This window comes from Triticum aestivum, chromosome 4A (genome assembly GCF_018294505.1).
Source record: "Triticum aestivum cultivar Chinese Spring chromosome 4A, IWGSC CS RefSeq v2.1, whole genome shotgun sequence".
Taxonomy (NCBI): domain Eukaryota; kingdom Viridiplantae; phylum Streptophyta; class Magnoliopsida; order Poales; family Poaceae; genus Triticum; species Triticum aestivum.
In genome coordinates, this window is record NC_057803.1 from 278,667,652 (window position 1) to 278,811,830 (window position 144,179).

Consider the following 144,179-nt stretch of genomic DNA (forward strand, 5'->3'; position numbering starts at 1 on the left):
ATGACTTGCATTGCTCGTTGTAGTCCGAAGTGGGGAGTGTTGGTTCTGGAGTTGTTCACGCCGTCATTGTTGTCGAAAACAGGAGATGAAATGCCTTGCCTATCCATCACAAGACTCGAGCAAATATGAGTGGAAGAAAGGAGAGAACTATACCAAATGTATGCTATATATGTATGATGTTCCGGTGCTTCTCTCAAGATGATCCAAGATGATCGGATATGACAATCTTATGCAATGTGGTATGATGTTATGGCTATTACTTACAAGCTTCTTTGTTCTTTCTGTTTTGCTTAAAATCTTTATTCTTTTTTTGTATGGCCACTTTTGCACAATTCACAAACCAAGATAGCAATTGTGTATATGCAGGAACAAACATGAGGCACACGAGATGATATGATACCAATATGATATGGTATGTATGGAATGGACGGTGTAGATCACTAATGTGCACAAGTAACGTTGCCGGCAATACTCAAATGGCTAGTCTCGATAGGCAGGTAATGCAAAATGGGCTAGGGGTTATCAATGCAATTGCAAGGGGAATGTACAATGGAGGGATACCACGATACCAAGATGATACTGATATGGAGGTTACCATCTGTGGCGATGATGAGTGACGGTGTTCTTGATGTAGATACCATGATGATGGAGACTCGTCCCTAAGTAGCCGAAACACGTTAGGAAACGGAAAAACCGCGAACTCAAAATCTCAAACGACAAAAGTCAAATGGTGGTAGAGGGAATGCGGTGGTGGTGTTGCGAAAGTGGAGGTTATGTTGGGTTATGCGAGTCGGAGTCGAAGGTCACCGTCCCTAAGTAGCCGAAACACCTTAGGAGACACAACTCACAACTCAAAAAAATTGGGTTAAGTTGGGGTGGCGGAAGTGTATGGTGGGCAAGGTTATGCGAAAGTGGTGGTGGTGGTTGAAGAAGAAGTAATCGTCCCTAAGTAGCCGAAACACCTTATGAGACTCAAATCACAACTCAAACAACCACTAATGCTATGGTGAACAAAATTGGTTAGGTTGCGGAAGTCGGTGGTGGTGTAGCGGATGATGTGGTGGAAGCCCTAGGCAAAGATGCCAAAGTTCCAAAACAATTGTGGAGTCAAATGATGTTGGTGGTATTTTTATGGGAAGGTGGCTGTCAATAGCTTCAAAAAGAGCTAAAGAATGTCAAAATCGGAGTTCGGGTGAATTAGTTATGGTCGAAACAAGAATCAACCGAAGTCAATATCTACAGGTAGCGGACGTCCGGAAATGGACAGATGTCCGGTCGTTAGACGTCCGGTCGGGTCAGAAAACCGCTAGTTCATCTCGGGTTTGGGGTTCCGGTCGTCCGGTGGTTCCTGGGGCTCCGGACATCCGGTAAAGTGTCGGTCGTCCGGTGTATCGGGGTCGACGCGGGATTTGAGATCCGGGGCGCGATTTTGGGCAGAATTTGGGGATTTGGGGTCAAAATTGATGACATTTCGTGGATGAAAGATGGGGAAACTTGGGGAGATGCTAGATCCACTTGAAACCAAGCAAATCCATGGATCAAATCCAACAAAACTTCATCAAACCAGCAAATCACAAAAAAAATTGGGGCTATTTTTGGTGGGGATTTTCAAAATTGGGGAAGAACACAACAAAATCAGGCTAGAAAACAAAGAGGGGAGGCTCGAAAATCATGATCACCATGGCTCATGATACCAAGATGATGTAGGGTGGAACCCTATATGGCCGATCTTTCACGAAAGGAGCGGATCCCAATGAGGAACACGAAGAACACAAGGGGAAACACGAGGGAAAACGCGAGAGAATCACTCAAACCAACGAGATACGGTCACACATATGCTAGATCCTCAAAACACAAAGAGATACGCGGTCCAAATCCAACAAAGGACGATACATAGGCTAACCGGTTCTTCTCCGTAAGGAGGTCTTCAATCCACAAGGGATCTTCCCGTGAGGGGTCTTGAATCCAAGATGGATCTTCTCTGTAGAGGCCGCGGTCTCTCTCGTGGAGTAGATCCGTATGGATGAGCAAAGCTCTATCTCTAATGAGCTAAACCAATGCTAACCCTAACTAAGAGGAGGTGGAGTAGTATATATAGTCTAGGGCCACGAAGGGGTAAGTGGGGGATACATGGGCCTGGGCCCGATACTCTGCGCACAGATAGGCGTCGGTCGTCCGATAGGTACCAGACATCTAGTGGCTCACGAGGGTCCGGTCGTCCGGTACTTGTCGAACGTCCGGCGTTTTGGCTGGGGGTAGGTGGCACCGGATTTCCGGAGACGGCCAAACGTCGAGTACTAGTCGGCCGCCTGACCTCTATAGCTTCCGTCGGCTGGCCCTTCTTACTGGATGAGTGTCCAGGCGTCGGACGTCTGACGTCGTTTGGTCATCCGGTGGCTGAAGCCTCCGAGCATCTCCTTCTCTTGCTCCTCGCACTTGGTGTACTCGTCGTCTTGTCCATGGTCTCCCTCTTGGTTCCTGGTCATGCACGGCACATATGTTTGAGGTAGTAGCCATGTCTCACACGTGGAAAGAGATAGTTTGGAGAGGAGCGAGTTCACCTTGCGTCCAATGGCGTATAGTCTAGGTCTCATCGTATGTCCTCTTGGGGCATGGGGAGTAGTCATAGTGTACATGGGGATGATCGTAGGATGCTCCACATCATTGGTGATGAATGTACAGAGGCGAATCCAAAGAATCTAGCTTATGAGAACAAAGTGTTGTTCTATATCCTCTACAACTCCCTCACGCCAACAAACAGGCCAGAAACCATTAATGGCCTAGTGGTAAATGCTCTTCTAGCCACAACTCGGGGTATTCTTTTGACATTCCGGATGTTTTCATTCACAACCTAGCCTGCGCGGCTGATACCCCTCAAGCTTTGAAGCCATATCCACCTTGGGTCATGTTTGCCATTGAGCAACTTATTGAGGAAAAGTTTTTCTGCCCACATATCCCGAAAATTTATATGCCACCTGTCTGTGACACACTCCGATTGTAAAGGACATCAACAAAGGGAAGATGTCGATTGATGCTATTGTTTCTTCTTCTATGTCTACTTCTGCTAAAGCTCCAAACGTCAAGAAGGATAAAGTTGAAATCCCTCGTGAAGAGAATCCTTCACTGTACGAGATTTGTCTCCGCACTCAGCAAGCCCTAGAAAGTCATATCAAGGTCGATCAGAAAGTGAAGCTGGAAATGATGACTGAGATAAATCTGCTTCACAATTATGCTCACCAAGCTCTTCTGTATGAGAAGGAACAAAAGAAGCGCTCTTGGACCCTTCTGGGAAAGCATTATTCTCGAAAACAACTATCTAGGGTATCAAGAAAGAATATGATCATCTAAAGTTATTTGAAGTTCCTCACATCCAAAGGCAACCCCCAATGCTTCCTCAGTGTTCTGACTCCATTGAACTGTTGTTTGTTGAACCATATGATGTTCTTGAAGACACAGCAGTACATTTATTTCAAGCCAGATGCACCTTGCGCTGCTACTCCCGAAGCTGATCCCGAAGCACATGTTGTGTCTCCAACTCCTGCTTCGGCCTCGACCATCGCTCGCTCTACTTCACCAAACAGTTCGAGTTCTGATTCTGAGGATTATTCTGACGAGTAGTTCCTCGCATGCATTCTCTTTCCTTTTTGACACTTGTTGACAAAAAGGGGAAGCAGAACGTTGAGTGATAGATAAGCGGGTTATTTGCAGGGCGTTTTCGTTCACCATTTGCTTTTCTGTCGAACTATTTGCTTTTGGAACTTGAAGCACCGCCCGTGGTGTTGGAATACTTGGTCGTCATGTACCATTAATAACCCCCCCTCATCCCTGCAATGCTATTCACTTCCAACTATCAGTTTGCAGGTGCAATCGAAAGCCTACTTTCCTTGCAACAATTATCCCTCGGTACTTATCTATCATGCAAGGAAAGTAAAAGCATTTCAATGAGGATTGGAAATCATGCTTCTGGAGAAGAGATATTTCACTACTTGAAACTATATGTGCCTTATGGTTAGATATTTTATAATGATTATCTTTCACTATCTAACATTGCAGGAGAAGAAAGTTAGCTTGAGAGTAAACTTATTGCAATTCGGAAGCAAATTCTCTCTATCTATGTCTCCATCGTATCATCCTTGTTGCAGGAAAACCTCATCTGAAGCATATCTACTCCGAGCAGTATACCTGGGATTCCCTTGCTCTGATTCCCCTCGAGTATCTAACCTACAGGGAACTTATATCTCATGTGGATTCAAACAATGTTCTGAGCTAATCCTCATGGCTTATCCTTCGTCACAAATCATTTCAAAGTATTCACTCTATCTAACACATCTTTTTCAAAGGTTGTGTGTGCAGGAAATACCTCAGACATAGTCGAGTGCATTATAAGAGACCACAAATGATATTTTATGTCAATGTTACTCATACGAAGATTTATCTTGCTGCCTTCCTGTTTATCTGACATGCATACCTTCAGGGGGAGCGTGTTTTATCGTTGTAATTATCTCTCATCTTTCGTTATCCTTCCCATTCCATTTCATTCTGTTATCTATCTTTCAATGTGTTCTGTTTTGTCAACAATCATCCAAAAAGGGGAGATTGTTGGTGCAATATTTGCCCTCTTGTGTTTTGGAGATTGTAGACAGAAACAGGAATGAACTGATTTGTTTGATAGTGCACACAGAGAGAAATAGTCCATGCAGAACCAAAGAGAATCTTGTCTCCAGTGTCAAGTTCAAGGAACTTCACCAAAGAATGTATGCGTTACAGAGAAGAATGAGCTACATATATTGAAAACATGTAGGCGAGAAGATTGATGTGAAGGATTTAACCCCTCGGAAATTTATTGTTGACATGAGGCAATTGGTTCGGATATTCTGTCCGAAGAAAATTGACTGCAACGAATGGAAGTCGAAGACAAAGTGAAGACGTAGTATTCATTTCGCCGTTCTTATTTCATTCATTTGAGTCATAGGACCTCCGTACTATTAAGAGGGGTATAGGTTCTCAAAGCTTAGATCCGTTGTGATGCTTAGCCCAAAACCTATGCAAGACTAAGAGAAATCTCTTTATGTTTCGAATGATTACCGTCCAGCAATAGACATTGTTCTTCGTGCTGCAGGAGATATCTTTCGAACTCAGGAGTTAGCATTACTTGTGCCGCAAGGAATGTTACCGTTGTTCTTAATTTCCGACCATTGGACTCATGTCATTCGGCCATTGGCTACTCCACATGTCTAATTTGGTATTTTCCCTTCAAGGAAGGATGCGGCTATATATAGCCACCCCGCTCCAACATTGCCCGTTGGCTGCACCGCTTAAGATTTCTGAGAAGATTGATTGATCATCCCTCTCTGAATGATTTGAGTTTAAGATCCGCCAAGAGAAAAATCAAGAGCCGAAACTTAGATAGTGGTTGAGCATCAGAGTAGTCCTGAGTTAAGAGTATTGTACCTATTACTCTTGAGAGCTGCGCACTCTCTAGATGGATAGGTGTCAGCTCGAGTGTTGAAGAGTTATTTTCTTCACCAAGCAAGATCTTTAGCAACCAAGAGTCATTGTGGTTCATGAAGAGGTTTGTCGAAGGTTTGGAGATCGCCGACAAGTATCTACCACAAGTGAAATCAACTAGAATCTGACCAGCTCCGAGTTGAAGGAGAATAGGGCGAAGAGAGTTTATCTTCTATATTAAATGACAACCCCTCCAACCAGAGGTAGTCCTTTGGCAAAAGGGCGGACTGGACTACCAAATCCATCTGTCACCATCGAGCACCACTGGTTCACTTTACCTTACTGCATTACCTTCAGCAGTTTACTTTCGTGCTCTATGACGATAGTTTATCTGACCAATCATTGATTGTGCATTCTCATCATTCAGTTTAGTCATCCCAGTCATACATATTTTTCTTTGCACGTATCTTATTAAGATTGGCATCATTTCCCTGTGTCGCTTTCATTCAACTCATCATTATTATTTCTCGTGCTTTTCCTTCGTAGTTCATACCTAGTTTTCTCTCATGTTACTGCTTCTGTTAGCATATTGCATTACCATCAATATTGTCAAACCTGTGATATCCTATGTTCAAACCATTATTGCTTCCTACTTCAATAGATATGTTTCCTAGTAATGTGCTTGATTATGTTCATTTTTATCGAACCTTATTTTCGCTGCTGTGTTTGGGATCATTTCATAATATTCGCAATAATTTTTTAATCTCACATTCACCCCCTCTGGTCGATATACCCTTGGTCCTAACACATGTACATGGTGGTAAGTGGTGAGAGCGTGTATGAAGATACACCCCTGTAGGGTTAATGATCTGTACAAATACCCGCTTTTGCGGATATGGACTACTTGGAGACTTATATGGTTCATGGATAACTTAAAATGGATACCTTGAAACACGCAAGATAAGCGTGAGTGCTATGGATGGCCTTCTCGTTGGGAGACGGGAGGGGATCCATAGTGGTGTATTGTTGTGGTGATTAGTGGACTTAAGTGCGCTTTCTCACCTCAAAGATATTACTGGTAGTCGCTGTTCAAGATAGCCACCGAGTCAAAACTAGCTTGCTGCAATTAAACCCCACGACACCCTTCTTGATACTTATGCATATATAGTTAGCTCTAATGTAAGTCTTGCTGAGTTACTTTGTACTCACATTTGCTTTATTTACGTTTTATAGAGGAGACATCAGTATCATTAGTAGTTATACGTGGGCTTCGACGATTAGCTTGGGAATCCTAGACAGAGGTCTGGTTCCTATGGAGGGTCTTGTAGATAGTCAGGCTTCTCAGCATTTTTTCTTTTGTAGTTGTCTGTACTCAGAAAAGTATATCCTTTGTTTGCTTGGATGGCTTTGTATGTTGGGTCGTAAGACCCATGTTTGTAATATCATGCTATGTATGGCTCCTCGGAGCCTCTTAAAGAAATACCTTGAGTCATAGAGTTATGTTGTGATGCCATGTTGTATCTACACATATTGAGCATATTGTGTGTATGTTATTGAAATGCTTTGGTATGTGTGGGATCCGACACCTGGTTGTTTATTCTTGGTAGCCTTCCTTATGAGGAAATTCCTCCTAGTGCTTGCATCGGGAACACATGGATTGACCGGCATGTGTACTTTGCTCCTGTGTCTGTCCCTACAAGTAAATATCACGCGGTGTTTACTGGAGTCCTTTGTAGCCTCGCTATGACTCAGTTACACTCACTATTGACTGACACGTGCACTGCTCGGTCACGTATGCCTGTCCCTATAAGTTTGTGCCGCCTTGGTTTACGACTAGTCATGTTGGACTAGGTTCTCTGTCATATGGATGCTAGCGACACAATCATATATGTGAGGGTAAAAGGCGCAAATGGTCCCGTCCAGATAAAAGCGGCAGCCGTGGGTTACCGTGCGTGAGGCTGCAATGTGATATGATGTGTTACATGCTAGATAGATGTGACTTAGGATCATGGTCTTGACAATGTGCTAGACATTAATGTCTTGCATTCACTGTTGGATATGTGCTAGACATTAACACCTTACATTCACGGTACGTACATCTATTGGAGGCCACCACAACTCTTCATGACCTTGGGCGGGACTGGCTCGCCCAAGGATAATAGCGACATGACCAGGTTTGCGAATGTGTTGTTTCAGTCCTCGATGGGGTGCTCGTCGTCGATGACCTTGTTCATGTCAGCTCAGGTCACGATGAGCTTGTCTGTATCTTGATTGTTTGATGATCCATATGGACGTTCGTGTCATCATCCTGAAAAGCAAAGTCAGACTCCAAGATGAAAATTAGCCTTTTGCTATACATCTCGCTGTAATGACAAAGAATTAGGTTGCATGCTGAATAGGGCAGGAGAGATGTAATATTTATATAAAATGTGTGAAGAACATTTTTAAAACCTTGGAATAGTTATCTGGAGGTGGCCTCTTGGAAATAACTGCAATCTTCATTACTCCATCTGACATTTGTCCACTTGATCCATGCTCAATCTACCGAAGTATACAAAATGATGACAGTACCATAATTGTATCGGGAAGTAATACATATATCAATCAATGATCTTTTCATCTCATGGAGCTGGCAATTGATAGGTACGTATGGGGAATTCAAAAAGACAGGAAACTCAAGATACAAAGGTGGCAGATGTACCTACAGGTACAAGTTCCGCTATCAGATTCAGATGTACCATGGCTAGCATCATGCCCTTCTCACAATGTGTATACATGATGTGTTACAAGCCATGTGGATGGGGCAAATGTTGATGAATACATCATAGAGAATATAAACCTTAGCTGACAATCTTGACAATAGTTACTCAATGGATCCAGGTTTAATTCTGTGCAAATATCACCAATATACTTTTTGTATAAATCATCGGTGGTGTATGTGATCGATCATACCTTGCAGACTACGAGGGGGGCAATAACACTTCAGATTGGTCAAGTGATGCTTCCTTCCTGGCTCCCAGTAATCTCACACTGATTTATGCCACAGTTGTACCACAAAGTTCAAATGGTATTACAGGATTCATCTTTCATATGACATAATTTGTGCTTATGGGTGTTCATCTTCCTATGTTTAGACAACTCATGGCTTTTCTGTTCTTCCATTAGCTGTAGAATATTCACATATCAATGAGGGAAGCCAGATAGGGCATAATGCTCGTGCGAGGGAATGTACAATTTCTAAACCAGCAATGTCTAATCCAAATTACATGACTTCTCGCACAATCCTCTCCACCACGAATGACAATGTCGACAAGATAAACAATTGCACGGTAGTGCGTTTTCGGGGAGAAGAAGTAATATACCATAGCCTTGATGGTGCAGAGGACAACCCATATGGCTACTACGCTCCCGAGGTCCTGAATGGATTGACTCCCAGTGAGCTGCCTCTGCATGCACTCAAACTGAAGCTCAACTACCATGTCATACTTCTGAGGAACATTGATCTGACTAATGGACTGTGTAACGGGACGAGGCTTGTGATCCGAGGTTTCGAGAGGAACGCCATTGATGCAGAAATTGTGATTGGATAACATCCAGCTAATGGACAGTCTATAAGGAAGTCCTTACAGGCTGAAATCAGCACTTAAGAAATTGGCGGGTTTTGAATATGACAGAGGATTTACTCTTATGCAACAGATAATTTGGTGCTCTTTGGTGTTCTTGTACAGATCATTATCTTTTGATATTAGCAATTGAACTTTATTATGTTTATACAACAAGTCAAATATTAATAATATTTCTTAGGATTTGTGACTTTGCATATTGCCATTTTTTCTATATGTGACAAACCTCCTACCTGCATCCTATGTGTTTAAATCTTCGCGACCACATTGTGATTTTACAGATTATGTATTCCTGCACAAATATTGCACAGTGCTCGTGTCACTCCGATGTTGTGAAACTAGACTCCACTAGAGTGTTCCACATTAGAGAAATATTATGATGTGGCCCCAAAGGAGGCACACACAATGTCCCAAAAACAAAATTTGCGGTATAGTTGTTTCTTAATATCATTTATTTTGTGTCTGTTTGCTCCTTTTACCTTTTTTAGGTAGCTGGAGCTAGACTCCAATTAGGTGAACTCCTAACTAATATTTAAGAAACGGAAATAGTAGCAGCAGCATCACTGAGGTTTTCTATTTTATCTTTGTTTCTGGCATAGCCATGGTCAGCTCATGGTACGGAGTATTACTTGTAGTTTAGATTATTTTTCCTTTTGGTAGATTGCTTATGTATATTATTATTTTGTTGTTTTGTAATCAATCATCTACTACATCTAAGTAAAACTCTGTTGCATACATGTAACACACTCCAACATTCACTCTTTGCTTAACATTAGTAGACGATGTAAAATAACCAAGCTCACAGCATTCTGAAGCAATCTATTAGCTACTTCAGCAAACAACGGACAAAGAGAAGGAAACAATATTTGATTTGCTCATACCAGTGGAGCAGCGTATTCTGCCCAAAGTTGCTCGCAACACTTGTGGTCAGCAGCGAGGATGTGCACACACACCCTCTCCTTGTTGTTGGCCTCTGCGTCCTCCTCCCTTGATGCGGGTCTATGCGGGGAGTTGATCTAGAAATCCTATTGTTAGATATAACAAATAGGTGACAAGAAATAAACAATAACTATGTAGTATGATATATGTGTCACATAGTATACTTTGAAATGTGTAATACGAGATTCTGATATAATTGTTGGAATGTAATACACCTTGAACATGTGTTAGGACCGAGAGTATATCGACCAGAGGGGGTGAATGGGAGATTCAAAATTTCTTTCGAAAGCTTTGAACTGAATTCACACACCGTAGCAGAATACGGTATTGAGAGAAATTCATTGAATCATATGTCTTCGGCAGAGGCATATTCATCGAGAAAAGCATTTACAACGGAGCGAGCTTGCTTGATAATGGGTTTAATTACGATGAGAGTTATGCAACAAGCAAACAAGTGTAACAGAATGGGACAAAACGTAATAATCGCTGAAGGAAATACAATCTCAGGGTTACACCAAATAACAAAGATATAGATAGTAGATGTAGGAAACAAGATGAAGATAATGAAAAGATTCGAGATTACAACACATAATAGAAGACACAGAGTGGACTAGAGATCAGAGAATATAATGGCACTAAGAATGAATGGAAATTACTGAAAGAATTGCAGTAGAGTAGATATAACCAGTGATGATCGATGGCGATAAGAGATTTGGTAGACCAGTTCACCCTTCTACCAAAGGGATACATCTGGTTGGACGGGTTGTGACTTAACACAGAAGATAAACTCTCTTCACCCTATTCTCCTTCAACACAGAGTTGATCAGACTCAGGTTGATTTCAGTCATGGTAGATCCTTGTCGGCGATATCCAAACCTTCGGTCGACCTTCGCGAACCACAATCACTCTTGGTTGCTGAAGATCGGGCTCGGTGAAGACAACGAATCTTCATCGCTCGAAGACAAACCTATTTGTCTAGAGAGTGTGCGGCTCTCAAGAGTAACAGCTACAAGAACTCTCACTCAGATCTGCTGTGATGCTAAACCACTGTCTAAGTTTGGGCTCTTGGTTTTCACTTGGTGGATCTTAAACTCAAATCACTCGGAGAGGAGTTGCTCAAATCAATCTTCTCGGAAATATCAAGCGGAACTACCAGCGGATAACGTTGGAGCGAGGTGGATATTTATAGCCACAGCCTTCCCAGATGGGAAATGACCAAATTGGACATCGGCCTCAGCCAACAGCTGAATGACACGATTCCAACGGTCGGATTTGAGCACAATGGTAACATTCCTTGCGAATCAGGAAATGCTAACTCCTCGGTCCGAGGAAAATCTCTTGAAGTGAAGAAGATCACAGTCTCTTGCTGGCAAGTATTTGCTCAGAGCACAAAGAGATTTCTCTCGCATCTTTCATAGGTTGTAGCTAAGCATCACAACTGATCTAAGTAACGAGAACCTATACCCCTCTTAATAGTACAAAGGTCTTATGACTCAAAAGCACTGAAAGAAGAAAAACTCAATGAATACTACGTCTTCATTTTGTCTTCGACTTCAATCGCTGTAGTCAATTTCTTCGAACGACAGTATTTAAACAAGAAGCTTTGTTATCTCAGCAAATCTTTTGAGGGGTCGATTTCTTCACATTAATCTTCTTGACTCTATCTCTACAAGATATGTAGCTTGTTCTTCTCTGCAGCACAGATATGCTTCGGTGAAGTTCCTCGAACTCAGCACCGGAGACAGCATTATCTTCGGTTGTGTATGGACTTTTCTCTCTATGTGCACTAGAAAACACATTAGTCCATACCTGTTTCTATCAACAATCTCCAAAACTCAAGGTAGGCAGATATTGCACCAATAATCTCCCCCTTTTTGAACGACTGTTGACAAAATAGATCACATCAAATGATAGATATTGAATGGAATGTAATGCAAAGAATAATGAATTTTGAGAGAGGTTTATGAAGATAAGATATCTCCCCCTTAAGTTATGCTTTGGTTTGGGAAAATATACTTCTCTTTGTACGAGTGCCATTGATAAAGATTTCATACTGGAGTTCTTTCAATGCACTCAACGGTGTATGAGGTAGTTCCTGTCACAAAAACTTCCACAAGGGTTAGAAGAGAAACATGGTGAGTTTTGTGGCATGGATAAATCATTAATGTTTTCTCAGAGCACAAATTTTGGATCCACATGAGACATAATTTTACTGCATGTTAGATGTTAATAAGATCAAAGCAGGATCAAATGGTAATTCACTGCCCAGAGTGGATAAGCTTCCAAGATGCTTTTCCTTGTAATTCGGTGAAGCATATGATATCTGCAAGAAACACTTTTTTAGCCATAGATAGCCTTCACAAGGCATTTGTGCATCGGCTGGCTGTGTTTTCCTGTAAGGTTAGATATTTATGAATAGCACTAAGATCATATCCACCCATTAGTTATGAATCACACAAAGCTCCCATATAATATCATCATTTTATGATTCTTTGTTCGTTGAGGAGAATTAATGTGTCCCTATAAGAAGAAGAATCGTTTGTGATATCATTCATAGGACAATCACATTAATGGTACCTGCAGACAAATAATGTGAATCAAGTAGTATTGCAGGTGGGGGGTTATTATCATTACATGACGGCCGAAGCTTTGGCACCACATGCAGGTGCGATAAGGTTCTGAAGCAAATAGTTTGAAGAGAAACCAAATGAAAGTTTGAAGCAAAACACCCTGCAAACCCTGATAGACTATCATTCAATGTTATCCTCCCCTTTTTTGCCAACAAGTGTTAAAAAGGACAGAGAGTACATACAAGGAATTACTCTGATAGAGTTTCTTCTGAGTCGGAGTTGAAACCACTTGAAGAGCCAGAATCAGAACAATGTGGAATGGTTGAGGCAGAAGCAGGTGCAACAGTCTTGGCTTTGAGGGGCTTTGAAGGATTTGCATCTGGCTTGAAGATAAGTGTGCTTGATTTGTCTTTGATTTCATCATCATGGTTGACAAACAACAGATATGTTGAAGCAGAATGCTATGGGAGCTCTAGGTATGTCTTCGGACACGCGGGACTGCAAGTAGATCCAAATAATTATAATCCTTGAAGAGGCCCTTCTTGGCTAGATCCTTGCGAGAGAAACGCCTCCTCAACAAGGTCCAATATCTCTTTCTTGCATCTTTCTCATGTAGAAGGATTTGACTTGTGTGATTATGAAGCAGATTCAGTTCAGCAAGCAATTCCATCTTTTCCTTTCGATCCATCCTGATATGCCTCTCCAAAGTCTGCTGTGTGCAAATGCAAATTTCATATAGCGATGGATTTTCCTCTCGAGGAACTTCAACTTTGGCTTCTTTGAACTTCGGTGTGTTCTCGGATGCTGAAGCATTTGCATCCATGTCAGTAGGTTCCTTCCCCTTTTGTATTCCTTCATGATGCGCAAAGAGTCATGGACATGTGTCATGAATACTTTCAGTGCATAAGCCCAGAAGAATTTTTCATTTGTAAGCTGCACAATGGCATACATGACCTAAGGAGCATAGGGATTGAGCCACTGAGGGCTGTCTGCAACACATACCATATTTTGAATGAAAAGGTCAGGAATGTCGAATTTGATTCCCTGAGAAATTGATACCAGAGCATTTCCTGCGATGTCTTTGATGGAGTTGGGCCGATTGGTTGGCGTAATAGTATTGCATAGAATGTGGAATAGCACCTTGTTGTCATAGACCAACTTCTTCGGGTCAACATCGATGCATTCATCACCCACCAAAGTGGGATCCATATGGAAATGGAGTCGTGCATCTGACACATCCCAGAAATGCAGTATGTGTTCTCTATGGTTTTCAAATTCACATTGAGGCAAATTAATCAGGGACAGAAAATGATCTGCTGAGAATTTGATTCTTTCTCTGCCTGTCATTCATTCGAGCGTCCATGTTGAAGTGTTTTCCATCTACCCTGTGATGTACATCGTGGCATATAACTGAAGGATAATCTCCTTGTTCCATCCATGATTGAAACGCATGAAACCCTTCACAAGAGCATGCTCAATATAGTCAAGGGTATTGTGGAAGCAAGGTATTTCTTTGAGCTTGGCTAAGTTTAACATCTTGTGATTGAAAATCATGTGGTTGCCAAAAAAGATCCGAGCATAATATATTGCCTGCTCCTCTGTCCAGAACCTCGGTGACAGAGACGTTCTTTCTCCTTCATAGGGGCTCAACCCAAAGAATGCAAGCTTTGATGAATGAAGCTGCTCATCGAAAGCTGGGCCATAGGGGCCATACTCAGGTCAAAATAGCAGGAAAGATTCTTGAGGATTTTTCTGATAAACTCCTGCGCTAATTTCCATCAGCTAAACATCATCAGCTGCAGATGCATTCTCATCAGAGGGCTATACGGGCACATGAGGTACGATATCCTTCTCTAAAGCAGACGTCATGGGATCATCATATTGTTGATCATTTTTCTTCGTTGGAACTCCTTCAGCGGCTTTCTCATATTCAGGCTCAAGGTCCTTTTCTTTCGGTGACTGAGCAATTTGTGGTGGTGGAACAAAAACTTCTCTAGCCTATTGTGGCAGCACTAGTAGTAAGACTTGGTGGGACTGAACAAATGGTGCAACTTCTTTATCCTTCTTCTCGTGAGCCATGGGCTCTTCATTCTTCTTTCCTTCATGTTCCTGCTGTGAAGCCAAGGAACCAAGAGCAAGGTCAACCTTCATCGAGGCAGGGGCACCAGATGAGGACACCGTTAGGGCAGTACTTTGGGTAGCAGCTTGCTCCCCCTCAACCTTTTCTTCCTCCTAAGTGGGTCCAGAGGGCCCAGCTTGAATGTTCTTCACAGGTGATGAGACTAACTTTTCCATCTCAATTTCTTCGTCGATCTTTTCCTCCGGAGCATTTTGCTCGGGCACAACCATAACTTAGTCAGGATTGACAAGATAAATGTCCACCACATCCGCTTCTTGTTCGACTGAGGTAGGAACTACCACAGCCTCAACTTGTTGTTTGGCAACTTCCTCAGGACGAGGGGATGGTGGAATCTGTTGAAGTGGTGCAATTAAGTTAACAAGAGCATAGGCTGAAGCAGATTTGACATGACTGTCCTTGACTTCTTTTGGCTTATTTGCTCTGGCTTGAGCTTTCTGGTGTTTTTCTTCTTTCTCCCTGCATTGAGCAAGATTTTCCTAACACTCAATCTCTTCGACTCTTCGATCATAAAGCTGGGCGACATCCATTTTCATTCTGGAGTGCCACTCTATCTTCTTGTTCCTCATGGTAGTGAGGTCTTTGATGGTTTCAAGAATGGCCTTGTTCACATCCTTTCTTTCAGCTTCAAATTTGGCTTCCTGATGTAGGGTGGAACCCTAGATGGTCGATCTTTCACGAAAGAAGCGGATCCCAACGAGGAACACGAAGAACACGAGGGGAAACACGAGAGAATCACTCAAGCCAACAATATTCGGTCACACATATGCTAGATCCCTCGAAACACAAAGAGATACACGATCCGAATCCAACAAAGGACGATACAAGTGGTAACTAGTTCTTCTCCATGAGGAGGTCTTGAGGGGTCTTCCCATGAAGGGGTCTTGAATCCAAGGTGGATTTTCTCCGAAGAGGTGACGGTCCCTCCCAATGGAGTAGATTCGGATGGATGAGCGAAGCTCTATCTCACATATGAGATAACACAACGCTAACCCTAGAAAGAGGGAGGAGGAGGAGGAGTATATATAGTATAGGTGTGCGAAGGGGTACATGGGCCTCGGCCCTTCACCGTGTGCACACAGGCGGGGCTGGATGTTCAAGCATCGGGCCGGATGTCCGGGCCTTCATGAGGAGCCAGATGTCCGGGCTTGCGGGCTGGATGTCCGGGCTGGTCTCGGTGCTCTCTGGACAGCCTGCCCAGATTTCTGGGCAGGTGCCGGATGTCCAGCCCGCTGCAGGGAGCCGAATGTCCGGGGGATCGGCCGGATGTCCGGCCACTGTAGAGTTTCCCGACATCCGTCTCTCTCTGGTCTTCTTCTGGTTGGTGGCGCCGGATGTCTGGGCTCCTGCCGGATGTCCGGTCGCTATAGCTCCATGGTGACTCCACTTGAGGCACTTCTTGATCCGCTTCCGTGTGGACTTGTCTTATGCTTCGAGCATCTCCATGGTTGTCTCCTCGGTTCCTAAGCACATGTAGTGTCTTTGCATGAGGTAGCAACCATGTCTCGCATGAATGGAAAGGGGAAGCATTTAGGAGCGGGTTCACCTTGTGTCCAATGGCGTATGCTTGAAGTCTTGTTGCATGTCCACTTGGGGCTTGGGGAGTATTCATAGTGTACATGGGGATGATCGTCGGATGCTCCGCATCATCTCCCTTCCCTTGGGAAAGATCCGACCTCGGATCGAAAACCTCATCACCATGGAAACGGTTGTCGTGGACGGACTTGTAGTTGGACGAAGTTGAAGACATGGCACCATCCAAGTACTCCAAGGTGTCTCCGGAGTGATAGACATGCAAAAAGAGCAAACACAAGCGACACTCAGAAATACATTGGTTAGCGCACACAAAGTGTCCATCAAGGAAGTATGAGTCCGTTCGGCAAGACTGTGTGTGGCAAAACACATGATGCTTATCCAAAAGATGTAAAATGATATGCAAAGCATCCATGGGAGCCAAAACATTTGTAGTATGCACAAAGGAGGTAGGAGTGTGATTATTGCGAGCATTGTGCAAAATGATGGCATAATGGGACGGTTTATCAAAAGCATGAACATGGTAATTGGTGCTCAATGTGATTATGTTGTCATGCAATTGCTGGTAGGCAATACGATCATGATGTAAGAATATGCCATCTAGGTAGACCACAACAAATTTGCTAAGGAAATGCACAAGCTCATATATCATGGATGACATGGGAATACAAGATGAAACAAGGCAATCATAATGTGAGTCAATCCATGCATAAGATGCAAAGTTGTCATGCGTATGATATGTCCATTGAGCATGACATGTGTGAGCACGATCAACAAATATGAAGGTGTTGGTGCAATGTGTCAAAGGAGTGTTGATGTACCAATGCTCGATGTCGTGGCATGAGTGGAGGTGAGAAGGTGCATCCAATAAGTCTGAGTGCTCCTCAATTTGAAGGGCCATAGAGCCAATCTCCAATGTCGGTCCTCCATTGAATAGATGTATCATGTAGACAACAAAGAAGAAAACAACAATGAAAGGATGACCCATCCAATATGCGTATTTGAGGATGGCTCAAAGGAAAGGAGTTCACCTTTATGAGAATGTAGAAAATGTTCGTGTCACACATCATGTATGCCTTCACATAACCAAGTTGTCTCATGACAGTATCGCCTTGTGAATCCCTCAAAATGAAAGAACATGACAAACACTCGAAAAAACAAATGAGGTTAGCGGGAGTGCAAAACCTATCATTCGTGTGGTAAGATACCCAACAAGTATATGCATCATGCTCATCATAAGAAAGGACAAGGGAGCATTTCATAGTATGGAGGCATATGATGTGAGAACAACCAAATACAATAGGCTCAATCAAACAAGCATGCATCACAAGTAATATGTCCAAGTCTCCACGATCAATAAGCATACAAAGTTGGCACTCAATACAAGGGGATATAAGAGATGCCACTAATGGGGACAAGCGACAATGATCAAGATAAATCATGTGAGAGGCAAGAGAATATATGTCATCAACCCAAGAAAGCGAGTAAGAATGGAGCATGGGTGATGCGACAAAGCAAGTAATCATAGTGATCAAGTCAAGCAAGCTAGTAGTGCAAAGATGCAACGTACTAGAAGGAATCATGTCAAGCATGTCATGTGTGCAAATAGTGGGCATGAATACTGCACATGAAATACCACAAGCATGAAAGCAAGATATGAGAAATGTATCATCATTGTATTGGCAAAAGGTCATATGTAAATAGCAATTGGACATCATGACTCTCCCAACACAAGAATTGAAAATAGCATAGAGCATGTATATAACATGGAAATAGCAACAAGTATCTCCACCAAGCATGCAAATACACATAGAAGTAGTATAATGGTGAATCATATGTAAGTGCAAGCAAGGGTCACAATTGAATGGCAAAGACATAGAAATAGGCATAGCATGCAAAGTGAACACGATATAATCGGCATAAGGTGACAAATGGTAAACAGCCCAAAGCCGTGTGAGAGCCGAGTAAAAGGAATGTGCGAAGTCATTGCACGAAGAGAATGGTGGTAATGGTAGTCCACGGGATCCCAAATCGTTGTTGCTCTCAAGAGCTCGTTTCATCAACTCTTGGGATTGAGAGGTTGACGTGTATACGTGAGTACCTACACAAAACAAGGACAAAGGAAAAATTGTGTGTGCGTGGTATATGTACACATCATCCATTATGATGCGCACGTGCTTGTGTTGGTTAGCACAAAGTATCCAATGCTCAAATAAATGAGATGCGTGATATAGAAACATGTCATCCATCATGAGAGGTTTGTTATTATGTATAGAATAATGGAGACTCAAATTGTGTAATGCATCACGAGAAATATGTAGAGCATTGTTATTCATGGAATGCATATGGCGCAAGCAATTATGGGAATCATGCAAAGTATGGACTGCATCAAAATCTCCTAATATGTATGAGGAAACTATGGGGGTCTCCTCATGAGCATTAATGGCAACATCACTTGGAGAATATTGACAACAACCAAAACAAAGCATATTTGGAACAATGTGATCATGGCATGGTATAGTAGATGAATTGCGCAAATCATGTAAAGGAAGCATAGCAATATCATCACATGAAAAACAAAAGCCAATGACCATCATCTCGTCATCTATGCCATAAGTGCAAATGGGATTTATTTTAATGGGGCATGCATAGTTACTATATTGAGAATGAAATGATGCAACATGGGAGATCTCACTCATAGCTTATGACAAGTTCAATGGATTTTCAAACATGAAGTGACCAATAGAATTTTCACATGATATCATATGGAGCATAGCATCACAACTAAGCAAATCAACATGCTCATCATCATATTCATCATAAATTAGTGGCATATCTAAGCATGTAGAAGACATTGTATGTGGTGAGTCCATAAGTTGATCATCATCATGCAAGCAATCATTTGCAAGATAGTCCGCTAGTGGGTCAAGAGAAGAACCATCACCTATTTTACCTTTGGAACATCGCTCATGTGTTGTACGTGAGGTGTCGAAGACCAAGTCGTGGTCATCTTCATCTTGATGGAAGCATGTGGGGCTGCATCATCGTCCACCATGGCCATCGTCATCTCCATTGGAGGTATGTAATCGTTGAGGATAGGCATGTCGTCATGTAGGAGACCTAGAACCAAAGAAGAAAACACACTTGGAGTAGAGGGTAAGTTGTTAGAAATCATAGTGGCCTCACGTGTCATGTCAACTATCTCACTCACTAGGTGTTGTGGCTCACTCACTACCTCTTGGATGCTCTCACTTGTATGGTTGGTGGAGTCACTCAAATGGCTCTCAACCTCACATAGGATGTGTGGCATGCTCTCAAGTGTGGGGCTAGTGGTGGTCACACTCATCCTCTCATAGGAAATGCACTCAATGTCACATATGGTGGAGTCACTCATGTCACTCATGTGGTGGTGGCTCTCCTCACATGGGAATTGGGGCATCTCAACATATGTGGGTGTCGGAGAGATGTAGGTGCAAATGTCTCCATGCTCAACTCCTATCGCCGCCTTGGTTGAAGGGGTAGTCCCATGCTCAACCTTCTTGTGGTCATCTTATTGTTGGAGGCCCATATCATGTGGCACCTCGTAGCTCGTCTCCATGACCGAAGGGAAATTCCCGTGCTCGGACATCTTCCCTGAGGGGCTTCCGAAGATGGAAGTGTCGCCCTCGCTTGTAGGTGGTCGCTTTGTTCTTAAAGATGTTGATGTAGGCGAACTCATGGGAAGTAGGCGAAGATGCCTTACGTCCAAAGGCGAAGATGCCTTGATAACACTTGGCGAAGATGCCGAAGTGGTGGTGGTAGTAGCCGTAGAATCCTCTTGGTGGTGCTTGTCTCACGGTCTTCTCTTTTGCTCATGAAGCTTGGTTGTAGCTTGATGTAGAGCTTGTTGGGACTTGTAGCTTTGCGCGTGTCGAGCATCTTCATGTTGATGGTGTCCTTGTCGTCCTTGAGCTTGTAGTAGATGTCGTTCGTCATCGCCGTGCACATGATGCTTGGAGGTGACTTGCCCTTAAAACGATTTGTATCATGAATGTGACTATGGTCGCCATATAGATGTGGACATGGACGAATTGTGCTTGCATCGCTTGGGCGCTGCAAAGATGATTGACTTGCGCGTCGTCACCTTGAGGATGATGAAGGGGAAGAACGATTAATCAACAAGGTCCGAATCTCCTCCATCCTTGCATCTTCCTCCTCCTTTTGTGCAGAAAGCTTGTTGTCGAGGTAGTCTCTTGTATGTAGCTCAGAGTGTCGCATGTTGATGGCGAGGTTGTCAATGCGCTCTCTCAATCTTGATTGTGCACCTTGCATTTGTCGTTGTAGATCGAAGATTGACGATTTGGTGATGTAGTTGTTCGCGCCATCGTTGTTGTGGAAGACCGGAGATGAAATGCCTTGCCTATCCATCACAAGACTCAAGCACATATGAGTGGGAGAAAGAGAAGAACTATACCAAATGTACCTTGACCGTTGTTGAAAATGGATCAATGATCACTCAATGATGTAACAAGGAAATAGCACAATTGGTACCGATCTCGTCGGTTTCTCACACCTACACAAGTAAGGCTTATAGTGGAGCTCGGTGAGGATAGTGGCACAAAAATTTGATGCAAAATGTTAGCAAGAGTCAATAATGTTGAAAGAGATTCACAAATTTGCAAGTGAAACAAGTAGATCAATAGCAATATGTGGCACACAGAAACGCACACACGGATAGATAAATGGGGTTGTGCAACCAAGGAATGAGCTCAAAATGTGGAATCCACGGAAAATGCTCTTGTTGCACAACTCTAGAGAGACGCTAGCACCATTGCTCAATAGGCGGATACGACACTTGTGCACAACCTATAGGAGACAAAAATCCAACATCTTCTATCCCAATTATGCTATGTATATATGGTTCCCAATGTTCCTCTCAAGATGATACAAGATGATCTTATATGCAATGTGGTATGATGCTATGGCACTTTCTTACAAGCTTCTTTGTTGTCTCTCTTTTTCTTTGCTTAAAAGCTTATTATTTTTTCTTCTGATATGGCCACAATGCGAAATGCACAAACCAATATAGCAATTGTGTATATGCGGGAACAAACTTGTGACACAAGGGATGATATGATACCAATATGATATGGTATGTATGCAATGGATGGCGTAGATCACTAATGTGCACAAGTAACATTGCCGACAATACTCAAATGGCTAGTCTCGATAGGAAAGTGACGCAAAATGGGCTAGGGGTTATCAATGCAATGGCAAGCGAAATATACAATGGTGTCGTCGAGGTTACCGTCCTTGGCGATGATGAGTAGCGGTGTTCTTGATGTAGGACCATTCCTAATTAGCCGGAACACCTTAGGAAACAGAAAAACCAAAAACTCAAAATCTCCTAAGTTAAATGTCAAATGGTGGTAGCTGGAAAGTGGTGGTCGTTACGGAAGTATTGGTGGAAACCCGATCAAAATGGGTTAAGTTGGGGTGGCGGAAGTCTATGGTGGGCAAGCCTATGCGGAAGTTATTGCGGTGGTGGTGGTTGATGAAGAAGCAACCGTCCCTAAGTAGCATAAACACCTTAGGAGACTCAAATCACAACTCAAACAACCTCAAATGATGGTTAGGTTGCGGAAGTCGGTGGTGGTTATGCGGATGATATGGTGGAAGCCCTAGGCAAAGATGCCAAAGTTCCAAAATTCGATGGAGTGTAATGATGATGGTTGTATTTTTTTGGTATGGGGGATGCCAATAGCTTCAAAACGAGCTAAAGAACGTCAAAAACGGACTCCGAATGAATTAGTTCTGGTCAAAACGGTGAAACACCGAAGGCTGAAATGCCAGGGGCCGGACATCCGGGGTCGGGGCCAGAAATCTAGGACCTGATGTCCAGAACCGTGCATGAAATGTGCTCCAAGATCTGGATGTCCGGCCTAAGGCCCGGATGTCCGGGCCGACGAATCCAGATCGGGATTGGGACTTTGAAACTCGATTTGGGGCGGAAATTGATGATTTTGGGGGCAAAATTTGACAGATTTTGTGGATGGAAGGTGGAGAAAGTGGGGAGAAGCTAGATCTACTCAAGACACAACGAATCCATGGATCAAAATCAACAAAACATCATAAACCAACAAATCACAAAAAAAATTGGGAGCTATTTTGTGGGGAATTTTCGAATTTGGGACAAAATAAAAAAAATTAGGCTAGAAAACAAGGGGGTAGGGGCTCCAAATTCATCATCAACCTTGCTCTGATCCAATATGATGTAGGGTGGAACCCTAGATGGCCGATATTTCACGAAAGGAGTGGATCCCAACGAGGAACACGAAGAACACGAGGGGGAAACACGAGGAAAAACATGAGAGAATCACTCAAACCAACAAGATTCGGTCACACATATGCTAGATCCTCGAAACACAAAGAGATACACGATCTGAATCCAACAAAGAACGATACAAGTGGTAACTAGTTCTTCTCCGTGAGGAGGTCTTGAGGTCTTGTGGATGTAGAGATGATCAGATTCACTTGAAGAGAAAAACACCGGTGAAAAGGATTGACATGACAATCTCGATTATCATGAAGGATTAGTATTCACTTCGGAGTATGAGAACACCGCTTAGGAAAAGGTATGGAATCAACATTTGACTTCGAGGCAACTCGAATACCAAAACTGAAAACAAAAAACAAAGGATTGGCTTGCAGAATAAGCCAGAACAAACATATGATAGAGATTTCGTCCGAAGTTTTCGTGGTGGGGCCTACACGGGCTCGATCGTACAGCACCATCATGTACAAGGCAGTGCACATGACATACGAAGCGTCCCCGAGTCGGCATAGCCAAGGACTCTTTAAGACACAACGAGACCACTGTAAAACCAACCGTGGATAGGCGGACCACTAGACGTCGAACCCCAATTCATATCATACATCTGTCAGAAAGATATCCTAAGAGCTACTTAAATTCCCACTTATAAACTCCTGAAATTTTCCCGGTTATGCAATCAGGTGTTGGGGATACAGGGGAAGCATAATATCTCACCCAAAACTAGCAAATCCTACATCCAGCTGTATCCATCCTTCAACACATAACCAAGAAACCTTCGGAAATCGTTTACCTCAACCTTCGAAAAGCATCCGTTATACGAGGTATGGCAATACTCCCGAACTCCCGCCCCAGTACTGGGTGGCGTCGAGGTTATCTCACCAACAACTGCATAAAAGAGATTTTCGATGTCGGCGAAACTAATCTCAGGTATTCCAGAACTGCAACGATAAAATTGTGACGACAACACCTCGGAGCTCAACTCCCCGGGACACTTCCACAACCCCTAAATGTCAGGAGGCACCAAGAACAATGTTCTCGTCACAAAACCATCGGAACGATTCCAAGATACCGCGTGATCCTAAAAACATTTAGTGAAATTTGAGAAGAGAAGAGTCAAAACTCTACGTCAGGATGCCTCACCAGAGCGATGAAGGGACTGAGGAGTAAAAAGAATCCTACTCTCCCGTATATATAATCCTATAAGACTCAAAACATTTCTAGACTCAATAACACCAGTGATTCGATCAAGCAGGGGGCTCCTAAGGTCGGGGAAGGCTCTGATACCAACTTGTAACGCCCTCGATGCGGCTATATCTCCCATGTGTCAAAGCACGACTTGGAGGCATAACCACATTGAAAGCAATGTCGCAAGTGAGGTAATCTTCACACAACCCATGTAATACATAAGGGAAAGAGATACATAGATGGCTTACAATCGCCACTTCACACAATTACATGAATAAAGCATTACATCATACAGATATAATCAAAGGTCCGACTACGGAACCAAAATAAAAAGAAGACTACCCCAAATGCTACACAGATCCCCGATCGTCCCGACTGGGCTCCACTACTGATCAACTAGATCGAAACAACACAAAGGACAAGATCTTCATCGAGCTCCTCCTTGAGCTTGGTTGCGTCATCTGCATGGTTCAACGGCACCTGCAAGCTGGTTTTGGAAGTATCTGTGAGTCACGGGGACTCAGCAATCTCACACCCTCGCGATCAAGACTATTTAAGCTTATAGGAAGGGTAAAAGTATGAGGTGGAGCTGCAGCAAGCGACTAGCGTATTTGGTGGCTCACATACGCAAATGAGAGCGACAAGAGAAGGCAAAAGCACGATCGAACAACTATGATCAAGAAGTGATCCTAGAACAACCTACGTCAAGCATTACTCCAACACCGTGTTCACTTCCCGGACCCCGCCGAGAAGAGACCATCAGGGTAACACACGCGGTTGATGTATTTTAATTAAGATCAACTTCAGGTTTTCTACAACTGGTCATTAACAAATTCCCATCTGCCCATAACCGCGGGCACGGCTTTTGCAAGTTCAAATCCCTACAGGGGTGTCCCAACTTAGCCCATCACAAGCTCTCACGGTCAACGAAGGATATTTCTTCTAGCTGGAAGACCCGATCAGACTCGGAATCCCGGTTACAAGACATTTCGACAATGGTAAAACAAGACCAGCAAAGCCACCCAGATGTGCCAAAAAATCCCGATAGGAGCTGCACATATCTCGTTCTCAGGGCACATCGGATGAGCCAGACGTCGGGTGGGCCAGCCCAGAGTTGCCCCTGGTAGCTCCAGACATCGCTCAGTTTGGACCAACACTCAGAGGAGCACTGGCCTGGGGGTTTAAAATAAAGATGACCCTTGAGTCTGCAGAACCCAAGGGAAAGAAAAGGCTAGGTGGTGAATAGTAAAACCAATGTTGGGCCATGCTGGAGGAGTTTTATTCAAGGCGAACGGTCAAGGGGTTCCCATTATAACCCAACCGTGTAAGGAACGCAAAGTCCGGGAACATAACACCGATATGACGGAAACTAGGGCGACAAGGGTGGAACAAAACACCAGGCATAAGGCCGAGCCTTCCACCCTTTACCAAGTGTATAGGTGCATTAATTAAATAAGAGATATTGTGATATCCCAACAAAATATCCATATTCCAACATGGAACAACTTCAATCTTCACCTGCAACTAACAACGCTATAAGAGGGGCTGAGCAAAGCGGTAACATAGCCAAATAATGGTTTGCTAGGACAAGGTGGGTTAGCGGCTTGGTTTAACAATATGGGAGGCATGATAAGCAAGTGGTAGGTAGCGCAGCATAGGCATAGCAAAAGAGTGAGCAACTAGCAAGCAAAGATAGAAGTGATTTCGAGGGTATGGTCATCTTGCCTGAAATCCCGCAAGGAAGAAGAACGAGTCCACGAAGAAGACAAACGGATGTAGTCGAACGGGTCCTCACAAACGCAACGTTATCGGAACCAACCCGAAGAAGCAACACCGGAAAGAAGCAAACAATCATGGTAAACAACCATCACATAACATGGCATGATGCGCAAAACAATTATGATGCATGTCCGGTTTAAATATGCATGGCATGGCAAAGGGCACAAACAAAACTACAAGTTAAGTGGACCTCAATATGCAACGAGTTGCATATTGATGGAACACCACATCACTTATTTAGTTCATTCTCGGTTAGGTACTCCACAATATTAAATGTTGGTTAACATGGCAAGAGGTGAAGCATAACAAAACTTTATCATCTAAACAATTAAAATTGGGCCGGATATAACAAATAACAAATCCGGTAAGTCCCCATATGCATTAGCAATTTTTAAAACAACAAATTTTAACCATCTTAAAGTTGTTAACATGATGCGGATGACATGTTCAAGTTATGCAATTTTTATTAAAAATTGACAAGAGCATTAGGAAGCATTTGTCACCGTAGTAGAAAGAAAGGGGTGCCACGGCGACGATAACGAAACGGTGCCACGGCAACGTTCTGGTTCCGACAACTCATTGAGAACGTCGGTGCAAAAGAAAGTGTGGAGGGAGCGTGCAAAAGATGGTGGGGTGATCCCGGTTACCGGGTTCCCACAAGTCAACGACGGCATGGCAACGAGGAGGAACCACTAACATTCATGGGCGAAAACAACAACTAAACATGCATCTCATACAACACATGCTTTCGTCCACGGGTCATCGTCTCGGCGGTTATACCTTCCAGGTGCATTCTCGGAGCGGTTTGGGTTCGTAGAGGAAGTAGAGGAAGTAGTCGTCCATGGCGACGGTAGTTGTACACGGGCCTTCGGCCACGGAAGTAGTCGTTGAACGTTTTCGTAGAGGGACTTAACGAATCCGAGTAACTTGGGTTCGACGGTGGTCGTTCACAACCACAGTCGCACAAGGTTCCGTAATGTTCGGGGTCTTGGCGAGGAACTCGGCGTTTCGGTGCGATGTAGGGGTACAAGTCGAAGGTCGTCGTGGTACTTGGGTCTTGGCGGTTCATCATGTAGTCGTACATGTATTGTAGAGGAACTTGGTCTTGCAAAGAGGTACTTGACGATAGTGGTACTTGACGCGTTCGAGGGTCGTTCATGTCATGGTACTTGGCAAAATCCTCGGAGAAGGTGCTTGACGGGTTCGAGGTGTCCGGACGTAGTGGTACATGTTCATTTTTCGGAGAGGTACTTGGCGTTCTTCGGTCATAGGTACTTGACGTTCTTAGCGGTTCCGAAGACGGTGGTAGATGAACATGACACGTCGCCATGGTACTTGTTGGTCTTGAGGGTCGACGGTAGTGGAACTTGGCGCCATCCACGAAAACAGTGCTCGTTCGGGCATTGTAGTCGGTCTTGGCGGGTCGTCATGTAGTCGTGCATGTGTCTTCGGCGGCACCAGGATGCATCTTGGCGGTCTTGTCTCGGTCTTCAATCCAAAACGAAGCAAGGCAAAAGACTCGGGTCGGTGGTACTTGGCGGTCCACAGCAAAGAGGAACCCTGAAGGGGTGGCTCGAGGAAGAACACTACAGCGAGGCGGCGAGGCCAGGGGAGGCGCATCGGCGAAGCAGGGACTCGCGAGCAGAGGAGCAAGTCGCGGCGCTGGTGCAAGGTGGCGACGAGACGAGGTGGTTGCCGACGGCTACGAGCTGAAGAGCGATGTGGACGAGGTGGCACAGGGCCGGGCAAGGTGAAGCAGCAGGATGCCGACGAGGGGAAGGTGAGGTCGCTGGACGAGACGGCAAGGCGGGTCAAGGGCGGCGGCACTCCTGGTCACAGCGGACGGGATCCGGCGACGTGCGGCTTCAGGGAAGCTCGATGAAGCGGCACGGCAGGGAATGATGCAGGTCGTGACAACGGCAGCAGCACGGAAACCTCGCTGGTGGCCGACCGGCGGCAAGGTGCGACGAGGAGGGAGAAGGGAGGGATGTGGGCACGAGAAGAAGAGGGAGATCAAAGGGAGGACGAGGATGGGATCAGGGCTGCGGTCGAGCGCGGTGGCCTATCTCTCTTGGCGGCGTGAGGGAGGGAAACGAGGGAGAGGGCACAGGGTCGAGCGGGGAAGGCTAGGGTTAGGCCTGGGGATGGATGGCCTTGGGCCTTAGGAGGGAAAAGTCTGGGCCTTGGAGGTCGGTCGGCCTGGCTGGGCTGCCGACCCCTGCTGGGCCTGGTGCTCTCTCACTCTTACACTTCTTAGAAGAAAGAGGGAGACAAGAAAGAAAAAAAATAGAGAGAAGAAAAAGGAGAGGGATTTAGGGAACGAATTTGAAAATGCGGATAATTTTCTTGGATTCACAAAAATATGCTCGGTCCGAGAAAAATAGGTAGGGAGCCCAATTAATAAAACGGAGATGTTTTGTAGACGTTAGGGGATGATCCGGATCCAACGGTGATGACTGCCCGGGTTGGGTCCGGGACAGCTTTTGGGCGCGCGCGCGAGGAGGGTTGTGGGCTGACGAGAGAGGTTAGGTAGGGCCTGGCGGTGAGTGGTAGTGGGCTGAGATGAGAGGAGATGAGTGCAGCCCGGCAACTGTTTCCGGAGACCGAAAACGTCCGACGTTTGACCGACTATATTGTCGCTATAGTTAAACGTTGGGGCGTCAAACGAACTCCGAATGCGATGAAACTTGACAGGCGGTCTATCTACACTATAATAAGACCACACGCCAACTTTCATCCCATTCCGAGAACATTTTCCGGCCCCTTATAAAATGAAATTTCGGAGGTGCCGCGGGCGCGTGCAAGTGTGTCTGGACTCAGAACGGACAACGTACGGAACTGGGGGAACCCGGACGGATGCAAGTTTTGAAAACAAGATTATGCAATGCGGATGATGACATGGCAAGATGCGACATGCAAGCAAATGACAATGCAACAACAGCGAATAATTGGAAGACACCTGGCGCATCGGTCTCGGGGCGTTACAACACTCCACCACTACGAGAGGATCTCGTCCCGAGATCTAGGATGGCACCGGGGAAAAACGGTAGAGATAGAGAAGAGGAAGAGCAGCGGTAAAACTAAGTTGCTTCTTTGACAAACGAGTGAAACCAAAGAACCTTGAAAAATTGAACAAATTGAAAGAAAGAATGCAACGGGGATAAACGAAGTTGAAAGCACTCCGTTAAGAAAGAGGAATAAGAAAGAACCGATTCGGGTAGCACTCCGGTTGAAAAGAGATGAAAGACTTGATAAGATGAAGGAACTTGAGCAGAGGGCACAACACTCCGGTTGAATGTATAAACCCATAAAAGAACACGCTCCTGACAACACAAGAAGATGGGTTGAAGAGAGCAACATCACAATGCCTCCGGATGAAGGAATAAAAGGTAGATCATCGGAACGAAAGAACGGAGAAGAAAATGGCAACTTCTGCCACAAGTGAGCTTGAAAAGGCATCCATAGGATAAGGGTCGAACGGAGTTGTTGGAAAACCAACAACGAAAGGAGTAGCTTGATATGGGCTTAAGGAATACATCTCAAAATATGAGGTGAAATTCTGCCACTGACGGAAGCAATAGATTGGATTGATATGAACAAGGAGACGAGAAGATTATTCACTGGGAGGATAAATGAAGAACTTGGATCATTTATAAGCACCATAATTGCAACAAACCTTAGGGAAGGCTTTAGGTAAAATATAACCCAAGATAACTCCAACGAAGAGGTTGATGGATTTAAAATACCCCATTCTTAACAACCTGTGAATCATGAAACATGAACTCATATTATCAAGAATGACATAATACCACCTCCAATGATACGATAGAAAGAATTGCACTCCGGATTGCAAGATGGAGAATGCTTGAGCTCCTTTGAAAAGAATCTCAATGAACACTTCGAGAAGGAATTAAATCCTTGATGAACCATCATGTAGAACCTTCATGAAGAACTCCGGTAAACAAAAGAATGATCAAACGGAAGGAAAGAGAAGTTGAAAACACAAGGTGAATCCTTGTACCGATTTAAATGAATCTCCATGGTGAAATAATTGAAAAGGGTTGGAACTCCGAGAAAAAGAGAAGATGAGACAATTGAAATCAGGAATTTGATGAGCCTCCGAAATAGGGAATTGAGTTTACTTGATGAAACAAGAATAAGAATTACATTATGCTCATCCTTCACCAATTAAATTGATGACAAACAACGGGTTTGGCATACTACTTATTCTCGTTGAAAAGATTAAGAGAGATATAAATCAAACTTGAGAAGGTCTTCAATGAACCACCGGTATAATTTGAAAGGACGAAAGAATTGATATGATAGCCAAGGAAGAGAGATCTTGAATGATCCACCATAAAAAAATTGAAAATGAACAAATAAAAGATGAAGAACCACCTGGAAGAGAACGAAAGAAGATACTTGAGAGAATTTAGATACAAGTGAACGAATAGATACCGAGCTGATTAGAGAAATATGAATGCTGCACCGGTACGATTGGAGAATGATAACTGAAAGCTGAGAATGAATAAACCTGAATTGTTGGACTCCGGATAATCAAACTGAGAAGACTCTTGAATTGCTTCGGATGGGTGAAAAAGATTCTCACAACCGACAATAATTATGAGAGGATGGCAACAAGCTAGCACCATGAATCTTGAAGAGAATGGAGCAAGATTAAAGAGAAACTCTACTTCGGTCTTCAATATCTGAGAATGACGATGAGAAACACCACCAAATTGTTGAGATACTCCAGGATGAAAAATGGAAAGGTTGAACCAACGATGAAAGAATTTGAAAGATCAAGGAGAAAGGCATTTGGCTGATGATAACTCATTCTTACGTCAAACTTGGAAAAGAATTTGAGAGTAACTCCAGAAAAATAAGAAGAGTCAGGTAAGATCCTAGGAAAAGACCTGTGGGTTAGGGCCCACTCAAAATATACACCATTGAACGATTTGAAGGAGAGATTGCACCGGTTCAATTAAATGGCTTGAATAAGATAGGACCTCGAAATAGCTTGAACGGATGCAAGGTGAAAACACAAATCTTCGAAATATCTTCAGCACTCCGGAACAAATGAATAGCGAGAGGTGAATGATTAAGAATTGCACCGGCATGAGAAAGCATTGAAACGAGGAAAGGATATGATCAACAAAGCTTGACTTGAAACCACCGGAGATGAAAATAATGAAGAATGACGAACTTGAAGCTCCATTAGAATCTTCATGAGAATCCACCGGATAAGAACATTAACGGAAAAGGAATGGAAAGACTTCACAAGAATAAAAGGATACTTGATTAAGACATCGGATTCCTTGAAGAAAAAGGGTGGGTGGGCGGGAAAACAAAGTCAACTTGGAACGGATGAAGACAATACCGTTGAGAAGAACTAGTCATAGATCTTGTGGATGTAGAGATGATCTAATTCACTTGAAGAGAAAAACACCGGTGAAAAGGATTGACATGACAATCTCGATTATCATGAAGGATTAGTGTTCACTTCGGAGTATGAGAACACTGCTTAGGAAAAGGTATGGAATCAACATTTGACTTCGAAGCAACTCGAATACCAAAACTGAAATCAAAAAACAAAGGATTGGCTTGCAGAATAAGCCAGAACAAACATATGATAGAGATTTCGTCCGAAGTTTTTGTGGTGGGGCCTACACGGGCTCGATCGTACAGCACCATCATGTACAAGGCAGTGCACATGACATACGAAGCGTCCCCGATTGGGCATAGCCAAGGACTCTTTAAGACACAACGAGACCACTGTAAAACCAACCATGGATAGGCGGGCCACTAGACGTCAAACCCCAATTCATATCATACATCTGTCGGAAAGATATCCTAAGAGCTACTTAAATTCCCACTTATAAACTCCTGAAATTTTCCCGGTTATGCAATCAGGTGTTGGGGATACAGGGGAAGCATAATATCTCACCCAAAACTAGCAAATCCTACATCCAGTCGTATCCATCCTTCAACACATAACCAAGAAACCTTCAGAAATCGTTTACCTCAACCTTCGAAAAGCATCCATTATACGAGTTATGGCAATACTCCCGAACTCCCGCCCCAGTACTGGGTGGCGTCGAGGTTATTTCACCAACAACTGCATAAAAGAGATTTTCGATGTCGGCGAAACTAATCTCAGGTATTCCAGAACTGCAACGATAAAATTGTGACGACAACACCTCGGAGCTCAACTCCCCGGGACACTGCCACAACCCCTAAATGACCATCGGAATGATTCCAAGATACCGCATGATCCTAAAAAAAATTAGTGAAATTTGAGAAGAGAAGAGTCAAAACTCTACATCAGGATGCCTCACCAGAGCGATGAAGGGACTGAGGAGTAAAAAGAATCCTACTCTCCGATATATATAATCCTATAAGACTCAACACATTTCTAGACTCAATAACGCCAGCGATTCGATCAAGCAGGGGGCTCCTAAGGTCGGGGAAGGCTCTGATACCAACTTGTAACGCCCTTGATGCGGCTATATCTCCCACGTGTCGAAGCACAACTTAGAGGCATAACCGCATTGAAAGCAATGTCGCAAGTGAGATAATCTTCACACAACCCATGTAATACATATGGGAAAGAGATACATAGATTGCTTACAATCGCCACTTCACACAATTACATGAATAAAGCATTACATCATCTAGATACAATCAAAGGTCCGACTACGGAACCAAAATAAAAAGAAGACTACCCCAAATGCTACACAGATCCCCGATCGTCCCGACTGGGCTCCACTAATGATCAACTAGAACGAAACAATACAAAGGACAAGATCTTCATCGAGCTCCTCCTTGAGCTTGGTTGCGTCATCTGCATGGTTCAACGGCACCTGCAAGCTGGTTTTGGAAGTATCTGTGAGTCACAGGGACTCAGCAATCTCACACCCTCGCGATCAAGACTATTTAAGCTTATAGGAAGGGTAAAAGTATGAGGTGGAGCAGCAGCAAGCGACTAGAATATTTGGTGTCTAACATACGCAAATGAGAGCGAGAAGGGAAGGCAAAAGCACGGTCGAACAACTATGATCAAGAAGTGATCCTAGAACAACCTACGTCTAGCATTACTCCAACACCGTGTTCACTTCCCGGACCCCGCCGAGAAGAGACCATCAGGGTAACACACGCGGTTGATGTATTTTAATTAAGATCAACTTCAGGTTTTCTACAATCGGACATTAACAAATTCCCATCTGCCCATAACCGCGGGCATGGCTTTCGCAAGTTCAAATCCCTGCAGGGGTGTCCCAACTTAGCCCATCACAAGATCTCACGGTCAACGAAGTATATTCCTTCTAGCGGGAAGACCCGATCAGACTCGGAATCCCGGTTACAAGACATTTCGACAATGGAAAAACAAGACCAGCAAAGCCACCCAGATGTGCTGACAAATCCCGATAGGAGCTGCACATATCTCGTTCTCAGGGCACACCGGATGAGCCAGACATCGGGTGGGCCAGCCCAGAGTTGCCCCTGGTAGCTCCGGACATCGCTCAGTTTGGACCAACACTCAGAGAAGCACTGGCCCGGGGGTTTAAAATAAAGATGACCCTTGAGTCTGCAGAACCCAAGTGAAAGAAAAGGCTAGGTGGCGAATGGTAAAACCAATGTTGGGCCATGCTGGAGGAGTTTTATTCAAGGCGAACTGTCAAGGGGTTCCCATTATAACCCAACCGCGTAAGGAACGCAAAGTCCAGGAACATAACACCGATATGACAGAAACTAGGGCGGCAAGGGTGGAACAAAACACCAGGCATAAGGCCAAGCCTTCCACCCTTTACCAAGTGTATAGGTGCATTAGTTAAATAAGCGATATTGTGATATCCCAACAAAATATCCATATTCCAACATGGAACAACTTCAATCTTCACCTGCAACTAACAATGCTATAAGAGGGGCTGAGCAAAGCGGTAACATAGCCAAACAATGGTTTGCTAGGACAAGGTGGGTTAGAGGCTTGGTTTAACAATATGGGTGGCATGATAAGCAAGTGGTAGGTAGCGCAGCATAGGCATAGCAAAAGAGCGAGAAACTAGCAAGCAAAGATAGAAGTGATTTCGAGGGTATGGTTATCTTGCCTGAAATCCCGCAAAGAAGAAGAACGAGTCCACGAAGAAGACAAACGGACGTAGTCGAATAGGTCCTCACAAATGCAATGTTATCGGAACCAACCCGAAGAAGCAACACCGAAAAGAAGCAAACAATCATGGTAAACAACCATCACATAACATGGCATGATGCGCAAAAAAATTATGATGCATGTCCGGTTTAAATATGCATGGCATGGCAAAGGGAACAATCAAAACTACAAGTTAAGTGGACCTCAATATGCAACGAGTTGCATATTGACGGAACACCACATCACTTATTTAGTTCAATCTCGGTTAGGTACTCCACAATATTAAATGTTGGTTAACATGGCAAGAGGTGAAGCATAACAAAACTATATCATCTAAACAATTTAAATGGGGCCGGATATAACAAATAACAAATCCGGTAAGTCCCCATATGCATTAGCAATTTTTAAAACAACAAATTTTAACCATCTTAAAGTTGTTAACATGATGCAGATGACATGTTCAAGTTATGCAATTTTTATTAAAAGTTGACAAGAGCATTAGGAAGCATTTGTCACCATAGTAGAAAGAAAGGGGTGCCACGGCGACGATAACAAAACGATGCCACATCAACGTTCCGATTCTGACAACTCATTGAGAACGTCGGTGCAAAAGAAAGTGTGACGGGAGCGTGCAAAAGATGGTGGGGTGATCCCGGTTACCGGGTTCCGACGAGTCAACGACAGCATGACAATGAGGAGGAACCACTAACGTTCACGGGCGAAAACAACAACTAAACATGCATCTCATACAACACATGCTTTCGTCCATGGGTCATCGTCTCGGCGGTTATACCTTCCAGGTGCATTCTCGGAGCGGTTTGGGTTCGTAGAGGAAGTAGAGGAAGTAGTCGTCCACGGCGACGGTAGTTGTACATGGGCCTTCGGCCACGGAAGTAGTCGTACAACGTTTTCATAGAGGGACTTGACGAATCCGAGTAACTTGGGTTCGACGGTGGTCGTTCACATCCATAGTCGCACAAGGTTCCGTAATGTTCGGGGTCTAGGCGAGGAACTCGGCGTTTCGGTGCGATGTAGGGGTACAAGTCGAAGGTCGTCGTGGTACTTGGGTCTTGGCGGTTCGTCGTGTAGTCGTACATGTATCGTAGAGAAACTTGGTCTTGTGAAGAGATACTTGACGGTAGTGGTACTTGACGCGTTCGAGGGTCATTCTTGTCATGGTACTTGGCAAAATCCTTGGAGAAGGTGCTTGACGGGTTCGAGGTGTCCGGATGTAGTGGTACATGTTCGTTTTTCGGAGAGGTACTTGGCGTTCTTCGGTCATAAGTACTTGACGTTCTTAGCGGTTCCGAAGACGGTGGTAGATGAACATGACGCGTCACTGTGGTACTTGTTGGTCTTGAGGGTCGACGGTAGTGGAACTTGGCGCCATCCACGAAAACAGTGCTCGTTCGGGCATTGTAGTCGGTTTTGGCGGGTCGTCATGTAGTCGTGCATGTGTCTTCGGCGGCACCAGGATGCATCTTGGCGGTCTCATCTCGGTCTTCAATCCAAAACGAAGCAAGGCAAAAGACTCGGGTCGGTGGTACTTGGCGGTCGACAACAAAGAGGAACCCTGAAGGGGTGGCTCGAGGAAGAACACTACAGCGAGGCGGCGAGGCCAGGGGAGGCGCATCGGCGAAGCAGGGACTCGAGAGCAGAGGAGCAAGTCACGGCGCTGGTGCAAGTTGGCGACGAGACGAGGTGGTCGCCGGCGGCTACGAGCTGAAGAGCGATGTGGGCGAGGTGAAGCAGCAGGATGCCGACGAGGGGAAGGTGAGGTCGCTGGACGAGACGGCAAGGCGGGAAAAGGGCGGCGGCGCTCCTGTTCACAGCGGACGGGATCCAGCGACGTGCGGCTTCAGGGAAGCTCGATGAAGGGGCGCGGCAGGGAACGATGCAGGTCGTGACAACGGCAGCAGCACGGAAACCTCGCTGGTGGCCGGCCGGCGGCAAGGTGCGACGAGGAGGGAGAAGGCAGGGATGTGGGCACGAGAAGAAGAGGGAGATCGAAGGGAGGACGAGGATGGGATCGGGGCTGCGGTCGAGCGCTGTGGCCTATCTCTCCTGGCGGTGCGAGGGAGGGAAACGAGGGAGAGGGCACAGGGTCGAGCGGGGAAGGCTAGGGTTAGGCCTGGGGATGGATGGCCTTGGGCCTTAGGAGGGAAAAGTCTAGGCCTTGGAGGCCGGTCGGCCTGGCTAGGCTGCCGACCCCTGCTGGGCCTGGTGCTCTCTCACTCTTACACTTCTTAGAAGAAAGAGGGAGACAAGAAAGAAAAAAAATAGAGAGAAGAAAAAGGAGAGGGACTTAGGGAACGAATTTGAACATGCGGGTAATTTTCTTGGACTCGCAAAAATATGCTCGGTCCGAGAAAAATAGGTAGGGAGCCCAATTAACAAAACGGAGATGTTTTGTGGACGTTAGGGGATGATCCGGATCCAACGGTGACGACTGCCCGGGTTGGGTCCGGGACAGCTTTCGGGCGCGCGCGCGAGGAGGGTCGCGGGCTGATGAGAGAGGTTAGGTAGGGCCTGGCGGTGAGTGGTAGTGGGCTGAGATGAGAGGAGAGGAGTGCAGCCTGGCAACTATTTCCGGAGACCGAAAACGTCCGACGTTTGACCGACTATATTGTCGCTATAGTTAAACGTTGGGGCGTCAAACGAACTCCGAATGCGATGAAACTTGACAGGCGGTCTATCTACACTATAATAAGACCACACGCCAACTTTCATCCCATTCCGAGAACATTTTCCGGCCACTTATAAAATGAAATTTCGGAGGTGCCGCGGGCGCGTGCAAGTGTGTCTGGACTCAGAACGGACAACGTACAGAACCGGGGGAACCCGGACGGATGCAAGTTTTGAAAACATGATGATGCAATGCGGATGATGACATGGCAAGATGCGACACGCAAGCAAATGACAATGCAACAACAGCGAATAATTGGAAGACACATGGCGCATCGGTCTCGGGGCGTTACAAGGGAGGAGGAGGAGTATATATTGTATAGGTGGGCGAAGGGGTACATGGGCCTCGGCCCTTCACTGTGCGCACACAGGCGGGGCCGGATGTCCGGACCTCCGTGAGGAGCCGGATGTCCGGGCTTGCGGGCCAGATGTCCGGGCTCGCGGGGTTGGTCTCTGTGCTCTCTGGATAGCCTGCGCCAGATTTCCGGGCAGGTGTCAGATGTCCGGCCCGTCGCAGGGCGCCGGATGTTCGGGGGTCGGCCGGATGTCCGGCCGCTGTAGAGTCGCCTGGCGTCCGTCTCTCTATGGTGTTCTTCTTGTTGGTGGCGCCGGATGTCTGGGCTCCTGCCGGATGTCCGGCCGCTGTAGCTCCGCGGTGACTCCACTTGAGGCACTTCTTGATCCACTTCCGTGTGGACTTGTCCTATGCTTCGAGCATCTCCATGGTTGTCTCCTCGGTTCCTAAGCACATGTAGTGTCTTTGCATGAGGTAGTAGGGGAAGCATTTAGGAGAGGGTACATCTTGTGTCCAGTGGTGTATGCTTGAGGTCTCGTCGTATGTCCACTTGGGGCTTGTGGAGTAGTCATAGTGTACATGGGGATGATCGTCGGATCCTCCGCATCACTTCCCTTCTCATTTTCTCCATAAGCTTCTTATCTATGACAGCTTGATTGAGTTCTTTTGTGATTTCCTTCAAATCAGTGAAGTGCTTTGCTACCATATTGGTAACACCTTCTAGCAGACCTAAATCACCCAACTCAGTTGGATTGGCATCATAGGAAGCACCTTCAATGATGTCGAATATCATATCAAAATCAAATTTCTCTGTGGAAGTAGGAATAATTTTCTTCACTTTGTTGGCGGAAACAGCAGCGTTTTCACCAGTGACCAGCTTCCTCTTGGCAGCTGGGGCAACAGAACCCGAAGGTTTGTTAGAGGGAACAGGTGCAAGTCTTGGTGAACATCTCGTAGGCGGTGACTTCTTGGCAGGAGATTCATGCGAAGCATCCCAAGGTCATCCCCATGGACCTACCTACGTCTCCCACGACACCACTTGGACCAATGACAAGAGCAGGAGCCAAGGCTATCAAAGAAAAGGTGAAATCGCTCCTCTCCGAACTACCACTTTCTATGCATGAGACATGGCTACTAACTCAAGCAAAAACCCTATGTCTGATCAGGTACTTGGAGGAAAGCCTCGGATCACCTATACCCAACGGACAAGACGGTGAGGACACCAAGCTCAATGGACAAGAAGAAGGACTCCTCGAAACTCCCAGGCACCGGACGATCGGTGAACCCCGGACGTCCGTCGAACTACAGGCACCGGATGACCCGCGCTACCACAGCCGAGCCAAAACGCCGGATTTCCGAAGACCTCCAGATGACCGATGCACCGGACGTCTGACCCCGACCGGACGTTCGATCGAAGCACACCCAAGCCGAATTTATGGACGCCCCGACAAGCACCGGACATCCGGACCCTCGCGAGCCTCCGGACGATCGGTAGCTACCACACGTCCGACACCTGTGTGCTGATTTCGTGGTGGGCCGAAGCCCATGTACCCCTTCGACCTCTAAGACTATATATAGCCCCCACCTCCTCTTTTCTAGGGTTAGCATTGTGGTAGCTCATTTGTGAGATAGAGCCTCGCTCATCCATATGGATCTACTCCTTGAGAGAGACCGCGGCCCCTCTACGGAGAAGATCCTCTTGGATCCAAGACCCCCTCTTGGGTGGCCCCATCAAGACCTCCTTTGGAGAAGACCGATTACCTTATGTATCGTCCCGTGTTGACTTTGGATCGTGTGATCTCTTTTGTGTTCGAGGATCTAGCATATGTGTGATCATTCCTGTTGGTTCGACTGATTCTCTCGTGTTTCCCCTTGTGTGTCCCCTCGTGTTTCCCCTCGTGTTCCTCGTGTTCATTGCGGGATCCGCTCCTTTCATGAAATATCGGCCGTATAGGGTTCCACCCTACATCATCTTGGTATCAGAGCCATGTTGATCACGATTTCGGAGCCTCCCCGTCGTGTTTTCTAGCCTTGTTTTGTTGATTTTGTCCCTAATTCGGAAATTCCCCACAAAAATAGCCCCAATTTTTTTTGTGATTTGTTGGTGTGATGAAATTTCGTTGGATTTGATCCGTGGATTTGCTTTGCCTTGAGTGGATCTAGCTTTTCCCCATCATCCCCACCTTTTTCTTCCACAAAATCGCCCAGATTCAATGGATTTTGACCTCTCCACCTTGAACCCTAGCCATGCCTGATTTTCGCCCAGGCACCGGACGTCCGACAGCTTACGGACGTCCGACGACCGGACGACCTGCCCCTTCCCGGACGTGACCCTGACAAAACTGATCCCCCCCCCCAATTTTCAGCCACCACCCCACTTTCGCATACACATCCCCATACCACCACCATTTTCCGCAACCACCATTGCTTACTCGTTTCGCACTCCGATACGTTTTTGCCACATTGTGCTTTGAGAATTTGAGTTGCGGTTCCGTGTACTATTGTGTTCCGGCTATTTAGGTACGGTTCGACATCAACATCACCGCTGCTCATCTTCACCACGGATTCGTCATCGACAACAACCACTCCACCATTTTGACACCATACCGCAAGCAAGAATGGTAACCTCATCTTGGTATCGTGATACATCATTCTTGCCATTACATTGATAGCCATCGTAGACTTACTTTTTGCGTAGCTTACCCATCGAGACTAGCCTTTGAGTATTGCCGGCAACGTGACTTGTGCACACTAGTGAGCATAATTCCCATAGCATACATACATATCATTGGTGCATATCTTGGTATCATCTTTTGTGTCACAAAGTTGTCATCGCATACACAATTGCTATCTTGGTTCGTGAAGCATTGCACGAGAAAAGAGCTCAAAACACAAAGAGCCAAACAAGCTTTTAAGCATAAGAGGAAAGATAAGCAAAGAGCTTTTAAGCAAGAACCATAGCATCATACAACATTCAGATTGACATACTAGATCATCTTGGATCATATCATTGGAATACCATACAAGGAGCATACTTGGGATAGAAGTCGTTGCATTTTTGCTTAGTAGGTTGTGCACAAGTCTTCGTATCCGCCTATTGTGCAATCGTGCTAGCGTCTCTCTAGTGTTGTGCAACAAGAGCATTTTCGTGGACTCCACATTTTGGCTCATCCTTGGTTGCACGACCCCATTTCATCTCTTTGCGTGTGTGTTTCCATGTACCATATTTTGCATTTGGTCTACTTGTTGCATTGCAAACTTGCGAATCTTCTCCAATATTTTTGAAGCTCACTAACAATTGCATCAAATTTTGCGCCACCATCCTAACCAAGCTCCACCATCAGCTTTTACTTGTGTAGGTGTGAGAAACCGACAAGAATTGGTACCAATTATGCTATTTCCTTGTTCCACATTGAGTGATCATTGATCCACCTTCAACATCAGTCAAGGTACATTTGGTATAAGTTCTTCTCCTTTCTCCCACTCACATATTTGTTTGGAATGATGGGTAGGCCAAGTACTTCTACCAACCCACTCTACATCGAGCAAGACGACGACCTGAACTCCTACGTCACAAAGAGCCACCTCTTTGGTGCACAACATGCTTTGCATCAAGAGTAACAAGCAATGAGTGAATGCATCGACAACCTCGCCACTGACTTGCGACTCTTTGAGCAACACATAAGAGATTACTTCGACCACAAGCTCGACGACCACAAGCAAGAAAACGATGCAAGAACGGACGAGATTCGTGCTTTGTTGCTCAACTGCTCTTCTTCCACTTTGTCCTCATCACGACGGAGCCGCTCAAGTCGACACTCCGACTACACCATCTCCGACTCAAGTACACCGACATCCAATACTCTTCGACGTGCCACGCGCCAAGATCGTCAAGAAAACTGCAACCCTCTACACGACAACTCTCAAGAACAAAGACATCGTCAAAACCAAGCTACCTTTGCGCAAGCATGAGAATGGCAACGCCAACGCCAACACGAAGAGCAAGAGCAAGCGCGACTACACCAAGAAGCACAAGATGTCGAGGCACAACATCAAGAACAACAATTGCGAGAATCTCAAGCACTTGAGGTCAACAAGTCCTTCGAGAATCAAGTCAAGTTGTAGCCAACCGAGGCCGACAAGCTCATGAGCATCAAGAAGCATTCCGTGATGAAGTCCACGAACGAATATATCAAGCTCGCATGCATCGTCAAGCTCGACAAGTTCCTCCACAAGCTCGCCAAGAACATCAACTTCAACAAGAGCAACAAGACATTGGAAATCCTCCACACCAAGAGCAAGTTGTGAGAGACGATCCTCCTCGTCAAGGACGTCATCATCGTCGATCTGAACACAATGAGGAGCAACGCTATAGCAAGCTAAAGTTCACCATGCCCAAGTTCAATGGAAGCAATGATCCCGAAGAGTACCTTTCATGGGCATTGAAGGTCGACAAAATCTTCCATTTGCACAACTATGAAGAAGAGAAGAAGATCGCGATGGCATCCCTTGAGTTCCAAGACTATGTCCTCATTTGGTGGCAACAAGTCATTGAGCGTCGAGCGGCAAAAGGTGAACCACCCATCACTACTTGGGTGCAACTGAAGGATGTCATGAGAGAACGCTTCGTGCCTACCTACTACAATCGTGACCTTTTCAAGAAACTCCAACTCCTCAAGCAAGGAACCAAGAGCGTCGAAGAATACTACAAGGAAATGGAGATTGCAATGATACGAGGCAATGTCATGGAAGATGAGCAAACTATGGCACGTTTCTTGAATGGACTCAATCATCCCATAAGCAGATCGCCGACTTCTAACCATACTCTAACCTCATCAAGCTAGTGCATCAAGCTACCAAGGCAGAATGTCAAGTGCAAGATGACTTCAAGTATGCCAAGTTCTCATCCAAGTCCTATAGCTTCTCCAACACTCAAGCTTCAATGACTCCAATACCGTCTACCTCAACCAAGCCTTCTACAAGCAACGTCGACAAGTCGAGTTACAAGAAAGCGTCGACAACCTCAAGTCATCCTCCTACGACGAGCAACTTCAAGCCAAGAGCTTCATCGTCATCTACTCCAACCGATGAGACCGTGATACGTCTCCAACGTATCTATAATTTTTGATTGCTCCATGCTATATTATCTACTGTTTTGGGCAATATTGGGCTTTATTATCCACTTTTATATTACTTTCGGGACTAACCTATTAACCGGAGGCCCAGCCCAGATTTGCTGTTTTATGCCTATTTCAGTGTTTCGAAGAAAAGCAATATCAAACGGAGTCGAAACAGAACGAAATCAACTGGAGAAGTTATTTTTGGAACGAAAGCCACCAGATAGACTTGGACTCCACGTCAGGAGATACGAGAGGTGCTCACGAGGGTGGGGGGCGACCCCCTAGGGCGCGCCCCCCTGCCTCGTGGGCCCCCGTAGCTCCTCCGACGTACCCCCTGCACCCATATATACCTACGTAACCTAAAACTTCCAGAACAGAAATTAGATCGGGAGTTCCGTCGCCAGAAGCCTCCGTAGCCACCGAAAACCAATCTAGACCCGTTCCGACACCCTGCCGGAGGGGGCAATCCTTCTCCGATGGCCATCTTCATCATCCTGGTGCTCTCCATGACGAGGAGGGAGTAGTTCTCCCTCGGGGCTGAGGGTATGTACCAGTAGCTATGTGTTTGATCTCTCTCTCTCTCTCTCTCGTGTTCTTGAGGTGATACGATCTTGATGTATCGCGAGCTTTGCTATTATAGTTGGATCTTATGTTTCTCCTCCCCCTCTTCTCTCTTGTAATGAATCGAGTTTCCCCTTTGAAGTAATCTTTTCGGATTGAGTCTTTAAAGATTTGAGAACACTTGATGTATGTCTTGCCGTGGATATCTGTGGTGACAATGGGATATCACGTGATTCACTTGATGTATGTTTTGGTGATCAACTTGCGGGTTCCGCCCATGAACCTATGCATAGGGGTTGGCACACGTTTTCGTCGTGATTCTCCGGTAGAAACTTTGGGGCACTCTTTGAGGTCCTTTGTGTTGGTTGAATAGATGAATCTAAGATTGTGTGATGCATATCGTATAATCATACCCACGGATACTTGAGGTGACATTGGAGTATCTAGGTGAGATTAGGGTTTTGGTTGATTTGTGTCTTAAGGTGTTATTCTAGTACGAACTCTAGGGCTGTTTGTGACACTTATAGGAATAGCCCACCGGATTGATTGGAAAGAATAACTTTGAGGTGGTTTCGTACCCTACCATAATCTCTTCGTTCGTTCTCCGCTATTAGTGACTTTGGAGTGACTCTTTGTTGCATGTTGAGGGATAGTTATGTGATCCAATTATGTTAGTATTGTTGAGGGAACTTACACTAGCGAAAGTATGAACCCTAGGCCTTATTTCCACACATTGCAATACCATTTACCCTCACTTTTATCACTTGCTACCTTGCTGTTTTTATTATTTCAGATTACAAATACCTTTATCTACTATCCATATACCACTTGTTTCACCATCTCTTCACCGACTAGTGCACCTATACAATTTACCATTGTATTGGGTGTGTTGGGGACACAAGAGACTCTTTGTTATTTGGTTGCAGGGTTGCTTGAGAGAGACCATCTTCATCCTATGCCTCCTACGGATTGATAAACCTTAGGTCATCCACTTGACGGAAATTTGCTATTGTCCTACAAACCTCTGCACTTGGAGGCCCAACAACGTCTACAAGAAGAAGGTTGTGTAGTAGACATCAGACCGTCGAGACAAGTTCCTTCATATGCTTCACATGCGGAGGTCGAGGCCACAAGTCCTTTGGGTGTACCAACAAGCGGACCATGATCCTCAACGACGATGGTTGTCGGTGTCAAAACTGGCGGATCTTGGGTAGGGGGTCCCGAACTGTGCGTCTAAGGCGGATGGTAACAGGAGGCAGGGGACACGATGTTTACCCAGGTTCGGGCCCTCTTGCTAGAGGTAATACCCTACGTCCTGCTTGATTGTTCTTGATGATATGAGTATTATAAGAGTTGATCTACCACGAGATCAGAGAGGCTAAACCCTAGAAGCTAGCCTATGGTATGATTGTGTGTTGTCCTACGGACTAAACCCTCCGTTTTATATAGACACCGGAGATGGCTAGGGTTACACAAGGTTGGTTACAAAGGAGGAGATATAGATATCCGTATTGCCTAACTTGCCTTCCACGCCAAGTAGAGTCCCATCCGGACACGGGACGAAGTCTTCAATCTCGTATCTTCATAGTCCAACAGTCCGGCCAAAGGATATAGTCCGGCTGTCCGGAGACCCCCTAATCTAGGACTCCCTCAGTAGCCCCTGAACCAGGCTTCAATGACGATGAGTCCGGCGCACAGTATTGTCTTCGGCATTGCAAGGCGGGTTCTTCTCCAAATCTTGAATCTGTTAAGTAGTGTCCGACTCCCATAAATGTTGGACTTCTTGGCTTCTGTGCCCAATAAGGGCCATCTTCCACGCGTCGAGCAAATGCGAGGAGCCAGGGCATTTTTACATTCGCCCCCTATCCAGGTAAATAAATTGTCTATTAAAGGGATGGGGATTCTTAGATCCAATCCACACCATCCTCCCACGGCAAGAATCCATCGGAGCGCGGTCGGAAAAAATCCATTAGAACATGGCCGACCACCGCAGCTCCTCCTCCCGCCCCTGTAGCCCTAAGCCCGGTGATTGGGAGAGGTGTTCCGTCCCGCACAGTCGATTAGTAGAGCTGCAGACTCAGGGGTTTCTCCCTCCAGCGTATATGGTCCCCGTCCGAGCCAGACTCGCCACTTATAATGGCGGGGAACAAGCGGAGAGCTTCCCCAGCCCCTCTAAGGGGGAGAGGGTGTGCCTTGTCCCTTACTTACTAAGGGGACTCGGATTTCCAATTCATCCGTTCCTCCGTGGGCTCCAGGAGTTTTACGGCCTCCAACTGCATAGTTTCACCCCCTGCTTCCATATTACACACGCCGGTTACGTTGCCCTTTGCGAGCTATTTCTGGGCTGTGAGGCTCATTTTGAGCTGTGGAAAAGGTTATTTTTCCTTGTGCCCCGCACACAAAAGGGGTCACTTTATCAAGTGGGCGGAGCCGAAATATGGCGCATCGCCAAAACCGGATACCTGTCCGGTACTCCGAAGAAGACGTCCAAAGACTGGCCTTTAGAGTGGTTTTATATGGAGGACGTCCCCCTTCCAGACCCTATTCGGCGGGGTCTTCCTGAGTTCAACAATGCTCCTTTGAAGAAACATCGAAACTGGCGCCCACGGAGCCCCCAGGAGGAAGACAACGGAGAAGTCCTTTACCCGATGAACCGGATTAAAGCGCTGGCTCAATTAGGATTGACAATAATCGAGGTTATGTCAATATGCATAATGCGGGGAGTGCAGCCACTTCAATATCACGAGCACCCCCTGTGGTGTTTTAACGGGGAAGATGATGCCACCCGCTGCGGGCGTAAGGGGCCAGACTCCGCTGCTGCTTTAGCGAAAATTCTGCCGAGTTGTTCAAGGGAGAGGAAGAGGAGTTCATCTGTATCAAGCCACGGGACGGATTCTCCATGTAAAACCCTCCAAGCTGGGTGAGTTATACCTCTTTACTCCCATTCTTCCCGCATTCTTCGTCGTAGGTACTCACCTTGCCATTTTACGGTAGGAACTACGAAAAGTTGTAAGGGAGGTCAACAGCCCATCTCCACAACCAGAGGACCCTGGCCGGGCCCTCGGTCCCAGACTCGAAGAGGATTCAGACATATTCATGGAGCTGATAGACAGGCAATTCTATCAATTGAGCTGCGATGACGCCATGGTGGCCATAACGGCCGACTATCCTGGACTGCTCCCTACGTCGCACGTAAGAAAAACCAAAATCCCAACTCCAAAAACAGGATCCCCTTTTAGACACTTCACCTACCGTACACATATGGTGTTTTACAGGGAAGGCATTCGTGACGCCGTGCCGAACCCGCAGCAACTCACCAACAAGAGGCACCGAAGCTGGGTAGGCCAAAAAGGAAGGTGGTCAGGATGGAGACGCCGACGCAGAGGTATGACACAAAACCTCGCTCCGTGGTTGTCGTATTTCTCAAAATGTAATGACGTCCGTGTTTCTTTAATAGAAAAAATGCTCGCCCGACTATATCCGAAGAGGCTGACGATCACGCCTCCACCAGTCGGGCTCCAGGGCCGGACATAGAGGCGGAAGCCAACATGGGGCGGACGCCGGATGCACCTCCTACAAAGGATGCGGATGGACTATCCACTACAAATTCAGAAGTGGAGAGCGCCATGAATCACAGGCGTCTTCGGGCCGTACTCCGTGACGCTTGTTTCTCGCCAAAGGCATTTGATGCCTTCAATTCCGGAGATGCGTACATCCGTGCTGCTCAAAATGGTCTAGCCAGAGCCACGGACCAGTATGTAAGGGATATACGGGTAAGCAAATCTGACGATTGTATGTATCAGTAGCCCCTAAGACTTGAAACAGTTGACGCAACTGATTTAAGGATCATTATTTCTACATGTTCTTACGGAGAAGAATTCCCAATTGTCTCAAGATTTGGACGAGTGCAAGGCCCAGCTGGAAGCTGCTGTTGCCGCATTGAAGGAGCCCGAAAAGGGTCCCCCTAGTAACGCTTTTATCTATTGCAAAGAATATGGGTACCAGGTAGTATGCGGCATGTATGCACACCTAACAATAGATGTTGCAGGTGGCCCCGGAGTGAATCCGGAGGCCGTGGGGGCGGATACGGCGCGTGATGATCTATAGCGAAATGCTGGCGAGCGTGTGCTAACGCGAGTCAGGCAGGAGAAAAATGATCTCCAAGACACCAATATCCGGTTGGGAGTGGAACTGAAAGATGTCCGAGCCCAGCTTGCGGACTCCGTGAAGGAGAATAAACGGCTTTGGCGTGGCATTTTTAGTAAGTGCTTGAACGAACTTTTTAAAGGACTTCGGCGAAGAAGCCTGCTAAGAGCGTTATGTCTGCAGGTATGCTGACGGGTCATCCCGCGGAGGAGATGCCCGGGTCTTCGGGTGATCTTCTACTAGAGCTCTCACAACTGCACGAACAAGTTCGACAGGTGATGTAGGGTATTGCCCAAGCCTTGTGGCCATTCGCGTCCCCGCTAGGAGGCATGGGGGAGCTTATAGAGAAGCTCAAGGGAGCGCAGCGGCACTTCCGATTATGGAAGATATCAGCCTGTCGACAAGGTGCAAGGGAAGCCAGGGCTATGGTGAAGACACGATATACCAAGGCGGACCCAAACCACATGGCCGAGGTCGGACCTGTGGGGCCCGATGGGAAAGAGATCCCTGTCAGTTTAGTGTATGATCAAGTAGAATTAGCCGCAAAGTATTCCAAGCAGGATTGTAGGCTAGACAGCCTGTTGGATGGTATAGAGGAAGAATTTAATTAGTCTTAGTGACTGTGTACTTCAAGTGACATATGTAATGTCCCTAGCCGGATTGTAAATCATTTGTCATGGCGGACCTTTTCGCTTCGACCTCTGGACCCGATAGTCCGGAGTATAACCGAATACCCACTCGGTTATGTAAAAACCGGGGTATGCTTGGAAACCAGGCATAGGGGTCATAAGTGCTTGAATAGACAAGTACCCAACTAGCTATGTTATATTACATGGATAGTAAGAAACATCTTCCAGGGAGAATAGTTCCGTTAAGGGTTCCTTTCCCTGGGTATGCATGCCCTAATGTGCATGTCCGAACTACGAGACGCGGGCTAAAAACATCTGGGGGCGTGTAGTAAATTAAATGAAAGTTGTCTTTTATTCACCGACCTAATATTCCCTTAAGAACGCTAGCTTTCGGCTTCACCCAGTATGAGGTACACGTCTGGCTGACCCGGCGGTAACAATCGCAGAGGTGCTCCCCTTATGCCCTAGCCGAATTAACGGGAACGTAGGTGTAACGCCCTCGATGCGGCTATATCTCCTACGTGTCGAGGCACGACTTAGAGGCATAACCGCATTGAAAGCAATGTCGCAAGTTAGGCAATCTTCACAACATCCCATGTAATCTATAGATAATAAAAGGGGAGATACATAGTTGGCTTACACTCGCCACGTCAATCAAAGTACATAAATAGCATTACATCAACCAATCACTCATGGCCCGACTACGGCGCCAAAATAAAAGACAACCCAACATGCGACATGGTCCCGATCGCCCCAACTGGGCACCACTACTGATCATCAGGGAAATACACATAGTAACAGCGTGAGTCCTCGTAGAACTCCCACTTGAGCTCAAGCGCGTCATCTGGAACGGAGTCATCAGGTCCTGCATCTGGTTTGGAAGGAGGGGATCCGGAATTTCTAGAGGGTGGTCTTTAAATAGGCATAGAGGGAGCTAGGAGTGTCCAAATGAGGTGCGGTTTTTGGCCACGCGATCGTGATCGAATGCTCTAGATGATGGAGGGGCTTTTGGTGGGTTTTGGCCAAAGTTGGAGGGGTGTTGGGCTGCAACACGCACGAGGCCTTTTTGGTCCCTCGGTTAACCGTTGGAGCATCAAACGAATTCCAAATGGTACGAAACTTGACAGGCGGTCTACCGGTGGTAATCCAAGGCCGCTTGACAAGTCTCGGTCCAATCCAGAAATGTTTAATCCCCACACACGAAAGAAAGGTAGAAATGACCGCCGGAGGAGAACAGAGCGCTGGAATGCAAAACGGACAACGGGGAAAATGTTCGAATGCATGAGACGAACATGTATGCAAATGCAATGCACATGATGATATGATATGAGATGCATGACAATGACAACAACACACGGAGACAAAAACCCGAACCCGAGAAAATAAAATAGCTTAATGCCAGAAACGGCAAGAGTTGGATTACATATTAGGTAAATCACATCCGGGGTGTTACAACACTCCACCACTACGAAAGGATCTCGTCCCGAGATCTAGGACTGAAAGAACGCCGGGTACTCAGAGCTGAGGTGATCCTCGCGTTCCCAGGTAGCTTCACAGGCGGAATGGTGTGACCACTTGACTTTGAGGAATTTGATTGACTTGTTGCGAGTCTTGCATTCAGTCTCTTCAAGAATAGCAACGGGGTGCTCACGATAAGAGAGATCTTCTTGGAGCTCAATGTCTTCGAAGTTGACGGTGCGGTCAGGAGTCTTGAAGCACTTTCGGAGCTAAGAGACATGGAACACGTCATGCACATTTGCAAAGTTTGAAGGAAGCTCGAGTTGATAGGCGAGATCGCCTCTCTTGCTGACAATATTGAAAGGTCCCACGTATCTAGGGGCAAGCTTCCCTTTGATACCGAAGTGATGAGTACCTTTCATTGGAGAGACGTGGAGGTAAACATGATCTCCGATCTCTAAGGCCAAATCACGGTGCTTACTATCATAGTAGCTCTTCTGGCGGGATTGGGCTGCTTTGAGGTTATCTCGAATGACTTTACACATTTCCTCTGCCTCTGTGATTAAGTCATTACCGAGAAGTTGACATTCACCAGTTTCAGACTAGTTGAGAGGGGTACGGCACTTCCTGCCATACAGAATTTCTAATGGGGCCTTGCCCGAACTTGCTTGAAAACTGTTGTTGTAGGAGAATTCAGCATATGGAAGACAATCCTCCCACTTCATGCCGAAGGAGATCACACAAGCCCTGAGCATATCTTCAAGAATCTGATTGACACGCTCGACTTGACCGCTAGTTTGAGGATGGAAAGCTGTGCTGAAGTGGATGTTAGTGCCCATGGCCTTCTGAAAAGAATCCCAAAACTTGGAGGTAAAGATGTTGCCACGGTCTGAAGAGATCACTTGTGGAATACCGTGCAGAGAGACAATTCGAGAGGTATAGAGCTCCGCCAATTGAGCTGCAGTGATAGACTCTTTGATAGGCAGAAAGTGAGCCACTTTAGTGAGTTTGTCGATGACAACGAATATAGAATCATTGCCACGTTTGGACTTTGGAAACCCAGTCACGAAGTCCATCTCCATGTGGTCAAACTTCCATTCTGGAATGGCAAGAGGTTGGAGGAGACCAGCTGGCCTTTGGTGTTCTTCCTTCACTCTTCTGCAGACATCACATTCATTCACGAACTGAGCAATCTCGCGCTTCATTCGAGTCCACCAATAAGCCTGCTTGAGGTCCTGATACATCTTCGTGCTCCCAGGGTGGATGGAGAGGAGAGAATTGTGAGCCTCGTTCATGATCACTTAACGAAGGTCACCTTTGGGCACAACAATACGATCCTCGAAGAAGAGAGTGTCCTTGTCATCAAGGCGGTAGCACTTGTACTTGGGTTGACTCTTGGCAATCCCAATCTTCACCTTTTTCACCATAGCATCAAGAAGTTGGGCTTGGCGAATCTGGTCTTCCAAGGTAGGAGAGACTTGAAGGTTGGCGAGGAAACCTTGAGGAACAACTTGCAGATTAAGTTTGCGGAAAGCTTCACAAAGCTCGGGTTGATAAGGCTTGAGAATCAGACTGTTGCAATAAGCCTTTCTGCTCAATGCGTCAGCAATCACATTTTCCTTGCCTGGAGTATACTCGATACTCGGATTATACTCTTGAATCATTTCGACCCATCGAGTCTGCCTGAGGTTGAGATTAGGCTGAGTGAAGATGTACTTGAGACTCTTATGGTCAGTGAAGATGTCCACTTTTCTTCCCAATAAGAGATGTCTCCAAGTCAGAAGAACATGCACAACTGTCGCCAACTCGAGGTCATGAGTGGGGTAGTTCTTCTCGTTGGGCTTCAACTGGCGAGAGGTATAAGCCACAACTTTCTTCTCTTGCATCAACACTGCCCCAAGACCTTGGAGAGAGGCATCACAAAAGACCTCGTATGGTTTGGATTCATCAGGAGGGGTCAGAACTGGAGCAGTGACCAATTTCTCTTTCAAGGTGTTGAAAGTGATGTCACATTCCGGAGACCAAACGTACTTGACGTGCTTCTGGAGGAGATTTGAGAGAGGCTTCGCGATCTTAGAAAAGTTTTCAACGAATCTTCGACAGTAGCTTGCGAGACCGAGGAAGCTACGGAGTTGCTTCACGTTCTGAGGTGGTTCCCAATTCACAATTGCAGACACCTTCTCAGGATTCACCGCAATGCCCTTGGCAGAGATGATATGACCAAGATAAAGAACCTCATCGAGCCAAAATTCACACTTGGAGAACTCGGCGTAGAACTGGTGTTCCCTGAGCTTATCGAGTACCAAACGCAAGTGCTTGGCATGATCTTCCTTGTTCTTTGAAAAGACCAGAATGTCGTCGAGATAGACCAAAACAAAGTCATTGGTGTAGGCGTTGAAGATGAAGTTCATCATGCGAGAGAAAGTCGGAGGAGCGTTGACAAGGCCAAAAGACATGACAGTGTATTCATATGAACCATAGCTTGTCCTGAAAGCCGTCTTGGGAATATCTTGCTCACGGATTCGAATCTGATGATAACCCATATAGAGATCAAGCTTGGAGAATACTTGGGCGCCTTTGAGTTGTTCGAACAGCTCGTTGATGTTGCAAGTGGGTATTTGTTCTTGATAGTCTTCTTGTTCAATGGACGGTAATCAACACAAAGTCGGTCCGTTCCATCCTTCTTCTTTACAAAAAGAACACCACAACCCCACGGAGAAGAACTAGGTCGGATGAGACCCATTCTCTCTTGAATATCGAGTTGCTTCTTCAGCTCTTTCAACTCTTCAGGTCCGAGCTTGTAAGGACGTTTGCACACCGGTTCCGTGCCAGGCTCGAGATCGATGACGAATTCAACTGGCCGGTGCGGAGGAATTCCTAGAAGCTCTTCTGGAAAGACGTCTTGATATTCACAAATGACTGGAATCTGCGAGATAGCATCCAGTTCACCCTTCTCATTGAGAGAAAACAGACGGATGGTATCTTCGCGAGTGGCAAAGACAATTACATCCTCAGACGAATGAGTCAATTGAATCTGCCTGGATGCACAATCAAGCTGAGCCTTGTGCTTAGAAAGCCAATCCATCCCGAGAATAAGATCAATATCCGAGTCACCAAGAACATTTGGAGAAGACAAGAACTTATAGTCACCCAAAGTGATTGTAACATCCGGAACGCATACTCGAGATGTCATTTGATGGGCCGGAGAGACAATAGCCAACGGTTTCGACAACACTTGAGTAATAAAATCATGCTTAGATGCAAAAGGTCTCGAGCTGAAACAATGTGATGCACCAGTGTCAAAAAGAAGTTTAGCTGGAATATCGTTAATAGGAAGGTTACCCATGATGACATCTGACGAGTCCTCTGCCTGAGCTGCATTCAGCATGTTGACCTTGGCGTGCTTGGGGTTATGCTTGACCACAGCTGTACTTGTCGATCTCACAGGAGGAGGAGGAGGGAGACGCCTCTGGTTGAAGCATTTGTTGGCATAATGGCCCTTCTGTTGGCACTTGTTGCACGTGACCTCTGAAAGCGGACGGTGATACGGAGCACTCGATCTTGGAGCTTGAGACGAAGTCTTGTTCTGAAAACCAGGGTTGGGTGGGTGGGAAGATCCAATGCCACCTTTGCTCTTCTGATACGGCTGATAGAACGGAGGAGGAGGAAGCCAATACTTCTGCTGCTTGGTCACTTGAGTAGAGGAAGAAGGAGTAGCATCTCTGACTCGCTTCTTGGAAGCATCACACCTCAGTTGAGCAGCCTCTTGCTTCAATGCCATGTTGTAGAACTCATCGTACCTCAAGGGCTCAAAGAGAACAAGAGCTAGCTGGATTTCTTCTCTGAGACCACCCCTGAACTGGTATATCATGCTCTTCTCATCAGGGACGTCCTGCTTAGCAAAGTGGGCCAGCTTCTGAAACAACTTGTTGTAGTCATAGACAGACAAAGAGCCTTGATGAAATCTGACGAGTCCTCTGCCTGACAAGAAAGAATGCGATGCACCAGTGTCAAAAAGTACTTTTGCAGGAACATCGTTAACAGCAAGGTTACCCATGATGACATCTGACGAGTCCTCTGCCTGAGCTGCATTCATCAAGTTGACCTTGGCGTGCTTGGGGTTATGCTTGACCACAACTGTACTTGCCGATCTCACAGGAGGAGGAGGGAGACGCCTCTGATTGAAGCATTTGTTGGCATAGTGACCCTTCTGTTGGCACTTGTTACACGTGACCTCTGAAAGAGGATGACGATACGAAGCACTTGATCTTGGAGCTTGAGACGAAGTCTTGTTCTGAAAGCCAGGGTTGGGTGGGTGGGAAGATCCACTGCCACCTTTGCTCTTCTGCTGATAAGGCTAACGGAACGGAGGAGGAGGAAGCCAATACTTTTGCTGCTTAGCCACTTGAGTTGAGGAAGAAGGAGTAGCATCTCTGACTTGCTTCTTAGAAGCATCACACTTCAGTTGAGCAGTCTCTTGCTTCATTGCCATGTTGTAAAACTCATCGTACCTCTTGGGCTCAAAGAGAACGAGAGCTAGCTGGATTTCTTCTCTAAGACCACCCCTGAACTGGTATATCATGCTCTTCTCGTCAGGGACGTCCTGCTTAGCAAAACGGGCGAGCTTCTGAAACATCTTGTTGTACTTGTAAACAGACATAGAGCCTTGCTTCAGGTTGCAGAATTCCTCACGCTTGCTTTCAACCATGCTCTGAGGAATATGATGAGCTTTGAAGTCTAGACGGAATTCATCCCAGGTAATCACATGGCCTCCTCTGGAATCCTTGTACTGCTGGAACCACTCTACAGCTTGGTCTTTGAGTTGGAAGGAAGCGAACTTGACAAATTCCTCAGGCCTGACGTTACTGCACTCGAAATGCTTGCACAGCTCCACGAGCCAATCGTCAGCATCAGTTGCCTCAACACAATTGCTGAAAGTCTTTGGCCCGTTAGCAAGGAACTGGTTGAGTGTAGCAATGTGATTCTGATTGTTCCCTTGGTTGCCTTGGTTCGCTTGATTGCGCTCTTGAAGAATTTGCATGATCAATTGTATGTTTGCATTGGTTGCGGCCATCACAGCTTGCCATGCCTCCGGAGAAGGTGGAGGTGGTGGCAGATCCTGATTCTGATACTGATTGCTGCTCTTAGCGGGAGCCATCCTGAAGAGGGTGACAACCGTTAGCACATTGACAGATAAAATGAAGCTGAATCAAACGGGTTGAAATTGCAACATATAGTCTTCACATCCGAACAAAATGAACGAATGCATTCCACTTGAAATGGTCACATATCCATAAATTGAGAAGCCGCTTAGAATTCAGGTAGAGGAATAAATCAACAAGGTATGGATCAAGAACGAATACTCGGTAAGAAATCCCAATCTCAAACCAAATATCCGTGGAAGAAGAACTAGAGCTACAAGAATTCCCACCTATGAAACTCCCGAACCTTTCCGGTTATGCAATCAGGTGTTGGGGATACAGGGGAAGCATAATATCTCACCCAAATCTAGCAAATCCTACATCCAGCTATATCCATCCTTCAACACATAACCAAGAAAACTTCAGAAACCATCTACCTCAACCTTCGAAAAGCATCCGTTATACAAGTTATGACAATACTCCCGAACTCCCGCCCCAGTACTGGGTGGCGTCGAGGTTATCTCACCAATGAACTGCATAAAAGAGATTTTCGATGTCGGCGTACTAAACTCAGGTATTCCAGAACTGCAATGATAAAATTGTGACGACAACACCTCGGAGTTCAACTCCCCGGGACACTGCCACAACCCCTAAAGACAGGAGGCACCAAGAACAATGTTCCTGTCACGAAACCATCGGAACGATTCCAAGATACCCGCGTGATCCTAAATTTTTTTTAGTGAAATTTGAGAAGAGAAGAGTCAAAACTCTACATCAGGATGCCTTACCAGAGCGATAAAGGGACTGGGAGTAAAAAGAATTCCTAAACTCTCCGATATATAATTCCTAAATGACTCAAAACATTTTTCTAGAGACAACTCGGCCGCTAAAAACGATCAAGCAATGGGGGATCCTAAGGTCGGGGAAGGCTCTGATACCAACTTGTAACACCCTCTATGCAGCTATATCTCCTACGTGTCGAGGCACGACTTAGAGGCATAACCGCATTGAAAGCAATGTCGCAAGTTAGGTAATCTTCACAACATCCCATGTAATATATAGATAATAAAAGGGGAGATACATAGTTGGCTTACACTCGCCATGTCAATCAAAGTACATAAATAGCATTACATCAACCAATCACTCATGGCCCAACTATGACGCCAAAATAAAAGACAACCCAACATGCGACATGGTCCCGATCGCCCCAACTGGGCACCACTACTGATCATCAGGGAAATACACATAGTAACAGCGTGAGTCCTCGTAGAACTCCCACTTGAGCTCAAGCGCGTCATCTGGAACGGAGTCATCAGGTCCTGCATCTGGTTTGGAAGGAGGGGATCCGGAATTTCGAGAGGGTGGTCTTTAAATAGGCATAGAGGGAGCTACGAGTGTCCAAATGAGGTGCGGTTTTCGGCCACGCGATCATGATCGAATGCTCTAGATGATGGAGGGGGTTTTGGTGGGTTTTGGCCCAAATTGGAGGGCTGTTGGGCTGCAACACACACGAGGCCTTTTTGGTCCCTCGGTTAACCGTTGGAGCATCAAACAAAGTCCAAATGGTACGAAACTTGACAGGCGGTCTACCGGTGGTAAACCAAGGCCGCTTGGCAAGTCTCGGTCCAATCCGGAAATGTTTAATCCCCACACACAAAAGAAAGGTAGAAATGACCACCGGAGGAGAACGGAGCACCGGAATGCAAAACAGATAACGGGGAAAATGCTCGAATGCATGAGACGAACACGTATGCAAATGCAATGCACATGATGATATGATATGAGATGCATGATAACGACAACAACACACAGAGACAAAAACCCGAACCCGAGAAAATAAAATAACTTAACGCCGGAAACGGCAAGAGTTGGATTACATATTAGGTAAATCACATCCGGGGTGTTACAGTAGGGCATAAATACAAGAGCCAGGCAACCCAGCTTGGCCAAAACTTAAGTCATATCGATGCATATAATGGCGAAAAAGGTACATGCGGAAGAATAACACATGTGCGGGGCATAAAGCCCGGAAAGATAATTAGATTAAGCTTCTGTATAAGAAGCCCCCAGGTATATTGAGCGTTGTTAGCGTGTCAAGATTGTGTAACCAAGACACAAGTTTAGCCCTTTAGGGCCTTGAAGAGAAAAAGAGAAAGAAAGAGAAAAAAACATATGTGCAAAAAATTGATGGAGGTAAGGAGATGAACATAGAGTCCGGCGCTAGGCATAGAATCTTCGGAGTCTGGCTGCGTTCCATGGGTTTGGCTCGAGTCGGCTATCCGATGCATCCCGCAGATGGTACGCTCTGCCGGTCAGAACCTGGTCAATAATGAAGGGACCTTCCCGTTTGGGCTTGAGCTTGTTCTTTTTCTTCTCCGGCAGGCGTAGAACCAGTTCGCCGACGTTATAGGTTTTGGCCTGCACTTCTCTACTTTGATACCTTCGAGCCTGTTGCTGATAGAATGCGGAACGGGCTTTTGCCACGTCGTGCTCCTCCTCCAGGGCATCCAAACTGTCCTGCCGATCGAGCTCGGCCTCTCTTTCTTCGTACATGCACACTCAAGGTGAGTCATGAATTATGTCGCAAGGCAGCACCGCCTCAGCGCCGTACGCCATAAAAAATGGTGTGTATCCGGTAGTGCGATTCGGCGTGGTCCGCAGCCCCCATAATATGGAGTCGAGCTCCTCTACCCAATGAGTGTCTGATTCCTTTAAGGACCGCACTAATCTGGGTTTAATGCCGCTCATGATAAGACCATTCGCTCGTTCGACTTGACCGTTAGTTTGCGGATGATAGACAGAAGCATAATCGAGCTTGATGCCCATGTTGCTGCACCAAAATTTCACCTCGTCGGCTGTAAAGCTTGTGCCGTTGTCGGTGATGATGCTGTGGGGGATGCCATAACGGTGTACAACCCTGGATATGAAGTCTATCACCGGTCCGGATTCAGCCGTTTTGACAGGTTTGGCTTCTATCCATTTGGTGAATTTATCCACCATGACCAGTAAGTATTTTTTCTTATGGGTTCCCCCTTTGAGCGGTCCGACCATATCAAGCCCCCAAACCGCAAAGGGCCAAGTAATGGGGATTGTTTGGAGGGCGGTAGGTGGCATGTGGCTTTGGTTTGCAAAAAGCTGGCAATCGACACAATGTTGTACCAGATGTTGTGCATCTGCCCGGGCTGTCGGCCAATAAAAACATGTACGAAAGGCCTTGCTTACAGGGCTGCGGCGTGGTGGCCGACGAGTCCGGCTTAGATTTCTGCCAAAAGCTTCCGCCCTTCCTCTTCGGAGATGCACCTTTGAAGGACTCAGGTTGTGCTTTTCTTATAAAGCTCTCCCTCGTGGACCTTGTAGGCTTTAGATCGCCGCACTATGCAACGTGCCTCATTTTGGTCCTCGGGTAGTTCCTGCCTAGTTAGGTAGGCCAGGAATGGTTCTGTCCACGGGGCGATGACGGCCATTATCACGTGGGCTGAAGGTGTTATTTCGGTGGCAGAGCCTTCGATTGTGTCAGAGTGTTTGGTATCTGGGGTTGTGGCCGGGTCCGGACTATTTTTGCCGGTGTCCCCTTCCCATACCACGGATGGTTTAAATAGTCTTTCCAGGAAGATGTTCGGTGGGACAGGGTCGCGTTTAGCACCGATACGGGCGAGGATGTCCTCTGCATGGTTGTTTTCCCGAGCCACATGGTGGAATTCAAGCCCCCCCAAACGAGTTGACATTTTGACGACGGTGTCGCGATATGCCGCCATTTTCGGATCCTTGGCATCAAAATCTCCATTTATTTGGGATATTGCGAGGTTCGAGTCCCCATGCACCTCTAGGCGTTGGATGGCCATGGAGACTGCCATCCAGAGACCGTGTAATAGGGCCTCGTATTCGGCTGCATTATTGGAGTCTGTGTATAGTATTTGGAGTACGTATTGCACTGTTTCTCCGGTGGGGGATGTCAGGACGACGCCAGCCCCCAGACCAGCCAGTATTTTAGAGCCGTCGAAGTGCATGATCCAATTGGAGTATGTGCCGTACTCTTTAGGGAGTTTGGCTTCTGTCCATTCGGCGACGAAATCAACCAATACTTGTGACTTAATGGCTCGTCGTGGTTTGTATGTTATGTCGAACGGGAGGAGCTCGATGGCCCATTTGGCAATCCGGCCCGTGGCATCGCGGTTGTTTATTATGTCATTGAGTGGTACTTCGGAGGCCACTGTGATTGAACACTCTTGAAAGTAGTGTCGTAATTTTCGGGATGCCATGAATACCGTGCATGCTATATTTTGATAATGTGGGTACAGCGATTTGCATGGAGTGAGGACGGTGGATACATAATATACCGGCTTTTGAAGTGGGAATTTATGTCCGTCCATCTCTCGTTTGACGACGAGCACTGCGCTTACAACTTGATGAGTTGCTGCTATATATAGTAGCATTGGTTCGCCAACAGTTGGCGTGGCCAAGTTTGGGTTGGTGGCTAGGATGGATTTTATTTCTTCTAGTCCAGCCATGGCTGCGTCTATCCACTCGAAGTGTTCGATGCGCCGAAGAAGGCGATAAATGGGAAGTTCCTTTTCTCCTAATCGGGAGATAAAGCAGCTTAAAGCCGCCACACATCCAGTTAATTTCTGGATTTGCTTGAGGTCAGTTTGGATAGCCAACTGCGACAGAGCTCGGATTTTAGCCGGATTTGCTTCAATTCCTCTACTGGAGAAGCCCAGGAGCTTTCCGGCGGGAACGCCGAAAACGCATTTTTCCGGATTAAGCTTAATGTCGTATGTTCGGAGATTGGTGAACATGAGCCTCAAGTCATCTATTAAAGAGTCGACGTGTCTGGTTTTAATGACCACATCGTCTACATATGCATCCACAGTCTTACCGATCTGCTTTTCCAGACATGTCTGGATCATGTGCTGATATGTTGCGCCGGCGTTTTTGAGCCCGAAGGGCATTGTGTTAAAACAGAAGGGGCCGTATGGCGTGATAACTGCCGTTGCGGCTTGATCAAACTCTGCCATCTTAATCTGGTGGTAACCGGAGTATGCGTCGAGGAAGCACAATGATTCGTGTCCTGCGGTAGCGTCGATGATTTGATCGATGCGAGGGAGTGGGAAGGGATCCTTTGGGCAAGCCTTATTAAGGTCTTTGAAGTCGACGCATAGGCGCTAGGATTTGTCCTTCTTTGGTACCATCACCAGGTTTGCTAGCCAGTCCGGATGTTTTATTTCTTTAATAAATCCGGCCTCCAGTAGCTTGGCTAGCTCCTCTCTCCCATGGCTTGTCGCTTAGGTTCAGAGAAACGCCGAAGAGTCTGCTTGACCGGCTTGAATCCTTTTAGAATATTAAGGCTATGCTCGACCAATCTGTGTGGGATTCCTGGCATGTCTGAAGGATGCCAGGCGAATATATCCCAATTCTCGCGCAGAAACTCCCATAGTGCGGCGTCTACACCAGGGTTTAACTGTGCCCCGATGGATGCCGTTTTTGTGGGGTCCATTGGATGGACTTGGAATTTGACTATTTCATCCGCTGGTTTAAAGAGGTGGACTTGGATCTTTTGTATAGTATCACGTCGTCGTTGTCCACCATGGAGCGCAGCGCGGTTAACTCCTCCGCCACAATGGCTTCGGATAATGCCTCGAGGGCTAGTGCGGCTATTTTGTTCTCGGCGCGGAGTGCTATGTCCTAATCACTAAATAGAGTGATGATTCCATTGGGCCCGGGAATTTTGAGCTTCATGTACCTATAATGGGGTATGGCTTGAAAATTCATGAATGACTCCCGCCCTAGAAGGGCGTGGTATCCGCTACTGAACGGGGCCACTTGGAATGTAATTTCTTCGGACCTGTAATTCTCTGGAGTGCCGAATACCACATCAATTGTGATTTTCCCAGCACAACGTACCTCCCAACTAGGGATGATTCCTCGGAAGGTCGTACTGCTTTGCTCAATACAGTTGCTGTCTATTTCCATTTTTTGGAGAGTTTCCTCATAAATGAGGTTTAATCCGCTGCCGCCATCCATGAGCACCTTAGTGAGCCTAAAGCTGTCCACAATTGGACTGAGGACCACAGCGGCTGTTGCTCGGGCTGTTCGGAATTTAGGTTCGTCACTGGCATTGAAGGTGATAGCCGTGTCGCTCCATGGATTTATTGCTGCCACGTGGCAGACTTCGGCAAGGCTGCGGAGTGCTCGCTTACGCATATTATTTGAGGCGAAGGTCTCGAAGACCGTTAATACTGTATTGTTATCTATGGGAAGGTGCTTTGAGGTATTTTGGGTGAGGAGATCCTCACCACTTTTGGCCACCTGCCGGAGTACCCAACATGCTCTAAGGCTGTGTGTTGATATGGTATCCGTCATACTATGGATTGTGCAGGGCCCGTTAAGCCATCCCTCCAATACGGTTCCACGCCCTGTAGTGGGCTTTTGCTTCTTTGTAATTGAGTCGGGCGACTTATGAGAGTGCACCCTTTTAGTTCAGACTGGGGGTTTTGTCAGAGCCGGATTATCCCAAAATTGCGTTTGGGTTTTCCAGGCACTTTCCATCGCACAATATTTACGTACTATGGCTGCCAAGTCAGCGAAGTGTGCTATGTCACGGCAACTTATGGCGTTGAGGACTCCCTTGTCCGTGCAATTGTTGCAAAAGAACGAAATTGCATCTTCCTCGCGACAGTCCTTGACCTTGTTCATTACAAGGAGGAATCTGGCCCAATAGTGATGTACTGTCTCTTGGGGCACTTGCCTAATGTGGGAAAGATCGTTTGTATCTGGGTGGGTGGGTGGATTTAAGTCCGGACCTTGACCCAATCTGTGGTCCCGGGGCAGGGGAGTTTCCGATCTTGGAAGTTCGGGCTCCGGGATGTTGCCCTGTGGGTTCGGTATGCGGCCTGATTCTGGATTAGGGGTTAGGGCAGTGTCCTCCCGTGAGCGAGTATCCGGCTCGGGGAGCTCGGGAATCCGGACATAGTTCATCCTTAGGATAGAGGGAGAATCGCCGCATTGCTCCTCCACCACCACTATCTGATGGGTTACCGGCGGAGAGTTAATCTCCCTTTGGTCGGGTTTAAGCCTGATCTGATCGTAGTCCGTAGTGACTCCCAGAGCGGCGATGCGATCCAAGAGCTCGTTCAAAGAGGGGAGCTCCATTGGATCCATCTGCTCGGCAAATTTCAAGCCGATGTGGAGGCTATTTTCGATGACCCGAGAAGTCATCGTCGATGCCGCGGCCGAGCGGGCGGTCATGACGAAGCCGCCTAGTCGGAATGTTTAGCCTACAGCCAGGGCTCCCCCAGAGGTGATGTTGTCCTTGACAACGAGGTGAGCCATCCTCCATATGATGACGACACAGTGGAACTCTCAATGAAAGCACCAATGTCGGTATCAAAACCGGGGGATCTCGGGCAGGGGGTCCCAAACTGTGCGTCTAAGGCAGATGGTAATAGGAGGCAGGGGACACAATGTTTACCCAGGTTCGGGCCCTCTTTATGGAGGTAATACCCTACGTCCTGCTTGATTGTTCTTGATGATATGAGTATTACAAGAGTTGATCTACCACGAGATCAGAGAGGCTAAACCCTAGAAGCTAGCCTATGGTATGATTGTGTGTTGTCCTATGGACTAAACCCTCCGGTTTATATAGACACCGGAGAGGGCTAGGGTTACACAAGGTCGGTTACAAAGGAGGAGATATACATATCCGTATTGCCTAACTTGCCTTCCATGCCAAGTAGAGTCCCATCCGAACACGGGACAAAGTCTTCAATCTCGTATCTTCATAGTCCAACAGTCCGGCCAAAGGATATAGTTCGGCTGTCCGGAGACCCCCTAATCCAGGACTCCCTCAATGGTACATACGACTCCATGAGTGAAGGAGAAATGGAAGCACTTGAGCAAGTCGCCATGCACCAACAAGTGAACGATGAAGAGGAACAAGTGTTTTGTGACGAAGATTCAAGTCCCGCTCTCGTTGTCTCCAAGGTCTTGAATCCTCATCATCAATAAGAAGATGACCAAAGATGCCATATCTTTCATACCAAGGCCGACATCAAGGGAAGGTCTGTCAAGGTCATCATCGATGGAGGGAGTTGTCATAACTTAGCAAGTGAAGAACTTTTCTCCAAGCTCCAATTGCCCAAGAAGAGGCACCCACATCCCTACAAAGTTCAATGGCTAAGCGACTCCGTCACTATCCAAGTCGATCATAGAGTGCAAGTCTCATTCAAAATTGGAGCTTACGAAGACACTTTGGAGTGTGATGTCGTTCCAATGACCGTTTGCCACCTTCTCCTCGGACGACCATGGCAATTTGGTAGAGGTGTCATCCACAACGACCGTATGAACCACTACATCTTCAAGATGAAAGGAAAGGAGTACGTACTTCTCCCTATGTCTCCAAGCCAAGTGACCGCCGACAAGCAAACCACCCATCGTGGAGAGAATAGTGAGAGATAAAACCACCAAAAAGAGAGTGAGCACCACAAGCCCAAATCGAGTGCCTCCACGATGAGCGAAAATAAGAACTTAGTTCTATTTGCCACCAACAGTGAGATAAGAGAAGTGTGTGAGAACCCATCAAGTGTCCTACACTATGTCCTCTTGTGCAAGGACGAGGCACCAAAATCTAACACCTCTCACACTCTACCTTTAGTGTTATCTTCTATTTTGCAGGAATTCCAAGATGTTTTCCCCGACGAACTACCTCCACTACGAGGCATCGAGCACCGCATCGACCTTATCCCCGGAGCACCACTTCTGAACAAAGCTCCCTACCGCGTCAACCCTGAAGAAACCAAAGAAATACACAGGCAAGTAAAACATCTCATTGACCATGGACATGTGCGTGAAAGTTTGAGTCCTTGTGCCGTCCTAGTCATTCTTGTGCCAAAAAGAGACGGTAGTTTTCGAATGTGTTTCGATTGTAGACCTATCAATGCTATCACCGTTCGCTATAGGTACCCCATTCCATGCCTTGATGATATGCTTGATGAACTTAGCGGTGCCACTATTTTTTTCCAAAATTGATCTTAAAAGTGGTTACTATCAAATCCGCATACAAGAGGGTGGTGAATGGAAGACCTCTTTCAAAACAAAGTTTGGTTTGTATGAGTGGTTAGTCATGCCTATGGGTTTATCGGAAGCATCAGGTACTTTCATGCATCTTATGCATTATGTGTTTCGCCCTTTTGTTGCTGAGTTTATTGTGGTCTACTTCGACGATGTCCTTGTTTATAGAAAATCTCTCAAAGATCATGTCACCCATGTTCGAACCATTTTGCAAACTCTTCAAAAAGAGCGTCTCTATGCTAACATGCAAAAATGCCTTTTTGGCCTTGATAAGCTCGTTCTCTTGGGTTTTGTTGTATCCTCTAAGGGTGTTCATGTTGATGACTCTAAGATCAATGCTATTAAAACTTGGCCCCAACCAACTTGCAACAAGTGCGTAGCTTCCTTGGTTTAGCCGGTTTCTACCGTAGATTTGTGAAGGACTTTAGAACCATTGCTTCACCTTTGCATGCTTTGAGCAAGAAGAATGCACCCTTTGTTTGGGGACCATTGCAAGAAAATGGAGTGGAAAGTTTCCGCTTTTCCGGAGGAAAAATGGAAACGGAGAGGAAATATGAAAACGGAAACGGAAATTTGCAAAATGGAAATGGAAGTGGAATTTTTTATGCGGAAACGGAAACAAAAATGTAATGGTGTTTTCCGGTGGAACAGGCGCGGAAACGGAACTTTCCGTTTCCGTGAATATGGAATTTCCGTTTCTACTATAGGCCCATGGCTGCTTTGTATCCCAATTACCAAACAACACACAATGACACAGTGAGCAGACTGGATCATTTGAGGACCAACTTTTACTTCCACAACATTCTCAACTAGACACAATACGGAATTGTCATGTACTATTAAAATACTACCCTATGTTACCAACACAACCATATTATCATGTAGCCATGTTAAAAAATTCTTAAATTTCTTTGTTTTTTGTGTGTATTTCTCTATGATTCAAGGGGGTTTTAAGTTCCGGTCAACACACCGTTCTGTTTTCGTGTTCGCTTTATATTGGCTCCGTGTCTGTTTCTGGTATTATTTGTTTCCGTATTCATTTCCGGGGTTCCGTATTCATTTCCGCTTCTGCAAAAAAATATGAAAAGAAATATGGTAGCACCCAGTTCCGTCCGTTTCTGCTCCGTTTTCATCCCTACATTCAATGAGCTTAAGAATTTGCTTACTCATGCTCACGTGCTTGCATTACCCAACTTTGACAAACCCTTTGAGATTCATTGTGATGCTAGTGGTAATGTCATAAGAGGTGTGTTAACGTAAGAGAAGCTCCCCGTAGATTACTTTAGTGAGAAACTTTCCGGAGCGCAACTCAATTACCCCATCTATGACAAAGAGCTATATGCTTTGGTGCGAGTTTTGCATGAATGGGAACATTATCTTCGCCCTCATGAATTTTTCATTCATACCGATCATGAAATGCTTAAATACCTCAAGGGTCAAACTAAGTTGAACAAGCATCATACTAAATGGAGTGAATTCATTGAGTCATTTCCTTATATCATCAAGTACATTAAAGGTAAGGAAAATGTTGTGGCGGACGCTCTTTCCCGCATATGCATGCTTCTTACTCAACTTGAATTGGATGTCATTGGCTTTGAGCACATACAAGACTTGTATGCGCTTGATCCTACTTTTGCTATTCCTTATGCCAAGTGTTTGACGCATACCTCTTGGGATCTCTATTATATCAAAGAAGGTTATCTTGTGATCCTACTTTGCATCCCTGAATCGTCCCTTCGTTTGTTGCTTTTGCAGGAATCTCATGGAGGAGGACTAATGGGACATATTCGACGCGACAAGACATTTGCTACACTCTCCAAGAACTATTTTTGGCCCAAGATGTTTCGCAACATCAACTGCTTCACCAACCGATGCTCTACATGTCGCAAAGCTAAGTCTAAAGTTCAATCCCATGGTCTCTATATGCCCCTTCTAATCCCATTCCAACCATGGGAAGATATTAGCATGGATTTTGTGCTTGGTTTGCCTAGAACTAGAAATGGAAAGGATTCGATATTTGTTGTTGTGGACCGATTCTCTAAGATGGCACATTTCATTCCTTGCAACAAGATAGATGATGCTTCACATGTTACCAATCTCTTATGTAGGGAAATACTTCGCCTACACGGAGTGCCAAAGATGATAGTCTCGGACCGCGACGTCAAGTTCTTGAGTTATTTTTGGAAAACCTTATGCGCCAACCTCGGAATCAAGCTACTCTTCTCGAGGGCTTACCATCCACAAACCGACGGCCAAATGGAGGTAACCAACCGCACACTCTCCTCTCTACTTCGCGTTCTAATCAAGAAGAACATCAAGGAGCGGGAGGAGTGTCTACCTATCACCGAGTTCGCCTACAACCGCACAAGACACACAACTACCGGAAATTCCCCTTTCGAGGTCGTGTATGGATTCAACCCATTGTCACCATTGGACATTCTTCCTCTACCACTACAAGAGCACATCAATATGGACGCAAGTGCACGTGTGAACCATCTCAAGAAGGTGCATGAAGATACAAGGCACACCATCGAGCGCCAAGTACAACGACTTGCGACCAAGCTCAACATCAACAAGCACCCCATGGTATTCAACATTGGTGATCTTGTGTGGCTACACCTTCGCAAGGACCGCTTCCCTACCGAACGCAAGTCCAAACTCCTACCACGAGCGGATGGACCCTTCAAGGTGCTTGCACGCTACAACAACAACACTTACAAGATCGACCTCCCGCGCGTCAAGTACAACGTGAGCGACGTCTTCGATGTCAAGGATCTCTCGCCCTACCATGGTGATGAAGAATTCGATCTGAGGTCAGATCTTTCCCAAGGGAGGGGAGATGATGCGGAGCATCCCAAGGTCATCCCCATGGACCTACCTACGTCTTCCACGACACCACTTGGACCAATGACAAGAGCATGAGCCAAGGCTATCGAAGATAAGGTTAACTCGCTCCTCTCCGAACTACCACTTTCTATGCATGAGACATGGCTACTACCTCAAGCGGAAGCCCTATGTGTGATCAGGTACTTGGAGGAAAGCCTCAGATCAGCTATACATAATGGACAAGACGGTGAGGACACCAAGCTCAATGGACAAGAAGAAGGAATGCTCGAAACTCCCAGGCACCGGACGACTGGCGAACCCCGAACGTCCGTTGAACTACAGGCACTGGATGACCGACCCCCTCCGGACGACCGGGCTAGCATAGCTGTAATGCCCCGGATACAACTTTCCATATTCGTAACTCCGACTCTTGCCTTTTCCGGAGATGTGTTGTGAGATTCCTTCGTGGTTGGGTTTGTCTTCGTTTTGCATTTTGTTCATGTCATGCATTTCATATCATGTCATCATGTGCATCGCATTTGCATACGTGTTCGTCGCATGCATCCGAGCATTTTCCCCGTTATCCGTTTTGCAATCCGGCACTCCTACGTCCTCCGGCGCCCCCTTTTGCCTCTTTTCGTGAGCGGGTGTTAAAATTTCTCGGAATGGACCGAGATTTGCCAAGCGGCCTTGGTACACCACCGGTAGACCGCCTATCAATTTTCGTACCATTTGGAGTCCGTTTGATACTCCAACGGTTAATTGGGGAACCGTAAAGGCCTCGTGTGTGTTGCAGCCCGACACCCCTCCAAAGTGTCCCAATAATCCATCCAAAACCCCTCCATCCTCTCGGCCGTTCGATCACGATCCCGTGGCCAAAAACTACACTCCATTTGGACATTCCTACCTCCTCCTACCTATAAATAAGTGTCTCCCTCCGAAATCTCGCGAATGAAACCCTAGTCCCTTCTCTACCGCGTCGTCGGACACATCCGTCCGCGTCGGACATGTCCGCCGGCCACCTCACCTTGACCTATCGCAAGCCGCCACGTCACCCCGCCGCCGCTCTCCACCAACCGTCGCACGCCACTTGGCCTCCTGACTCCTACCCGCCGTCGCGGCCCGCCGGGCCCAGGCGCGGCCCACCAAGGCCCGCGTGGCCGCTGCTCTGCCGCGAGCCACCGCGTGCTCCGCCGCCGAGCGCCGTCCCCGCCGCCCAGCACCACCCGTGCCGCGCTGCTCTGGCCGCCGGCCACCGCCACACCTCGCCTCCTCCGCCCGACGCAGCCCCGCACTCGCAGGCTTCGACCTCTTCCGCCGCCGGCACCAACTCCGACCGGGTCCGGCCTGACCCCGCCGGCGCCTCTCCGGTCGTCTACCTCTCCAACTCCGGCGAGCTCCCCGGTCATCCTCGAAGGACGTGCAAACCCTAGATCTGAGATTCGAAGCTATATTTTTCTCTAAGTCCCATGATGCATACATTTTCAAGCCATATTCATCATGCCATAACTCCCCATCCATAGATCCATTTTGCATGCATGATATATCAAAATGTTCATCAGGGTGTGCTCTTCATTTTGTTCCATTGTGCCATGCTTTTTTGAGTCCATCTTGATTCCCTAAACGTTGATGCAAGAGTGCTATAATATGTTAGGTGATGATCCTTAGCAGAGTATGATCATTTGTCATTTTTGCTACAATTTTTGTGTGCTGCATATGGTCATGTGATCTACATGTGTTTTGGTCTATGCCATGCTATCTTTACAGGGGTCTATGCCATGCATTTTTGTGATCAATGTGGTGGCTAGCACAAGCATGCAAAGTAGCTCTCGTGATATTGCTGTTTTCAGGGACTTAGAATTTCACTAAGTCTTTGCTCTGCTGTTATTTTTATGCCATGTATTTATGTTGCTACAGTGAGATCCATGCTTCTTTTGAGTATGTTCAGTAAGGAGGATTTTGACATATGGTTATGCTCTATCCATCCATGCCCCTGTTTGCATTTATGGAGTGCCCTAGCATGACTCAATCTTGCTCTACGTTTTCTATAAAATATTCCTGGCAGATTGTTTACGTGTTAATCAATTTTGTCAAGGTTGTTGTAGTTGATCCATGCATGCTATGAGATTGTTCTTGCCATTGTTAGCTTCATGAACATGTCTTCTTGCTATTTCTATTCTTATCTTGTCATGAAATGCCTTGTGGTAAGTAAATTGAGCTCACAAAGAGGCCTTCATAACTCTGTTTTGCCATGTCCAGTTTTCTGCTAAGTCTGAATCTGTTAACGAAACTTGATATGTTTACATGGGTGCCATCATATTTTCTGTGCCCTTTTGGCTTATGGCCAGTAAGGGACTTTTGTTCTATGCTTTGATTAGCTCCATGCCATGCCTTTGTTTTCTATGTTCTGTTCCTATAGCATGTTGATATCTTGCTCTAAACATGTCTTCCTGATGTTAATTCCTGGCATGTTGTTATTTTCACTAAGTCTGTGATGCTGAGATCTTTTGCACTTTTGCCTTGCTTGTTTGAACCTGCTATTGTGTGATTTAGGCGTAGCTCAGTGTTCATCTTTTGTCAAGCATCTTGAGTAGATCACTTCCATGTGCTTTGTTGCTATGTTGGAGTGCAGTAGCTTAGCTTCTTGTTGCATTCTAGATGGCATCGTGTTGTTAATCGCAGAATTGTGCCATTATTGTTTTGCTTGCCATTTGCAATCCGTGTATCCGATTCCGGTGATCTTTATATCAATTTCGACCGAAATCAACTCATCTTTCCAGCGGCGGACTTGGTTTTCCAAGTTGATGCCTGGTTCAATCTTTTCCTTCCGGAGCACGCATATGCATTGCATATCACATCTCGCATATCATGCCATGTTTTGCATCATGTTGCTTGCGCATTGCACCGTGGTTGATTGTGGTTTCTTTTGCTTGTGCTCTTGCTTTGGGTAGAGCTGGGATACGAGTACGTGATCGAGGAACCTGTTGAGTACGCTTATGAGGATCAAGATTTCATCAACTCTGAGAACTTTGCAGGCAAGATGACCATACCCTCGAAATCACTTCTATATTTGCTTGCTTGTTGCTTGCTCTTTTGCTATGCCGCGATACCTACCACTTGCTATAGAATGCTTCCCATATTGCCATGTAAAGCCTCTAACCCACCTTTCCTAGCAAACCGTTGTTTGGCTATGTTACCGCTTTGCTCAGCCCCTCTTATAGCGTTGCTAGTTGCAGGTGAATATGGAGTTTGTACCTTGTTGGAACATGGTTATTTTTGGGATATCATTATTATATCTTGTTTACTTTAATGCATCTATATACTTGGTAAAGGGTATAAGGCTCGGCCTTATGCCTGGTGTTTTGTTCCACTCTTGCCGCCCTATTTTCCATCATACCGGTGTTATGTTCCTTGATTTTGTGTTCCTTACGCGGTTGGGTGTTATGGGAACCCCTTGACAGTTTGCTTTGAACAAAACTCCTCCAGCAAGGCCCTACATTGGATTTACCATTTGCCACCTAGCTTTTTTCCCTTGGGTTCTGCAGACTCAAGGGTCATCTTTATTTTAACCCATCCCCCCCCCGGCCAGTGCTTGTCTAAGTGTTGGTCCGCACCTGTCAGCATCCGGTGGCCACCAGGGGCCACTCTGGGATGGCCTACCGGAATCTTGGACAATCCTGTGTTGCCCTGAGAACAAGATATGTGCAGCTCCTATCAGGATGTCGGCGCATCGGGCGGTCTTGCTGGTCTTGTTTTACCATTGTCGAAATGTCTTGTAACCGGGATTCCGAGTCTGATCGGGTCTTCCTGGGAGAAGGAATATCCTTCGTTGACCGTGAGAGCTTGTGATGGGCTAAGTTGGGACACCCCTGCAGTGTTTTGAACTTTCGAAAGCCATGCCCGCGGTTATCGCCAGATGGGAATTTGTTAATATCCGGTTGTAGAAAACTTGACACTTAACTTAATTAAAATGAATCAACCGCGTGTGTAGCCGTGATGGTCTCTTCTCGGCGGGGTCCGGGAAGTGAACACGGTTCTTGTGTTATGCTTGAACATAAGTAGTTTCAGGATCACTTCTTGATCACTTCTAGTTTACGACCGTGCTTTGCTTCTCTTCTCGCTCTCATTTGCGTAAGTTAGCCACCATATATGCTAGTGCTTGCTGCAGCTCCACCTCACTACCTTTTCCTACCCTTAAGCTTAAATAGTCTTGATCGCGAGGGTGTGAGATTGCTGAGTCCCCGTGATTCACAGGTACTTCCAAAACCAGTTTGCAGGTGCCGATGATACCAGTGTAGGTGACACAACCGAGCTCAAGTGGGAACTCGATGAAGACCTTTTCGTTGTTGTGTTTTGTTTCCTTTTGATTAGTAGTGGAGCCCAGTTGGGGCGATCGGGGATCTAGCATTAGGGGTGGTCTTCTTTTACTTTGGTTCCGTAGTCGGACCTTGATTGTATTCTGGATGATGTAAGGCTATATTTATGTATTGTGTGAACTGGTGATTGTAAGCGAACTCTTTATCCCTTTCTGATTCAGTACATGGGATGTGCAAAGATTACCCCTCTTGCGACATGCCTACCATGCGGTTATGCCTCTAAGTCATGCTCCGACACGTGGGAGATATAGCCGCATCATGGGTGTTACAACAGGCGAGCCAAAACGTCGGATTTCCGAAGACCTCCGGACGACCGATGCCCCATACGTCCGACCCCGACCGGATGTTCGACCGAAGCACACCCGAGCCGAATCTACGGACGCCCGACGAGCACCGGACGTCTGGACCCTCGCGAGCCTCCAAACGACCGATAGCTACCGCACGTCTGACGCCTGTGTGCTGATTTCGTGGTGGGCCGAAGCCCATGTACCCCTTCGACCTCTAAGACTATATATAGCCCCCACCTCCTCTTTTCTAGGGTTAGCGTTGTGATAGCTCATATTAGAGATAGAGCCTCGCTCATCCACATCGGATCTACTCCTTGAGAGAGACTACGACCCCTCTACGGAGAAGATCCCCTTGGATTCAAGACCCCCTTTTGGGTGGCCCCATCAAGACCTCCTTTGGAGAAGAACTGGTTACCGTGTATCGTCCCTTGTTGATCGTGGATCGTGTGAACTCTTTTGTGTTCGAGAATCTAGCATATGTGTGATCAATCTTGTTGGTTTTAGTGTTTCTCACGTGTTTCCCCTCGTGTTTCCCCTCATGTTCATCGTGTTCGTCGCGGGATCCGCTCCTTTCGTGAAAGATCGACCATCTAGGGCTCCATCCTACATTAGAGATGGAGTGTGATATGGCTTGTCGAGCAATGCTCGTTGATCGTACATGGGAATTTCATCGCCAGCATTATTATCAGAAGATTCCTCATCATACGAGGCAGATGCAACCTTTCCGGACTTACTCACGACAGACTTCTTTGGAGCTCGAGGAGAAACTGACTCCCTCTTATTCTTCTCTTTTCGGGAAGACGCCCTTTCCTTCTTCTCAATTACATCTTGTTGTGTCAGCTCAACATTTCACTGCTCAACTTGGTTCTTCTTCGCAAGTTTAGCCTCATGCTTAGCCTCTGCATTTTCCCTTTTTGCAACTTCTTCGGGAAAATCAGTTGTGGTTTTCAAAGAATTGGTATGAGCGTAGGGAGGCGGTGCTAGCCTTACTTTCTCATCTTCCTGGCCTAGGCAGCCTTCTGCAATGCAATCATTCCAGGGAGGAGTGAAAGCAAACAATATCTGATATTTCCGTCGAACGTTCTCGTAGTTGAACCATTTCTTCGCCCAGTGCCGGCGAATCTTTTGCAATCTATTATTCCTGTCTTGAGTTGTTTCCACACCTGGTGGAGTTCTATATGTTTCATAATCTGACATCTCAGTTGTTGTAGTTCTTTCTCTTCCTCTGCCACCCTTCTTGGGATTTCCATCTGAGAACATGGTTTTGGAATTGGTGACTAACTCATCTTCAGGCTGACTATGAGCAAAAGGAATATCATCATCAACACCATTAGTGGATTCTGGTTCAGCCTTCTTCTTCGGCGCTCTTGGTGGCTTGGTAGATTTTCATTCGACCACCCTTGGCTGTTGTGGTATTTCTTCCTCCAAACCAGAATACTCATCCGAACTGTTTGCCATGACCACTCCTAAAGAAACACACAGGAGCGAAAGAAAGCATGGTCGAGGTCACAAGCATGCACAGAGGAAATTTTTAACACAAAGCAGAAGGTTTTACAAGAGAAACCGATGGATTCAAGTTATGCACTAGCAAGATAGCATCAAGTAAATTCCAGTATGCCTAAGGATGACACAACGGATCCACTAATCTTTCGAAGAGCATGCACAATGAACCCTAGATTCAGAGGACATCTATGAGTAACAACTACAAACCGTACAAGTGAAAACTAACAGAGCCTAAAATATCTACCGCACAGAAATAACTTGGAATAAATCACGTCGGGAGTAACTTCTCTAGCACACGAGTTGAGTACAGCAAGAACCGGATCTGAATGCCCTAACTTGGTGATACAGATGATGAGGACATCAATACCATTGTTACACCCATAGCCCCTGCTGCTATACATACTGGACCAATTACTAGAGCTCGCGCACGTCAATTAAATTATCAGGTACTTTTGTCTCTTCGTGATGGTTCTAATGTTCATGAGAATATGATGTTGCCTAAGTTGGATACATTTGTTTTGCTTACAAATGAAGGGCATGGCATGGATAAGAGGGATGAACACTAGAGAAAGACCAAACATAGAGATGATGGCATGTGCAAGGGGAACAAGAATGGAGTTACAAGTGATGATTTCAGGACTTTGAAGCCACCATAATGAGTGCATGAATCCTTGGACGAAATATACAAGATGCCATTTCATAAATTTCATCCAGAGGCTATTATAGATGCTGCGTCACCTTAATATTGGGCCAGACCCATGTAATTTTGAAATACTTTATTATAGATTGTTTTTAGAGTCCGTATGTGTGGGGAAACAAGAGTTAGGGTTGGTTTCGGACCCCTCCTCCAAGGGCCACGAAATTCACCCCTCTCTCCTCCATATGTACAGCCCTTAGGGCATCGTTTAGACTTTGGGTTTTGTTTAGATTAGAAGTTCGCCATAGCTGCAACTTTGCGTACTTCGTTTGTGTTCAACGACCAGACAAAGGTGTCACAGAACCCCACCTTGATTAATAAAGCTTTCCTCTTATATTCGTGATATCCAGATTGCAATCTTAGTTTCTGATCATGAATCCTTGAAACATATTAGAAGTCAAGCTAAACTGAATCGTAGACATGCTAAATGGGTTGAATTCATTGAGACTTTCCCTTATGTCCTTAAACGCAAGAAGGGTAAGGAAAATGTTATTGCTGATGCATTGTCTCGTCGCTATACTATGCTTTCACAACTTGACTTCAAAATATTTGGTTTGGAGACCATCAAAGATCAATATGTGCATGATGCTGATTTAAAAGATGTAATGCAGAATTGTAAACAAGGAAGAACATGGAACAAGTTCGTCATTAATGATGGATTTGTGTTCCCTGCTAACAAGCTATGCATCCAGCTAGCTCTATTCATCTTTTGTTGTTGCAGGAGGCGCATGGAGGAGGATTAATGGGACACTTTGGCATGAAGAAGACAAAGGATGTACTTGCTACACATTTCTTTTGGCCAAAGATGAGACGGGATGTTGATCGTTTTGTTGCTCGCTGCACTACATGTCAAAAAGCTAAGTCACGACTCAATCCTCATGGTTTACATATGTCTTTGCCTGTACCTAGTGTTCCTTGGGAGGATATATCTATGGACTTTGTTTTAGGTTTACCTCGAACAAAGAAGGGGAGGGATAGCATATTTGTTGCCATGGATAGATTCTCAAAAATGGTACACTTTATACCATGTCATAAAAGCGATGATGCTGTTAATGTTGCTGATTTGTTCTTTCGTGAAATTATTCGCTTGCATGGTGTGCCAAATACTATTGTTTCAGATCATGATACTAAATTTCGTAGCCACTTTTGGAGATATTTATGGGCTAAGTTGGGGACTAAACTACTTTTTAGTACTACTTGTCACCCCCAAGCTGATGGTCAAACTGAAGTAGTCAATATAACATTGTCTACTATGCTTAGGTTGTTTTGAAGAATAATAAGAAAATGTGGGAAGAATGCTTGCCTCATATTGAATTTGCTTATAATCGTTCGTTGCATTCTACTACTAAGATATGCCCTTTTGAAATTGTGTATTGTTTCCTACCTCGTGCACCCATTGATTTGTTGCCTCTTCCATCTTCGGAGAAGGTTAATTTTGATGCTAAACAACATGCTGAATTGATCTTGAAAATGCATGAGTTAACTAAGAAAAACATTGAGCGTATGAATGCTAAATATAAACTTGCTGGAGATAAGGTGTAACACCCCGTATGTAATTTGCCATAATTGTATTCCAACTCTTGCCATTTCCGGCACTAAGTTATGATATTTCCTCGTTGTCGGGTTTTTGTCTTCGTATTGTTTTGTCTTTGTCATGCATCTCATATCATGTCATCATGTGCATTGCATTTGCATACGTGTTCGTCTCATGCATCCGAGCATTTTTCCCGTTGTCCGTTTTGCATTCCGGTGCTCCTATGTCCTCCGGTGTCCCTTTCTACCTCTTTTCGTGTGCGGGTGTTAAATGTTTTCGGATTGGACCGAGACTTGCCATGCGGCCTTGGTTTACTACCAGTAGACCGCCTGTCAAATTTCGTGCCATTTGGACTTCGTTTGATACTCCAACGGTTAACCGAGGGACCAAAAAGGCCTTGTGTGTGTTGCAGCCCAACACCCCTCCAAAGTGGCCCAAAACCCACCTAAACCACTTCCATCACCTAGGCCGTTCGATCATGATCGCGTGGCCGTAAACCATGCTCAATTTGGAGCCTCCTAGCTCCCTCTACCTATATAAAGGCATCCCCTCCTAAAATCACGGGCGAAACCCTAGCAAAACTACCCCCGCCGCCGCCGGACATGTCCGCCACCCGCCAGACGATTCGCGCCACCGCCCCGAGCCAATAGAAACGCGCCACATGGCCCCTTCGCCGCCTCCCGCCGCTCCGGCCCGGAGAGCCCGCGCAGGGCCCTCCCGGGCCAAAGCCGCGCTGCCCGCGCCTGGGAGCCGAGCCGCCCAGCTCCTCCAACTCCGGCGCCGAACCCCGCCGCCGCACCCGCCAGGCGCTAGCGCCCACCTCTTTCTCCGCCTCGCTGCCACATTACCGGCGAACGCTGCACCTCGTCGGTGCCGCGCCGCCCGGCGACTTCCCCCGCCCTTCGCCGCCCCGAGCCGGCGCCGCTCCGCTTCATCCTCTCCTCGGCAAGTCCCCGGTGCTACTCTGGCGACCCCGTGCAGGAACTCTATCGACCTCAAACTCCGGCCGGCCATCCTCGGGCTCCGTGCCGCTACAGTGCCGATCCGGATCTGGATCTGACCAAACGGTTGACCTAATTTTGCCCTAACCCTAACATTTTTTTTGCATATTTCATCGCGTCATATCTCATCAACTGTGGCTCTGATTCGCGCGTGTAGCATATCGAAATGTTCGTCTCGACGAGTACTTCATTTCATCTCATTGCATCATGTTCATTTGAGCTCATCTTGATGTCCTAAATGCTGTTGGAAGAGTGCTAGTTTCTGTTAGTTTCAGATTATTATCAGCAAATGCACTTTTGTCATTTTTGCCATGATTAATGTGTGCCTCCTATGGATTTGAGCTCTACATGTGATTTGAAGTATGTCACGCCATCTTTACAGGGGTGTATTGTTGGGGAACGTAGCAATAATTCAAAATTTTCCTACGTGTCACCAAGATCAATCTATGGAGTCATCTAGCAACGAGGGAGGAGTGGATCTACATACCCTTGTAGATCGCGCGCGGAAGCGTTCAAGGGAACGGGGTTGATGAAGGCGTACTCGACGTGATCCAAATCACTGGAGATCCTAGCGCCGAACGGACGGCACCTCCGCGTTCAACACACGTACGGAGCAGTGACGTCTCCTCCTTCTTGATCCAGCAAGGGGGGAGGAGAGGTTGAGGAAGATGGCTCCAGCAGCAGCACGACGGCGTGGTGGTGATGGAGCTGCAGTACTCCGGCAGGGCTTCGCCAAGCTCTATGGAGGAGGAGGAGGAGGTGTTGGAGAGGGAGAGGGAGGAACCAATGGCGTGGGGTGAGAGGCCCTCCTTCCCCCACTATATATAGGGAGCCTAAGGGGGGGGGGCGCCGGCCCTAGGAGATCCAATCTCCTAGGGGGGCGGCGGCCAAGGGAGGAATCCCTCCTTCCCAAGGCACCTAGGAGGTGCCTTCCCCCTTTGGGACTCTTCCCTTCCTTGAACCCTAGGAGCATGGGCCTCTTGGGGCTGGTGCCCTTGGCCCATATAGGCCAAGGCGCACCCCCTACAGCCCATGTGCCCCCCCCGGGGCAGGTGGCCCCACCCGGTGGACCCCCGGGACCCTTCCGGTGGTCCCGGTACAATACCGGTGACCCCGAAACTTGTCCCGGTGCCCGAAATAGCACTTCCTATATATAATTCTTTACCTCCAGACCATTCCGGAACTCCTCGTGACCTCCGGGATCTCATCCGGGACTCCGAACAACATTCTGGTTACTACATATACATATCCCTACAACCCTAGCGTCACCGAACCTTAAGTGTGTAGACCCTACGGGTTCGAGAGACAAGCAGACATGACCGAGACGTTCTCCGGTCAATAACCAACAGCGGGATCTGGATACCCATGTTGGCTCCCACATGTTCCACGATGATCTCATCGGATGAACCACAATGTCAAGGACTTAAACAATCCCATATACAATTCCCTTTGTCTAGCGGTACGATACTTGCCCGAGATTCGATCGTCGGTATCCCGATACCTTGTTCAATCTCGTTACCGGAAAGTCTCTTTACTCATTCCGTAACACATCATCCCGTGATCAACTCCTTGATCACACTGTGCACATTATGATGATGTCCTACCGAGTGGGCCCAGAGATACCTCTCCGTTTACACGGAGTGACAAATCCAAGTCTCGATTCGTGCCAACCCAACAGACACTTTCGGAGATACCTGTAGTGTACCTTTATAGCCACCCAGTTACTTGTGACGTTTGGCACACCCAAAGCACTCCTACGGTATCCGGGAGTTGCACAATCTCATGGTCTAAGGAAATGATACTTGACATTAGAAAAGCTTTAGCATACGAACTACATGATCTTGTGCTAGGCTTAGGATTGGGTCTTTGTACATCACATCATTCTCCTAATGATGTGATCCCGTTATCAATGACATCCAATGTCCATGGTCAGGAAACCGTAACCATCTATTGATCAACGAGCTAGTCAACTAGAGGCTTACTAGGGACATGGTGTTGTCTATGTATCCACACATGTATCTGAGTTTCCTATCAATACAATTCCAGCATGGATAATAAACGATTATCATGAACAAGGAAATATAATAATAACTAATTTATTATTGCCTCTAGGGCATATTTCCAACAGTCTCCCACTTGCACTAGAGTCAATAATCCGGTTCACATCCATATATGATTAACACTCAAGGTCACATCCCCATGTGACTAACACCCAAAGAGTTTACTAGAGTCAATAATCTAGTTCACATTACCATGTGATTAACACTCGATGAGTTCTGGGTTTGATCATGTTATGCTTGTGAGAGATGTTATAGTCAACGGGTCTGAATCTTTCAGATCCGTATGTACTTCGCAAATCTCTATGTCATCTTGTAGATGCAGCTACTACGCTATATTTGGAACCATTTCAAATAACTGTTCTACTTGGAGCTATACTAAATTGTTGCTCCATTATATGTATCCGGTATCTCTACTCAAAGCTATCCGGATAGGTGTTAAGCTTGCATCGACGTAACTCTTTACGTCGAACTCTTTATCACCTCCATAACCGAGAAACATATCCTTATTCCTCTAAGGATAATTTAGACCGCTATCTGGTGATCTACTCCTAGATTACCTTTGTACCCTCTTGCCAGATATGTGGCAAGGCACACATCAGGTGCGGTACTCAGCATGGCATACCGTATAGAGCCTATGACAAAAGCATAGGGGACGACCTTCGTCCTTCCTCTTTCTTCTGCCGCGGTCAAGCTTTAAGTCTTAACTTCATACCTTACAACTCAGGCAAGCACTCCTTCTTTGACTGATCCATCTTGAACACCTTCAAGATCATGTCAAGGTATGTGCTCATTTGAAAGTACTATTAAGCGTTTTGATCTATCCTTATAGATCTTGATGCGCAATGTTCAAGTAGCTTAATCCAGGCTTTCCTTTGAAAAACACTTTCCAAATAACCCTATATGCTTTCCAAAATTATATGTCATTTCTGATTAACAACATGTCAACAACATATATTCATCAGAAATTCTATAGTGCTCCCACTCACTTCTTTGGAAATACAAGTTTCTCATAAACTTTGTATACACCCAAAATCTTTGATCATCTCATCAAAGCATACATTCCAACTCCGAGATGCTTACTCCAGTCCTTAGAAGGATTGCTGGAGCTTTGCATACTTATTAGCATCTTTCAGGATTGACAAAACCTTCCGGTTGTATCACATACAACCTTTCCTCAAGAAAATCGTCGAGGAAACAATGTTTTGACATCCTATCTGCAAGATTTCATAAATAATGCAGTAATCGCTAATATAATTCCAACAGACTCCTAGCATTGCTACGAGTGAGAAAGTCTCATCATAGTCAACTCCTTGAACTTGTCGGGAAACATCTTAACGACAAGTCGAGCTTTCTTAATGGTGACATTTACCATCATTGTCCGTCTTCCTTTTAAAATCCATATGTACCAAACAGCCTTACAACCATCAAGTAGTTCTTCAAAGTCTACACTTTGTTTTTCATATATGGATCCTCTCTCGGATTATATGGCCTCGAGCCATTTTGGAATCCAGGCCCACCATCGCTTCTCCATAGCTCGTAGGTTCATTGTTGTCTAGCAACATGACTTCCAAGACAGGATTACGTACCTCTCTGAAGTAGCACGCATCCTTGTCATCCTACGAGGTTTGGTAGTGACTTGATCTGAAGTTTCATGATCACTATCATAAGCTTCCACTTCAATTGGCGTAGGTGCCACAGGAACAACTTCCTGTGCCCTGCCACACACTAGTTGAAGAGACGGTTCAATAACCTCATCAAATCTCCACCATCCTCCTACTCAATTCTTTCGAGAGAAACTTTTCCTCGAGAAAGGACCCGATTCTAGAAACAATCCCTTATTGTTTTTGAATCTGAGACAGGAGGTATACCCAACTGTTTTGGGTGTCCTATGAAGATGCATTTATCCGCTTTGGGTTCGAGCTTATCAGCCTGATACTTTTCACATAAGCGTCGCAGCCCCAAACTTTTAAGAAATGACAGCTTAGGTTTCTCTAAACCATAGTTCATACGGTGTCATCTCATCGGAATTACGTGGTGCCCTATTTAAAGTGAATGTGGTTGTCTCTAATGCCTAACCCATAAACTATCGTGATAATTCGATAAGAGACATCATGGTATGCATCATATCCAATAGGGTGCAGTTATGATGTTCGGACACACCATCACACTATGGTGTTCCAGGCTATATTAGTTGTGAAACAATTTCCACAATGTCTTAATTCTGTGCCAAACTCGTAATTCAGATATTCATCTCTATGATCATATCATAGATATTCTTGTCACAATGATCTTTCAACTTCACCCTGAAATTACTTGAACCTTTCAATAATTCAGACTCGTGATTCATCAAGTAAATATACTCAACATCTACTCAAATCATCTATGAAGTAAGAACATAACGATATCCACTACACGCCTCAGCACTTATTGGACTGCACACATCAAAATGTATTACTTCCAACAAGTTGCTTTCTAGTTCCATTTTACTGAAAACGAGGCTTTCAGTCATCTTGCCCATGTGGTATGATTTGCATGTCTCAAGTGATTCAAAATCAAGTGAGTCCAAACGATCCATCTGTATAGAGTTTCTTCATGCATATCTACCAACAAACATGGTTTGCATGTCTCAATCCTTTCAAAAATGAGTGAGTCCAAAAATCCATCAACATGGAGCTTCTTCATGCGTTTTATACCGATATGACTTACGCGGCAGTGCCACCAGTAGGTGGTACTATCATTACTATCTTATGGCATGAACATGTGTATCACTACGATCGAGATTCAATAAACCATTCATTTCAGGTGTAAGACCATTGAAGGTATTATTCAAATAAACAGAGTAACCATTATTCTCTTTAAATGAATAACCGTATTGCGATAGACATAATCCAATCATGTCTATGCTCAACGCAAACACCAATCTCGATGGTAGAGGGAGCGTACGATATTTGATCAACCATGGAAATACTTCCAACAAATATCATCATCTCACCTTTAGCTAGTCTCCGTTTATTCCGTAGCTTTTATTTCGCGTTACTAACACTTAGCAACTGAACCGGTATCTAATACACTGGTGCTACTAAGAGTACTAGTAAAGTACACATTAACACAATGTATATCCAATATACTTATATCGACCTTGCCAGCCTTCTCATCTACCAAGTATCTAGGGTAATTCTGCTCCAGTGGCTGTTCCCCTTATTACAGAAGCACTTAGTCTCGGGTTTGGGTTCAACCTTGGGTTTCTTCACTAGAGCAGCAGCTGATTTGCCGTTTCATGAAGCATCCCTCTTTGCCCTCGCCCTCCTTGAAACTAGTGGTTTCACCAACCATCAACAATTGATGCTCCTTCTTGATTTCTACTTTTGTGGTGTCAAACATCGCGAATATCTCAAGGATCATCATATATGTCCCTGATATATTATAGTTCATCACGAAGCTCTAGCAGCTTGGTGCCAATGACTTCGGAGAAATATCACAATCTCATCTGGAAGAACAACTCCCACTCGAATCAAATGATTGTTGTACTCAGACAATCTGAGCACAAGCTCAACAATTGAGCTTTTCTCCCTTAGTTTGCAGGCTAAGAAAATCGTCGGAGGTCTTATACCTCTTGACATGGGCACGAGCCTGAAATCGCAATTTCAGCCCTCGAAACATCTCATATGTTTTGCGATGTTTCAAAAACGTCTTCGGTGCCTCAACTCTAAACCGTTTAACTGAACTATCACGTAGTTATCAAAATGTGTATGTCAGATGTTCGCAACATCCACAGACAATGTTCGAGGTTCAGCACACTGAGCGGTGCATTAAGGACATAAGCCTTCTATGAAGCAATGAGGACAATCCTCAGTTTACGGACCTAGTCCGCATAATTGCTACTATCAACTTTCAACTAAATTTTCTCTAGGAACATAACTAAATAGTAGAACTGAAGAGCGAGCTACGACATAATTTGCGAAGATCTTTTGACTATGTTCAGGATAATTAAGTTCATCTTATGAACTCCCACTCAGATAGACATCCCTCTAGTCATCTAAGTGATTACATGATCCGAGTCAACTAGGCCGTGTCCGATCATCACGTGAGACGGACTAGTCATCATCGGTGAACATCTTCATGTTGATCGTATCTACCATACGACTCATGCTTGACCTTTCGGTCTCTTGTGTTCCGAGGCCATGTCTGTACATGCTAGGCTCGTCAAGTCAACCTAAGTGTTTCGCGTGTGTAAATCTGTCTTACACCCGTTGTATGTGAACGTTAGAATCTAACACCCAATCATCACGTGGTGCTTCGAAACAACGAACTGTCACAACGGTGCACAGTTAGGGGGAACACTTTCTTGAAATTATTATGAGGGATCATCTTATTTACTACCGCCGTTCTAAGTAAACAAGATGCATAAACATGATAAACATCACATGCAATCAAATAGTGACATGATATGGCCATCATCACTTTGCTCCTCTTGATCTCCATCTTCGGGGCTCCATGATCATCATCGTCACCGGCATGACACCATGATATCCATCATCATGATCTCTATCATCGTGTCTTCATGAAGTTGTCTCGTCAACTATTACTTCTACTACTACAGCTAACGGTTAGCAATAAAGTAAAGTAATTACATGACGTTTATGTTGACACGCAAGTCATAAATAAATAAAGACAACTCCTATGGCTCCTGCCGGTTGTCATACTCATCGACATGCAAGTCGTGATTCCTATTACAAGAACATGATCAATCTCATACATCACATATCATTCATCACATTCTTTTGGCCATATCACATCACATAGCATACCCTGCAAAAACAAGTTAGACGTCCTCTAATTGTTGTTTGCATGTTTTACGTGGCTGCTATGGGTTTCTAGCAAGAACATTTCTTACCTACGCAAAAACCACAACGTGATATGCCAATTGCTATTTACCCTTCATAAGGACCCTTTTCATCGAATCCGATCCGACTAAAGTGGGAGAGACAGACACCCGGTAGCCACCTTATGCAACTAGTGCATGTCAGTCGGTGGAACCAGTCTCACGTAAGAGTACGTATAAGGTCGGTCCGGGCCGCTTCATCCCACAATGCCACCGAATCAAGATTGGACTAGTAACGGTAAGCATATTGAACAAAATCAACGCCCACAACTACATTGTGTTCTACTCGTGCATAGAAACTACGCATAAACCTGGCTCTGATACCACTGTTGGGGAACGTAGCAATAATTCAAAATTTTCCTACTGTCACCAAGATCAATCTATGGAGTCATCTAGCAACGAGGGAGGAGTGGATCTACATACCCTTGTAGATCTCACGCGGAAGCGTTCAAGGGAACGGGGTTGATGAAGGCGTACTCGACGTGATCCAAATCACCGGAGATCCTAGCGCCGAACGGACGGCACCTCCGCGTTCAACACACGTACGGAGCAGTGACGTCTCCTCCTTCTTGATCCAGCAAGGGGGGAGGAGAGGTTGAGGAAGATGGCTCCAGCAACAGCACGACGGCGTGGTGGTGATGGAGCTGCAGTACTCCGGCAGGGCTTCGCCAAGCTCTATGGAGGAGGAGGAGGAGGTGTTGGAGAGGGAGAGGGAGGCACCAATGGCGTGGGGTGAGAGGCCCTCCTTCCCTCACTATATATAGGGAGCCTAAGGGGGGGGCACCGGCCCTAGGAGATCCAATCTCCTAGGGGGGCGGCGGCCAAGGGAGGAATCCCTCCTCCCCAAGGCACCTAGGAGGTGCCTTCCCCCTTTGGGACTCTTCCCTTCCTTGAACCCTAGGCGCATGGGCCTCTTGGGGCTGGTGCCCTTGGCCCATATAGGCCAAGGCGCAACCCCTACAGCCCATGTGGCCCCCCGAGGCAGGTGGCCCCACCCGGTGGACCCCCGGGACCCTTCCAGTGGTCCCGGTACAATACCGGTGACCCCGAAACTTGTCCCGATGCCCGAAATAGCACTTCCTATATATAATTCTTTACCTCCGGACCATTCCGAAACTCCTCCTGACGTCCGGGATCTCATCCGGGACTCCAAACAACATTCGGGTTACTGCATATACATATCCCTACAACCCTAGCGTCACCGAACCTTAAGTGTGTAGACCCTACGGGTTCGGGAGACAAGCAAACATGACCGAGGCATTCTCCGGTCAATAACCAACAGCGGGATCTGGATACCCATGTTGGCTCCCACATGTTCCACGATGATCTCATTGGATGAACCACGATGTCAAGGACTTAATCATTCCCGTATACAATTCTCTTTGTCTAGCGGTACGATACTTGCCCGAGATTCGATCGTCGGTATCCCGATACCTTGTTCAATCTCGTTACCGGCAAGTCTCTTTACTTGTTCCGTAACACATCATCCCGTGATCAACTCCTTGATCACACTGTGCACAGTATGATGATGTCCTACCGAGATGTATTTTTGTGATCTCTGTGGTGACTAGCACAAGCATGCAAAGTAGCTTACTTAATGTTGCTGATTTCACGGACATAGAAATATTCTAAGTCTCTGCACTGTCATTATTTTTATGCCATGTGTTCATGTTGCTACCAAGTGATCCGTGCCTCTTTTGAGCATGATCAGTAAGGATGTTTTGTAGATATTGGGGTGCTCTATCCATCCATGTCTTTGTTTGCATTTATGGAGCACCCTAGCTTGAGTCAATCGAGCTCTACTTTTGCTATAAAATGTTCCTGGCAGGATGTTTACATGTTAAGCATTTTTGCCGAGCTTGTTGTAGTTGATCCATACATGCTATGTTGTTGTTCTTACCATCTCTAGCTTCTATGCCATGTCTACTTGCTGGGTGTATGCTTATCTTATCATGCAATACCTTGTGGTGAGTGCATCGAGCTTGTAAACATGCCTACTTAATATCTGTTTTGCCATGTTCCAGTTTTTCTTCTAAGTCTGAATCTGTTAACGATAATTGCTATGTTCACATGGTTGCCATTGTATTTTCTGATCCCTTTTGGCTTATGGTCAGTAAGGGACTTTTGTAGTATGCTTTGAGTAGCTTCATGCCATGCCTTGCTTTGCCATGATATGTTCATGTACCATGTTGTTACCTTGCTCTAAACATTGCTTCCTAATGTTAAATTCCTGACTTGTTGTTACCTTGCTCTAAACATTGCTTCCTGATGTTAAATTCCTGACTTGTTGTTATTTTCCCTAAGTCGGGAACCTGTAATCTTTTGCACTTTTGCCATGCTTGTTTGGACCTGCTATTGAGTGAATTAGTCATAGCTCAGTGTTCATCTTTTGTCAAGCATCTTGAGTGCATCCCTGCCATGTATTTTGTTGCTATGTTAGAGTTCTGTAGCATGTTGTTCTTGATGCATTTAGATGGCCTCGTGTTGTAAATCGCAGATCGGTGCCATATTTGTTTTGCTTGCCATTTCCAATCCGTGCATCCGATTCTAGTGATCTTTATATGGATTTCGACCGAAATCAACTCCTCTTTCCAGTGGCACTCTTGGTTTTCCAAGTTGAGGCCAGGTTCAATCTTTCCTTTCCGAATCATGCATATGCATCGCATATCGCATCCCGCATATCATACCATGTTTTGCATCATGTTGCTTGTGCATTGCACGTGGTTGATTGTGTCTCCCTTTGCTTGTTGTTCTTTCTTGGGTAGAGCCGGGAGACGAGTACGTGATCGAGGAGCCCGTTGAGTACGCTTTCGAGGATCAAGCTAACGTCAACTTGGAGAACTTTGCAGGCAAGATGACCATACCCTCGAAATCACTTCTATCTTTGCTTGCTAGATGCTCGCTCTTTTGCTATGCCTATGCTACGATACCTACCACTTGCTTATCATGCCTCCCATATTGCCATGTCAAACCTCTAACCCACCTTGTCCTAGCAAACCGTTGTTTGGCTATGTTACCGCTTTGCTCAGCCCCTCTTATAGCGTTGCTAGTTGCAGGTGAAGTTTGGAGTTTGTTCCTTGTTGGAACATGTTTATTGTTGGGATATTATTATTATATCTTACCTTCTTTAATGCACCTATATACTTGGTAAAGGGTGGAAGGCTCGGCCTTATGCCTGGTGTTTTGTTCCACTCTTGCCGCCCTAGTTTCCATCATACCGGCGTTATGTTCCTTGATTTTGCGTTCCTTACACAGTTGGGTTATAATGGGAACCCCTTGACAGTTCGCCTTGAATAAAACTCCTCCAGCATTGCCCAACATTGGTTTTACCACTCGCCACCTAGCCTCTTTTTCCCTTGGGTTCCGCGGACCCAAGGGTCATCTTTATTTAAACCCCCAGGCCAGTGCTCCTCTGAGTGTTGGTCCAACCTGTCAGCTGCCGGTGGCCACCAGGGGCAACTCCGGGCCGGCCTACCGGAACCTTGGACAATCCGGTGTGCCCTGAGAACGAGATATGTGCAGCTCCTATCGGGATTTGTCAGCACATTCGGGTGGCTTTGCTGGTTTAGTTTTACAATTGTCAAGATGTCTTGTAACCGGGATTCCGAGTCTGATCGGATTGTCTTGGGAGAAGGAATATCCTTCATTGGCCGTGAGATCTTGTGATGGGCTAAGTTGGGACACCCCTGCAGGGTTTTGAACTTTCGAAAGCCGTGCGCGCGGTTATGGGCAGATGGGAATTTGTTAATGTCTGGTTGTAGAAAACCTTAAACTAAACTTAATTAAAATGAATCAACAGAGTGTGTGGCCGTGATGGTCTCTTTTTGGCGGAGTCCGGGAAGAGAAACGGTGTTGGAGTTATGCTTGAACGTAGGTTGTTCTAGGATCACTTCTTGATCATAGTTCATCGATCGTGCCTTTGCCTTCTCTTCTCGCTCTCTTTTGCGTATGTTAGCCACCATATATGCTAGTCACTTGCTGTAGCTCCACATCATACCTTTTACCCTTCCTATAAGCTTAAATAGTCTTGATCACGAGGGTGTGAGATTGCTGAGTCCCCGTGACTCACAGATTACTTCAAAACCAGATGCAGGGACCGATGATACCACTCCAGGAGATTTGACTGAGCTCAAGTTGGAGTTCGATGAGGACTCATGATGATACTACGTGTCTTTTCCAGATGATCAGTAGTGGTGCCTAGTTGGGGCAATCAGGGACTTTATCGCATTTGGGGTTGTAGCGACCCGACCCGAATGGATCAAGTCTCTGTGCTTAAGTGTCATCCCTGGATCGGTATGCTGACACACAGTACTCGAGGATTTATAACAGAGGTAAATCACATGTGTAAAATAACGTAAATACTATTACCTCAATCCAAAATAGGGGAAGTAACAAGGTAGTGGATTCCCATCAACACCAACGGCAAAGTTGAGTGTAGAAATCATAACCCTAACGTATCACTTACTCGTCGTAAGAAATCCTGCAACATGAGACGTTGCAGCCACAAAGGGTCAGTACATTGAATGTACTGGCAAATTCACACCATAGAGAATGATGAACAATGGCTAACACTACATGCATATATGGCTAGTGGAAAAGCTCTATGGTTATATGTTTTTGCGAAAAGCCAATTTTTCCTACTGCAAAGGAATAAATTTTATTTAACTATTATGGTGGTTGTTAAACATTGAGAATGGTTGACAGTTTTCTCAATCCCAATTAAGTAACATCATTAAACCCAACAAAATTAATTCGAAGTAACGTGATGAGATTCACATGATAATCCAAGTACTAGACACTCAAGATGTCCATAACTGAGGACATGGCTAACCATGATTAGTTTATACACTCTGTAGAGATTTGTGCACTTTTCCCCACAAGACTCGATCGCCTCCGTTTGATTTCTCGCACTACATGGTGTTTGAGAAACGGATGACCGAGACATAGTCTTTCAGAAGCACTAGCACCTTACGATTGGGTAGACTGTTACACCTACTTTCCCCTACATCTGCTAGTCTACCACTGTAAGAGTTCGCACGACTTAGGCAACTATGCTAGAGCCCATAGTAGCTTGTGGCTGCACACGGAAGTTTCTAGCATGAATAATCTCATGATACCTTTGAGCCTGGGTGGCGGTCCATAAAAAAACAAGCAATCCTGGAATACCCAGGTGCCTAGACAGGCAATTGCTGGAATACCCATGTGCCTCAATCCACCTAGATGTGTGTTAAAGTTACCTCCTTAAGTAAACCATTAATTAACAATCTCACATCTGTCATGAAATACTCTCAAACCCAATGTAACACCCCGGATGTAATTTACCTTATATGTACTCCAACTCTTGTCATTTCCGGCGCTAAGTTATTTTATTTTCCTCGGGTTCGGGTTTTGTCTCCGTGTGTCTTTGCCTTTGTCATGCATCTCATATCATGTCATCATGTGCATTGCATTTGCATACGTGTTCGTCTCATGCATCCGAGCATTTTCCCCGTTGTCCGTTTTGCATTCCGGCGCTCCTATCTCCTCCGGTGCCCCTTTCTACCTCTTTTCGTGTGTGGGGGTTAAACATTTCCGGATTGGACTGAGACTTGCCATGCGGCCTTGGTTTACTACCGGTAGACCGCTTGTCAAGTTTCGTGCCATTTGGACTTCGTTTGATACTCCAACGGCTAACCGAGGGACCGCGAAAGCCTCGTTTGTGTTGCAGCCCAACACCCTTCCAATTTGGCCCAAAACCCACCAAAAACCCTTCCATCATCTAGAGCATTCGATCACGATCGCGTGGCTGCAAACCGCACTCCATTTGAAGCTTCCTAGCTCCCTCTATGCCTATAAATAGATCCCCTTCCGAAATCACGGGTCTTCTTCCCCCAAAACCCTAGCCCCGCTCCCTCTCTGCCGCCGGACAAAATTCGCCGGGCCGGACACGTCCGACCCGGGCCGCCGCCGCCACGTGGCACGCCGCCATTCGCCACCGCGCCGCCCCACTTCGCCAGCCCGCCTGGGCCCGAGGAGGGCCCCCGAAGCCCGCGCGCCGCCGCCGCCTACTCGGCTCGACCCCGCCGCCTTCTCCTTCGACTCCGGCAAGCGCCGCCCCTCGCCGGACCACCACACTCGCCATCGCCGGTGGCCGCCTCGCGCCCCGTCGGCAACCGCCGCGCCGCCGCCCGAAGCGCCGCTCCGCCCCACTTTGCCCTGCAACCATCGTCGCCGCCTCGCTGCCGGCCGGATCCGACGCCCCCACAGCCAAATCCGGCGACCGCACCCCCTCTCCGGCGAAGCCCCAGCCGACTCCAACGAGCACGAACCCGCCTCGGTTCGCGTGCGTTCATCAGCTACAGTAACTCAAGATCTGGATCGGTTGACTCCTTCCCTGAAAACCCTAATTATTTTGCAAACTTTGGCATGTCGTATCTCTGCATCCGTAGCTCCGATTTGTGCGTGTAGCATATGAAAATGTTCTTCTAAAAGAGTACATCATTTCATCTCATTGAATGATTTTCATTTGAGCTCATCTTGATGCCCGAAATGCTGTTGGAAGAGGGCTATATGATAAAATTGTCAGATTTGTTTCATCAAATAGATATTTGTCATTTTTGCCATGATTAATGTGTGCATGATATGCTCCTGAGCTCTAAATGAGTTTTGTTATATGCCATGCCATCTTTACAGAGGTGCTTACCATGTATTTTTGTGATATGTGTGGTGACTAGCACAAGCTTGCAAAGTAGCGTAATCGGTAATGCTGATTTCAGGGACTTAGAATTTCACAAAGTCCTTGTCCTGATTTCGTCGTTATGCCATATGTTCTTGTTGTTCCCTAGTGACCCATGCCTCTTTTGAGGATGCTCAGTAAGGATGATTTGTTAAGATTGTGGTTCTCTATACATCCATGTATTTGTTTGCATTTATGGAGCATCCTAGATTGAGTCAATCGAGCTCTACTTTTGCTATTTCGTGAATCCTGGCAGATTGTTGACTTGTTAGCGATTTTGCCGAGGATGTTGCTATTGATCCGTGCATGCTATGTTGTTGTTCTTGCCATTTCTAGCTTCTATGTCATGTATTCTTGCTGGGTGTATGCTTTGTTTGTCATGCCATACTCTGTAGTGAGTGCATCGAGCTCGTAAACATGCCTACTCTTAACAGATTTGCATGCTCCAGTTTTTCACTAAGTCTGTAATCTGATTATGTTTTTGCCATGTTCACATGCTTGCAATTGTATTTTCTTATCCCTTTTGGCTCAAGGTCACTAAGGGACTTTTGTTAAGTGCTTTGAGTAGCTTCGTGCCCTGCCTTGCTTTGCCATGTTAAGTTCCTGTAGATTGTAGTTTTAATGCTCTAAAGTGTGCTACCTGATGTTAAATTCCAGACTTGTGTTAATTTCACTAAGTCTGAAACCTGTTATCTTTTGCACTTTTGCCATGCTTGTTTGAACCTGTTAATGGATGAATTGGCCGTAACTCAGTGTTCATCTTCTGTCAAGAATCATGAGTGGATCCCTGCCATGTATTTTGTTGTCATGTTTGAGTGTTGTAGCATAATTATCTTGATGCTTTTAGATGGCTACTTGCTGATTATCGCAGACCGGTGCCATATTTGTTTTGCTTGCCATTTATAAACCGTGCATCCGATTGCGGTGATCTTTATATCGTTTTCAACCGAAATCACCTCACCTTTCCAGTGGCACTCTTGTATTTCCAAGTTGAGGCCAGGTTCAATCATTCCTTGTCAAATCTTGCATATGCATCACATATCGCATCCTGCATAGCATACCATGTTTGCATCATGTTGTTTGAGCATTGCACGTGGTTGATTGTGTTCCTTTTGCTTGTTTTTATTGTTTGGGTAGAGCCGGGAGACAAGTTTGCTAACGAGGAGCCTGTTGACTTCGCTTACGAGGATCAAGTCAACTCTGACAACTTTGCAGGCAAGATGATCATACCCTCGAAATCACTTCTATCTTTGCTTGCTAGATGCTCGCTCTTTTGCTATGCCTATGCTACGATGCCTACCACTTGCTTATCATGCCTCCCAAATTGCCATGTCAAACCTCTAACCCACCATGACCTAGCAAACCGTTGATTGGCTATGTTACCGCTTTGCTCAGCCCCTCTTATAGCGTTGCTAGTTGCAGGTGAAGATTGGAGATCGTTCCTTGTTGGAACATTGTTTATTGTTGGGATATCACTATATTATCTTGTTATCTTAATGCACCTATATACTTGGTAAAGGGTGGAAGGCTCGGCCTTTTCCCTAGTGTTTTGTTCCACTCTCGCCGCCCTAGTTTCCGTCATATTGGTGTTATGTTCCCGGATTTTGCGTTCCTTATGCGGTTGGGTTATAATGGGAACCCCTTGATAGTTCGCCTTGAATAAAACTCCTCCAGCAATGCCCAACCTTGGTTTTACCATTTGCCACCGAGCCTCTTTTTCCCTTGGGTTTTCGGAGCCCAAGGGTCATCTTTATTTAAACCCCCCTGGGCCAGTACTCCTTTGAGTGTTGGTCCGACCGAGTAGACTGTGGGGCCACTTGGGGCAACTTGAGGGTTGGTTTTACTCGTAGGATGTCTCATCTGAGTGTGCCCTGAGAACGAGATATGTGCAGCTCCTATCGGGATTTGTCGGCACATTCGGGCGGTGTTGCTGAATTTGTTTTACCGTTGTCGAGGATGTCTTGTAAAACCGAGATGTCGAGTCTGATTGGAATGTCTCGGGAGAAGGAATATCCTTCATTGACCATGAGAGCTTGTGATGGGCTAAGTTGGGACTCCGCTGCAGGGATTTGAACTTTCGAAAGCCGTGCCCGCGATTATGGGCAGATGGGAATTTGTTAATGTCCGGTTGTAGATAACATGAAACTTAACTTTATTAAAATGAATCAACCGCGTGTGTAACCGTGATGGTCTCTTCTAGGCGGAGTCCGGGAAGTGAACACGGTGTTGGAGTAATGCTTGACGTAGGTTGTTCTAGGATCACTTCTTGATCATAGGTGTTCGACCGTGCTTTTGCCTTCTCTTCTCGCTCTCTTTTGCGAACAGGTTAGCCACCATATATGCTAGTCACTTGCTGTAGCTCCACATATTACCTTGCCTTACCTTTAAACTTAAATAGTCTTGATCGCGAGGGTGCGAGATTGCTGAGTCCCCGTGACTCACAGATTACTTCCAAACCAGATGCAGGGACCGATGATACCGTTCCAGACGATGCGCTTGAGCTCAAGTGGGAGTTCGATGAAGGCTCTCGTCGTTACTATGTGTCTTTCCCTGATGATCAGTAGTGGTGCCCAGCTGGGGCGATCGGGGACCGTGTCGCATGTGGGGGTTGATCTTTTATTTTGGTACCGTAGTCGGACCATGAGTGTATTGGATGATTGTAATATTATTCATGTATTTGTGTGACGTGGCGAGTGTAAGCCAACTATGTACCTTTACCCCTTTTATATATTTACATGGGTTGTTGTGAAGATTACCTTACTTGCGACATTGCTTTCAATGCGGTTATGCCTTTAACTCGTGCTTCGACACGTAGGAGATATAGCCGCATCGAGGGCATTACAAGTTGGTGATCAGAGCCTTCCCCGACCTTAGGATCCCCCTGCTTGATCGAATCGTTGGCGTTGTTGAGTCTAGAAAAATGTTTTGAGTCATTTAGGAATTATATATCGGAGAGTTTAGGAATTCTTTTTGCTCCCCAGTCCCTTCATTGCTCTGGTAAGGCATCCCGACGTAGAGTTTTGACTCTTCTCTTCTCAAATTTCACTAAAAAAAATTTTGGATCACGCGGTTATCTTGGAATTGTTCCGATCGATTTGTGACGAGAACATTGTTCTTGGTGCCTCCTGTCATTTAGGGGTTGTGGCAATCTCCCGGGGAGTTGAGCTCCGAGGTGTTGTCGTCACAATTTTATCGTTGAGATTCTGGAATACCTGAGTTTCGCCGACATCGAAAATCTCTTTTATGCAGTTGTTGTTGAGATAACCTCGACGCCACCCAGTACTAGGGCGGGAGTTCGGGAGTATTGCCATAACTTGTATAATGGATGCTTTTCGAAGGTTGAGGTAAATGATTTCCGAAGTTTTTCTCGGTTATGTGTTGAAGGATGGATACAGCTGGATGTAGGATTTTCTAGATTTGGGTGAGATATTATGCTTCCCCTGTATCCCCAACACCTGATTGCATAACCGGAAAGGTTCGGGAGTTTCATAGGTGGGAATTCTTGTAGCTCTAGTTCTTCTTCCGCGGATATTTGGTTTGAGATTGGGTGATCCTTACCGAGTATTCGTTCTTGTTCCGTACCTTGTTGTTTTTATTCTACCTAAATTCTAAGTGGCTTCTCAATTTATGGATATGTGACCATTTCAATTGGAATGCATTCGTTCATTTTGTTCGGATGTGAAGACTATATGTTGCAATTTCAACCCGTTTGATTCAGCTTCAATATTTATCTGTCAATGTGCTAATGGATGTCAACCTCTTCAGGATGGCTCCTCCAACGCGCACGACTCCGAATCCTGATCCGCCACCACCACCTCCACCTCCGGAGGCATGGCAACCTGTGATGGCCGCTACCAATGCAAACACGCAGCTGATCATGCAACTTCTTCAAGAGCGCAACCAAGGGAGCCAGGGCCAGGGCAACAATCAGAATCACTTTGCTACACTCAACCAGTTCCTTGCTAACCTGCCAAAGACCTTCAGCAATTGTGTTGAGGCAACTGACGCTGATGATTGGCTCGTGGACATATGCAAGAATTTCAAGTGCAGTAACGTCAGGCCCGAGGACTTTGTCAAGTTCGCCTCCTTCCAACTCAAAGACCAAGCTGCAGAATGGTTTCAGCAGTACAAAGATTCCAGAGGAGGCCATGTGATTACCTCGAATGAATTCCATCAAGACTTGAAAGCTCATCATATTCCTCAGAGCATGGTTGAAAGCAAGCGTGAGAAATTCCGCAACCTGAAGCAAGGCTCTATGTCTGTTTACAAGTACAACAAGATGTTTCATAAGCTCGCCCGTTTTGCTAAGCAGGACGCCCCTGACGAGAAGAGCATGATATACCAGTTCAGGGGTGGTCTCAGAGAAGAAATCCAGCTAGCTCTCGTTCTCTTTGAGCCCAAGAGGTACGATGAGTTTTACAACATGGCAATGAAGCAAGAGACTGCTCAACTGAAGTGTGATGCTTCTAAGAAGCAAGTCAGAGATGCTACTCCTTCTTCCTCAACTCAAGTGGCTAAGCAGCAAAAGTATTGGCTTCCTCCTCCTCCGTTCCGTCAGCCTTATCAGCAGAAGAGCAAAGGTGGGAGTGGATCTTCCCACCCACCCAACCCTGGCTTTCAGAACAAGACTTTGTCTCAAGCTCCAAGATCAAGTGCTTCGTATCGCCGTCCGCTTTCAGAGGTCACGTGTAATAAGTGCCAACATAAGGGTCACTATGCCAACAAATGCTTCAATCAGAGGCGTCTCCCTCCTCTTCCTGTGAGATCGGCAAGTACAGTTGTGGTCAAGAATAACCCCAAGCACGCCAAGGTCAACTTGATGAATGCAGCTCAGGCAGAGGACTCGTCAGATGTCATCATGGGTAACCTTGCTGTAAACGATGTTCCTGCAAAAGTACTTTTTGACACTGGTGCATCGCATTCTTTCTTGTCATTCCCATTTGCATCGAAGCATAATGTTGATACTGAGGTTATGCCCAAAGTCATGCAAGTTGTTTCTCCCGGCAAGCTTTTGACTTCTAGTTTGGTTGCTCCCGATGTCTCTATCATGTTGGGCGACTACAAGTTTCTGTCCTCTCCAGTGGTCCTTGGTAACTCGGATATTCATCTTATTCTCGGAATGGATTGGCTTTCTAAGCACAAGGCTCATCTTGATTGTGCTGCCAGGCAGATTCAATTGACTCATTCGTCTGAGGATGTAATTGTCTTTGCCGCTCGTGATGATACCATCCATCCGTTTTCACTCAATGAGAAGGGTGAACTGGATGCTATCTCGCAGATTCCAGTCGTTTGCAAATATCAAGACGTCTTTCCAGAAGAGCTTCCAGGAATGCCTCCGCACCGGCCAGTTGAATTCGTCATCGATCTTGAGCCTGGCACGGAACCTGTTTGCAAACGTCCTTACAAGCTTGGACCTGAAGAGTTGAAGGAGCTAAAGAAGCAACTCGATATTCAAGTGTGAATGGGTCTCATCCGACCTAGTTCTTCTCCGTGGGGTTGTGGAGTTCTTTTTGTGAAGAAGAAGGATGGAATGGACCGACTTTGTGTTGACTACCGTCCATTGAACAAGAAGACTATAAAGAACAAGTACCCACTTCCCAACATCAACGAGCTATTTGTACAACTCAAAGGTGCTCAAGTATTCTCCAAGCTTGATCTCCGTATGGGCTATCACCAGATTCGAATTCGTGAGCAAGATATTCCCAAGACGGCTTTCAGAACAAGCTATGGTTCATATGAATACACTGTCATCTCTTTTGGCCTCGTCAATGATCCGCCGACTTTCTCTCGCATGATGAACTTCATCTTCAACGCCTACACAAATGACTTCATCTTGGTCTACCTCGATGACATTTTGGTCTTTTCCAAGAACAAGGAAGATCATGCCAAGCACTTGCGTTTGGTGCTCGATAAGCTCAGAGAACATCAGTTCTATGCCAAGTTCTCAAAGTGCGAGTTTTGGCTCGATGAGGTTCTCTATCTTGGGCATATCATCTCTGCCAAGGGCATAGCGGTGAATCCTGAGAAGGTGTATGCAATTGTGAATTGGGAACCACCTCAGAATGTGAAGCAACTCCGCAGCTTCCTTGGTCTCGCAAGCTACTGTCAAAGGTTCATTGAGAACTTTTCAAAGATCGCGAAGCCGCTTTCCAACCTTCTCCAGAAGCATGTCAAGTATGTTTGGTCTCCGGAATGTGACATCGCTTTCAACACTTTGAAAGAGAAATTAGTCACTGCTCCAGTTCTGACTCCTCCTGATGAATCCAAGCCGTTCAAGGTCTTCTGCGATGCCTCTCTTCAAGGTCTTGGTGCAGTGTTGATGCAAGAGAAGAAAGTTGTGGCTTATACCTCTCGCCAGTTGAAGCCCAACGAGAAGAACTACCCCACTCATGACCTCGAGTTGGCAGCAGTTGTGCATGCTTTTTTGACTTAGAGACATCTCTTATTGGAAGAAAAGTGGACATCTTCACTGACCACAAGAGTCTCAAGTACATCTTCACTCAGCCTAATCTCAACCTCAGGCAGACTCGTTGGGTCGAAATGATTCAAGAGTATAATCCGAGCATCGAATATACTCCAGGCAAGGTCAATGTAATTGCTGACGCATTGAGCAGGAAGGCTTACTGCAACAATCTGATTCTCAAGCCTTACCAACCCGAGCTTTGTGAAGCTTTCCGCAAACTCAATTTGCAAGTTGTTCCTCAAGGTTTCCTCGCCAACCTTCAAGTCTCTCCTACTTTGGAAGATCAGATTCGTGAGGCTCAACTTCTTGATGCTATGGTGAAGAAGGTGAAGATTGGGATTGCCAAGAGTCAACCCAAGTACAAGTGCTATCGCCTTGATGACAAGGATACTATCTTCTTCAAGGATCGCATTGTTGTGCCTAAAGTTGACCTTCGTAAAGTCATTATGAACGAGGCTCACAATTCACTCCTCTCCATCCACCCTGGGAGTACGAAGATGTACCAGGACCTCAAGCAGGCATATTGGTGGACTCGAATGAAGCGCGAGATTGATTAGTTCGTGAATGAATGTGATGTCTGCAGAAGAGTGAAGGCAGAACACCAGCGACCAGCTGGTCTCCTCCAACCTCTCGCCATTCCAGAATGGAAGTTTGACCACATTGAGATGGACTTCGTGACTGGTTTTCCAAAGTCAAAGCGTGGCAATGATGCTATATTCGTTGTCATCGACAAACTCACTAAAGTGGCTCATTTCCTGCCTATCAAAGAGTCTATCACTGCAGCTCAATTGGCGGAGCTTTATACCTCTCGGATTGTCTCTCTGCACGGCATTCCACAATTGATCTCTTTAGACTGTGGTAGCATCTTTACCTCCAAGTTTTGGGATTCTTTTCAGAAGGCCATGGGCACCAACATCCGTTTCAGCACAGCTTTTCATCCTCAAACTAGCGGTCAAGTCGAGCGTGTCAATCAGATTCTCGAAGATATGCTCAGGGCTTGCATTATCTCCTTCGGTATGAAGTGGGAAGATTGTCTTCCATATGCCGAGTTCTCCTACAACAACAGCTTCCAAGCGAGTTCGAGAAAGGCCCCATTTGAAATTCTCTATGGCAGGAAGTGTCGTACTCCTCTTAACTGGTTAAAGACCGGTGAACGTCAACTTCTTGGAAATGACTTGATCACAGAGGCAGAGGAAATATGGAAAGTCATTCGTGATAACCTCAAAGCAGCGCAATCGCTCCAGAAGAGCTACTATGATAGTAAGCATCGTGATTTTGCTTTCGAGATCGGAGACCATGTTTACCTCCGCGTCTCTCCAATGAAAGGTACTCGTCGCTTCGGTATCAAAGGGAAGCTTGCCCCTAGATATGTGGGTCCTTTCAAGATCGTCAGCAAGAGAGGCGATCTCGCCTATCAACTCGAGCTTCCTTCCAACTTTGCTAATGTGCACGACGTGTTCCATGTCTCTCAGCTCCGCAAGTGCTTCAAGACCCCTGACTGCACCGTCAACTTCGAAGACATTGATCTCCAAGAAGACCTTTCTTATCGTGAGCACCCCGTTGCTATTCTTGAAGAGACTGAACGCAAGACTCGCAATAAGTCAATCAAATTCCTCAAAAGTCAAGTGGTCACACCATTCCGACCATGAAGCAACCTAGGAACACGAGGATCACCTCCATTCTGAGTACCCGGCGTTTTTCCAGTCCTAGATCTCGCGACGAGATCCTTTCGTAGTGGTGGAGTGTTGTAACACCCCGGATGTAATTTACCTTATATGTACTCCAACTCTTGCCGTTTCCGACGCTAAGTTATTTTATTTTCCTCGGGTTCGGGTTTTGTCTCCGTGTGTCTTTGCCTTTGTCATGCATCTCATATCATGTCATCATGTGCATTGCATTTGCATACGTGTTCATCTCATGCATCCGAGCATTTTCCCCGTTGTCCATTTTGCATTCCAGCGCTCCTATCTCCTCTGGTGCCCCTTTCTACCTCTTTTCGTGTGTGGGGGTTAAACATTTTCGGATTGGACCGAGACTTGCCATGCGCCCTTGGTTTACTACCGGTAGACTGCCTGTCAAGTTTTGTGCCATTTGGACTTCGTTTGATACTCCAACGGCTAACCGAGGGACCGCGAAAGCCTCATTTGTGTTGCAGCCCAACACCCTTCCAATTTGGCCCAAAACCCACCAAACCCTTCCATCATCTAGAGCGTTCGATCACGATTGCGTGGCCGCAAACCGCACTCCATTTGGAGCTTCCTAGCTCCCTCTATGCCTATAAATAGACCCCCTTCCGCAAACCGCCCTGCTCCGCCCTCCAACCGCCGTCGCCGCCTCGCTGCCGGCCGGATCCGGCGCCCCCATGGCCAGATGCTTGACCGCACCCCCTCTCCGGGGAAGCCCCGACCGACTCCGACGAGCACGAACCCGCCTCGGTTCGCATGTGTTCGGCAGCTACAGTAACTCCAGATCTGGATCGGTTGACTCCTTCCCCGAAAACCCTAATTATTTTGCAAATTTTGGCATGTCATATCTCTGCATCCGTAGCTCTGATTTGCACATGTCGCATATCAAAATCTTAGTCTCAAAGACTAAATCATTTCATCCCATTGCATCATTTTCATTTGAGCTCATCTTGATGCCCGAAATGCTGTTGGAAGAGGGCTATATGATAAAATTGTCAGATCTGTTTCATCAAATAGATATTTGTCATTTTTGCCATGATTAATGTGTGCATGATATGCTCCTGAGCTCTACATGAGTTTTGTTATATACCATGCCATCTTTACAGGGGTGCTTACCATGTATTTTTGTGATATGTGTGGTGACTAGCACAAGCTTGCAAAGTAGCGTAATCGGTAATGCTGATTTCAGGGACTTAGAATTTCACAAAGTCCTTGTCCTGATTTCGTCGTTATGCCATATGTTCTTGTTGTTCCCTAGTGACCCGTGCCTCTTTTGAGGATGCTCAGTAAGGATGATTTGTTAAGATTGTGGTTCTCTATACATCCATGTATTTGTTTGCATTTATGGAGCATCCTAGATTGAGTCAATCGAGCTCTACTTTTGCTATTTCGTGAATCCTGGCAGATTGTTGACTTGTTAGCGATTTTGCCGAGGATGTTGCTATTGATCCGTGCATGCTATGTTGTTGTTCTTGCCATTTCTAGCTTCTATGTCATGTATTCTTGCTGGGTGTATGCTTTGTTTGTCATGCCATACTCTGTAGTGAGTGCATCGAGCTCGTAAACATGCCTACTCTTAACAGATTTGCATGCTCCAGTTTTTCACTAAGTCTGTAATCTGATTATGTTTTTGCCATGTTCACATGCTTGCAATTGTATTTTCTTATCCCTTTTGGCTCAAGGTCACTAAGGGACTTTTGTTAAGTGCTTTGAGTAGCTTCGTGCCCTGCCTTGCTTTGCCATGTTAAGTTCCTGTAGATTGTAGTTTTAATGCTCTAAAGTGTGCTACATGATGTTAAATTCCAGACTTGTGTTAATTTCACTAAGTCTGAAACCTGTTATCTTTTGCACTTTTGCCATGCTTGTTTGAACCTGTTAATGGATGAATTGGCCGTAACTCAGTGTTCATCTTCTGTCAAGAATCATGAGTGGATCCCTGCCATGTATTTTGTTGTCATGTTTGAGTGTTGTAGCATAATTATCTTGATGCTTTTAGATGGCTACTTGCTGATTATCGCAGACCGGTGCCATATTTGTTTTGCTTGCCATTTATAAACCGTGCATCCGATTGCGGTGATCTTTATATCGTTTTCAACCGAAATCACCTCACCTTTCCAGTGGCACTCTTGTATTTCCAAGTTGAGGCCAGGTTCAATCATTCCTTGTCAAATCTTGCATATGCATCACATATCGCATCCTGCATAGCATACCATGTTTGCATCATGTTGTTTGAGCATTGCACGTGGTTGATTGTGTTCCTTTTGCTTGTTTTTATTGTTTGGGTAGAGCCGGGAGACAAGTTTGCTAACGAGGAGCCCGTTGACTTCACTTACGAGGATCAAGTCAACTCTGACAACTTTGCAGGCAAGATGATCATACCCTCGAAATCACTTCTATCTTTGCTTGCTAGATGCTCGCTCTTTTGCTATGCCTATGCTACGATGCCTACCACTTGCTTATCATGCCTCCCAAATTGCCATGTCAAACCTCTAACCCACCATGACCTAGCAAACCGTTGATTGGCTATGTTACCGCTTTGCTCAGCCCCTCTTATAGCGTTGCTAGTTGCAGGTGAAGATTGGAGATCGTTCCTTGTTGGAACATTGTTTATTGTTGGGATATCACTATATTATCTTGTTATCTTAATGCACCTATATACTTGGTAAAGGGTGGAAGGCTCGGCCTTTTGCCTAGTGTTTTGTTCCACTCTCGCCGCCCTAGTTTCCGTCATATTGGTGTTATGTTCCCGGATTTTGCGTTCCTTATGCGGTTGGGTTATAATGGGAACCCCTTGATAGTTCGCCTTGAATAAAACTCCTCCAGCAATGCCCAACCTTGGTTTTACCATTTGCCACCGAGCCTCTTTTTCCCTTGGGTTTTCGGAGCCCAAGGGTCATCTTTATTTAAACCCCCCTGGGCCAGTACTCCTCTGAGTGTTGGTCCGACCGAGTAGACTGTGGGGCCACTTGGGGCAACTTGAGGGTTGGTTTTACTCGTAGGATGTCTCATCTGAGTGTGCCCTGAGAACGAGATATGTGCAGCTCCTATCAGGATTTGTCGGCACATTCGGGCGGTGTTGCTGAATTTGTTTTACCGTTGTCGAGGATGTCTTGTAAAACCGAGATGCCGAGTCTGATTGGAATGTCTCGGGAGAAGGAATATCCTTCGTTGACCATGAGAGCTTGTGATGGGCTAAGTTGGGACTCCGCTGCAGGGATTTGAACTTTCGAAAGCCGTGCCCGCGATTATGGGCAGATGGGAATTTGTTAATGTCCGGTTGTAGATAACATGAAACTTAACTTTATTAAAATGAATCAACCGCGTGTGTAACCGTGATGGTCTCTTCTAGGCGGAGTCCGGGAAGTGAACACGGTGTTAGTCTCAAAGAGTAAATCATTTCATCCCATTGCATCATTTTCATTTGAGCTCATCTTGATGCCCGAAATGCTGTTGGAAGAGGGCTATATGATAAAATTGTCAGATCTGTTTCATCAAATAGATATTTGTCATTTTTGCCATGATTAATGTGTGCATGATATGCTCCTGAGCTCTACATGAGTTTTGTTATATACCATGCCATCTTTACAGGGGTGCTTACCATGTATTTTTGTGATATGTGTGGTGACTAGCACAAGCTTGCAAAGTAGCGTAATCGGTAATGCTTATTTCAGGGACTTAGAATTTCACTAAGTCCTTGTCCTGATTTCGTTGTTATGCCATATGTTCTTGTTGTTTCATAGTGATCCGTGCCTCTTTTGAGGATGATCAGTAAGGATGATTTGTTAACATCGCGGTGCTCTATACATACATGTCTTTGTTTGCATTTATGGAGCAACCTAGCTTGAGTCAATCGAGCTCTACTTTTGCTATTTCGTGAATCCTGGCAGATTATTGACTTGTTAGTGATTTTGGCGAGGATGTTGCTATTGATCCGTGCATGCTATGTTGTTGTTCTTGCCATGTCTAGCTTCTATGTCATGTATTCTTGCTGGGTGTATGCTTTTTTTGTCATGCCATGCTCTGTAGTGAGTGCATCGAGCTCGTAAACATGCCTACTCTTAACAGATTTGCATGCTCCAGTTTTTCACAAAGTCTGTAATGTGATTATGTTTTTGCCATGTTCACATGCTTGCAATTGTATTTTCTGATCCCTTTTGGCTCAAGGTCACTAAGGGACTTTTGTTAAGTGCTTTGAGTAGCTTCATGCCCTGCCTTGCTTTGCCATGTTAAGTTCCTGTAGATTGTAGTTTTAATGCTCTAAAGTGTGCTACCTAATGTTAAATTCCAGACTTGTGTTAATTTCACTAAGTCTGAAACCTGTTATCTTTTGCACTTTTGCCATGCTTGTTTGAACCTGTTAATGGATGAATTGGCCGTAACTTAGTGTTCATATTCTATCAAGAATCATGAGTGGATCCCTGCCATGTATTTTGTTGTCATGTTTGAGTGCTGTAGCATAATTATCTTGATGCTTTTAAATGGCTACTTGCTGATTATCGCAGACCGGTGCCATATTTGTTTTGCTTGCCATTTCTAAACCGTGCATCCGATTGCGGTGATCTTTATATCGTTTTCAACCGAAATCACCTCACCTTTCCAGTGGCACTCTTGGATTTCCAAGTTGAGGCCAGGTTAAATCATTCCTTGTCAAATCTTGCATATGCATCACATATCGCATCCCGCATAGCATACCATGTTTGCATCATGTTGTTTGAGCATTGCACGTGGTTGATTGTGTTCCTTTTGCTTGTTTTTCTTGTTTGGGTAGAGCCGGGAGATGAGTTCGCTAACGAGGAGCCCATTGACTTCACTTATGAGGATCAAGTCAACTCTGACAACTTTGCAGGCAAGATGATCATACCCTCGAAATCACTTCTATCTTTGCTTGCTAGATGCTCGCTCTTTTTCTATGCCTATGCTACGATGCCTACCACTTGCTTATCATGCCTCCCAAATTGCCATGTCAAACCTCTAACCCACCATGTCCTAGCAAACCGTTGATTGGCTATGTTACCGCTTTGCTCAGCCCCTCTTATAGCATTGCTAGTTGCAGGTGAAGATTGGAGATCGTTCCTTGTTGGAACATTGTTTATTGTTGGGATATCACTATATTATCTTGTTATCTTAATGCACCTATATACTTGGTAAAGGGTGGAAGGCTCGGCCTTTTCCCTAGTGTTTTGTTCCACTCTCGCCGCCCTAGTTTCCGTCATATCGGTGTTATGTTCCCGGATTTTGCATTCCTTACGCGGTTGGGTTATAATGGGAACCCCTTGATAGTTCGCCTTGAATAAAACTCCTCCAACAATGCCCAACCTTGGTTTTACCATTTGCCACCTAGCCTATTTTTCCCTTGGGTTTCCGGAGCCCAAGGGTAATCTTTATTTAAACCCCCCTGGGCCAGTGCTCCTCTGATTGTTGGTCTGACCGAGTAGACTGTGGGGCCACCTCGGGGCAACTTGAGGGTTGGTTTTACTCGTAGGATGTCTCATCTGAGTGTGCCCTGAGAACGAGATATGTGCAGCTCCTATCAGGATTTTTCGGCACATTCGGGTGGTGTTGCTGGATTTGTTTTACCGTTGTCGAGGATGTCTTGTAAACCGAGATGCCGAGTCTGATCGGAATGTCTCGGGAGAAGGAATATCCTTCGTTGACTGTGAGAGCTTGTGATGGGCTAAGTTGGGACTCCCCTGCAGGGATTTGAACTTTCGAAAGTCGTGCCCGCGGTTATGGGCAGATGGGAATTTGTTAATGTCCGGTTGTAGATAACATGAAACTTAACTTAATTAAAATGAATCAACTGCGTGTGTAACCGTGATGGTCTCTTCTCGGTGGAGTCCGGGAAGTGAACACGGTGCTGGAGTAATGCTTGACGTAGGTTGTTCTAGGATCACTTCTTGATCATAGTTGTTCGACCGTGCTTTTGCCTTCTCTTCTCGCTCTCTTTTGCGAACATGTTAGCCACCATATATGCTAGTCGCTTGCTGCAGCTCCACATATTACCTTGCCTTACCTATAAGCTTAAATAGTCTTGATCGCGAGGGTGCGAGATTGCTGAGTCCCCGTGACTCACAGATTACTTCCAAACCAAATGCAGGGACCGATGATACCGTTCCAGACGATGCGCTTGAGCTCAAGTGGGAGTTCGATGAAGACTCTCGTCGTTACTATGTGTCTTTCCCTGATGATCAGTAGTGGTGCCTAGCTGGGGCGATCGGGGACCGTGTCGCATGTGGGGGTTGATCTTTTATTTTGGTAGCATAGTCGGACCATGAGTGTATTGGATGATTGTAATGTTATTCATGTATTTGTGTGGCGTGGCGAGTGTAAGACAACTATGTACCTTTACCCCTTTTATCTATTTATATGGGTTGTTGTGAAGATTACCTTACTTGCGACATTGCTTTCAATGCGGTTATGCCTCTAAGTCATGATTTGACACGTAGGAGATATAGCCGCATCAAGGGCGTTACACCCAATCCACGTCTACGAGCATAGCATGGCAATATAAGCAAACATAATAGTAACTCCCAAGGTTTGGATGCAGGGCAATAGGTTCCTACCTCATCAACTACTTCCCAATACCCACATGTTATCAATCCTACTCATGCAATGTTTAAGGGTGAAACTAATGCATAAAAACTGGGTATGAAAAAGGTATGATCAAAGTGTGAACTTGCCTGCAATGTGGATGAAGATGATTCGCACTCAAAACTCTTGATAGTTCTACTCATCACACTCCGTTCAATCTATCATGAGCAAGCAATAGTAACCACACATAAGCAATCACTCAAAAGATCAGGAAGAACGAAGAAGACAGTTTGGAAAACATCAAAACCAAGCAAATAACTCTTGCAACATAAAACAATTTCTAACAGTACCAATATTATGTGAATTTGGCCTTATCAGAAAGTTTAGGTCAAGAGCTTCGATTTGCAAAAAGAATCAACTAAATCGGAGTTACGAAACTCAAGTTATGATCAAACGAAGTTTGAATTCAAATCTGGTCTAATTCAAATCTTAAACTTTCAAAAACATTTTTGAATTGTTTTAATGGATAGAGGGGATCATAACGAATACGTGGGCATTGGTTTCGTTGGATTTGGACAAACGAGTGAAAAGTAATGATCGTTTGAAGTTCGGGGACAAAACTGTAAGGAAACTAATTACGAATAGGTCCCTAGCATAATTAAACAGAAAAAGGAAAAAAAATCTAAATAGCGAACGTTCATTTTCCTGATCTAAACAGCGGACCTTCGCTGAATAATAAACCTAAAAAACAGAATCTAGGGTTTTTCAGAAAACCGGACTAAACCGAAAAATAAACCGAATCGAACCGGGGCAATGGTTTTACCGGTCGAGCGGTTCGGCTAGGAAAAACCGGCAGCGGCGCCGGCGAGGCGGCGAACTCCGGTGAGGTGGGCAGCGGCGATGCGGGCACCGGCGAGCGGTGGCTACGGCGATGTGGGCGGCAGGGTGGTGCGGCAGTAGCGAGCGGCGGCGCGGCGGCGAGCAGCATGCGGCAATGCGGCAAGGCGGCGGTTGACCACGGCGGTGGCGGCTGCGGGAGGAGGCGGCGGCACGACCAAGAGGGAAACGGGGCCTGCGGCGGCGGCTTTATAGTAGGGGAGGGAGGAGGTGGCCTTGGGGAAGGGGTAAGACGGCGGAGGAGGCCGAGTCGGCCACGACATCCATGGTGGCGGCGACGCGTGCGGGATCCGGTCTTCGACCGGAGGTCGGGGACGGAGCGACGTGGGCTGGGCCTTGGCCTGGCAGGAGCTGGGCCGGCCCAGTTCGGTGGAGGGATTTTTTTTAAAAAAATCCAGACAACAAACATGAATAAAACAAAATAAATAATAATTTTATACAGGCATATAATATACCAAAATTTGTAGAAAAAGATTTTCTACAACATGGACATTTTTATAATGCCAAATAAAATCCACACAAATCCAGATAATTCAAGGAGTGCTACTAGTCTAATAAAATCCAATAAAAATCATTTTAAAAATACCAAAATGATTTCAAATTAATTTTTCTCCAATTTTCTATTGTAGGGAATCATGTTACCCTATTTTCCATGTATTTTGTTTTTGGAGAAAAATAATTTGAATAAAACTCAAATAACCCAAATTGAAAATAATAATTTCAAATGGATTTTTAAATTTGTGTTTCTTTGAAACTCCCAACTCATATTTTATATGTTTTGAAGAAGTCATTTTATCTTCTCTCATGAAAATCATTGAGTTGCTTAAAGTTTCAGAACTAGAAATATTTTCAAATGAAATTCAAATATTTTCAACACCCCTTTTCATTTAAATAAATGGAAGAAGTCATGTTATCTTCTCTCTAGGGTTTCATGGTGAAAAGAATTTGAATTCACGGAGAACAAAAATGCAAAAAGGTGAAAGTTTGGGAAAGTCCTTTTATTCCCTCTCATTTAACTTTCAAAAAGGTTTCAAATTTCACTCAATCAATCACACAACAATCAACAAACAATCAACCTATCTATTTATTATAACATTCCAAAATTTTGGAATTTTGGGATGTTACAAACCTACCACCCTTAAAATGAATCTCGTCCTCGAGATTCCGAGAGGCTAGCAAGAAAGAGGTTAGGGTTTGGGGGTCTTCTCAAATTCCATCGATCGTCACAGGGGGTCTGGGGTGCTACCACCCTTAGAAGCATGGTTACTGTTCCACCAATACTCATATACTCCTTCTTTATTCTTGACAGGGCCGGTCTTCTCAAATTCTCGGGAAAATTCCTTCTCTGTCTCTTCAGGTAGCGACATCATCTTTTCCTCAATTTCTTCTGTACTTTTATCTTGGTAAGGTTATTCCAAGACTGGGTCTTCTTAGCTGACGGGTCTGGCGCCAATACTAAACAACTATCGATATCTCATGGCGGTCATCCAATTTTGGTTTCTCCTACAGGAAATGGGTCTGGGTTGATCCTCACCGTATAACCTACGGTTGGCAAAGCTGCCTTGTACAAGGGGAAAAACTCTTATACCATTCTAAGGTTTAAACAAGGCTTAATATCGTCGTCTCTCTACTATAGGTAAGTCACTCATATTTACCATCCCACATAGCAAGGCGAATAATAAGAGTAAGTCGGTATGGTGATCAATCCATCCCGCACCCAAATCATTACCTTGTATACGGTTTAGTGAATCTCGCATTCTACACTCGGTCATCCTCACAAGCATTGTAGATTTTCTCTTGTCGACGAACTAAGTTCGGATAAATCCATGGATTCTGCAAGCCAAGCAAACATCTATCGTTTCTTCACCACTCTCAGGTTTTGCGTAACTCCTATAAGGTCGTCTATGGGTAAAATTGTAACTTCTTCCAGGGTTTTCCCTTCAGCAAGAGTGTGCTTGCTTCTTGGCATATCCTAGGACCTGTGGGTTATGGCCCATCTCATCACTTGTAGTCCTTGAACTTATCATCGGTCAACTGATCATCATTCCAACTTCCAACTTCCTAGTATTATTTAATCCATCCAATTGTACTGTCTTCCTTCCTTCTATTGGCACCAAACTAGGACATGATTACTCAGACTCATCATGGAGTTTCCATTGATCCATATTTCCGACATCATACCTCCTTTATATCCAATAGTAATTTATCTCTTCATCCCCGTGGGATATCCCTCATACCGAGATAAAAACTTATACTTATGAAGTCCATATTCCACTTCGTGGAACATCATTTTCCTTTCCAGGGTCAAGCGTCCTTACAGGGGAATATTGGCCATCCCTGCATGGCACTTCTTTAACTGGGAAACGTGAAACACATCATGAACTCCTGACAGTCCTTCGGGTAACTCCAACTTGTAGGCCACTTTTCTCATACGCTCCAAAACTCAGTATGGTCCTACAAATCTCGGGGCTAGCTTTCCCTTAACTCCAAATCATTTAATTCCTCGCAGAGGGGGCACACGAGGACATGCTCTGTCTCAAATTTCATAGACTACCTCCTTGCGTTTTTTAGTCTGCATAACTCTTCTCCCTGGACTGAGCTACCTTCAGTCTATCTCGAATCAACTTAACATTCTCTTCTGACTCCTTGGTCACATTTGGTCCAAACAACTGACAGTCTCCAACTTCATCCCACATACTCTTGGGGTATCACACATATCGAGACAAAACTCGTATTCATTTTTTCCGAAATCCACTCAGTGGAGTATCCTTATCTTTTCCAGGGGTCAAGGGTTCTTACAGGATACTACCACCCTTAAAATGCATAAATCTTCCATAGACCATATTTCTCATATCCTCCGAAATGGTCAAAATCCTTCTGCATAGAGTAACAACTCATAAAATCCATATCAGTACCAATGATGCTAACTTTATTCACTCTCAATTGATTACAATCTCTCGCTTTTCCATTACATGTCTCAACTCAACACCTCAATATAAAAGAAAATGTTCTCACTTCTACTACTCCATTTCTTTTGTTGCAAACTCAACTATCTAGCACAAGTTTCCTTCTCCTTGGGGCATTCTCTGGCAAAGTGCCCTACTCCATTACAACTAAAACATATTACTTCTAACAAGTATCGAGGTTTCCTTTTTGGGCAACTGTTGAGGTAGTGCCCTGACTCCTTGCACCTGTAAAAGGTGATATGACTCAGGTCCTTCTGGGTATCCAATCTACTTCTCTTCCTGGACTTTTCTGTTCCAATCATGGATTCTATTTCTTGTGGGTCATACTCTACTTCCTCTGTCGGGAATTCTACTAGATCCCCATTCAAACAATTTTGGGAGATGTGTCCTTCTTCTCCACATGAATAGAAAGACTTAGTGCAGGGTTTACTCGGGTCTTCTTTAGATGTGTGCTCCATCTCTTCCTTCATCACAACCTTTTCTAAAATTGCCATGAGGGCTCCTTTCATTACTTCTTTCTTCTGCTGGATGGTTCGCTGTACCATGGGGTAAATGTGACACTTGGCAGGATAGTGGGTAGTCCCTTCACACAAGAAACAAGTAATCTGCCTAGTTAGGCATTCTTCAACTGGGTGACTTCCTTCACAATTAGGGTATTCATCCTTGTGTTCTTTATGGGTGTGTCCTATTTCTCCACAAATCTTGCATGCACAAGGTTTCTTCATATCCTTTCCATAAGGCTTCAACTTCTGGGACACAAACAGAGACTTTAGCAGAGTCAACTTAAATTCTTTCCAAGTGGTTACTCCTTGCCATCCATTGATGGTTTGGTACATCCTCCACCAAGTAGCAGCACCTCTTTCAAAGTACTAAAGAGCATGCTGGGTCATATCCTTTCCAACTATAGGGTTATTCTTCATATGATTCTCCATGTTCTGAATCCATCGGTCTGTCTCCAACTGACTCATTGGTCCAGAAAATACAAGCTTATCTCCATTCATCCTCTATTGGGTCCAAGGGTTTGGGATGAGATAAGAGAGACAAAGGGGGATACACACAATGCAAACAATAGTTTTGAAAAGACAGATTTTATTGTGGCTGTCGAAAAACATCAAACAAATGACAGCTCACAATCGTCGCATCTAACATAGGTATAACAGGGGTTTGGTCTTCTAAAGGTCAATAAATCTTCAAAGTCATCAAACTCCTCAAGTCTCGTTCATGCCTCCAATGGCTTTTTCCGATCGTGATTGTCCTTCTCAAGTTCTTTTGCCAGATCATCTCTGTTTGACGCGAAGTCTCTCATGACGTCCTTTAATATTTCTGGAGTTGTGTTCTAAACTTCCGGGTTGAACATCCTTGGCATGAATCGTGGTCCTACTGTCCTTCAGTTCCTAACGAATCTCCTGTATCTCAAGGTTTTACTCCTCTAGCTTGGCTACTTTCAGCTTCTGGATCCTGAGTTCTTCACAAAATGCTCCTTGTCAAATATAGCTTCCTAAAGGTCCATCTTAAAATCCTTCATGTAATACTCCAGATCCCGGTGTTACGTCAGCTAAGGTTAAAACTTCACCTCTTGCTGATAGGTGCTCCATCAGCCTTCTACCATCCAATCCTTCCATGCATATGCATGCTTAACTCAACACGGTGAAAATATCATAAGCGGGCGATAACCTCATGGATAGCCGTGGTTCTGCTCTTGTCATTTCCATGAGCTATCTCTCCATAGTTGATATCTCCTGCCTTAGGGTTTTCCTTGACAGAACTTTGAGTTTTTAACTCTCCATGCTCCGGTCTTTCTCCGATACACCTTGATCTCGGGTATTGACAACTTCCATAGTCTGCCAAGTTCCATAAGGGTGGCCTTCCTAGGTCACACAAATCTGGAAATTCTTCGGAGCCTCCAATTCTCCTAGTCTTCAGAGTCTTCAATAGTTGTAGTTTCCATTATCATAATGTATGGTAAAATCCTCTTCATTCTGAATGATCTCGGTTGTCCGATATCTTGTACTTCTTAGAGTGGTCTCATTAGTCGAATCTTCGTGTGGTAAAAGGGAAAAGGGGGTATGGTCTCACTAAAAGGGGATATTTGAATAAGCTCAGAAGAGAAGAGAGGTACAAGATCTTTTTGAAAAGTAAAGTTTTAGAGAAAAAATCTTTCCTATGGGCTTGCCAGTTTCTAGGGTCACGTCCTACAGTCAACATGTGCTCTGATACCATCTTGTAGCGACCCGACCCGAATGGATCAAGTCTCTGTGCTTAAGTGTCATCCCTGGATCGGAATGCTGACACACACAGTACTCGAGGATTTATAACAGAGGTAGATCACATGTATAAATAACATAAATACTATTACCTCAATCCAAAATAGCAGAAGTAAAAAGGTAGTGGATTCCCATCAACACAACGGCAAAGTTGAGTGTAGAAATCGTAACCCTAACGTATCACTTACTCGTCGTAAGAAATCCTGCAACATAAGATGTTGCAGCCACAAAGGGTCAGTACATTGAATGTACTGGCAAATTCACACTATAGAGAATGATGAACAATGGCTAACACTACATGCATATATGGCTGGTGGAAAATCTCTATGGTTATATGTTTTTGCGAAAAGCCAATTTTTCCCTACTGCAAAGGAATAAATTTTATTTAACTATTATGGTGGTTGTTAAACATTGAGAATGGTTGACAGCATTCTCAATCCCAATTAAGTAACATCATTAAACCCAACAAAATTAATTCAAAGTAACGTGATGAGATTCACATGATAATCCAACTACTAGATACTCAAGATGTCCATAACCGAGCACACGGCTAACCATGATTAGTGTATACACTCTGCAGAGGTTTGCGCACTTTTCCCCACAAGACTCGATCGCCTCCATTTGATTTCTCGCACTACATGGTGTTTGAGAAACGGATGACTGAGACATAGTCTTTCAGAAGCGCTAGCACCTTACGATCGGGTAGACTGTTACACCTACTTTCCCCTACATCTGCTAGTCTACCACTGTAAGAGTTCGCATGACTTAGTCAACTATGCTAGAGCCCATAGTAGCTTGTGGCTGCACACGGAAGTTTCTAGCATGAATAATCTCATGATCCCTTTGGGCCTGGGTGGCGGTCCATAAAAAAACAGGCAATCCTGGAATACCCAGGTGCCTAGACAGGCAATCGCTGGAATACCCATGTGCCTCAATCCACCTAGATGTGTCTTAAAGTTGCCTCCTTAAGTAAACCATTAATTAACAATCTCACATCTGTCATGAAATACTCTCAAATCCAATCCACGTCTACGAGCATAGCATGGCAATATAAGCAAACGTAATAGTAACTCCCAAGGTTTGGATGCAGGGCAATAGGTTCCTACCTCATCAACTACTTCCCAATACCCACATGTTATCAATCCTACTCATGCAATGTTTGAGGGTGAAACTAATGCATAAAAACTAGGTATGAAAAAGGTATGATCAAAGTGTGAACTTGCATGCATTGTTGATGAAGATGATTCACACTCAAAACTCTTGATAGTTCTACTCGTCACACTCTGTTCAATCTATCATTAGCAAGCAATAGTAACAACACATAAGCAATCACTCAGAAGATCGGGAAGAATGAAGAAGACAGTTCGGAAAACATCAAAACCAAGCAAATAAACCTTGCAACATAAAACAATTTCTAACAATACCAAAATTATGTGAATTTGGCCTTATCAGAAAGTTTAGGTCAAGTGCTTCGATTTGCAAAAAGAATCAACTAAATCGGAGTTACGAAACTCAAGTTATGATCAAACAAAGTTTGAATTCAAATCTGGTCTAATTCAGATTTTAAACTTTCAAAAACATGTTTGACTTGTTTTAATGGATAGAGGGGATCATAACGAAGACGTGGGCGTTGGTTTCGTTGGATTTGGACAAACGAGTAAAAAGTAATGATCATTTGAAGTTCGGGGACTAAACTGTAAGGAAACTAATTCAGAATAGGTCCCAAGCCTAATTAAACAGAAAAAGAAAAAAAATCTAAATAGCGAACATTCGTTTTCCTGATCTAAACAGCGGACGTTCGCTGAATAATAAACCTAAAAAACAGAATCTAGGGTTTTTCAGAAAACTGGACTAAACCGAATAATAAACCGAATCAAACCGGGGCAACAGGTTTACCGGTCGAGCGGTTCGGCTGGGAAAAACCGGCAGCGGCTCCGGCGAGGCGGCGAACTCCGGCGAGGTGGGCAGCGGCGATGCGGGCAGCGGCGAGCGGTGGCTACGGTGACACGGGCGGCGGGGTGGTGCGACAGCAGCGAGCGGCGGCGCGGCGGCGAGCAGCATGCAGCAAGGCGGCGGTTGACCACGGCGGTGGCGGCTGCGGGAGGAGGCGGCGGCGCGACCAAGAGGGAAACGGGGCCCGTGGCGGCGGCTTTATAGTAGGGGAGGGAGGAGGTGGCCTTGGGAAAGGGGTAAGACGGCGGAGCAGGCCGAGTCGGCCACGACATCCATGGCGGCGGCAACGCGTGTGGGATCCGGTCATCGACCGGAGGTCGGGGACGGAGCGATGTGGGCTTGGCCTTGGCCTGGCAGGAGCTGGGCCAGCCCAGTTCGGCGGAGGGATTTTAAAAAAAAATTCCAGACAACAAACATAAATAAAACAAAATAAATAATAATTTTGTACACGCATATAATATAGCAAAATTTGCAGAAAAAGATTTTCTACAACATGGACATTTTTATAATTCCAAATAAAATCCACACAAATCCAGATAATTCAAGGAGTGCTACTGGTCTAATAAAATCCAATAAAAATCATTTTAAAAATACCGAAATGATTTCAAATTAATTTTTCTCCAATTTTCTATTGTAGGGAATCATGTTACCCTATTTTCCATGTATTTTGTTTTTGGAGAAAAATAATTTGAATAAAATTCAAATAACCCAAATTGAAAATAATAATTTCAAATGGATTTTTAAATTTGAGTTTCTTTGAAACTCCCAACTCATATTTCATATATTTTGAAGAAGTCATTTTATCTTCTCTCATGAAAATCATTGAGTTGCTTAAAGTTTCAGAACTGGAAATATTTTCAAATGAAATTCAAATATTTTCAACACCCCTTTTCATTTAAATAAATGGAAGAAGTCATGTTATCTTCTCTCTAGGGTTTCTAGGTGAAAAGAATTTGAATTCACGGAGATCAAAAATGCAAAAAGGTGAAAGTTTGGGAAAGTCCTTTTATTCCCTCTCATTTAACTTTCAAAAAGGTTTCGAATTTCATTCAATCAATCACACAACAATCAACAAACAATCAAACTATCTATTTATTATAACATTCCAAAATTTAGAATTTTGGGATGTTACAGGGGTTGTCTTTTATTTTGGTTCCGTAGTCGGACCTTGATTGTATCTAGATGAATGTAATGATATTTATGCTATTTGTGTGACGTCGCGAGTGTAAGCCAACTATGTATCTTTTCCCTTATTTATTACATGGGTTGTTGTGAAGATTACCTCACTTGCGACATTGCTTTCAATGCGGTTATGCCTCTAAGTCGTGCTTCAACACGTGAGAGATATAGCCGCATCGAGGGCGTTACAAGTTGGTATCAGAGCCTTCCCCGACCTTAGGAGCCCCCTCCTTGATCGAATCTTTGGCATTGTTGAGTCTAGAAAAATGTTTTGAGTCATTTAGGATTATATATATCGGAGAGTAGGATTCTTTTTACTCCTCGGTCCCTTCATCGCTCTGGTGAGGCATCCTGACGTAGAGTTTTGACTCTTCTCTTCTCAAATTTCACTAAAAAAAATTTAGGATCACACAGGTATCTTGGAATCGTTCCGATGGTTTTGTGACGAGAACATTGTTCTTGGTGCCTCCTGACATTTAGGGGTTGTGGCAGTGTCCCGGGGAGTTGAGCTCCGAGGTGTTGTCGTCACAATTTTATCATTGCAGTTCTGGAATACCTGAGTTTCGCCGACATCGAAAATCTCTTTTAAGCAGTTGTTGGTGAGATAACCTCGACGCCACCCAGTACTGGGGCGGGAGTTCGGGAGTATTGCCATAACTTGTATAACGGATGCTTTTCGAAGGTTGAGGTAAATGATTTCCGAAGGTTTCTTGGTTATGTGTTGAAGGATGGATACAGCTGGATGTAGGATTTGCTAGCTTTGGGTGAGATATTATGCTTCCCCTATATCCCCAACACCTGATTGCATAACCGGAAAGGTTCGGGAGTTTCATAGGTGGGAATTCATCTAGCTCTAGTATTTCTTCCGCAAATAGTTGGTTTGTGATTGGGTAATCCTCACCAAGTATTTGTTCATGTCTGTACCTTGTTGTTTTTATTCTTCTACCTCTATCTAAGTGGCTTCTCAACTTATGGAAGTGTGACCATTTGAATTGGAATGCATTCGTTCATTTTGTTTGGATGATAAGACTATATGTTGCATTTCAATCCATTTGATTCAGCTTGAATATATGCCTGTCAAGATGCTAATGGATGTCACCCTCTTCAGGATGGCTCCTCCAACGCGTAACAATCCTGAACCGCCACCACCACCTCCACCTCCGGAGGCATGGCAAGCTGTGATGGCCACTACCAATGCAAACACGCAGCTGATCATGCAAATTTTGCAAGAGCGCAACCAAGGCCATGGAAACAATCAAAATCAGTTTGCTACACTCAACCAGTTCCCCGCTAACCAGCCAAAGACCTTCAGCAACTGTGTCGAGGCAACAAACGCTGATGATTGGCTCGTGGATATCTGCAAGCATTTCGAGTGCAGCAACGTCAGTGTCACATCCCTGCTTTCCTGTTATGCATTAGGGTTGGTTGAACTTGTGCATCATGTTTAAATTTCTTTTAAACTTGAAATGGGGGCTAATCAACCCCAACACCCCCCTGAAAATGCTAAATTCCAACAATTGGAATTTCAATGAACCCAAAATGCCCTTCATAAAAGCCCACCATTTTTGGTTCTGGTTTAAACCTCTGCCAAAAATGGTTCTACAATTTATGGGGCCATTCTGGATTTTTGAACCAAGTCATAAGTATTTGAATTTGGGCATTTTAAATCTTATAAATATTTTGAAGTGCTCAAATAATCTTGGAAGCATTTTTAGGCAGTTGACAATATTCTCAAATGTGCCTCTGAATATTTCCAGAGTTCTTGGAAATGAAATAGTATTTATTCTATTTCAAAACACAGTACAAAAAATAAATAAAAGAGAAACAGAAAATAGTACAGAGCACTTACCTGAACCCACCTGGCCGGACCACCTAGCAGCCCAGCCCACCTGTTGTGCCAGCGAGCTGCTTGCTCTCGCCAGCACAGGCAAGCAGGTGCTCGACGGCGAGCACAGCATGCTTGCCACGCAGCTGCCCGCCGCCCAGCCGCTCCCCTCGTCGACATGTCACCCTGGGACGAACCCTCTCTCTCTCCCCGAGCTCCCAGACACACTCGCTCTCTCTCTGGTTCCCTCTCTCGCCCTCCCCGACGTCGCCCGAGACATCATCGTCGCCGCCACTCGCTGCAGCCGCGTCCAACACCGTCCCCGCGCCCTCTCACCGTGTCCGGACGGTTCGCCATCGTCGACTACGTCGACCAACCGAGCTGCACGACGCCGGAGCCCCTGCATCGTCCCCGCCACCATTGTCTTCAACCTTCGGCTGCCGTTGATCGTCGTCGTCGATCCGCCGCACCCGAGCTTCCCCGAGCACACTGACCCTCCTTGTGGCTTCCCTGTGAGGTGCTAAACCTCCCCGTGCTTTTCATTTCGCCCCTAGAACACCGTAGACGCCGCGCCTCTTGTGCCCGAACGCGCTGCCGCCTGACCACGTTGCCGGTGATGCTCCGGTGACCATTTGGTCACGGGCTTGTGCCCGTCACACTCCCCGCACGGCGTAGATGTTGTAGGTGCTTTCGCCGCATCGCCTAGGCCACCGAAGCCACGGGCACGAGCACACCCGAGCCTCGGCCTCCGCCGAGCTCGTCGCCGGCGATGCTCCGGCCACTCCCCGGCCAAACCACCACCGTGGTTGGATGCGGGTGAGTCCCAGCTCCATGTAGGTGCTCTCCGCGCGCCAAATGGTGCCCTGTGGGCAAATCCCGCAGCGCCCCGCCGCGTCTGGCCTCGCCGGCGGCTAAACGCCGGCAGGCTTTGACCGCTGACTGGCGAGGTTGACCATGCTGACACGGGTTGACCTCCCCCTCTCTCTCACTGACATGCGGGCCCTGCCCGACTAATTAGTCTGGTTAGTGCTAATTAACTAGGTTAGTTTAGTTAGTAGTCACTGACTAGTGGGCCCTGCCCAATTAATTAGGACTAACTAGCTTAGTTAGTGCACAGAGTCACTGACCAGTGGGCCCCACTGGTCAGGTTTGACCAGGACCAGGCGCTGTTGACTGCTGACGCTAGCATGACGCAGTGCTGACGCAACAAAAGGAATTCTGGAATAAAAACAATTCTGGAAATTCTTTTAATTGCTGAAAACTTCTGAAAATCATAGAAAATCAACCATAGCTCCAAATCCAACAAATTATATATGAGAAATTATCAGAAAAATTCAATCTATCCATCTGTAATGGTTTCATGCATGACAAAACACTTTAACCTTTCTGTTTAGGTGAAACAAGCTAATACACTTATTATGCATAAGAACTTAAGCTTCCATTTGAATCTTTGATTCAAATGGACCCATTTCAACTTGTTTCACATTGCATTAGGCAGGACACATCATTTTGCCATGTCATAGCATGCATCATATTGTTGCATATTGCCATGTGTTGATTATCTTTTGTGGTGTCTCTCATGGTAAGTTCTGCCTCCGAGGATATCTCCGAGTATCCAACTGAAGGGCAGTACCCTACTACTACTCCATCAGGCAAGCAGCCCCGTTGATCATATCGATACAATCCTATATTCTCGCCTCTGCTCTCATTTACTGTATTAAGACAACAACGTTTCAAACTGCTGTGTGCTACAGTAGTTGAACCATTATCCTCTGCATGACCTGTCATTGCCACAGTAACTAGATGAAACCCACTAGCATGTGTAGGAGTTGATTGAGCCATGTATGTGTTTCCTACCTTGCTATGCCTGCTATGCTTAGAGTTGTGTCAGGTCTGGTTCATCTGGGTGATGGGTTAGAGTGAAATGATTATGTTGGTAATGTGAGGAATGTGTTGAACATGATTTGGTAAAGGTATCGATGAGAGGCCATGTAGGAGTACATGGTGGGTTGTTTCATTGAGGTCGTCCCTAAGAACTGAGATCTGTATGTGTGATTTAAGAATCAGCTACTACCATACATTAGGCCCGAAACCAATGGACCCTCTCGGCTTCTTAATCACCCTAGTCCTCTGTCCAGGAGTTGCAATTAGTTTCTGGTGTTTGTAGGTTATGTGTTGGCGGCGTGCGTAGCGCTGACCCTAGGGGTGGGCTATGTTGCGGTAGATACACCGTGGCCGGGTATGCCGGGCGCCCGTTTGGCATCTCGGGACCCTGTTCACATCGTTCGGGGCCGTATGTGGAAACCTCGGCCGGACTCCCTGCAGATGGAACCTGGATAGGCGATAAACCTGGACTAGAGACTTGAGTGTTTAGGTAGGCCGTGGCCGACACCCTCGTTGGGCTTCCGCTTGAAGGTTGACGAGTACATGCCGTGTAAACGACGGTAAGTGGTGAGAGCGTGTATGAAGAAGTACACCCCTGCAGGGTTAACATCATCTATTCGAATAGTCGCGTCCGCGGTAAAGGACTACTTGGTTGCCTATACAGTTCATAGACAAGTTAATGGATACTACTAAAAGACTCAAGATAAGTGTGAGTACCGAGGATGGCCCTCTCATAGGATGACGAGGGAGGATCCCCGGTGGAGTATTGTGTTGGTGATTAGTGGACTCGTGTACGAAAACTATTTTACTAGTGGTGTCTCGTAGGATAGCTTAGCCAAGAGTCAAAGCTGGCTTGCTGCAATAACTCCACCACCTTCTTGAGAATGAGCATGTATAGTAGGTTCTGTTGTAAGACTTGCTGAGTACCTTTGTACTCATGTTTGCTTTAATTACTGTTCTCAGACGACAACACCGCCCCCTCCGATGGGTTTTATGTAGACCTCGACGTCGATGAGTGACTTGCCACCCAGGTGGTGATCCTGGTCATGGAGGGTCCTATGTCGATAGACAGGCTTCGAGAAGCCTTCTTTCTTTCTAGTGTCTGTACTTAGACTATTTGCTTCCGCATGTGCTTGTATGCTTGTATGACTTGAGTGTCGGGTCATGTGACCCCTACCTGTATGAACATGTTATGTATGGCTCTCTGGAGCCTTTAATTAAAGTACTTGAGTTGTAGAGTTTTGTTGTGATGCCATGTTGTATTTGCACATATCGAGCATATTGTGTGTATGATTGAAATGCTTGGTATGTGTGGGATCCGACAATCTAGTTGTTTATCCTTGGCAGCCTCTCTTATGGGGAAATGTAGTCTAGTGCTCCTTGAGCCATAGTAGTCCACTACATCCCGGTTCACCGGAGTCCTGCTAGCCCAGCACTACTGCTCGAGACACTTGACTGGCCGACATGTGTTTCACTTCGTTCCTATGTCTGTCCCTTCGAGGAAATGTCATGCGGTGACTTCCGGAGTCCTGCCTAGCCTGCTACAGCCCGGGTCCCCGGAGTCCTGTTAGCCCAGTGCTACAGCCCGGATTCACACGCTGATGACCGACATGCTCGATGTGATTCATGTATGCCTGTCTCCATAGGTCTATGCTGCTTTGGGTTCACGATTAGCCATGTCGGCCCGGGTTCTCTGTCATATGGATGCTAGCGACACTATCATATACGTGAGCCAAAAGGCACAAACAGTCCCGGGCCATGGTAAGGCGACGCCCGTGGGGATACCGTGCGTGAGGCCGCAATGTGATATGAGGTGTTACCGGCTAGATCGATGTGACTTGGAATCGGGGTCCTGACAGTCAGGCCTGAGGACTTTGTCAAGTTTGCCTCGTTCCAACTCAAAGACCAAGCTGCAGAATGGTATCAGCAATACAAAGATTCCAGAGGAGGCCGTGTGATTACCTAGGATGAATTCTGTCAAGACTTCAAAGCTCACCACATTCCTTAGAGTGTTGTTGAGAGCAAGCGTGAGGAAAGCCGCAACCTGAAGCAAGGCAGCTTGTTTGTTTACCAGTATAACATCATGTTCCAGAAGCTCGCTCGTTTCGCCAAGCAGGACGTCCCTGACGAGAAGAGCATGATTTATCAGTTCAGAGGTGGCCTCAGAGAAGATCTCCAACTAGCTCTCGTTCTTTTCGAGCCTCAGAAGTATGATGAGTTTTACAACATGGCCCTAAAACAAGAGGCTGCTCAACTCAAGTGTGATGCTTCCAAGAAGCGAGTCAGAGATGCAAGTCCTTCTTCCTCAACTCAAGTGGCAACTAAGCAGCAAAAGTATTGGTTGCCTCCTCCTCCTCCGTTCCGTCAGCCTTATCAGCAGAAGAGCAAAGGTGGCAATGGATCTTCCCACCCACCCAAGCCAGGCTTTTAGAACAAGACTTCATCTCAAGCTCCAAGATCAAGTGCTCCGTATCACCGTCCGCTCTCGGAGGTCACGTGCAACAAGTGTCAGCAGAAGGGTCACTATGCCAACAAATGTTGCAATCAGAGGCGTCTTCCTCCTCCTCCTCCTGTGAGATCTGCTAGTAGTGCAGTGGTCAAGCATAATCCCAAGTTTTCCAAGGTCAACATGATGAATGCAGCTCAGGTAGAGGACTCGTCAGATGTCATTATGGGTAACCTTCCTGTTAACGATATTCCTGCAAAAGTTCTTTTTGACACTGGTGCATCGCATTTTTTCATCTCGAGACCATTTGCATCTAAGCATGAGTTGGCTTTCCAAGTTTTGCCTAGACCGATAGCAGTTGTCTCTCCGAGTAAACGCATGAACGCTAACTCCATGGTTCCGGATGTTACCATCACCTTGGGTGACTACAAGTTTCTATCTTCTCCTATGGTTCTTGGTGACTCGGATATTGATCTTATTCTTGGAATGGACTGGCTTTCTAAGCACAAGGCTCAGCTTGATTGTGTTGCCAGGCAGATTCAATTGACACATTCGTCTAAGGATGTAATCGTCTTTGCCGCTCGTGATGATACCATCTGACTATTTTCTGTCAATGAGAAGGGTGAGCTGGATGCCATCTCTCAGATTCCAGTCATTTGTGAGTATCAAGACGTCTTTCCAGAAGAGCTTCCAGGAATGCCTCCGCACCGTCCAGTTGAATTCGTCATCTATCTTGAGCCTGGCACGGAACTGTTTGCAAACGTCCTTACAAGCTTGGACCTGAAGAGTTGAAGGAGCTGAAAAAGCAACTCGATATTCAAGAGCGTATGGGTCTCATCTGACCAAGTTCTTCTCCATGGGGCTGTGGTGTTCTTTTCGTCAAGAAGAAGGATGGAACGGACCGACTTTGTGTCGACTACCGTCCATTGAACAAGAAGACCATAAAGAACAAGTACCCACTGATGAAGCTATGTACTTAGGGTAGGGTCATGGATCTGTCCAACATACCCTCCCCAAGGACATCTCTACAAAGAATCAGAAGTAGTCGAAGAGAAACCATCATCCACTCGACCATGAAGATGTGCTCACTCGACCACCTTGAAGACACTCGACCACCAGAAGATGAGAAACTCTCCACTCTGCAACGGTCAGGACTTAAACCATAGCTTTATGGGCATTTACAACACTTTACTGCAAACGTTACCAGTAACGCCCCTCCTTTATGAGCATTGAACCTTGTGTAACGGAGGGGAGATGGGGTCCTGGCGTACTCTATATAAGCCACCCCCCTCCTCTGGGACAAGGGTTCGCACTTTCTGTAATTCACACGCATATATCCAGTCAACCGCCTCCGGGCTCTGAGACGTAAGGCTGTTACTTCCTCCGAGAAGGGCCTGAACTCGTAAAACTTGTGTGTACAACTCCTCCATAGATAGGATCTTGCCTCTACATTCCTACCCCCCTATTCTACTGTCAGTCTTAGAACCACGACAGTTGGCGCCCACCGTGGGGCAAGTGTCTTAGCGAATTGTTGGAGAAGTTGCAATTTTTCCGATCCCCTTCATCATGGTTCCAGGCGGAGGTTTGGCTGAGGGCCCTGAGATCCGTCTCGGTGCGCTCGTGTTTGTCGCCAACGACTCCGCTTGGCTTCAGGAGGCACCACTCGACGCTGACGCGCTCCCCGCCCGCGGGGCGACGCACTTTCGCGCGTGCGTCTGCAGCGTCCTCCTGCGGCAACCGTCCACCCAGTATCGGTCGACTCCAGCAGCTTTCCCCCTCCCTGCGGCCCGCCGGAGCAAGCGCTCTGGTCAGTCGAGGCTTCAGTGGTGGGTGAAGCATGCGGTGGCCCGCCAGTCGGCCACCCCTCAAGTCGCGGCGATCGAGCCCAACGAAACCCTCTACGGCCTGTTCGATCTGTCGACTGGCTCCGTAGAGACCGCATCCGAGTGCTACAGCAGCAACCCGGCGGCGGAAGTCTTGATGGTCAATGGACCACGCAGCCCTCCTGGCTTCAACCGTGAAGACGGAGGCGACGGGAACGGCGATCCGTCGCGCGTTCACGAGGAGTACCGCCCCGAACCCCTCTCCTCGCAGCAGAGGGAGGAACTTCGCCGCCAGAACATGGATACATTGCATACTCCTATAGTTGGAGAAACCCCTGTGGCCCAGGCCTTGGAGCAGGCGTGCTTGGCCAACCTGGCTGAGCGCACTCGATTGGAGAACCTCCAGCGCGCACTCGACGATCGCGCTCGACAACGAGCTCCTGAGTCCAGTCGACGCCATCTTTTTCCTCCTCCAACTCAGGTATACCGAACACCGATCCAGAATCTAGTAGCTGCTGCCCGGATAGCAGAGTCGATCCAACCTTCCCAATCAGAAGCTGGCCGAGGTCTGGTGCAGATCAGAGCCTTGCTCCGGGCAGCGGGAGAGTAGAATACGGTCGTATCTCAGTCGCGGAATAGGATCCATAGCAGATCCGTGGTCGCAGACACAGTTCAGTCGGCCCATAGCCCAAGATCACCCCCGAGGCATGAGGGACGTGGAGATCGGCGTGATCAGTACAGAAACCGAGAGCCGTATGATCGCAGTGCCGATCGCGATGATCGCAGTCGAGTGCCCACGCCTCCTCAAGGAGTGGGTCATACGTGCCTCGGTCACATGAAGACAGACGCCCTCACAGTGTTGGACGAGGTATTCCAGTCGACCCCAGGGAGCCAGGCTTTGATGCGAGATCTATTCTCGTGCAGGGCTTGGTCGACAGAAACAGAGCTCACCGAGAGGGCCATGACAGAGATCTGCAAACCAGCAACAGGGTGCATGTCTCTGGTCCAGAGTGCTTCAGCAGAGCTATCAGGGCTGCGGTGATTCCCCCCCAACTTTAGGTTGGCGTCTGGAGTCAGTAAGTTCATCGGAGAGTCCAAGCCTGACACTTGGCTTTAATACTACCGAGTGGCTGTCCAGATTGGTGGCGGCAATGATGAAGTGGCCATGAAACACCTTCCTCTAAAGTTGGAGGGTTCGGCTAGAGCATGGCTAAATCAGTTAGCGCCTGGCAGCATCTATACTTGGGAAGATCTCGCGCGAGTGTTTGTCAGAACATTCGAGGGCACTTGCAAATGGCCGGCGGGTTTGATAGAATTACAGTGTTGTGTTCAGAAACCGAATGAAACTTTGAGGGATTATATCCAGAGATGGATCACCCTACACCACACGGTAGAAGATGTGTCGAATCATTAGGCAATTTGTGCCTTTAAGGAAGGCGTCAGGTACCGGGAGTTGAATATGAAATTCGGCCGGACAGGAAATATGACTCTGGCTCAGATGATGGAAATTGCCACCAAGTATGCCAATGGTGAAGAAGAAGAGCGACTCCGGAGTGGCAAGCACAAAGCAGTCGCCCATGAAGCCGGAGGAGGAAACTCCGATCGGAAACAGAAGCGCAAGGCCGAGCCAGCTGCTCCGGGTGAAGCCTTGGTTGTGGTTCAAGGAAAGTTCAAGGGGAAGCCCAAAGGGCCGTGTGTCGGTGGGAACGACACCTATGGGATCACAAGAATCCCTACTATGGTTGGCGGGGCGCGGGGTCGTGAGAAGAGCGGATCAAGCAGATAGCACACGGTTCGTTTATCCAGGTTCGGGCCGCGAGGATGCGTAAAACCCTACTCCTGCTTTGGTGGATTGTATATCTGTGTTCTTGAGCTAGCTATGGGGCGTGAGGAGCTCCAAAAAGGCGAATCCCTCCTCTGGTCGCCTCGGGCCTCCTTTTATAGAAAAAGGGTATGCCACAGTGGCACACAGGAGGTGCAAAGGGTACAGTGATGTGAGGTTATCCCTCGCATTACATGACAAGGCGCATTTAATGTGTCTTGCTTAGGTGACCTTGCTTTATCGGGGACGGGGGAGAAACCTGTCTCGTCCGTCGCCACTCCTTCTTGTGTCGACACGCACCATGGCCAGCAACGCCTGCGATGCCATGTAGGTAGGCAGGCAGCTGAGGTGGCGCAGTGGTGGGTCCTCACGAAGATCTGCATGCGCCACGCAGGTGCCTGCCCAGCTGGTTGGGTTGGCAGCTGCATGCGAACGGTGGTGGAGGTTTAGTCGGCATGGGCCTGATGGTGGTCCTGCGGATGTCCTCGGCAAGGGCCTTGTCGGGGCCCCGGCAAGGGTCTTGCCGAGGCGCCTGCTGTCATCCCTGGCAAGGCGCTTGCCGGGGGCCTTGTGGTCTTCCTCGGCCGGGATCCCACCAAGGGTTGTCGTCTCCTTAGTGTGTACCTGATCTTGGATGTCTTGACAAAGATCTGCATGCCGCCACGGGGATGTCTCCCGAATCCTTGCCCTTTGGGGGCAGTGGACTCAAGGGTGGTTTGCTCCATAGGCGCAGGACGAGTCGCCGCAGCAAGGGTCTTGCCGGGCTGCTAGAACTGTCTCCCGGCAAGGATCTTGCCTGGGGAGTCCGCTTTGTCCCCTTTGCTCTTCGTGGTCTTGGCCTTGGCGTTGTTCTAGTTCTCTTGAGCTTCGGTCTTACCCTCGCTCACCTCCCTTGCCTTGCTTGGTGTGGTGGTGCCCGTGGCTCAGACTGCCCGTGCACAGTTATAGGGGTACAAAAAGTGTACCCCTCTTTTTGTACACCGACAGGAGCCCCCGGGCCTAGGCCACACATAAGCACAACGCGTTGTTGGGCTAGGCCCAAAAATGGTGCGCGGGCAGGCGGGGCGGTTTTTACCGCGGTAAGGTTCTTCGCGTTGTGCTTCCCACGACTCCCGCGCGTGGCGCGGCGTGGGGAGGCGCGTGTGACGTGGGCGGCATGCGTGGGGTTGGTTCCCGTAGGCATGCGTCACATCAGTAAAGGGGCGGTTCGCGCCTTCCTCATAAACGGAGGGAGGCGTGGAGGCGCGGCCCATTTACCGAATGGGGCTGAGGCGCGGTCTTCAAGGCGTCCACTCCCCACGATCAGGGGGTGGGGAGTGGTCGTCTCACCCGTCCCCTCGGTTCTACACGTCCGCCACGTGTCTCCCATGCGCCTGGGGTGGCAAACGGTGGAGGCGGGAAACCGGGCCGTCGCTGGGTGGGGCGGTGGGTCGGTCCTGGCTCCCTGTGCCTTCCGTATTGTAACACCCCGGATATAATTTTCCCAATATGTATTCCAACTCTAGCCATTTCCGGCCTTAAGTTATTTTATTTTCGCGGGTTTGGGTCTTTGTCTTCGTGTGTTGTTGTCTTTGTCATGCATCTCATATCATGTCATCATGTGCATTGCTTTTGCATACGTGTTCATCTCATGCATCCGAGCATTTTCCCCGTTGTCCGTTTTGCATTCCGGCGCTTCGTTCTCCTCCGGTGGTCATTTCTACCTTTCTTTCGTGTGTGGGGATTAAACATTTCCGGATTGGACCGAGACTTGCCAAGCGGCCTTGGTTTACTATCGGTAGACCGCCTGTCAAGTTTCGTACCATTTGGACTTCATTTGATACTCCAACGGTTAACCGAGGGACTGAAAAGGCCTCGTGTGTGTTGCAGCCCAACACCCCTCCAATTTGGCCCAAAACCCACCAAAACCTGCTCCATCACCTAGAGCGTTCGATCATGATCGCGTGGCCGAAAACCGCACCTCATTTGGACTCTCCTAGCTCCTCCTATGCCTATTTAAAAACCACTCCCCGAAAATTTCGGGCAAACCCTAGATCTCTCTCTCCTCGCGCGCCGGACAATTCCTCCCGCGCCGACGGACATGTCCGGCTAGCCCCGCCGCCGCCACGTGTCGCCCGCCAGTTGGCCGCGCAGCCGCCCCACTTCCCCGTCCGCCGCCGGCCTGGGAGCTCAATGTCCTCGAACTTGACGGTGCGGTCAGGAGTCTTGAAGCACTTTCGGAGTTGAGAGACATGGAACACGTCATGAACATTTGCAAAGTTTGAAGGAAGCTCGAGTTTATAGGCGAGGTCGCCTCTCTTGTTGACGATCTTGAAAGGTCCCACGTATCTGGGGGCAAGCTTCCCTTTGATACCGAAGCGACGAGTACCTTTCATAGGAGAGACGCGGAGGTAAACATGATCTCCGATCTCGAAAGCCAAATCACGGTGCTTACTATCATAGTAGCTCTTTTGGCGGGATTGGGCTGCTTTGAGGTTATCTCGAATGACTTTGCACATTTCCTCTGCCTATGTGATTAAGTCATTACCCAAAAGCTGACGTTCACCGGTTTCAGACCAGTTGAAAGGGGTACGACACTTCCTGCCATACAGAATTTCAAATGGGGCCTTGCCCGAACTTGCTTGAAAACTGTTGTTGTAGGAGAATTCAGCATAAGGAAGACAATCCTCCCACTTCATGTCGAAGGAGATCACACAAGCCCTAAGCATTTCACTGGTGCATCGCATTGTTTCATCTCGAGACCATTTGTTTTTAAGCATGAGTTGCCTTTACAAGATTTGCCTAGACAGTTATCTGTTGTTTCTCTGGGTAAATTCATGAATGCAAGCGCTATGGCCCCGGATGTTACTATCACGTTGGGCGATTACAAGTTTCTCTCTTCTCCGGTGGTTCTTGGTAACTCGGATATTGATCTTATTCTCGGAATGGATTGGCTTTCTAAGCACAAGGCACATCTTGACTGTGCAGCCAGGCAGATTCAATTGACTCATTCGTCTGAGGATGTAATTGTCTTTGCCGCTCGTGATGGTACCATCCGTCTATTTTCTCTCAATGAGAAGGGTGAACTGGATGCTATCTCTCAAATTCCAGTCATTTGCGAATATCAAGACATCTTTCCAGAAGAGCTTCCAGGAATGCCTCCGCACCGCCAGTTGAATTCGTCATCGATCTTGAGCCTGGCACGGAACCAGTGTCCAAGCGTCCTTACAAGCTCGGACCTGAAGAGTTGAAGGAGCTTAAGAAGCAACTCGATATTCAAGAGAGAATGGGTCTCATCCGGCCTAGTTCTTCTCCGTGGGGTTGTGGTGTTCTTTTTGTGCAGAAGAAGGATGGAACGGACCGACTTTGTGTTGATTACCGTCCATTGAACAAGAAGACCATCAAGAACAAATACCCACTTCCCAACATCAACGAGTTGTTCGAACAACTCAAAGGTGCGAAAGTATTCTCCAAGCTTGATCTCCGTATGGGTTATCATCAGATTCGAATTCGTGAGCAAGATATTCCCAAGACGGCTATCAGGAAAAGCTATGGTTCATATGAATACACTGTCATGTCTTTTGGCCTCGTCAACGCTCCTCCAACGTTCTCTCGCATGATGAACTTCATCTTCAACGCCTACACCAATGACTTCGTTTTGGTCTATCTCGACGACATTCTGGTTTTCTCGAAGAACAAGGAAGATCATGCCAAGCACTTGCGTTTGGTACTCGATAAGTTGAGGGAACACTAGTTCTACGCCAAGTTCTCCAAGTGCGAATTTTGGCTCGATGAGGTTCTTTATCTTGGTCATATCATCTCTGCCAAGGGCATTGCGGTGAATCCTGAGAAGGTGTCTCCAATTGTGAATTGGGAACCTCCTCAGAACATGAAGCAACTTCGTAGCTTCCTCGGTCTCGCAAGCTATTGTCGAAGATTCGCGAAGCCTCTCTCAAATCTTCTTCAGAAGCATGTCAAGTACGTTTGGTCTCCGGAGTGTGACATTGCTTTCAACACTTTGAAAGAGAAATTGATCACTGCTCCAGTTCTGACTCCACCTGATGAATCCAAGCCGTACGAGGTCTTTTGTGATGCCTCTCTCCAAGGTCTTGGCGTAGTGTTGATGCAAGAGAAGAAAGTTGTTGCTTATACCTCTCGCCAGTTGAAGCCCAATGAGAAGAACTACCCCACTCATGATCTCGAGTTGGCGGCAGTTGTGCATGCTCTTTTGACTTGGAGACATCTCTTATTGGGAAGAAAAGTGGACATTTTCACTGATCACAAGAGTCTCCAGTACATCTTCACTCAGCCTAATCTCAACCTCAGGAAAACTCGATGGGTCGAAATGATTCAAGAGTATAATCTGAGTATCGAGTATACTCCAGGCAAGGCCAATGTGATTGTTGACGCATTGAGCAGGAAAGCTTATTGCAACAGCCTGATTCTTAAGCCTTACCAACCTGAGCTTTGTGAAGCTTTCCGCAAACTTAATCTGCAAGTTGTTCCTCAAGGTTTCCTCGCCAACCTTCAAGTCTCTCCTACCTTGGAAGACCAGATTCGCCAAGCCCAGCTTCTTGATGCTATGGTGAAAAAGGTGAAGATCGGGATTGCCAAGAGTCAACCCAAGTACAAGTGCTACCGCCTTGATGACAAGGATACTCTCTTCTTCGAGGATCGTATTATTGTACCCAAAGGTGACCTTCGTAAAGTGATCATGAACGAGGCTCACAATTTTCTCCTCTCCATCCACCCTGGGAGCACGAAGATGTATCAGGACCTCATGCAGACTTATTGGTGGACTCGAATGAAGCGCGAGATTGCTCAATTCGTGAATGAGTGTGATGTCTGCAGAAGAGTGAAGGCAGAATACCAAAGGCCAGCTGGTCTCCTCCAATCTCTTGCCATTCCAGAATGGAAGTTTGACCACATTGAAATGGACTTCGTGATTGGGTTTCCAAAGTCCAAGCGTGGCAATGATGCTATATTCATTGTCATCGACAAACTCACTAAAGTGGCTCACTTTCTGCCTATCAAAGAGTCAATCACTGCAGCTCAATTGGCGGAACTCTATACCTCTCAAATTGTCTCTCTGCACGGTATTCCACAAGTGATCTCTTCAGACCGTGGCAGCATCTTTACCTCCAAGTTTTGGGATTCTTTTCAGAAGGCCATGGGCACCAACATCCGCTTCAGCACAGCTTTCCATCCTCAAACTAGCGGCCAAGTCGAGCGTGTCAATCAGATTCTTGAAGATATTCTTAGGGCTTGTGTGATCTCCTTCGGCATGAAGTGGGAGGATTGTCTTCCTTATGCTGAATTCTCCTACAACAACAGTTTTCAAGCAAGTTCGGGCAAGGCCCCATTTGAAATTCTGTATGGCAGGAAGTGTCGTACCCCTCTTAACTGGTCTGAAACCGGTGAACGTCAGCTTTTGGGTAATGACTTAATCACATAGGCAGAGGAAACGTGCAAAGTCATTCGAGATAACCTCAAAGCAGCCCAATCCCGCCAGAAGAGCTACTATGATAGTAAGCACCGTGATTTGGCTTTCGAGATCGGAGATCATGTTTACCTCCGCGTCTCTCCTATGAAAGGTACTCGTCGCTTTGGTATCAAAGGGAAGCTTGCCCCCAGATGCGTGGGACCTTTCAAGATCGTCAGCAAGAGAGGCGACCTCGCCTATCAACTCGAGCTTCCTTCACACTTTGCAAATGTTCATGACGTGTTCCATGTCTCTCAGCTCCGAAAGTGCTTCAAGACTCCTGACCGCACCGTCAACTTCGAGGACATTGAGCTCCAAGAAGATCTCTCCTTCCGTATTGTAACACCCCGGATATAATTTTCCCAATATGTATTCCAACTCTTGCCGTTTCCGGTGTTAAGTTATTTTATTTTCTCGGGTTCGGGTCTTTGTCTTCGTGTGTTGTTGTTGTTGTCATGCATCTCATATCATGTCATCATGTGCATTGCTTTTGCATATGTGTTCATCTCATGCATCCGAGCATTTTCCCCGTTGTCTGTTTTGCATTCCGACGCTTCGTTCTCCTCCGGTGGTCATTTCTACCTTTCTTTCGTGTGTGGGGATTAAACATTTCCGGATTGGACCGAGACTTGCCAAGCGGCCTTGGTTTACTACTGGTAGACCGCCTGTCAAGTTTCGTACCATTTGGACTTTGTTTGATACTCCAACAGTTAACCGAGGGACCGAAAAGGCCTCGTGTGTGTTGCAGCCCAACACCCCTCCAATTTGGCCCAAAACCCACCAAAACCTGCTCCATCATCTAGAGCGTTCGATCACGATCGCGTGGCCGAAAACCGCACCTCATTTGGACTCTCCTAGCTCCTACTATGCCTATTTAAAGACCACTCCCCGAAAATTTCGGGTAAACCCTAGATCTCTCTCTCCTCGCGCGCCGGACAATTCCTCCCACTCCGACGGACATGTCCAGCTAGCCCCGCTGCCGCCACGTGTCACCCGCCGGTTGGTCGCGCAGCCGCCCCACTTCCCCGTCCGCCGCCGGCCCGGGAGGCCCAGGAGGGGCCCCCGAGGCCCGAACGCCGCGCCCAGCCGCCCGGCTGTCGACCGCCGCCGCCAACGCGTCTTCCCCACGCCCGGCCGCCACTCCGCCGCTCGGCGCCGTCTCCGCTGAGCTTCGACGCCCGGCGACCTCAACCACCGCCGCCCCAAGGCCGTGACGCCGCACCTCCCTCCGGCGGACGCCGCGCCGCCGCACTTCCCCACGGCCGGACCCGCCTCCTCCGGCCACCGCCTCGCCTCCCCCCTCCGGCGTCGTCCTCCTCCCCGGCGAAGCTCCGGCGAACAGGTCTCCGGCGAACCTCATAACCCGCGCTGGATCTGGATCTGGTTATTCTCACGGTTGACTTTTTGCCCGAAACCCTAGCTCATGTTACCCTGTTCATCGTGTCGTAAGTTTGCATCCGTAACTCCGTTTTGCGCATATAGCATATCAAAATGTTCGTCTCAGAGAGCACATCATTTCATTCCATTGCATCATTTTCATTTTAGGTCATCTTGATGCCCTAAATGCTGTTAGAAGAGGGCTACTTGAGATAATTGTCAGATCTGCTGCTCCATTTAGATATTTGTCGTTTTCGCCATGATTATTGTGTGCATGATATGCCCCTGAGCTCTACATATGTTTTGTTAAGGGTTTTGCCATCTTTCCAGAGGTGCAAACCATGTATTTTTGTGATGTGTGTGGTGACTAGAACAAGCTTGCAAAGTGAGGCACTTGGTAATGCTGATTTCAGGGACTTAGCATTTCCACTAAGTCCTTGAGTTGTTTATCTCATATGGTCATATGTTCATGTTGTTTCCTAGTGATCCGTGCCTCGTTTGAGGATGATTAGTAAGGATGTTTTGTTAATATTATAGTTCTCTATCCATCCATGTCTTTGTTTGCAATTATGGAGCACCCTAGCTTGAGTCAATCGAGCTCTACTTTTTCTACTTCGTGAATCTGGGCAGATTGTCTACTTGTTAGCGATTTTGCCGAGGATGTTGTAGTTGATCCGTGCATGCTATGCTATTGTTCTTGCCATGTCTAGCTTGCATTTTGTGTATTCTTGATGGGTGTATGCTTATATTGTCATGACTTGCTCCGTAGAGAGTGCATCGAGCTCGTAAACATGCCTACTTGATACATGTTTTAGCATGCTCCAGTTTTCACTAAGTCTGAGAACTGATTATGTTTTTGCCATGTTCACATGCTTGCAATTGTATTTTCTGATCCCTTTTGGCTCAAGGTCACTAAGGGACTTTTGTTAAGCTCTTTGAGTAGCTGTATGCCATGCTTTACTTTGCCATGTATAGGTCCTGTAGCATATAGTTTTATTGCTCCGAAGAGTGCTATCTGATCTGAAATTGCAGACAAGTGTTAATTTCACTAAGTCTGAGATCTGTTTACCATATGCATTTTTGCCATGCTTGTTTGAACCTGTTAATGGATGAATTGGCCATAGCTCAGTGCTATACTTTTGTTAAGCATCATGAAGGCATCCCTTCCATGTATTTTGTTGCCATGTTTGGGTGTTGTAGCTTGTTCACTCATTGCATTTAGATGGCTACTTGCTGTAAATCGCAGAACGTGGTCATATTTGAATCGCTTGCCATTTCCAAACCGTAACTCTGATTCTGGTGTTCTTTATATCGTTTTCAAGCGATTTCATCTCATCTCTCTAGTGGCACACTTGGATTTCCAAGTTGTGTCCAGGTTCATTCATTCCCTGTCACATCTTGCATATGCATCCCGCATCGCATCCCGCATAGCATACCATCTTTGCATCATATTGTTTGAGCTTTGCACGTGGTTGATCGTGTTCCGTTTGCTTGTTTGTCTTGTTTGGGTAGAGCCGGGAGATGAGTTCGCTAACGAGGAGCCCGTTGAGTTTGCTTTCGACGATCCAGTCAACTCTGACAACTTTGCAGGCAAGATGATCATACCCTCGAAATCACTACTATCTTTGCTTTGTTAGATGCTCGCTCTTTTGCTATGCCAATGCTACGATGCCTACCACTTGCTTTCAAGCCTCCCAAATTGCCATGTCAAACCTCTAACCCACCATGTCCTAGCAAACCGTTGATTGGCTATGTTACCGCGTTGCTCAGCCCCTCTTATAGCGTTGCTAGTTGCAGGTGAAGATTGGAGACCGTTCCTTGTTGAAACATTATTTGCTTGTTGGGATATCATTATATTGCCATGTTATCTTAATGCATCTATATACTTGGTAAAGGGTGGAAGGCTCGGCCTCTCGCCTCGTGTTTTGTTCCACTCTTGCCGCCCTAGTTTCCGTCATATCAGTGTTATGTTCCCGGATTTTGTGTTCCTTACGCGGTTGGGTTATAATGGGAACCCCTTGATAGTTCGCCTTGATTAAAGCTTTTCCAGCAATGCCCAACCTTGGTCTTACCATTTGCCACCTAGCCTCTTTTTCCCTTGGGTTTCCGGAGCCCGAGGGTCATCTTATTTTAAACCCCCCGGGCCAGTGCTCCTCTGAGTGTTGGTCCAACCGAGCGATGTCCGGGGCTACCAGGGGCAACTCTGGGCTGGCCTACCCGACGCCTGGCTCATCTGAGTGTGCCTAAGAACGAGATATGTGTAGCTCCTATCGGGATTTGTCGGCACATTTGGGCGGTGTTGCTGGATTAGTTTTAACCTGTCGAAGTGTCTTGAAGAACCAAGGTACCGAGTCTGATCGGAACGTCTCCGGAGGAGGTCTATTCCTTCGTTGACCGTGAGAGCTTGTCATGGGCTAAGTTGGGACTCCCCTGCAGGGATTTGAACTTTCGAAAGCCGTGCCCGTGGTTATGGGCAGATGGGAATTTGTTAATGTCCGGTTGTAGATAACTTGAACCTTAACTTAATTAAAATGAATCAACTGAGTGTGTTACCGTGATGGCCTCTTCTCGGCGGAGTCCGGGAAGTGGACACGGTGTTGGAGTAATTCTTGCGTAGGTTGCCCTCTAGTTTCTCGCTCGCGCTTTGCCTCCTCTTCTCGCTCTCTTTTGCGAACAGGATAGCCACCATATTTGCTAGTCGCTTGCTGCAGCTCCACATATTTACCTTGCCTTACCTATAAGCTTAAATAGTCTTGATCGCGAGGGTGCGAGATTGCTGAGTCCCTGTGGCTCACAGATTACTTCCAAACCAGATGCAGGGCCTGATGATTCCGCTCCAGGTGACGCGCTTGAGCTCAAGTGGGAGTTCGACGAGGACTCTCAATGATACTACGTGTCTTTCCCTGATGATCAGTAGTGGTGCCCAAGTGGGGGTGATCGGGACCATGTTGCATGTTGGGTTATCTTTTATTTTGGCGCCGTAGTCGGGCCATGAGTGTTTGAATGATGTAATGTTATTTATGTACTTGATTGACGTGGCGAGTGTAAGCCAACTATGTTATCTCCCCTTTTATTATCTATATTTTACATGGGATGTTGTGATGATTGCCTAACTTGCGACATTGCTTTCAATGCGGTTATGCCTCTAAGTCGTGCCTCGACACATGGGAGATATAGCCGCATCGAGGGCGTTACACGTATCTTGATTGTCCGAGCGGGGCGGCTGAGCCCCAACCCTGATCCTTTATAAAGAGCAGGACGGGGGATGGCGTCCCGCATTCTTTCATCTTCTTCTTCCTTCAGCTTCTGCTCCTCCCTTCCATCTGTCATGGAGAGAGGGAATCCCAGTCCTTCAACAGTGGCGGCGAGGCTCGCCGCTCGACAATGCATCCCTCCTTCTCCTGCGCCTGCGGTGGCAGAGCCAGCCGCGAGGGGAAGGGAGAGGGGGCGAGGCCGTTGGCGAGGCCGTTGGCGAGGCTGGGGCGCTCGGGGAAGAGGAGGACGGGGCGGCGCGCCGGCCTCGCCTCCGCCAGCAGCTCCTCCTCCAATGGAGGGCCATGTTGGGGATGACCCTTGTGAGTTGTTCGTTAGGCTGCGCCGGCCGCCACGCTGTCACCTTCGTCTCCCGACTCCATTTGCGCGGGATATGGAGCTGGATCCGCCGGAATCATTGCGGCTGCACATGAGGGGTTGTGGGATCAGTGGCATGCGGGTCCGCGTCGACTTCCCTGCCCCTCACGTGATGTATCTTTGTCGGGGATGGAAGACGTTTGCTCATATCCACCGCTTGACGGAGGGGCTCACTCTCCATTTTAAGCTGATGGAGGGTGGCCTTCTCTCCGTCAAGGTCTTCGGGTGCTTTGGGACCCGTGCAAGGTGCTGCGTGGAGAGCTCTTCTGATAGTGAAGACTCCTCCTCGGGCGGGAGTGACGAGGAGGACAGCGACAGCGATGATGAGGGTAGTAGGCGGCAGGATGACGGGTCCGACTAGGTGTCGGGTGCCGCCCCGTGCGGCACCGGCGACCCCATCATCCGTGTCGCCGGCTCCTTGAACTTCTCGGGGTCGTCTCCTTGGGCGGCTAGCGTTGGGAGGCTGTGGAAGAGGAAGAGGGCGGGCGGCAAGGCCGTCAAGTTGGAGTACGCGGGCACCGACGCCTTCGACGCGTGCTGACGTCCTGCCGCCTCGTCTTCGAGCTCTGCTTCCGGCGCCGCCATCACCATCCAGCCTTTGGACGGCCACCAAGATGTTCTCTTGGTGTCTTCTGCCACCCGTAGCTCGCCTAGGTGCTCCTTTTGTCCCTTTCACCTCCTTGACCTGCCTCCTGAGGAGAGGGACAAGAAAGGGATTACGGGCACCTTATCTCTTTTTAGTTCGTAAGCCTTCGGGCCTTTGTTGAATTTAAAACTTGTAATCCCATCATTCATGTTTTCCATTCCCAATGGACTGTACCTGAGTGGAATGTTTTTTTAATGAAAAAGGGATGCTTGCCAGGTCATTTGTTTGCGGGTGGAACCCACAACAAGGAGTAAATCCTTGATATCTTCAAGATAAACATTTCCTTGCCCGGCAACATGCCTTGCCGTCTCCCCACTTCGCTCGACCTTCCTCACGCCTTTGGCGGAGGCAGGGATGAGGCGGGTTCAGGCTCCTTGTTTCATCCTTTCGCTGCCGCGACTACGACCAAACTTGGCCCTAGGAATGAGCCCTAGGGCCTAGAGTTATGGGAGCGTGGTAGCTTAGGGGAAAACGAGGTTTCACATACCTCAATTCATAATGGAATGCATGATAAGGGATGAAGAACTTATCTGAAGCTGCAGTCCCTGGCAACCCTGGTTCGCCGTGGGTGAATCTTTGCTCTTGCATCCCCCGGCAATACTGGCTTGTCGGGGGCTAGATGCTGGTCTGTTCCTCTTTTTTTTTCTCCCCAAGTGGTTCGGCACGGATATCTGTGTGTTCTGTCAACCAAAGAAGACAAAAGAAAGACAAAGAGACGCACACTCGACCTCTAAGCTAGGGGTTAGTCGCCGCTAAGCACTATCAACCCTAACCAACGACGAGACTCGACCTAGCATGCATGCTATAACTTAGGGCGCCAGCGCTGCATTTATTTATGCTCAGGGTCTGCGCCTGGCTTTGTACAAAGGGTTACATGCATCATCGGCAAGGCTCGTACAAAAGGTGTCTTGCCGGGGGGCCCGGCAAGCCGCGCCTCATGGGTAAAACTTGCGAAGATGCTCAATGTTCCAGGAGTTACTCACCGGAACGGCATCTTCGGTCTCCAGGCGGACTACACCGGGCCTGGTGACTCGTATTACCCGATAAGGGCCTTCCCACTTTGGCGTCAACTTGTTGGAATTCTTGGCTAATTGAACGCGCCGAAGAACAAGGTCGCCTTCCTCAAAGCTTCGGGCATGAACCTTGCGGCTATGGTAGCGGCGCAAGGCTTGCTGGTAGCGCGCTGCTCTCACAGCCGCCCCAAGACGATCTTCCTCGAGGAGCATTGCGTCATCTTGCCGCAATTGCTCTTGCTCAAGCTCATCATAAGCGAGTACTCAAGGTGACCCGTATATGAGTTCCATGGGGAGAACTGCTTCTGCCCCGTATACCAGGGCAAAGGGTGTCTGGCCGGTGGCTCGATTTGGTGTCGTTCTGGTTGACCAAAGAACCACCGATAATTCATCAATCCCGCGCCTTCCACTCTTGTGCAGTCTGTCAAAGGTCTTTGTCCTCAGGCCTCGCAGTACTTCAGCATTTGCCCTCTCAGCTTGACCATTGCTTCGTGGGTGAGCAACGGAAGCGAAACAGACCTTGTTGCAGAGGTCTTGAATATATTGCATGAAGGTGTGGCTTGTGAACTGCGTGCCGTTGTCGGTGATAACCCTATTGGGTACACCAAAACGGCACACCAGTCCTTTGAAGAACTTGACGGCTGACTATGTTGTGACCTTCCTCACTGCTTCCACTTCTAGCCACTTTGTGAACTTGTCGATTGCAACGTACAAGTACTCAAAGCCCCCGACAGCGCGGGGTAAAGGGCCCAGTATGTCGAGCCCCCAGACCGAGAAAGGCCAGGAGAGAGGAATGGTTTGAAGGGCTTGAGCTGGCTGATGAAGCTTCTTTGAATGGAACAGGCATGCTTCACACCTGGTGACTAGTGTCGTCGCATCCTGGAGGGCAGTAGGCCAGAAGAAGCCTTGCCGAAACGCTTTGCCGGCAAGGGCCCTTGACCCGATGTGGGATCCACATATGCCTCCATGTATCTCCGCCAACAGCCCCAGTCCTTCCTCTCGAGGGATACACTTCAATTTCACACCGTTCGGCCTCTTTCTGTACAGGACGTCATCGACGAACTGGTACATAGTAGAGCGACGGGCTACTTTTTCCGCTTCTTCCTGCTCCTCGGGAAGTTCCCCTATTTGGAGGAATCGGACGGTATGTTGTGCCCACGCTGGAGCCTGGGGCTCGATGGCGAGGACTAAAGGCATTTCCTCTGCTATCGGAGCGGTTGTCTCCATGGCAAGAGCTTGATGCTCTGTCGGAGCTAGCCGTCCCGTGGTGGGCTCAGTGTCTCCGGCAACATCCTTGCCGGCGGCTTCGGGGAGCTCGGCAGGAAAGTACTTGACGGGCCCTGATTTTCTCCTCTTGTTCTGCTCTGTTGATGGATCAACGGATGGCTGAGTTAGCCGAAGCACAAAGGTACCTAGTTCCACAGGTAGCTTGAGGGCAGCATGTTTTGACAGGTAATCAGCGATATCATTCTCCGCTCGGGGAACGTATTCTACCTGTATACCGTCAAAACGCTCTTCTAGCTTTCTCACTTCATCGACGTAGGCCTTCATCAACAGGCTCTGGTAATCCTTGTTGACTTGCTTGACGACAAGTTGCGAGTCGCCTCTGACGACGAGTTTCTTGATTCCGAGGTCCGCCGCGATCCTAAGACCGGCAAGCAGCCCTTCGTACTCAGATGTATTGTTTGTTGACACCTCCGTGGGGAAGTGCATCTGGATCACGTACTTGAGGTGCTCTCCGATGGGCGCGACAAGCAGTACGCCAGCCCCGGCGCCCTGTAAGGAGAAAGCTCCATCAAAGTACATGATCCAGTCGCAACTTGCCTCCTTGCCGGGGAGAGCAGTCTCTTGGGTTTCTTCGTCAGGCGTCGCGGTCCATTCTGCAATGAACTCTGCCAGGACTTGGCTTTGAATCGTCGAGGTACTCTCAAACTTGAGGCCAAAGCTGGACAGTTCCAGTGCCCACTCTACGATCCTTCCCGTTGCGTCTGGATTGTGCAATATCCGTTGTAGAGGGAGGCGAGTGACGACAGTGATTTCGTGCGCCTGGAAGTAGTGATGCAGCTTCCTCGAGGCCATAAGAAGGCCGAAGAGCAGTTTCTGCACACCGGAGTACCTCGATCTAGCCCCCTATAGGAGGGAACTAACAAAGTAGACCGGGTGCTGCATCATTTTCTTCTTCGGTGGCACTTCAATTGGCTGCATCGTCTCGGCATCGGTGGCATCGGGCTCTGTCGCTGCTATTACCTCATCATCAATTTCTCTCTACGCCACTAGTGCGATGCTGACCACCTGGTTCGTTGCCGCCAGGTATAGCAGCAACGGTTCCTGTGGCCTAGGCGCAACTAGTATTGGCGTGGAGGAGAGGTACTTCTTCAAATCTTGCAATGCTGCTTCGGCTTCTGGCGTCCACTCCATCGGGCCCGCCTTTTTCAAAATCTTGAAAAAGGGAAGGGCACGCTCGGCGGACTTGGAAATGAACCTGCTCATGGCGGCAACGCAACCAGCAAGCCGACGCACATCCTTGACTCGCTTGGGCGCCTCAATCTGCTCTATAGCTTTGATCTTGTTCGGATTGGCCTCTATCCCACGCTGTGACACAAAGAACCCGAGAAGCTTGCCAGACGGGACGCCGAAGACGCACTTCTCAGGGTTCAGCTTGAGATTGATCTTGCATAGGTTTGCAAATGTTTCTTGTAAATCTGATATGAGGGTTGCCCTGTTCTTGATTTTGACCACTATATCATCCATATAAGCTTCCATATTTCTGTGGAGCTGGGGTTCAAAACCAATCTGGACCGCCCTTGCAAATGTTGAACCAGCACTCTTCAACCCGAAAGGCATCCGTATAAAGCAATACGTACCACATGGGGTGATGAATGTCGTTTTCTCTTCATCTTCCCTTGTCATGAAGATCTGGTGGTAGCCGGACTAGGCATCGAGGAATGACAATAGATCACACCCAGCTGTGGAGTCAACAATCTGGTCGATGCGCGACAACGGGAAGGGGTCTTTGGGACAAGCCTTATTAATATCTGTGTAATCAATACACAGCCTTCACTTCCCATTTGCCTTGCGCACTACCACCGGATTGGCCAACCACGTTGGATGGAGCACTCCTCTTACCAAACCCGTTGCTTCCAGTTTCCGGATATCCTCTGTGATGAACTCTTGTCGTTCCAAAGCTTGCTTTCTGACCTTTTGCTTGACGGGCCGCGCATGAGGACAGACAGCAAGGTGGTGCTCAATCACCTCCCTGGGAACGCCGGGGATGTCGGATGCTTGCCATGCAAACACATCGACATTCGCCCACAGGAAGGTGACGAGTGCGTCTTCCTATTTGTCATCAAGGGTGGAGCTTATGGTAAAAGCTCCTCCCGTGCCGTCCTCCTTGACAGAAACCTTCTTGGTTCCCGACGGTGTGGCCCTGGACTTCTTGTTTCTGTCGGCGGAGCTCTCTGGCACGTCCTCGACGGGAGCGCTACACTCCGAAGAGGTGCGCTTGCCGGAGTGGGTGCCTGAGGTCTCACCGGTCTTCTTCTTTTGCCTTCCCGGGGCTCCGGCGGCAGGAGCAAGCACCTTAGCAATGGCGGCTGCTGCAACTGCTTGTTGGTAGAGTTGGTCAGCGCAAATTAGCGCATCCTTCTTGTCTGATGGGACGGTGATGATCGTCACAGGCCCCGGCATCTTCAAGGTGTTGTAGGCGTAATGTGACGCCGCCATGAACTTGGCCAGCGCTAGGCGGCCAAGGATCCCGTTGTAAGGCAAGGGGATCTTGGCAACGTCGAACACAATCCTTTCTGTCCTGTAGTTCAGATCACTCCCAAAAGTCATGGGCAACGTCACCTTTCCCTTTGGTTGACTTCTTCCTAGGTTGACCCCCTGAAACGTGCCCATCTCTTCGAGGTCTTCATCAGGAATCTGCAATTTCTCGATCACGGCAGGCGAGATTAAGTTCAGACCGGCCCCACCGTCGACTAGCATCTTTGTCACCTTGAGGTTGCGTATTGTTGGTGAAACCAACAATGGCAAGCACCCGACTGCAGTAGTGCGACCAGGGTGATCCTCAGTGTCAAAAATGATAGGTGTGCTAGACCACTTCAGCGGGCTTTGGGCATCAAACGACAGTTCCGCCACTGTAATCTCATGCGCCCACTGTTTAAGCTGGCGGTGAGAGGTATGCAGCGAGGCGCCGCCATTGACGCACATGGCCTCTGTAGCTTTCTGAAATTCTTGGTCACCAGACTCATCGTCCTCTTCATGATCATCGTCTTCTGGCTTTTTGTCACGGCCCCGGGCGGGCCTCTCCCGCTGTTTATCTTTGCCGTGACGGCCCGCTTGGCCATCATGCTTCTTGCCGGACCCCTCAGCACCGTCCTGGCCTTTCTCCTTGTCCCGCCTCTCATATTCATCCCTCTGCTTCTCAGCAAGGAGCTCAACCTGTCGGCAGTTCTGGAGATCATGGCCTTTGGTGCGATGGATCTTGCAGTATTGCTTGTCGGAGTTTCCTGGCTTCTCGGCAGCCGCCAAGGCCCGGCAGGCGACACATCCGGCAATTTCCTTGCCGGGGTCATCTACCTTGGTTTTCTTGGCGGAGCCGGCGTCATCAGATCCCTCGACAGCAAGCACAGCTTTACCTTTGCACTTCTTGTTGCGGCGTCGGCCTTTCTTCGCCGGGGCGGCAGTATCCTCATCTGAGGAGTCGGTTTCCACGCCGGCATCTTTGCCGGGGTACTTCCTTCCCTCTTTAGCTCGGGCACATCTGTCAGCAAGAACATAGAGTTCTGCCACATCTTTCACCTTGTTCATTGTCAGTTCTTCGCGCATCTTGCGGTTACGCACGTTCTGATGGAACGCGTTAATGATGGCGGCAGGGTGAACATCAGGGATATTGTACTGTACCCGGCTGAACCTCTGTATATACTTGCGCAGACTCTCGCCTCCCTTCTGGGGAATGACATGCAGGTCGCTTGCTTGGCCATGGGCTTGGTGACCTCCAGTAAAGGCGCCCACAAACTCATGGCACAAATCCGACCAGGAGGAAATAGATTCTACCGGCAAGTGCATCAACCACGACATGGTGTTGGGTTTAAGAGCCAATGGAAAGTAATTCGCAAGCACCTTATCGTCGCGGGCTCCGGCGGCTTGCATCGCGATGGTGTAGATGCTGAGGAACTCAGACGGGTGAGTCTTGCCGTTGTACTTTTCACCAACGTCAGGTTTCAAGGTGCGGTGAGTGGGCCACTGGAACTGCCGCAGCTCACGGGTAAAAGTCGGATAGCCTACCTCGTAAGGTAGGCCTCCAGGGCTCTCCGGGGCCGGGTGGTTCACAGCAGGCCCTGCTCGCCTGTCTGACTGGTGGCGCGCTCCGCGCCGGCGCTCGATAGAGGTTCGAGCGTCTTCATGGGCTCATTCCTGAAGAACTTGGCGCTGGTCATAGTGGGTCCGTGGGTCAGACGATGCTATGGAGATGTCGTCTCCCGCGATGTCGCGACGAGCCGGCGTCCGCGGTACCAGACGGGGAAGAGGTGAATGCACCGTGGTCGCGGCGCCGCCGGCTTTTCCGCTACTGGTCCGCGGGACTCCATCGGAGCATCGACCCGGGGGCCCCACCGGACTTGGTTCGTCTTTGTTGGCCACCGCAACAAGGCTTCGGATAGTGGCTCTCCATTCATCGAGTTTCCCCGTAGTGGGAGGAAAGTCAAGGAGTAACTGCGCGCATGCCAGGGCCTCTGCTGGCGTCGGTGGCGGCGAAACCTGCACGGATCGCGACGCGCTTCGACTTCTGAGCTTGTCAGAAGGAGCTCTATCACGACCCCGCGATCGCATGCCATTTTCACCAGCGCCTCAGGGAGTGGGTAGGTATTCTACGGCCCGGGAGTGGCGCTCGGGGCTCTTCCTGCGGCGATGCCCGGGATCTTCGGCATGATTACGCCGTTCGTCGCGCGCTGCCTGGGAGGAGCGCGCTGTTGGCGCAGGCGTGGGAGTCTTGGAGGCCCTTGCGTCGCCTTCGAGCGGGGCGGCGTTGACCCTAGAAGGCCCCGCTCCACCCGCGAAGGGCTTGGCTCCGCCTTTGGATTTGGCGACCTGTGGCCCGTTACCAGGCGCACAAACATCGCCCCCTCCCAAACTCCTACTGCTGGGATGGTGTTGGTGTTCGCGAGCAGCGCCCCGGGTCCTTTCTGCGACCGGTCCGCTGCTCACCCGCGTCGGGACGGGCTGTCCGGCTTCCGACTGGCCAACCGCCACCGTCGTCTTCTTCTTGGGCGCCATGATGATGAGGAAGCGCTGAACTAACTGCTAAAGCCGATTCTCACAACTGCGCCCCCGACCTGGCGTGCTAGAGAGGTCGGTGGGAACGACACCTATGGGATCACAAGAATCCCTACTATGGTTGGCGGGGGGCGGGGTCGTGAGAAGAGCGGATCAAGCAGATAGCACATGGTTCGTTTATCCAGGTTCGGGCCGCGAGGATGCATAAAACCCTACTCCTGCTTTGGTGGATTGTATGGCTGTGTTCTTGAGCTAGCTATGGGGCGTGAGGAGCTCCAAAAAGCCGAATCCCTCCTCTGGTCACCTCGGGCCTCCTTTTATAGAAAAAGGGGTTGCCACAGTGGCACACAGGAGGTGGAAAGGGTACAGTGATGTGAGGTTATCCCTCGCATTACATGACAAGGCGCATTTAATGCGTCTTGCTTAGGTGTCCTTGGTTTATCGGGGAAGGGGGAGAAAACTGTCTTGTCCGTCGCCGCTCCTTCTTGTGTCGACACGCGCCCTGGCCAGCGACGCCTGCGATGCCATGTAGGTAGGCAGGCAGCTGAGGTGGCGCAGTGGTGGGTCTTCACGAAGATCTGCATGCCGCCACGCAGGTGCCTACCCAGCTGGTTGGGTCGGCAGCTGCATGTGAACGGCGGTGGAGGTTTAGTCGGCGTGGGCCTGATGCTGGTCCTACGGATGTCCTCGGTAAGGGCCTTGTCGGGGCCCCGACAAGGGTCTTGCCCAGGCGCCTGCTATCATCCCCGGCAAGGCGCTTGCCGGGGGCCTTGTGGTCTTCCTCGGCTGGGATCCCGCCAAGGGTTGTCGTCTCCTTAGTGTGTATCTCATCTTGGATGTCTTCACAAAGATCTGCATGCCGCCACGGGGATGTCTCCCGAATCCTTGCCCTTTGGGGGCAATGGACTCAAGGGTGGTTTGCTCCGTAGGCGCGGGACGAGTCGCCGCGGCAAGGGTCTTGTCGGGGCTGCTAGAACTGTCTCCCGGTAAGGATCTTGCCGGGGGAGTCTGCTTCGTCCCCTTTGCTCTTCGTGGTCTTGGCCTTGGCGTTGTTCTAGTTCTCTTGAGCTTCAGTCTTACCCTGGCTCACCTCCCTTGCCTTGCTTGGTGTGGTGGTGCCCGTGGCTTAGACTGCCCGTGCACAGTTATAGGGGTACAAAAAGTGTACCCCTCTTTTTGTACACCGACACCGTGGAACCCCAAGAAAGTAAAAGATCAAGATGGAAATGACATGTTGGATCTGTCGTGCCATATCCACACCAAAAAAGATGAAGAAGGTAATTTCATTTACCCGAAGCACACCACTCGGCAGTGTCGGCTCCTAATCCAGCAGTTCCGAGAGAAAGAGCCCAAGGAGAAGGAAGCAGACAAGGCTGAGGATGAGGGAGAGGATGATGATGGTTATCCCCACGTGAATTCCACTCTGATGATTTTTGCTGACGTTGAGAGCAAAAGTCGATTGAAAGTCATCAACACGGAAGTGAACATGGTCGCTCCGGTGACATCCAGTTACTTGAAGTGGTCACAGACTGCCATTACATTCGACCAGTCTGACCATCCAGTGCACATCGCCACCCCTGGGAGGCAAGCACTAGTGGTCGACCCGGTGGTCGAAGGCACTTGACTGACAAAGGTCCTGATCAACGGTGGCAGTGGCCTGAACATATTGTATGCAGAGACGTTGAAGGGAATGGGCATTCCGATGTCTAGACTCAGTGAAAGCCATATGAGTTTCCATGGGGTCATTCCAGGCAAGAAGGCTGCATCCCTTAGTCAGATTGCGCTCGATGTGGTTTTCGGTGATTCCAAAAATTACCGCAAAGAAAAGTTGACGTTTGAAGTTGTGGATTTCCAGAGTGCTTATCATGCAATTCTGGGCAGGCCAGCTTATGCACGATTTATGGCTCGACCATGTTACGTATACCTCAAACTGAAGATGCGTGGTCCCAGAGGAGTGATCACTATCTCTGGTAATCAGAAGAAGGCAGAAGAGTGCTTCCAGAAGGGCTCAAAGATCGCCGATGGCCAGATGGCCGTGGTAGAATTGTAAGAATACCAGAAAAATGCAGATCCGAGTGACTTGCTGCGAGCCAAGAAGCCAGCCACATATTCGGCATTCCAGTCATCTGGTGAAACGAAGTCGATTCACATTCACCCGACAGATCCCAATGCTGCTCTGACTCACATTTCAACCTCACTCGACTCCAAATAGGAAGAAGCGCTCATCCAATTCCTCTGTGAGAACTGGGACATCTTTGCATGGAAGCCTTCTGACATGCCGGGTGTTCCCAGGGGACTGGCTGAGCATCGTTTGCGAGTCGACCCGAAGGTGAAACCAGTCAAAGAGCATCTTCAACGGTCCGCCATCCAGAAAAGAAAGGCAATCGGTGAAGAGGTGGCTCGGCTTTTGGCAGCTGAGTTTATCCGAGAGATTTACCACTCCGAGTGGTTAGCCAATGTTGTCATGGTCCCAAAGAAAGACGACTCACTTCGCATGTGCATTGGTTTCAAGCATATCAACCGGGCCTGCCCGAAAGATCACTTTCCTCTCCCTCGCATCGATCAGATAGTTTACTTGACTGCAGGATGTGAGCATTTGTCCTTTTTGGACGCCTACTCCGGGTACCACCAGATCCGTCTATATGGACCCGATGAGATAAAGACAACTTTTATCACTCCATTTGGGTGCTTCTATTATGTCACAATGCCATTCGGTTTGAAGAATGCCGGAGCCACATTCATGCGGATGATTCAGAAGTGCCTGCTCACTCAAATCAGTCGGAATGTGGAAGCATACATGGATGACATTGTGGTCAAGTCACATAAAGGTTCCGACCTACTGACTGACCTTGCTGAAACTTTCGCCAACCTTAGAAGGTATGATATCAAGCTCAATCCATCAAAGTGCATGTTTGGAGTTCCATGCGGAAAGTTACTCGGTTTCCTCGTTTCTGAACGAGGAATCGATGCTAACCCAGAGAAAGTAGGCGCTATACTCCGAATGAAATGCCCTGTGCGTGTGAATGATGTCCAGAAGCTTACTGGTTGCTTGGCCGCCCTACGTTGATTCATTTCTCGCCTCGGTGAAAAGGCGCTACCTCTTTACCGATTGATGAAGAAATCAGATAAGTTCGAGTGGACCCCAGAAGCTGATGCAGCGTTTGCAGAGCTAAAAGCCCTTCTTTCCACCCAGCCGGTGCTTGTTGCTCCAATCAGCAAAGAGCCTCTACTACTTTATATAGCAGCCACTAGACAAGTCATCAGTACAGTACTTACGGTCGAGCGGGAAGAAGAAGGAAAAGCTTATAAAGTTCAACGCCCAGTTTATTATATTTCTGAAGTCCTGACTCCATCAAAGCAGAGATATCCTCATTATGAGAAAC